Here is a 144,179-nt window from a genome sequence, read left to right on the forward strand (position 1 = left end):
ACACTACACAAAAGAAACAGTGAGCGAAGGAAAAAAGAAGTCCTAATGAATTCATGTAAACAATAAACAAAATACTGTTTCACCCAGGTGTAAGACTGTGAACTTGATTTTTCCACATATTTACTTTGATTCTCTGTTTTCCTTAGAGTAATCTTTTGAGAACGAAAGGCCACAACACCTTTCTAAGCATATGGAAATGGGAATCATCTAAGAAGAAGAAGAATGGATAACAAAAATATCGCCGCATGACACAGAGGGTCAAGGACATACCCAGATGCCTCCAAATCTGAAAATGATGCTGAGTTGGAAATCAAAACAAAATCTAAGACTCTCCAAGCCCTAACATATGGGCCTTAGACACACATATGGTTTCCATCTCTAGCTGAAAGAGTTGGATCTAAATGGAGTTTCAAAGCACATATGCAGTTTCATAAATAGAATTAGGTAGATCAGGATACCTTCCAACCCAGAAGTTTAGCAATGTCCTTTGCACAACTAAAGATTAGCTGTTCTAAAATTTAGTCTTTGTTAAAATTTCCTGGCTGGTCTTGGATCCTCATAAAGTTTGGTTTTTACATGTGTTGGGGAAGCTTTAAAGGTTTGCTTTGGGAGAAAGCTGATGAGAATCCCAGAATTTTCATTTTGTGATAAAGGATATGAACTAAACCACCCACAGTTTGAACCTCTGAAAAGTAGACCTCAATACCATGAATTGGGGGGATTGACCTTTCAATAAAATATAATCTAATCCAAAGGGCTTGACCAATGAGATAGTAATCTAAGTTAAAACTAAGACATCTTTTTATGATCAAGAAGTATTTACCAGAATTTAGAATTGTGACTCTTTCAGATTCCACTGTCAAAATGTAGTACTCAGCCTCCTCCAACGACCATAAACACAAAAATATAAATGAAAAATCCAAAATAATGAACCTGAAGTGAATAAAGGAGGAATGGGGATGTACTCTAAGGACCTAATTGTCACCATTTGCTTTAAATTTATAAAGCCACTGGCCCAACTCCCAATCTTATCAAGGTAATGGCGACATACGTAAGAAAAGTCCTTGTTGGGGGACTGTGTATATGGAAATTTTATATCCTGTCTATTTCATTTCATAAGCTTTGCTCTATTTATGCATTGCTTCCCGACAGGCCTCTGTTTGGGAGAGGGTTCTAATGGTTTGCTTTTCAACTACTTTTGGGCTGGGATTGACTAATTTATTTGCCCAATATCATGACATAATTTCTCTAATTGCTATGGTTATAGAAAGAAAAAAGAAAAGGTAGAAGGAGGCTCATCCTTTTCATTGGTAAATTGACCCAAACTTTATAATTTTAATAGATTTACACCCAACCAGCACTATCTAAATATAATAGTAACCGAAATAATTAATTAAAATGTTCCATTTGAGGTCTTGCAAATTAACCATATCAGATGTACAACCACCAAATTTCTTAGAGAATGTCCAACCTTGCTCCCTTCCTTGACAGTAATTGTCTGGATTAATTAATCTACTTTATTAGGAAAAGGATGGAAGTCAGCCAGTGTACAAGTCTTATGGTTAAGTTATTGGAACTGTGTCTTCAATATGAAATTAAGATAATGCTATTACTAGGTGAATTCAGAACTCTCTCGAACCAGTCTACAAAAGCATGGTGGAAGAGTGAATAAATACACATTTGCCTGTGTGTGTTTTCTCCTCTGGAGCACAGTTTTTAGGACTTATAGGCTTTGGTAGTCAGGCGCATTTTAATCCACATTCTAATCTAGAGTGGATGAAACAAAATGTCAGAGAGATGAAGTAACCTGCCCCAGTTTACAACACATTTGGGCTCCCATTCCAGTGTTCCTCCCTCATCATATAGCTTGCTACCAAACTCTTCCCAATATTTATCTGGAGCAAAACTAGTTGTGAGAATCTGAGACCACATAATCAATGCTAGAATAACTTCAGTTTTTCTAAATCCACCATTTGAAAAGCTGCTGGGCGTTATACGAAGGCAATGAATCATGGATCACTACATCAAAAACTAATGATGTATGGTGACTAACATAACATCATAAAATTAAATTAAATTAAAAAATAAAAATAAATTGTAACAAAACCTGGTTAAAAAGAAAAAAGAAAAAGAAAAGCTGATAGGAAGTCAGAGAAGAGGAAGAAGTGGCCACCACAAGATATTGCGGAAAGAAGATCAAATTCTCGAGGGTAACCGGTTCACGGACAGACTGCTGGTCTTCTGAGTCAGGCTCACAGGAATTGTCCTGGAGAGCATCCTGGAAAGAAAAAAGTAGAAAGGTTTCATTTGTTCAGTCTCTCCTTTCTCAATAAAACAAGTAAACATTGGCAGCCCACCCACCTGGAGAACCTGAGAATTCACCATCAGGGACAGGGTCACTGAACACAGGGACAGTGCCCGAAGCTCCTTGCTGAGGGAGCCAAGACATACCTTTCTCTCTGAGAGGTACTAAATTCAAGAGACCCTTTCCCATATTCTAAGGTGAAACTCCAAAAAGTCAGATTAGAAAGGAAGGGTTTAGTTAGACAGAAGCTCTGGATTCTGTCTGGGAGTTAGAAGGAGGTTTCCTCTTTAGCAAAGTATATCCTCTTATATTCCTGTATTAGTTCAGTGCCTCCTTCTATCAAAAAATAGTTTTCTAGAAGCTGCACAGATAATGCACAAGGATGGGTAGGATTGCTTACGTACCCTCTCGCCTTCTAGTGATTGGCTTCATCACTAGAAGGAAAGATTGCAGATGTCGTCAGCTGCGATTGTGTGGCTGGAGTGTCCCTATCCCCAGGAACAGCATCAGAGAATGTCGGACAGAGAGTTAAACTTGGATCATCACGGGGAGGCACGCACAGCGTATGTAGGTTGAGCTGTCCCGATCCTTGCCTTTCTCTGTGCTGGAGAAGATCATAAGGACAAGGATTCACATACTCTTTCTGCACAGCAGAATGCATTTTTAAACAATCTCTACTACTAATGAACATGTTCATTCTTAACTGAGAGTCACCATTGCATAAATAAATACTTTGTGGTGTATTAGGCACCATATTCGGCACTCTTTGAGCTTCCAAGAGCAGAACGTGCGAATTCTCTGCTACCTTAATCATCTTTGGGGTTGCCGTCCCCTCTCCCACCTCCCTAACTGCTTGTGCCACTTTGCCAATATCCACAACAGATTTCAGACTTGAACAGAATGGACACAGAGTATCCTCCTGGGGTTTTCTAGTCTGGAGTGATATGTGTTTAATTGTTATGTTTGGTGATTAGTAGTGGAAACAGAGCCTGGATTCTCGGCTGCTCTGTGAAAGGTGGGATGGCAACATATGGATTCAGCACCACATTCTCCTTTTTACTAACCTGCCGGCGCACCGTGTCAGGCAGAATTGTTCCAGAACAGCATATCAATTAGGGAAGCAGAGGCTTGAGGGGGTTTTTGGGAACCATCCTACCAAGTGCTTCTCTCCAATTCTCTGTTGGTGTTTCTATTCAGCACCAGCCGCCTTATCACCCAGTGTCTTGGAAATGATGACCACTTAAGGGGAAAAAAAGAAAAACAGAAATAATAAAAGATGCAGGGAATTCTTCCTTTCTTCTAATCCCAAAACATCCCCTGACCATCCAAACTTTGGAATCTATTAGACATCCAGGAATATCTCACTGGTAGAGCTGAGCACAATCTATATAAATTCCATCTTACCTGTATTCGGGATTTACTATGGCATGCTATGGTAACAAAGGCCAAAATAGCAGGAGCTCTTCTGTCTGTTGGTGTTTCTCTGAACCCCTATCACCTGAGAGAAGTTTCTATCTTGTGCATGCCAAGTCCGAAGCAGGTCAGCAGGGCTCTCATCCACCTACTGTCTCAAGGATCCAGGCTCCTCCTAAATGTCTCTGCTATTATTTCAACACATGGCTCACAAGGAAGAGTATGGAAAACTCTTAACTGCCTGAGACCAAAAATGACAAGTCTCTTCACTCAGAGCCCATTGGGCAGATCTAGTCCCATGGGCTCTAGCTACTTTCAGGGCAGCTTGAGCCTTCCCATGTGCTCAGGAATGAAGGGAGACCAGATATGGAAAGCACTAGGCATCTCTATCACTCCCACCAATGGCCAAACTCATACACTGTGGAGCAGATGTCTTCATGGCAACCATCTTTAAAATTGTTAGTGACTGCCACCTCTGAAGACTACAGCAAGTCCCACTGCTTCAGGGACAATGAACTCACCATGATCCCGAGGCCCTGCCTTCAAGCCCACATGATAGGCCAAGGCTCTTTCATCACCAACATCGTGTCATCTCTTTCTTACCTGAAGATACAGATGAATTCCTGCTGTATCAGTCTAGCCACCAAAACATCAAGAGTAACAAGAGAAGGGAACCTTTCCTCCTCCAGAATCTCGGATAGCCTAAGGAATCAGTTTTTGTGAGGAAAATGCTTTAATCGGTGGTTGGATATAAATTCACAAATGCTGGGGAATCGTGTGTTCGACAGATAAAGCTGAAGTTACTCCAGAGGAGGGAGGGGAAAGGCAGGAGGGTGGGGCCAAAGAAGACCTCACGCCAGAATGATATCTCCCTAGAAATCCTTCTAGTCTCTGATGAATCTACTAAACTCCGAAACAGTATGGGTAAGAGTGACCTTTGATGGAAAACACTGACGTAGGAAAAGTAGCATCCGGGCATTGAAGCAAAAAAAGGCTTAAGGAAGCAAGCGCTAAGAAAAAGACATGTAATGAGGATTCCAGTCCAAGCTGACCAGATCCCCAAGGGCAGGAACCCTGCTGACAGCTGGCTCCCACGGGGACATGACCTTCACTGTGCCAGAATGCAGGCTGGTGAAGGGCTCCAGCTACACCAGACGGAAGCAGATGCATCTGGAGTGAAGCAATTACCTCTTTTTTTTAGTGTCCCTTCTAGTGCCTTGACATTACATCTCCCGAACACCTATGGCAAAAGTCCACCTGCGTTCACCTCTTAGGGAACCTACCAAACTGCCTATTTATTTGGATATTTAGCATAGCTTTGGTAACCGCACCTCCACTCCTCACACTCGCACACTCAGAACCAAGACCCAGAAAAATGTGCTTCCTTCGCTAGAATCCACATAGGGCCTGGCCTTACCTGGAGATCAGACAGGATAAAGGAGAGGCCGTGTGGCATAATGGTGAGCACAAGGGCTAGCGTGGATCCTGGCTTTAAGTCCGCATCTCTTTTAAGAGCACTCATCTCCTGGGGCTTTGCTGGGGGCTAAATGAGAAAAAAATAAATAAAAAACCTAAACTGTGAGTGTAAGATCTGGTGTGTTGTAAGCTTCAGTACGTGTTGGTTGTTATAATAGCTACTACCCTCTCCTAACATGGACAGCAGAAAGACATGGTATTACCATGATACCAGCTCAGCTGGGCTAGGGGGGCTGCTGGGACGGGGGTTGAGGTGGAAAAAACTAGCACCAAGAACCCTACAAATGACCTGGAGAAGGTGATAGTATAAGAAAGTCCACTATGTCTTAGAGAAAGACGCAATGCTGTTGAGAAACTTCAGGCATCAGCTAAGTGGAAGGGAAGGCAAAAGGCACTTTCTAGAAGTCTTGAAATTACATGATGAGTAGAGACCACCAGTGCCTCCCCCCAGTATATTCTCCACTTCCTCCATAGATTTGGTCTTTGCAAAGCACTGGCTATAGGACAGAGCTAGCTAGGTGTGGTCACGGGACTGTGGCCTGGGCAGGGGGGTGTAGATGAGGGTGTTGTGTAGGAGCTTCTGGGAACCTTCTGCAGGTAACAGCGGGCATCTGCCCTTTGCCACATCCTCCCCATCCCTCTTTCTTGGTGGCAGGAATGCAGGTGTGTTAGGGAGCTCTGGAGCAGTTACCTTGGACCAAGAGATGTCCTTGGGAATGGAAGCTCACACGCAAGCACAAGAAAGAAGCAGCACGAGATGGAGGAAGGGTCTCCCTGGAGGGTAGTGTGCCAGGCAAGCAAAGCTATCTTCACTCTCGAAGAGAGACACAAAGGAGTGGAGGGTAAGACGAGCAGACCCTTGACCATCTACGTCCAGACTTTCATGCAAAAGGAAAATAAGCTCTATCTTGCTGAGGCTAGTGACTCTGGATCCCGTTTCATGCACAGCCCAACTTCAGCCTCCATGGTAGTAACCTTCTCTACCTATGTGGTCACCGGCAACATTTCCACGTCACCCGCCTTGGCCATTCGTTATATTTCTTGCCATCTTCGGGGATGTTAGCATTTATTATGTCATTAATCTTATTTTAACAGTGTTATCATCTCATTCCCATTTAAATGCTCTTCAAAATGAAGATGGAGTGTCAGTCTGACTATTATCCATCGTGCCTGGATATTGTCACAGTTTTCCCAGACTTAATTAAAAAACAAAAACAACAACAACAACAAAACAAAAACAATGGGAACCACGACAAAGCTTCAGAGCTTTGCCATGTTTGCCTAGTGCGCTGGCCCAAGGGACACCTTCAGCAACCATGAGAAGATATAGGAAAAGCGATTATTATTCAAAAAAGGCCTCTGGCCTCCCTCCATGCAGAAGAGTCACCCCACACAGGAACTCAGCACTGTCTAGGACTCACCCAGAGTAAAGCAGTATTCGGTATTCCTTCTGAGTCATCGTGGAAGGTAGGCGGGCAGCGCCCACCCCACACACTCAGCCGGCCCCTCCATCCCCCCATCCCCAGATGCCACGTCTTGAAGATACCGGCTGCTGGTGCAGTGGCTCGTGCTACTGACCGGGGCCAGAAAGGGAGAGTAAGAGGGGGAAGCAGCTCCAGCCAGGCGGCACCTGGCGCCCTGGCCGTTCCACATGCCAGTATCCCCCACGACTGATGGGAGGTCACCAGACAGGGTCAGGCCACCACCCCACCTCCTGGGACCACCACTGCCAGCCATGCAGAGTTTGGCCATGGGGTTCCGACTATTATTATTATTATTATTATTCAGTTGGCAGAGATTTCTTTTTAACACCTGTGTATTTATGCTGTTTTATTCTCTTATTAACATCATCAGGTATTACTCCATTTCATCTTCTTAACAAACTTTGCCAAGTAGGCATGGGTCATCCTGTTCTTGGTATCTCAAATGGAGGAAATAAGGTCCGGAAGGTTGCCAACCACACCTCTACGACTGAAGCATCTGCCATGTCATAGGGAGATTGGGGCTGCACCTGAGACTGGCCAGGGAGGGTGGGCTAGGGGAGCAGCCACGAATACATGGAGGGAGGAGTCCTGAGGAAGGGTTCCCCAGGCTCCACCTTCCACTCTGCCTTCCTGCCACTTAGGTCCCTGCTGACCTCCCCAGAGTCTGCTCTCTCTCTCTGCCTCTTATGGAGTAAGGGGACATTTGAACTGAAATACAAAGTGTGTAGCTCAGAACTAATGAGTAAAAGGGGGGCCAGGACTGGAAAAATAAGTCAAGATTTTAACGTTCTCAAGCACAAGCCTCTCCATCAAGTAATGCAGTGTGCTGTGTGTTAATGGGCTTAATAGATTGGTGGCTCTCTGATTGATTCGGGACTGTATAAACACTGTGGAAGGAAGGGCCCGGGTGTCCAGGACGTTCTAGCTATTCTTTTCACATGGGCATCAATGAGCAGTGTGCATCGAGCTGCGTGTCCTCTGTTGTGCTCTCACCACGGAAGAGCCAGGGGAAGGCCGTGATGAAATTAACACAGCAGCGTGACGGGTGATAGGGGTTAACCTGCCGGGACAGAGGCAGCCATAAATCAGCATCCTGGCTTCATGCCCTTGCCAGCAGAAGGGGAGTGTACAAGGGGGCTCTGAGGCAGCCACATGAAACAGCATGACTATATCGAGACCGTGTTTTCTCTTCTAGAGACTAGGAAAGTCTTCGAGACAGATGGACTTTTGGTTTCCGAAAACTATCAAACAGGGAGACAAGCCGCAATATGCACAGAGAATCAACGTCAGTTGTATTTATGCTTTTTTTTTTTGGCCAGAAAAACAGTAGATTCAGTTTTATTATGTGATGAAGGATGCCCTCTGTTTTCTTGAAAGCCTAATAATACTTTTGGTGACAAATCAGAAAAAATCTGGACTTTCCTTCTTTGTCTTGAGATTTGATCGGAACTCATTTATGAACAGACCTTAATTTATCATGATGTTAAGAAAGCAAAGTCATCAGTTGCATGCCTACTATCTGCCAGATGTTTCCACCTTTGGCATTTAATTTTTTCACCATATCCCCTCTGAGCTAGGTTGAATCGGAACCATCCTGCAGATGATGAAACTAAGGCTGGGGAAAATTAAATTTTTCCAACATCACACAACTAATAAGTGTTAGAACCAGAATTCAAAAGTTCAGAGGACAAACCTCCTGCTTCGAACTCTGAGAACTGAGGTGGTTTGGCCATGTGGTGCTCCCACTACCCCAAGCTGGTATGGTTAAGAATTTTGCCTGGGGTCAAGGTAACCCCATAATAAACTGCCTAACTCTTCTTGAAGGTTGATTCTGTGCCAACTGTTTTATTTGCATTGTTTGAGAAGGTCAAGTTTAACTCCTTAGTACGCCATCTTCCTTACAGTCCACACTCAGTACCTGTGGCTGGTGTTGTTTCATGCATTCCTGTTAAACCCCACCCCCACCCTGCCACCTATATATGTCCACCCCCATTGTAGAAGTAAAGAAAGTAAGACGTGGATGGATGACCTAACTTATCCAATGTCTCACAGAAATAAGCAAATAAGTGCCAGAGCCAGTGGAGACCCCCCCAAATTCTCTTGAATTCTAAAGCCCATGTCCCTCTGTGACTTCTCATAGATCCCCTCAATAATTAAAGATAGAGAAGACCTTGAGACTCAGCATTCCAAGCCCCTTTATTTACTTACTTAAAAATGGAGCTCCCACAAGGGGGAGTTGGCCAAGGTCAGAGGTAGGCAGAGAGGGGGAGCCCGACGGCAGATCCCCTCCCCCCGGTTAACCCAATATCTAGGTGTACTGCTGCCAAGAAGAGGAGCCAACACGTCGGTGCTGGGGGCTCAAAAGGAATACGGACCATTTCATTTCGAAAACTACACAAGGATCCAGGGAAAAAAGATTTGGATAAAAAAGGAATGGACCTTTTATGTGAAATATGAGCTCAGAAATGCTCACAAGTGACCAGAGTTACTAAATAATTAATCAAGAGCAGGCAGGTGCTGGTTTGAAATGTAAATGGACAGATGAAGGGGTGATGCTGTCATCCAGCCGTGGGTGATGTGACCGGAATTGTGAACCAGCCTCACCTGCCCCCATGAAGGGCACAGCCGCAGACGAAGGGAGCCTATCAGACCAGACCACCCCAGAACCCCGAATTCCTGACTTTGACCTGCTGTTCACTTTCATGTCCCTGTCCCCAAAGAGATGTTAAAAAATGATGAAGAACCAGCTGGGCATGAGGGAGGGGAAGAAGAAGCCATCTAAAGAAATATTCCCTGACAAGGCTGCAGGCGACACACTTGAGAACACTTCTACTTCCCTTATGTCTCCCTGCTTCTTGAGAAACCACACACCTTTGTCTCTCCTCCCCACCCCCCCTTCTTCCCAAATTCTCTAGAGCTCTTCCTGCCAGTGGTTCGTGAGCCTCAAAGACAGACAACAGCTGCAAGCAAAGGAACAAAAAAGGTTGACAATGAGGAAAGAGGCAGACAGAGAAATTCTTTTACCTTATCACACCAGATAAAAAACAAGCTAACAAAGTCTGCAGAAGACAGGATGTCTCTCCTTTAACTAAACACAGATCAAAAATCTCTATTCTAGAAAAATGGGGCAGCTTGGCATTCAAGTCATAGCATCTTAGGTCCGGAACACACATCCATGGCTGGCATAGCTCTGGTACACAGTAGGTGCTCAGTGTGGGCTAGTTCTTTTTTCTCCCCCTCACTCTTCCCTTATCTAATAGGTTTTCCCACAGAGGCCAGATGGCCCTAAGCCCGTGAACCCCTCAAAGCTTCAGTTTACTCCTCTGGAACAACGGAGATGATCCTGGTGCCTACCTCAAAGGGTGAAAGGCTAGCCTGTGCCTGCGCTCACATGAGCTCCTCCGTGGTGGTGGTTTTCTTGTTCCAGACAGAGGGCACAACCTGTGCAACGCTCTGAGGAAAAGCCTGGTTGGCCCCGGGGGGGGCACCATACCTCTGGGTGGCAGAGGCACTGGGTTCAATGCCGGGTGGTGGGAGAGGCAGCTGGTGAGGCAGGTGCAGGCTGAAGCCAGAGCATGAGCGTTCGGGGTGCTGCTGTGAGCTAGGGGAGCTGCTGGGGCTCAAGAAGTGGAATGGAGCCAGATGGAGGGAAGGCCGGGGAGGTCCTGAATGAGTTCTGTCTGGATGGGAATGGAGAGGGAACGGGGAAGTCACTAAGGACATGGGAAGTGGAGTTTCCCTGTGTGACCCTGTGCCTAGGGGGACAGCGAGGTGGCAGAGCGGGAGGGGTGCCGAGCTGTCAGCTGGTTGAGGGGCCAAATGCAATGAGCAAGTTTTTAGCAGCCCTGAGGCTGCTGCACCTTCAGATGTCACTGTTACTTTTGGCTTCTAGTCCCAGAAACTGAGAGCTGTTTCCCTGGCTTTCCCTCCCCTTCCCCGGACACCTTTCCTCCCCCTCTGCCCCTCCCTCTCCTCTCCATCGCACTCCCCCTTTCTTCTCTCCACCGCGCTCCCCCTTTCTTCTCTCCACCGTGCTCCCCCTTTCTTCTCTCCACCATGCTCCCCCTTTCTTCTCTCCTCTTAATGATTCTTACCTTCTCTCCTATGCAGCAAAATCAGAAGTGGTCCCCTCCCCCCCAAGAAATTTGCACCCACCGTGGGGGACTCTCCAAACATCTTCCAGGTTTCCTCCCATTTCTGGGGTTTGCTGGTGGCCACGATGATAAAGGGCAGTGTCAGGAGTGGAAAGGAAGGAGGGCAGCCAAGAAGGGGTGCGAAGGTCTTGGTTTGTTCCAGGGACACCCACTGCTGTCCGGGCACTCTTTCTTCACCCCCACTCACCCCGTGCCCATTGCTTCTAACATGGTCCAACAGAAGCCAACCGTTTACCTGGACAGTCACCCCCACTCACCCCGTGCCCATTGCTTCTAACATGGTCCAATGGAAGGCAACCGTTTACCTGGACAGTCTTGGTTCCTCCATCAGTAGAATCTCGTCAAAATACACAAAAGTAACCCATAATGGAAATAAAAATAGAGCAGAGACATAAAGCCTAAACCCATCAGGAGAAGAGAAATAATAAAGATCAGAGCAGAAATCAATGAAATAGAAACCAAAAGAACAGTAGAACAGATCAACAAAACTAGGAGCTAGTTCTTTGAAAGAATTAACAAGATTGATAAACCCCTGGCCAGACTTATCAAAAAGAAAAGAGAAATGACCCAAATAAATAAAATCATGAATGAAAGAGGAGAGATCACAACCGACACCAAAGAAATACAAACAATTATAAGAACATATTATGAGCAACTCTATGCCAGCAAATTAGATAATCTGGAAGAAATGGATGCATTCCTAGAGATGTATCAACTACCAAAACTGAACCAGGAAGAAATAGAAAACCTGAACAGACCTATAACCACTAAGGAAATTGAAGCAGTCATCAAAAATCTCCCAACAAACAAAAGCCCAGGGCCAGATGCCTTCCCAGGGGAATTCTACCAAACATTTCAAGAAGAATTAATACCTATTCTTGTGAAACTGTTCCAAAAAATAGAAATGGAAGGAAAACTTCCAAACTTGTTTTATGAGGCCACCATTACCTTGATCCCAAAACCAAAAAGAAAAATTACAGACCAATATCCTTGATGAACGTGGATGCAAAAATTCTCATCAAAATACTAGCCAATAGGATCCAACAGTACATTAAAAGGATTATTCACCACGACCAAGTGGAATTTATCCCTGGGCTGCAAGGTTGGTTCAACATCTGCAAATCAATCAATGTGATACAATACATAAATAAAAGAACAAGAAACATATGATCCTCTCAATAGAGGCAGAAAAAGCATTTGACAAAGTACAGCATCCTTTCTTGATCAAAACTCTTCAGAGTATAGGCATAGAGGGTACATACCTCAATATCATAAAAGCCATCTATGAAAAACCCACAGTGAATATCATTCTCAATGGGGAAAAACAGAGCTTTCCCCCTAAGGCCAGGAACATGGCAGGGATGTCCACTATCACCACTGCTATTCAACATAGTATTAGAAGTCCTAGCCACAGCAATCAGAAAACAAAAAGAAATCAGAGGCATCCGAATCGGCAAAGAAGAAGTCAAACTCTCACTCTTCACAGATGATATGATACTTTATGTGGAAATCCCAAAAGACTCCACCCCAAAACTGCTAGAACTCATACAGGAATTCAGTAAAGTGGCAGGATATAAAATCAATGCACAGAAATCAGTGGCATTCCTATACACCAACAAGACAGAAGAAAGAGAAATTAAGGAGTCAATCCCATTTACAATTGCACCCAAAACCATAAGATACCTAGGAATAAATCTAACCAAAGAGGCAAAGAATCTGTACTCAGAAAACTATAAAACACTCATGAAAGAAATTGAGGAAGACACAAAGAAATGGAAAAATGTTCCATGCTCATGGATTGGAAGAACAAATATTGTGAAGATGTCAATGCTACCTAGAGCAATCTACACATTTAATGCAATCCCCATCAAAATACCATCCACTTTTTTCAGAAATGGAACAAATAATCCTAAAATTTGTATGGAACCAGAAAAGACCCCGAATAGCTGGAGGAATGTTGAAAAAGAAAAGCAAAGCTGGTGGCATCACAATTCCAGACTTCCAGCTCTATTACAAAGCTGTCATCATCAAGACAGTATGGTACTGGCACAAAAACGGACACATAGATCAATGGAACAGAATAGAGAGCCCAGAAATGGACCCTCAACTCTATGGTCAACTCATCTTCAACAAAGCAGAAAAGAATGTCCAATGGAAAAAAGTCAGTCTCTTCAACAAATGGTGTCGGGAAAATTGGACAGATGCAGAAGAATGAAACTGGACCGTTTCCTTACACCACACACAAAAATAGACTCAAAATGTTTAAAGACCTAAATGTGAGACAGGAGTCCATCAAAATCCTAAAGGAGAACACAGGCAGGAACCTCTTCGACCTCAGCCACAGCAACTTCTTCCTAGAAACATCGCCAAAGGCAAGGGAAGCAAGAGCAAAAATGAACTATTGGGACTTCATCAAGATAAAAAGCTTTTGCACAGCAAAAGAAACAGTCAACAAAACCAAAAGACAACTGACAGAATGGGAGAAGATATTTGCAAATGACATATCAGATAAAGGGCTAGTATCCAAAATCTATAAAGAACTTATCAAACTCAACACCCAAAGAACAAATGATCCAATCAAGAAATGGGCAGAAGACGTGAACAGACATTTTTCCAAAGAAGACATCCAAATGGCCAACAGACACATGAAAAAGTGCTCAACATCACTCGGCATCAGGGAAATCCAAATCAAAACCTCAATGAGATACCACCTCACACCAGTCAGAATGGCTAAAATTAACAAGTCAGGAAACGACAGATGTTGGTGGGGATGTGGAGAAAGGGGAACCCTCCTACACTGTTGGTGGGAATGTAAGCTGGTGTAGCCACTCTGGAAAACAGTATGGAGGTTTCTCAAAAAGTTGAAAATAGAGCTACCATATGATCCAGCAATTGCACTACTGGGTATTTACCCCAAAGATACAAATGTAGGGATCCGAAGGGGTACATGCATCTTGATGTTTATAACAGCAATGTCCACAATAGCCAAACTGTGGAAAGAGCCAAGATGTCCATCGACAGATGAATGGATAAAGAAGATGTGGTATATATATATATACAATGGAATATTATGCAGCCATCAAAAGGAATGAAATCTTGCCATTTGCAATGACATGGATAGAACTGGAGGGTATTATGCTGAGCGAAATAAGTCAATCAGAGAAAGACATGTATCATATGATCTCACTGATACGAGGAATTCTTAATCTCAAAAACAAACTGAGGGTTGCTGGAGTGGTGGGGGGTGGGAGGGATGGGGTGGCTGAGTGATAGACATTGGGGAGGGTATGTGCTATGGTGAGTGCTGTGAATTGTGTAAGACTGTTGAATCACAGACTTGTACCTCTGAAACAAATAATACATTATATGTTTAAAAAAAAAAGAAGAAGAAGAATATAGCAGGAAGGGAAAAATGAAGGGGGGTAATCGGAGGGGGAGATAAACCATGAGAGACTATGGACTCTGAGAAACTGAGGGTTCTAGAGGGGAGGGGGGTGAGGGATGGGTTAGCCTGGTGATGGGTATTAAGGAGGGCACGTACTGAATGGAGCACTGGGTGTTATATGCAAACAATGAATCATGGAGCACTACATCAAAAACTAATGATGTAATGTATCGTGATTAACATAACATAATTTAAAAAAATGGGAAAAAAAATAGAGCAGAGCCAAGCCTTGAAGCTTATCCTCTTACACAGTACAAGCTGCTATGGTGCATACATTTTTCCAAATTTAAAAACCTAGTTCCTGATGCCGTAAGATTCAGGGAGACAATATCGCACAAACCCTTAAGTTCACGGACACTTTCATTCCAAGAACTTCTTATTTATGACATGTCTTTCCATAGGAAGACTTCTAGTTCATATTTTCAAAAGTTTATTGGCAAGACTTCTAAAACTCCAGAACTTAAGGGTCCACTATTTTCCTTAAAATATCCATATGGAAATGGTATCAGCTAGGAAATAAGATTTTTGAGAAATTGAAAATTAATTTATATTTAATCTGGGGAATATTTTCCAGAGGGAAAAGACAATCCTAAAGGTAGAACTCTGAGCTTTTTGGTGTGTGTGTGCGTGTGTGTGTGTGTTCATTTCTCCAAGAACTGTGGATTTCCGCACAGAAGATTGTAACCAGCTGTTCCTAACCCCCATCTAGGAAGGAGTGAGAAGCTAGTGGCTTGAACTGGAGTGAGAAGAATTTAAGTTCAATAGGAAGAAAGGAGGTCCTGACAATGAGGATTGTTAGGACATTAGCAGAGGTTGCCAAACAGGGCTGTACCATCCTTCCCTGGAGGGCCTTACCATTTCTGTAGATTCTCATCTCTGTGGGCGGGCTTAGGCTTGCCAACCCCCCCAAAAGCACCAGCTTAAGAGGAAAGCAATGAGACAACCCTCCAAGTCCCCCCATCCCACACATCTTCTCCAGGACCACCTCAACGTCATGCCGATTCCCATGCTCTTATTAAGAAAGGCCACAGCGTCCATCTGAGCAGTGACCCCCAGGTAGCCATCGACTCAGCATCTGTCCCACAGAGGGCCAAAGCCCCGAGTGTTGTTCACCCTAACCACGTCAATGAGCTTTACCTGACCAAGCCATGGCTCAAATCCCTCAGTAGCATTTCCTCAGGGAGAAAGCCCAACAGATCCATCATGGTCTTCAAGCCCGGAAAAGGAGGGGTAGAGTGAGCTCCTGCCTCGTGATGCAACAGCCTCTCAAAATCTAACTACAGACAAGGCAAATCCAGCAACCTGGACCTCACAAGTGAGCGTCACCACCAACTTCCCTTTTGAACGCTTTTCAGATTTCCTCCCAGTTGCCGCTGAGTGAACTGAGCACCACACATAGAGTGAGGACAAGATCTGGCTGTCTTTCTTCATCTGTGACTTTCCTTTGAATTTCACTTGATACTATCAGGCCCGGATCATTAACCTAAAGTTGTCAGAAATGGTAGAAGGTGGCAAGGGTTTGTTCTCTAACAATATTTTTCGGGATATAATCTCAGAGCTAAGAGTTGTATATGGAAGAGATACAGACGAAGGAGGGTGAAGAAGCCTGTTGCTGCCCTCTTGGGGATGGAACCAAGGAAAAAGCTGGTCTGGGTTGGCTGCTTCATATTGACCATCACGGTCCCCACCACTGGGGCCTTCCAGTCCCATGAAGCCCAAGACCCTGCGATGACAAAGAACCTTCTCCCATTGGCAGGAGGCACAAGACACACATCCATGCTGGGAGGAGGGAACAGCCTTCCCAACATCCCTTAACCCATGGACAGAGGCAGGCCTTTGTTTCTGGAATGCACATACAGCCTACAAACTTCCTCAAGAGCTGGTGGCCATTTGAAGTGAACTTTCTTCACGGGTAGTTCTTTTTACTCCTGTGCTTTTAGCATGAAATATATCTCGGGGGGGGGGGGGAACGTGTATGGTCTGCGTAGATTTATGAATTACATATATAAATACACATGTGTAGAATACTTTTCAGTGTCTACACGTATGCCCAAACTTCAAATACTCCTTTACTATTGCCCTCTTCGTGAAGGACTTGTTGGGAAGGGATGGAAGGCCAGGGGAGGGGAACCTTGGTGAAGAGCAGCATTAAATGCAGAATCTGAAAATGTTTGTGTTTTAAACACATTTTTGTGCACTAAGAACCAGTGAAGAGGGAGGGCAGACAGGGGAATTTTAGAGAAGAATGATCTCTCTCTCCATAAATATTAAGGAATAAACAAAGTAGAGGTAAGCACCAAAGTCCAACCCCAGAGATTCATGGTTGACTTCTAGTTGCTAGAGAAGTGGAGATAGAGGGGACCTATCATTTGGCTGAGGATTTAGGAGCATTCCAAGAAGTATGAACAGCACAGGGAAGGAGGACTAACAACATGATTTCCAGGTGGGATTTCCTCCTCCACTAATGACTTATCAAATGGTGAAAAGGGAACATCGTGCTAGACCCTTCCTTAAGGATGTGTGTGGATAGGAGAGAAGTGTGTGTCTCTTTGACTCATTACTGGGGCACTAGCTGGATGCACATGACCTCAGATGTCACAGCTCTGGGGTGAGACTTTTCTGTCTAGAGCTCATCCTGGGCCCCAGGCTGCCAGGGTCGGCCACAGCTGGAGGACCAGCTCACCCCTGAAGGAGTGAGTATGCATTCCAAAGGACCCCACAACCTGAACTAAGGGTTTTGTACCTGAAATTATTAGATGAAGGGTTGTCTTGTTAAAGCTTGAGGACTGTATGCTGCTCGTCACTGTTTTAGAGGAAAGATATTCCAGGTGCGTGGAGTATACCACTTGAATGCAAGAAGAGGACTCATTTGATTTACAAATAGCCCAAACTCCTATTCCTCCACTGAAGTGCCCAGCAAGAGCAGAAAATAAAATCATTGAAAATCAAGAACTATGGAAGAGGCAATAGGCTATAACATAATGGATTCTGTTCTCAGAATCCAAAGATTGGGGTTCAAAAACCATCTCCAGGGGCGCCTGGGTGGCTTAGTCAGTTGAGCATCCAACTCTTGATTTCAGCTCAGGTCATGATCTCCGGGTGGTGAGATGGAGCCCTGTGTCGGGCTCTCTGGTGGGTGTGGAGCCTTACCAATCACGCAGACAGTGGATTAACACATATTCTGTGTATTATATGTATTATATACTGCATTCTTACAATAATACCTTTTCCTTATTTTTTTTTTTTTTTTTTTTTTTTTTTGGTATTTCTAGGCTACGCAGTCGGTCGGCGAGTTTTTTCAAATTGCTGCAGATCTCCAAAAAATCTCCAATACATTTATTGAAAAAAAAATCCACATGTCAGTTCAGTTTCATGTCATTCAAGGGTCCCCTGTACTCCCTGCCCTCACAGGGCTTCGCGGTGGGGCCTAGATGAGGTGAAGCACTTGACAGCCCCCTCCCAGGCCCTGTCCCTATACACAGTGCTCCGTGAATGTTTATGGCAAAGTGCTGGAGACATTTCTGCTAAAGCCATACCTACTCCTTACCGAAATCAGCGGATTCGACCCCTAAAGAGTCTGCACCAGCCTGTAGAAGAGATGGCAATATCCTCATCTCTTCTTGGAGGCCACACTCTTTGCATTTCCCCCAGGAACATGTTGTTTGTGGGAGAACCTGGAGCTACTCCCCTGAAAACAGCTCCCTGGGGCCTCTGAAGCCAAGGCCGAGGGAAGTGCTACCAGAAGGCAGAGCAGCTGTGGCTTCAAAGTGGGAGGATGAGCCCCTTGTACTCAACTCACACCCTGCTGCCTGCCTGGAATTTCTCTAGCGAGAGATCAAACCCCTCAGGCCACAGTTGGAGGAAAAGATGAGAACACCAGGCTCCTCTCCTAACCGAGAGCGCAGAGAGGACGGACCCCATCTGGTTGGAGCATCCCGGTGTCCTGTGCCCGAGACAGAGCCCCGCACAAGGTGCTCCTCGGGTGTTGAAGAATGTGTGCAGGCACTGAGGACTGAGTCTGGTGGCACCTGGAAGTCCCGGGCACGGAGGGAAGAAGCAGGTGCTTGGGGGGCTGCATGGAGCCTGCGGATGCCGCTGTGCCCACACAGACCCGCAGTCGGAATGGCCAATGAAGCACCTGTCGCTGAGCTCTCCATCCCCCGACTCGGTTCAGCCCCACACCACGCAGCGTTCATCTTCTGCTCCATGGACAGCCGCCTGCTCGCACCCTCCGGAGCCTCGCTCCAATCCGGGCACTCAGCTCTGCAACAAGTGCTGCGGAGTGAAAGCGAGAACATGTCAGCCTTGAGGAGCTGGGAATGCTCAAACAGGCAGACGGGAAGCACCCCAGCGGTGACTTTCTGGATGGGGGGGTAAGCCAAGCGCCTCACACACACCTGTGCACCGTCAGGGGGCGGCTCCTCTTCTGGATGAGGGTGTGGCGCCCCTCCCCACACCCTTTGCACTCAGCGTCCTCCCCAGCGCAATCTCAGTCAGTGTCATGGCCCTCAGCCTCATCACCAAAATCTCCCCCGTGTCCCCCTTTCCATCTCGCTCTCTCTTTCCCCAGTCTCTCCCTGTGTTTCTCTCTATCTCTCTCTCTCTCTGCCCCAGTCTCTCTCTCGGTCCCCCCCTACCACACCCCCATTGTCCCTTCTCCCTCCCTCTCTCCTTGTCTCTCTCTCTGTCTTTCTCCCTCTGTTTCTCTACCTCTCTATATCTGTATCTCTCTGTGTGTGTCTCTGTCTCTCTCATTCCCCCTCCAGGTCCCTCCCCTCTCCCCATCCCTGTCTCTCTCCTCAGTCCCTCCCTCCTATTTGACTTTCCAAGTGTGTCCCCTGTCTGGTCCTCCCCCCACCCCTGGAGATGGGCCTTCACAATGCCTCGTCCAGTTTGCCTCTGCACCCTCCAGACTGGTCTTTTGGCCACAGCTCAGCGCCCTCCACCCTCATATACAGAAACCTCTCCAAAGTTTTCCCCCCGAAACACAAACCTAACAGCATCCTCCCCGTGCTGCGAACTCGCCCATGGGGGCCCCCACCGGCTCTGGGGCTGCCTCTCCAAGCCCAGCTCCCACGCCCCCACCCCCGGTTACAGGGTGCTGACACTGTCTGAGCGCTCACAACCACCAGCGTCCCGTGAAGCTCTTTCCACTAAACTCCCCCACTGAAGCCCCAGCACATCGGGCAGCAGCAGGGCTCTGCCATCTCCGTCTCGGGAGGGAGGAAGCCAAGATCTGGAGGTCTCCATCACGTGTAGCTGTGAAGCAGGAGAGCAGGAGTCTCGGCCGGATGGGCCCGTCCCAGTGGCACTGCCCTCCCCACCTGTACCCAGCAATCAGGGTCACTTAGAAGGTTTAAGTCCCTCCCGGCCCACCCCAGAGCCAAGGGGAAGGGGTTTCTCAAGGCTTCCCCATAACTGAAGCAAGCACCACTCGGAGCTTTCTTGTGAATCACCGTCCTTCTTACAAGACTGGATACCCTGAAGCTAAAGATCATTTCGTGTCCCCAGTTCTAAGCAAGACCTATTGCTCACAGAGGCTTAACTGAATCAAGTAACAGTCCAATCAATGACTGAGTGGCTTAATGAATATCATGCTTTCACGTGGTCACATCTCTCTGTCTCTTCCATAACAAGACTCAATTTATTTGCCTGGCCATGTCAGAAATTTCGGAAGTGAGTTTACTGCTTATGGAATATTATCAGAAAGAGTCTAAATTCCCATCATTTAAGGATAGGATCACCGTTACAATAGAAGAGTGTGTTTTTATCATTGTTGGCCAGTGTTGTTTCCTGTGGGATGTCACCATGCTTGAATTTTAAGCAGATGGGTATGGGCTCCATTCATAATTTCCCTGATTTAGGAAAAATCATTTTCGCAGACGGGGACAGTACACCTGCTGACTGCCAGAGCCCAACAGCAGCTTTGGTCTTGGCACAGGTGGATGTGATTTTACTTCACCGGTGATGTCTCCACAAGCTGCCTGTGCAGTTGGTCCCGGTGACAACGGGGCAGAGGATGAAGCCGGGGCTCACCCTTCTTCGGGCGGGGGGACACTGAGATTCCTGGGCATCGTACCAACTCAGCCATATGTCACCACAGAAAGTAACTGCTTTTTCCATATATGATCATAACTAATGTTGCAAAGCCTGTTTTGCCTGGATCCTTTTACAGGACCTATGCAAAATATGCTGTGAGCTTTCACTCCAGATTTCTTCCTTAGGATGAATGGCTCTGCACACACACGGGAACAAGCTCTTATTCTGTTCATCAGGAGTGATAATTATTCCATAGGCTAATTCCCCAAGTGTTAGTTGCATGGGGTGAGGTTCTGGCTCATAAACAGCAGCTGATGGAAACGGGGATCCTAATGGCCAAATACATCCTAATGTTCTCCTTTTAATTCTTTCATTTTTTTTCCTGTCTTTACCTTTTAGAAAATGTTAATGTATTCCTGATGAATTCAGTGTGAAAAAAAATATGTTTATCAGCTTGGGTTTAAAATTTTTATTCATAATAAGAATATAGTAGCACCGCCAACACTTTCCAAAGTCAATCCTGGAAACTCTGGCAGCTTCTCAGGGCATCCTAAGCGAGATGACCGCACAGAAGAGTTACAAGGCAGGAATTCGGATGCCAACACGAGACGCCAGGGTCTCTGAATCAGGTATGGGCGCTTTGTTCTTGCCAGGCGTGGTGTCGAGGAAAGCGTGCTCTGGTGGCAGATAACCCTGCAAGATGTCATTCGGTAACTGCGGAAGTTGTGCCTTTAGCCAGGGCCAAACAGATGATAAGGTTGTCGCTGTTAACAGGTGCTAGCTATTTGGAGCAAACCCTACTTCCGCTCGCGAAATCCAGCCACTGAATTTCCCGATCACACTTCCCCGCGTCGATCAGTGGCAGTGAGGGAGGGCGAGCTCCGAGGCCCTGCCCCGCTCAGCCTCCGATCCTCGGTGCCTGAATATCCACCAGGCCCCCGGTGTCCTCCGACGGCCGAGCCCCAGCCACCCGCGAGCGGATGCGGCCCCCCGCCCCCAGTCCGGCTGGCACGGTGTCGGACACGGAGCCCACCTCCGCAGCTGAACTGCTCTCCCCTACGTGACTGCACGCAGAAGCCGGCGGCTTCCACGGCTGCATCCAGCGCCACAGCTGGGTTCTTTAGTTTGTTGTGAAAAGAATTCCAGCATGACACAGCTCCTCTCAGTACAAAGAAGTGCTGGAGCATTGCGGGGGGGGGGGGGGGGGCGGAGGCAGAATGCCCCTGAAAACAGCCGGGCCCCGGTCTGCTCCTCTCCACGGTAAACAGACCGTGCGGGCACTACCGGGCCGGGACGCAGGTCCTGGCCACAGGGGCGCCTCGAACGCCTCCCGGGCGTCTGGAGCAAACAGTGCCACTCGCTCTGTGGTCAGGTCGGGGACAGCCAGTCCTCCCGTTGTTTGATTTCTAAACTTGCCTCCACCTCCCCGAGGCCTCTGAGAGCTCAGGGCTTGCAAATCAACACAACATTTAATTAACTGCACATTAAAGTTTCCATCTTTCAAGGAAGGGAATTAAGGACAGTACACTTTCTGAAGCATTCATTAATGAAAATATCAATTCTAAAGCCTCCCGAGTTCCGGGTGGTCCCCCCGACTAGACGTGGTTGCCTGCCGGGACTCTCTGGGTTGGGCCAGTTCCTTCCCATAAGCTGCAGGGTCCAGGGTCCCCTTCCAGGCAAACACTGTTAACCCTCTGAGCTCCAGTCTTGGTTTTGCCACACCCCAGAGCCCTCTGAATTATCCTCAAGAGTTTTCAGGAAATACTCAAAAATGTTGCTATTGATACTGAGTTGTGAGCGCTTTCTTATTAAAATGAAAGGTGTGGAGAAAGCACTGTTAAGAGAGGCAAGAGACATGAATAATAATAATTAAATACTGTCTGCCGTCCACGGAATGGATGGAAGCTACTGTCATTCCCTGAGAACGACAGAGGCATATGGACCACCAGAGAGGAGGAAAATAGCACAGTCCGCTTGACTTTAGGGAGATGGGGAGACAGACCAGAAGATATCTAGGGCAACTCCCGCCAAACAGGCTGGATCTCCGTGACACCAAAATTACCTGACAGTTCAGGCTAAGACCATGCACACATACCCCCCCCCCCCACACACACACACACACAGACCAGAGGTCACAAACCACAGTGAGTGAGAAGTGCATCGTTCAGGAGTCAGGGATGCTGGCCCCGTTCCTACCACGAACCCAGTCCCACAAGCCCACTCTGTTTCTCTGCTTACCCTTCTCCTCAGCTGAAGAACAACGCAACTCACACCATGGCCAAGATCACCAGCAGTGCTTTCTATTAGAATGCATCGCCGTGTCTGTCTAAAAAGGGATTGTCTTGCAATGCCCGGTTTTGTTATTTCTCCGTATCTATGTCTCCTCCCAATATTAAGAAATCTGAGGAAAAAAAGCAGTGGATCTTATTTAATTTTCTACTACACATTCTGCATATTTATTTAGTTTATGCTCGTCTGTCATTTCTACGGCACGCCAGGGACCGTGCTAGCATCAGGATATAGATGCTGGCCTTGCCCTTCTGGAGGAGGCAAACAAATAACTAAACAGGTAAACGAACTAATTATAAATTATAATTAGCGTTAGGCAGGGAAAATCACCAGCGCCTAAGATAGCAAATGATGGAGAAGAGCAACTTTAAAGTGGGCGTGTGAGGACGGCTTCTGTGGAGGGGACGTTCAAGGTGAGTCGCAGAAGGAAGGCAAGGAGCTAGCTCTGCAACCAGCGGTCCTTGCACACGGCGGACACACAACTGGTGCTTCTTGGTTTGCTGAGCAGTGTTTATAAAGGAGATCTCATAAATTCAAATTAGTAAGAAAACCTAATCAAAATATACTTCCGGATAGACAAAAGCAACCGGGAAGTGAGCTCTTCACTCTCCAGGACGAGGTAGAGCGTGGTGTGGACCAGGGGCTCCTTTTCCCTCATGGACTCACCGAAGCCAGCGAAACACTCTCCGGGCTCCGCACTTGCTTACCCTCTGCCTCATCCTCTGGCTCTGACTTCAGATCTCTGCTCAGCGCTGGTACAGTGACCCATACACCAGAGATGCTAGGTTCTCATCCACCATTCCTTTCAACTCGTCATTTCTCTCTGGTCTTTGGATTCCCTCACCAGTGTGGCATCACGCAGAAGACGGCATCTCAATTCCTTACATTTTGTTCCCTGAAGTCGCCTGTGCCATCACCCCCTATCACGAGAAGGCGAGGGAGGCGGACGCGGTCATCAGACCACGCAGCGGGTCACTCAAGTGTGTCCCATCTTGTGACGGAGGAGTGAACTGGACTCTTGCAGACTGCTCGGCCACTTGGCTCTCCCGTGCCCATCACCAAGCCCCCGCTCTTCTCTCCTTGCTTCATGGCTGTGGGGCTGGGACACATTCTCCTGCTCCCTTTAGTCTCTGTCCAAAGGTGAACTTAGGTGGAGACTCGGAGATAAGAAATATCTTGTGAGGGAGATTTTCCTGACCAGACTCTGACAGACACACTCACCCCGGGGGTAAGTGCTTCTCCTATTACTTAACCCATAATTACTGTGCATGTACCCAGGGACCTGTACTGTGCACCCAGAGGTGGAGGAGGGGAGGCGAAAACATCTGTATCTCTGTTACTTGATGCGCACAAGCAACAGCAGGAGGCAAGAGGCGCCTAGCCACCCCTTGAAATTGTCTGATGCCATCGCGTGCCTTCCTCCCCTCTTTCCTCCTTTCTGCCCTTCACCATTTGCGGGGGGAGCAGCCCTGTATTACCCCATTTGGGCCGCACCTATGATGACAAACCCAGTCCTGACTCTCAAAATCCCAGTTGAGTGGGGGATCCCTGAACAGATGGTGCTGCCACAGGGACAGAGGGGTCACTACTCTGAAATAGAGCTGGGCCGTGGTATAGAGGGAACACCGTCCATGGCCCCATTACTAACCCAATGGAGGGGGCAGATGGAAGGCTTCTTAGAAGAGCAAAACCCAGAGTCAACTTTTAAATAAGACTGGTGCTTGGGAAACAAAGGAAAGCTCAGGAGATGCTACATCAAGAAGCACATTACTGAGGGTATAGTCCTTTTTGCAGGTCTGTGGATCAGTGAAATGGATTCTGATGAGTGAGCCAAGACCAAGGAAGGCCCTCACCTCCACCCTGAGAGCCTAATCAACAGGTCTGTGTTATGGATCCAGAATCCACTTGTTTGTCTCACTTCTCTAATAGGGTATGTAGGAGGCATCTGATTATTTCAATCTTGTAACAGTTCTTCAAGGATCAGGGAACTACTCCACCCCATTAAAACCATTAGCAGGGATCAGCCACTCCAATGAGTATGGCACCTCTAGGTCATTCAGACCCAGGAACGGAACCCCAATGGTCGGCCAAATGCATTCTGCTACGAAAGTTTGATGGACGATGCTTCCTTAGCCTGGGCCAACATTTAATTTGTGTTGCGATGGAACACTTTCAATTGTCAACGACAAAAGGCAATATTTCCAATATTCCTTGAGAATAGGCTTCAAAGGTTTCAGCTCTTCTTTAAAAAGCTCTTCAGCTTTATTTTGACGTGGCAGAAAAGTTTTGCACGCATCCTCGCATCCACTGTTGTGACAGCTGCATTTAATGAGTGCAAAATGATCAGAAAAACATCCTTTGCCGTGGGTTGCCAGTTGGTGACAGGGGAGAGGTGATGCTGTAATCAGAGCAGGGAAGTCATGCACACATCTGCCGAGGCAAAATTTCTGCCTGTCTGGTCTACACCACGCAGCTCAGTGCATGGCCTCGAAGCCAGATAAGACTTGTGGACCGACATCCAACGGACCCCTTCTCCAAACGGCAGGGTAAGACTCCACTGGGCCACATCAGGACATTTTTCCTGGAGTTTCATTCAGGTGTCTTTCTAAATCGTCCCCATTTTTATCTTACTGAAAGATCCTTCTGGCTAATCTAACATATTTATAATTAACAAACTCATGAGGGGGAAAAAAAGGCAAACTTCAAGTAATTCATGTGTAAAGGCCCAAATCAGAAAATGAAGGTCTTCCTTTCAATATGGATAGTCGTAGTAGATTAAATTATCGCTCAGCAAATACTCACTTCCCTGCCCCCCCCCCCCCACACTCACACTGACCTCCACGGGAAGAATTTACTGTCTTACCCCACTGGTGTTGAGCTTGACAATGGGACTTCCTTTGGCCAATGAAAGATGGGCAGACGTGACCCGATGCCTATTTGGAGCGTAGGCTGTAAGGCACTCTCCCCTGAGAGCCTCCATTTCCACCTTGAAAAGATCATGAGCCAGATAATTGTCAGATGACCCTTGCAGAATGAGAGTCAGATGAAACAGAACGGAACTGAACTGCAGCATGAAGGAGTTGTTCCAACTGGCCCATGCACCTGCAGAGCCCACCCACAGGAGAGTCGCCTACCTGAACCAGCCTCGATCAGCCAAGCTACAGCTGACCTGCAGCCCAGGAAGCATAGGCGTAAATGGTGGTTAATTTCAGTCATTGAGATTTGGAGCTGTTTGTTATTCAGCATCATTGTGTTGTTTCGGAAGCTTTTCAGAGAGATCACCAACAATGTATGCCTGATTGTGGGCTAGAAAAAATATTCCAGCTGTGCTAGATCCTGATAGCTCCACTGACATGGTGTAAGGGAAAGCAGATGGAGCAAATACCCAAGCCAATCAATCCTATTTATGCAAGGCACGATGAATAAGAGCGCCACGCTTAACTGCGTTTTTTACCTTTTGGTTCCGTGTTGGGGTCATGGAGTTGTACTTACTATTAATGGAGGTACAACTTCAGTAGGGTTTCCAAAGGTTTCCCTTGGCCCCGACATTCTTTATTGGTTGTTACCTTCTCACACCTTACAGGGGAAAATTAAAAGTACCTACCTGTGTCGACGTCTTCGTCTGGAGTCCCTGTTTCATTTCCCCACAGCTCCATTCCCAATCTTCTCTCTTCCCTCAATCATGGAAAGATAGCAAAAATAAACCATCACACTGAACCATTATGACAATTTACTCTTGAGGGGAGAATCCTGTGGGTGTCTAAAAGCTTACTGTAAGTTATATTTGCTTAATTTATGCTTCTACTGACAAATAATTAGGGCAGCAATTAATTTCAAAATGCAAATGTGCAATGGGTCTCACTGTTTTGTTTTGGTTTGTTTTAAATATTCTTTGTCCTCAGTTCTACTTGTGTTAGAGTCTTAATGGATTTAGTTTAGCAAAGGAATGAAATTATTTTTTCTAATGCTTTATTTACTTGATTGAATCGGACCTTTTATCAAATATTGACTACAAATGTTTGTTCAAGATCATATGCTGTAGAATTTAATAGAAATAAAAACCTGTGGTGCAGACCATCATTTTTTACGTGTCTTGTGTGTAATCTATCTGAATGATGAATCAATGACAGGCAGGAGATGTTTATAGCAATCTGCCTCTCTATATGGACCAGCTGCTGTTTCCTGGTAAGAGGAAAAATTTCTTATTATCTCTGAAAAGGTCACAAAGATATTCTTTGAGAAGAGAAAACTTTCCACCTGTAAACACGAGAAAAATTAGCTTTTATTCCTTTTACATCCTGCAGTGCTGGGAAGATTGGAAACACAGATAAAGGTCCACTGAATGCTCCTTTCCTCTGCTCATTTATTTCATATCTCCTGATGCCTCATGTACACGAATGCACCTCTCCCTGCTAGATTCACCAGCACCTGCTCTGGCTCACAGCGTGCTGGGAAAGTCAGACAGGAAAAAACCTCTGTATATTTTGTCATCATACTCCCTAGTGTCATTTTATATTCCTATTTATAATCTTTCTCCTCAACTAGAATGTGAGCCCCATGAGGGCAGGAACTGGGTCTATATCTTCACCATCCGAGCAGGTCCTACCGCAAGGGAGACCCTCCATAAATATCCGGAGGTGTTGAAAGAAGAAAAATGATATTGTAGAACCATGAAGAGGATGACATGGGAGGCCAAAAGAGAGACGCCTTTCTCACCTTAGAACGTGGTGGAAAGTAGATTGCTCAGAAAGGTATTGAGGAAGAGGTGAGGATGGAAGCAGGGGGTCTCCAAGAGCAGATATGCAGGAGGTTGCCCAATGAGCGAAGTTAGGAGCACACAGCAGGTGTAAAGCCATGGAGGAAGAAGTGATCTGGGCAGGTTTGGGAATTCCAGGGTTTTTCCCTGGAGCACGGAATCCCCTGGGGAATGGCAGGAACTGGTAGGGAGGCCCCAAGCAGACATCATCTTATACCCGGATGAGAAGTCTTCATCTTTCTCTGTAATCAGTGTTGATTGCTGATTGATTGAAACTTCTAGATGCCAAATTACTAATTAGTGTGAGCATAGAAGAAACAGAGTTGTCCACTTTGGGCAGAAAGCTGAGCCCTCTCTGATGCCGAATCTAAATGCTTCTCCACTGATATGTGACTTGGCTTGAGGGTGCAGCCGAGACCTAATCAACTAACTCGAAAAGAGTACTTGGTCACGGACCACACGAGGCAGATGTAGCGTGATTTTTCTGCCGTTATCTAAATATTTAAAGGGAAACCAGCATTTTGGTCTGAATGACAATGCTCTATGTGCTTTTGGTACACATTCAAGGTAAATTTTAAAACAAGGACCTTTAAGACTGAACATTATTCATGTAAAAAAGGTCTGTTTTAGAACAATATCAAAGTTATTTGCCTCTCTTTTCACCCATGTAAGAAAATATCTCATCTACCATAAACTAATGAAAGACCATCACACAGCCTGGTTTTCTGGATTGCTCTCTTTTGTTTCATGGACTTTTCTGATTTATTGGGGGGAAACTCCATTAAATGGAACCCGTATGCAGATACAATCACTTGCCTTCTGCCTGCCGCAGGTTGAGGTCGTCAGTAAGTGGTAGCAGAGGCCACTTCTAATCTAATTGTGAATTCCTGTCAAGTACACAGACTTCAGCCCAGGGATGACAAGGATTTTTGAACTTCAAAAAAAAAAAAAAAAAAAGGGAGGAATCACAATAAATATTTCATTGTCTAGTCAACCCAATTTGCTAAGCCTGATTATCTCGTTCAGCCCCCAGAGATTGCTACAGGAAGCCTCCCCAGATGTTCTCCTTCCAGCCAAAATTACCACTGGATGTCAGGGAGGTGGCCCAGCAACAGCATTCTGGAAGCCCAGCTGTCAAGGAAGAGACAGAAGAGGGAAGGTCGCACCCACTGCGGGAGAGGCCTGCACGTCACTGGCCACCCTGCCAGGCCACTTAACCGGTTCCTCAACTGGGTTAATTGACCAATGATTGACCAAGCCTTTCTGCCCGGGTTTATACTCTGTGGCAAATTGCCATGGTCAGAGAACACGTGCGTGGAGAGTTCCTGAAGCAGCGGGGAACTAATTACCCCCACTTCCCTAAGTCAACAGAAATCCCGAAAAGATAATGTGGAGCGAAGAAATATTGGGCAAGAGTCTGACAAGCCTTTCGGGGGTCCTTTCTGGGGGCCCCACTCTCCCACTTCTCTTTCCGAGCAATACAGCCCCGTGGTTTTCTGTAACCATGGGGCCCCGCATGCTCGTGTTATTTCTTGTCAGCATAACTTTCTAAATTCATTTTACTGATTATAATGTTTCAGGTGCTGGCACCTATAGTAGGACTTGAGTTTGTCCTTCTACCTAGCGCACTTAAACCCCCTCAGTTCCTTGGACGTGATCACGGTGGCTGCACCCACACCTAATCTGTTGCCAGAAAAGAGCTTGGACGTAACAGGGAATAAGACAGAAACTAAGACCCTTACGAGAGATTATCTTGCCACAAACTAACCCCTCGGAGCCGGACCAGTCAAGCAAAGATTCCTGAAGGAGCTATTCCAGAAGAATTCCTGCTTGCGGCTTGTGGAAGCTACAAAGCCAAGATTTTGAAGGTAAATTTAATACTCTTATAGCTTGGCTGCATAAAATAGGGAGCACAGTAAGCTCGCGACTCCATCTGACGGGCAGAAAACCCAGGTTCACACAGGAAATTAGAATGAGATAAACAACACTTCAGAGAACTCGGCCAATTCCCACTTGCTTGGCAATGTCACAAAAGACAGGAATTTGGGGTGCCTTGCTTATTTCACTTTTCCAGCCCAGTTTTCAAGGGATGAAGAGTTTCTAGAGCTGTAGGTAATGATAAATCACGTATTCCATACTGACTGAGGCTTCATGGTACCATTGACGTCTACCAATGATCAAATTTTACTGAAAAACAAATTAAAACATGAATGAAATAGAAATCATTTTGTAAGATACTGGGTTTCTCATAGGAAATTCTATGTGGGACCCATAACTGAATTATTCAGACCAGAATTTTATAATACTGGTACAAAGACTGAACTATTTTACCCACAAAACAACAGTTTTAAGCAGACGTTTATTTCTTTGACATTAACGAGGGGGAAAAGCCTTCTGATTCTCAAAAACAACTCTCAAAAAGATGAAATAAGATACAATTGCCAATTACCTAATTTAAAAATGTCTAAACTGCAGTTTTGAAATTTTTTTAGCTGGCTTTCATGGGCCTCAAATAGAAAGCTTTATGTAAACTGTCCCTTTTAGACATGCCATTGTCATTAACATCACTGTGATATATAACTAATAACAGGTAAGTGTAACTATAGCAGTATTTAGAAAATAATTATGATAAGACAGCATTTTGTGACCGAGCTTGTGCTACTCCCCTTTACCATCATTTCTACCTACTTGCAACGTCTCAAAAAAAAACCAGAGCTTGGGGATCACAAATATCAGAGAGGACAAGACAGTTCTCATGCTTTATGCTCTTACATTATGTTCCATGTTGTTTTCCCTTCATTATGACCTAATTCTTTAGGCATGTCTCTCCAAATGGAATTGATTACATCTGTAAATAAAGCATTGATAAATTAACCTTAAGTTTTAAAGTATGATTTGACTTTAAAAATAAAATTCCTATCTTACCAAATGTCTGCTAGGCCCTGTTATCATCCTATTTTGTCTTATTGTTTGATTTTTTTCTTTTGCCCCAATAACCAGAGATATGCTTAATACCTGCATCTAAGTTGCAGAGATTCAGAAAATACCCAAAATGAGAAGGTAGTATTGGCATCCAGGGGGAATGTCAAGTTCCAGTTCCTATTATTTTAACATTGTCTCCGTGGTGAGTCACCATACTGAGCAGTTTCACAGAAAAGGAAAAGATTTCAGAATAAGGTTTTGGGGGATGTTTTGGGGGTTACTTAAGGATTTGAGAAGAGATTAAAAATAGGGAAGAATCCAAAGAAAAATCAGAAAGAAGTTTTGTAAATTGAGGGCCAGGTGAACATATAAGAACAGAGTCATGTTCTCTTAAACAAAACTCAGAATAACGAGTGCTAGAGGGATCAAATATGTTTTAAAAATTACTATATCACAACATATAACACATTGACAAAAATCTTTACCCACAGTTTTACTGAAGACTCAGTATTATCAGAGTGCTTCAGATTGGGAAGAGATATTTAACAGGATCCAGGAACTTCATAAAGAACAGCATAAATATACCACACTAACAAAATAAAAGACAAAAATTAATGATTTTCTCCATTGATGCAGAGAAAGCATTTGAAAAAACATCAACATACTTTCATGATTAAAAAAATTAAATAAATTAGCAAAGAAGGAAACTACCTCAACATAATAAAGGCCATAATGAAAAGCTCACAGCTCAATGGTTAAAAACTGAAAGCATTTCATCTAAGATCAGGAACAAGAGAAGGATACCCTGTCTGTCTGCTTCTATTCAACATAGTACTGGAAGTGCTAGCCAGAGCTATCAGGCAAGAAAAAAAATTAAAAACATATAAATTAGAAAGGAAAAAGTAAAACTATCTCTGTTCACAGATGACATGATCTTATATGTAGAAAACCTTAAAGACTACACACACGCACACACACACACAAAAGGCTGTTAGAACCAATAAACAAATTCAGCAAAGTGGTGGGATACAAAATCAATATACAAAAATCAGTTGTGTTTCTATACACTAACAATGAACAACCCAAAAAGTAAATTAAAGAAGACAATTCCGTTTATAATAGCATCAAAAAGAATAAAATACTTAGGAATAAGCCCAACCAAGGAGGTGAAAGACTTATACACTGAAAACTACAAAACATTTTTAAAAGAAATGAAAGACACAAATAAATGGAAAGACATCCCATGTCCATGAATTTTAAGATAATATTGATAAGAGGTCAATACTAACCAAAACAATCTACCAATTCAACCCAATTCCTACCAAATTCCAAAAGCATTACTTAAAGAAATTTTTAGAAATCCTAAAATCCAGATAGAAATTCAATGGATCTAAAATAGTTAAAACCATTTTGGAAAAAAAGAACAAAGTTGGTGAATTCACACTTCCTGATTTCAAAACTATTACAAAGCTATAGTAATAGTGTGATACTGGCATAAAGGCAGACATATAGACAAATGGAAAAGAGTAAAAAGCCCAGAAAAAGGGCACCTGGGTGGCTCAGTTGGTTAAGCGACTGCCTGAAGCTCAGGTCATGATCTCAGAGTCCTGGGATCGAGTCCCACATTGGGCTCCTGGCTCAGCAGGGAGCCTGCTTCTCCCTCTGACCCTCTCCCGTCTCATGCTGTTTCTCTCTCTCTCTCCCTCTCTCAAATAAATAAATAAAATCTTTTTAAAAAAAACAGAAATAAACTCTGTGTATATGGTCAAATGATCTTTGACAAGGGTGCCAAGACCACTCAAGGTAGAAAGGACTTTCTTCAATAAATGGTGATGAGAAAACTGGATATCCAAATGCAAAATTTTGAAGTTGGACCCTTGTTTTACAACATATACAAAAATTAGCTCAAGATTGACTAAAGACCTAATTCTAAGACCTCAAACCATAAAGCTACCAGAAGAGAACATAAAGGAAAAGCTTTATGACATTGGATTTTGCAATGATTTATTGGATATGATATCAAAAGCATAGACAACAAAAACAAAAATAGGCAATTGGGACTACACTTAACACTGGGACTACATCAAACTTTAAAACTTCTGCACATTAAAGGAAGCAATCAACAGAGTGAAAAGGAAGCCTATAGATGGGAAAAAATAGTTATAAGTCATATATCTTATAAGGAGTTAATAGCCAGAATACATAAAGAACTACTACTGAAGAACAACAATTATATTATACACCTGAAACTAATATTACACTATACGTTAACTGGATTTTAAGTAAAAACTTAAAAAATTTTTTTTAATTAAAAAAGTAACAATAACCCAAACAGGGTCCTGGGATCAAGCCCTGCATCGGGCTCCCTGCTCAGTGGGGAGCCCTGTTTTCCCTCTCCCTCTGCCTGCCACTCCCCCCGCTTGTGTTCTCTCTCTTTCTCTCTAATAAGTAAAATAAAATCTTTTTTAAAAATGGCAGTTACCAGGGGACTGGCGAAGGGGAAAAAAGTAGAGTTGTCATTTAATGGGTATAGAGTTTCAGATTTGCAAGTTCTGGAGATCTGTTTCGCAACAATGTGAATATACTTGAGGCTGCTGAATTGACTGAGTAAAAATGGTTAAGTTATGTTTTCTACCACAATAAAAAAATATGCTTAATTTTTAATTCCTTTAGAAGGAGGAGGGGGGTATAGTAGAAAGGAAGCCCAAAGCAAAAGTTCATTTGTGAGGGAAGGTAGGGGGGCAGGGTAAGGAGGAACTAAGAGAGTTTTGAGACAGAAGGGGGAAAGTCAGCAGGGAAAAAAAATGGGTCCAGAGATACCAGAAAAAAAAGCATAATGATGAAATCAAGTCTCAGAGGAAGCCAGGACTGCCAATGGAGACAAGCAAAGCTGGCTAGAGAAACTGCTGGAAATGACATTAAAACCTTTCTTACCCAGACGAACCATGAGAGAAGATGGACTCTGAAAAACCAACTGAGGGTTCTAGAGAGGAGGGGGGTGGGAGGATGGGTTAGCCTGGTGATGGGTATCGAGGAGGGCACGTTCTGCATGGAGCACTGGGTGTTATGCACAAACAATGAATCATGGAACACTACATCAAAAACTAATGATGTAATGTATGGGGATTAACAAAACAATAAAAAAATTTTTTTTAAATAAATAAATAAAAGGAAGGCAGAAAAAATAAATAAATAAATAAATAAATAAATAAATAAATAAATAAATAAACCTTTCTTACCCAATAGTCCCAGTTGCCTATTTGAATAATAGCGAGGTTATCCCCAAAAGCCAAACCTTGGCTTCCTTGCATCATTTCTTCCAGTTTGGAAGAAAAACAACCTGCGTGTGAATTGAGATGTTTTTTTAGATCCCCAACCAAAGCAAGCAATGGAAGAGTTCTCCTGACTGATAGCACTCCAAGATAACATTTGTATCATTCATTCATTCAAAGAGTCTTTCCTCTGTGCCGGGCACTGCTCTAGGTGCTGAGGACAGAAGAGATAGAAGCGTGTCAGGAAAATTCTCTGCTCCCATGGGACTTGCATCTCAGAGGCACCCAGCCGTTGTGCTCCATTCCAGCACACAGATCCAGCCCATGTTGTGTAGCTCTGCATCCTTGCTTTTCAAGCTCTTTGAGGCTTTGGACCAATCGTATAAGACCATCCACCCATGGATCCATCCATCCACCCAAGCCAGCGTTTGTACAGATGGAACAAGTTCAAGTTCAAGACGGCTAAGGAAGCAGTCAGTGTACTTCCAAACAGGGGCTCTGCCCACAAGGCAGAGGAGAGGGGCTGGATCTACCTGCATGGCTTAGGAGTTCGTTGGCCAAGTACGAGTCCTGAGAAACAGAGCTCTTGAGAGACAACACAAGTGTAGCTTCAAGGGCAAGGGGAAGACCTGCAAGTGAGGGAAGGGCATGGAAGAAACTCCAAGAGACAAACTAGCTCAAGTCACTTGCAGCAGCACCTTGTGTCCCGTGCTCACAGCAGCCCAGTGGGGCAGCTCGGACCAGGCAGATCACTGGGAAGGAAGCTTCGCCCTGGACGTGTGTTTGCAGTGCCTTTGAGGCCCCAAGTTAGACTTCTCCCCCTCTGGTCTGTTGGTCATGCGACATGACGAGAAAATATTGGAACTTCCATTTTTTAATGCCATTGTTTTGAATTTTCACCTTTATGTAAATTTTATAATGTATATAATCTATTAGTGCAATAGTAGAGGTGCACAATAGATAGGTAGGTAGATAGATAATAGATAGATAGATAGATAGATAGATAGATAGATAGATAGATAGATGATAGGTAGATAGATAAGCATGTATTGGAAGCCTATGCTCAAAATATTGTCGTGATAAGGATGAGCAATTAAAAAGCTCGATGGTCACTGCTCTCAGGCAACCTCTCCTGTATGTGTAAGTAGGACCAAGAGCACCAGGCCTCTGGGCACACCACTGCCTTTTGTACCAGCCCAAGTGGATGGAAGGAGTGGGGACATAAAGTGGAGAGTGAGGTGGGCAGGCAGCGACATGGTTACCACGTGGAACTCATTCCAAAGGACCAGATAAGTGGGCAAGGCCCCAGAAGAACTCAGAAAGGAAGGCAAGAATTTCCAAAGGGTTGAGTAATGGTATGGAGCTTGTTGCCAAATGGCAAATTTTCTCAGATTTATGTACAGTTTCCCTTGGCATCCACATCCCAGGCTGTTCTACTCGGAAGATAAAGGAGTCCTACAGGCAGAAAGATTTTATCCTCAGAGAGACAGTTTACGTCTTCGCTTGGTTTATTAATTCCCCAAATCTGTCTTTAAAGGGAACAGAACTGTGCTAGGTAGCTGGGGTGTGGGAGCATCCTCCGCTAGATGCTAGGCTCTCCAAGGACTGTACACTCACAGGCACAAATATACACGTGCACACGTGTACGTGCATACACACACACACGTACGCATGCACACACACACACACGAACTTAAGTCCGTGGTCCTAAAACATGGATTTGTATGTTTCAAGTCTTACATGTTAAATGTAATGTCTCTGGTAGAAAGAAAGAAGTAAAATGTTCAAAGGTATGTAATAGCCATCGCTTTGACAAGGTTGGCAATGAGGTACATTGTTTTGCCCCTAAGTGGATCCAGAAGATGAATCTCTTAATAAAAGAGGAAAGCAAACATAATTACAAACTTGATTAAAAAAACAGAGTACTTAGAATCTATATCAGTGTTGAAAAGGCTACCTCACTTGCAACGGCTTTTTGGAAAACCATCATGTGGATATATCACAAATTATTTTATCAAATCCTACTGGGTGGGGGAAATAGGGAGCTGATGCTCAAGGGTACAAAGTTTCAGTTTTGCAAGATAAATAAATTCTGGAGATCTACTATACAGCACAATGCCTATAGCTAACAATTCTTTATTGCATACTTAAAACTTGTTAAGAAGGTAGATACTACGTTAAGTGATCTTATCACAAAGAAGTAAAATAACAATGATAATAATAAAGGGTTCAGGAGGAAACTCTGAGAGGTGGTGGCTGTGGCCATGATCCTGATGTCAGCGATGGCTTCATGGGCGTATACTTGTCCTCAAACTCATCAAGTGTATACATTACATATGCACAGATTGTACACGTCACCCTCCATAAAGTGGGTTAAAAAAAAAAAAAAGCCTGCTTGATGAGCACAGAATGATGTATGGAAGTGTTGAATCACTATATTGTACACCTGAAACTAATATTATACTGTATGTTAACTAACTGGAATTTAAATCAAAACCTTTAATTTTTTTAAATAAAATAAATTTTAAAATAAAATAAAATAAAAAAAACCTGCTAGCGAGAACTAAGATGGTCTCCAGCTTTTCACTGCATCAGAGACCACCTTTTTTTTCTATTTCTGTTGTTTGTGATGCTAATTTTTACTCATGGGATCCACAAGGAACATCTTTATGTTGTTTTCCTATATACTAACTGTCCAAGATGTCAGGTTGCTCATGTTATTTACAAAGGTATTTACATTTACAAATGTGATCTGTACCACCAAAAATACTGAACCCAAGAAGGCATCACAGAGCCTTTTTCCCCACGCTCTTATCTTTGTCAATCGGATAAATACCAACAAAAATGACATCTTATTTAAACCAATGTTGCATTGACATTAACTATTTGCAAAGTTGAATACTCATAGTATCATGCTTACTGGCCTTTTGCATTCACTGCATTATTACTGGTCTGTATATTTCCCCCTTATTTATTTTGTTCTGTTCGGATTCTCCTTCATTTTTTTACTCTTAGAGACATTAACCATTTGACTATAACAAAAAAAATACTTTTCTGAGGTTAATTTTGTTTTATCTTTCAAGTTTTACTTACATTACTTTTCTAGTCCAAAAGTTTTCCATTTTAGCTAATTTTATCAAATTTTGGCCAAGTTAATCAATCTTTTGCCTTCTATTGTCTCTTTTCTATCAAGCTTAGAAGAAGCTTTCTACTACAAACTTACTAAGGTAGTCACCAATTTTTTTGATACTTCTATGCATTCTTATACATATAAATATTTTATTCCTCTGGAATTTATTTCAAAGGAATAGAAGGGGATCCAGCTTCAGGATTTCTACATGGTTGGTCTCAACGAGACGTGTCCAACACCCTCTATGGACTAATCCATCTCCTCCCGACTGACCTGAAATGCCACCTTGATCATATGTTTCTGTCCCTTTCCTAGCTTCCAGTCTTTTCCATGACCTGCTTATTTCTGCACTAGCACCACATCCTTTAGCTAATATAGCCCCAGGACATATGTACTATGTTGTAGGGCAGGTCGTCACCGAATACCCATCTTTTTCAGAATTGTCATAGCCTTTCTATCACATTTGTTCATCCAGCTGAACTTATAAATTATGTCATGAGAAAAAATCAACTATGTTGAAACTTCAGAATTTCCATACACAGGATTATAATATTTAAAGTTGCCCCAAAATAGTATTTAGAACAGGAATCAGCAAATTTCTTTTTTCTGTAAAGGGCCAAATAGTGAATATTTTAGTCTTTGCGGGCTGTATAGTCTGCCATGACCACTCAGCTCTGGCGTTAGAGTGCAAAAGTGGCCATAGATAGTATGTAAATCGAGGGACGTGGCTGAGCCCGGGAAAACTTCATTCCGAAAACAGGCAGAGATGCAGTGGAATATTACTCAGCCATAAAAAGGAACGAAGTATTGAAACATGCTACCGCATAGATGAACCCTGAAAACATTATGTGACGTGAAAGAAGCCAGACACAAAAGGTCACATATTTTATGATTCCATCTACATGAAATATCCAGAGTAGGTATCCATATGGACAGAAATCAAATTGGTTGTTGCCAGGGGCCAGAGGGAGGGGGAAATGGGGAGTAATTGACAGGTATGATGTGTTTTTCCAGGGAAATATAAAAGGTTTTGAAACTAGAGATAGGGAGCGATTGTACATCATTGTGAATTGGACCATTGAGTTTTACACTTTAAAATGGTTAATTTCATATTATGTGAATTTCACCCTAATTAAACAAAACACTATACACTAAGAAACCCCCTCTCCTAGGTCAGCATGTGGGTGTCTACAGGAGGGGAAGAAGGCCAGAGACAGGTGGATTCTCCTCCTGCTTGGTGCTAAGGGGGTCCACTGCTAAGAAGTGCCTGCGAAGATGAGAGAGGACTCTCCAGCAGATTTGGGGGTGATTAAAGACACAAGGGTGAAAGGTAGCACGTCCTCAGCAGCAGCAAGGCTGAAGGGCAGGGGCCGTATGGTTCATCACTGAAACTTACATCCAAATAGAATCTGAGCTCTGTTGCACGTTGGGATCACCTGGGATCTTTAAAAAATCCTGACGCCAGGCTCCCACCCCCAGAACTCTGACTTGATTGATATGAAGTGTGACCTAGGCATCAGGATTTTTAAAATGTGTCTGGACGATTCTAATGTGTGGTCACATTAGGAAATCACTGGCCTACAGACAAAGTGATGCGCTCCCCTGATTTCTTCCTTGGGCTATGGGAGTAAGTCAGAAACCATACCAGACTTCACACTAGAATCCCCTGCGGGATAGTAAACATCACCGATGCCTGGTCCCATCCCCAGATTTTCTGATCTGGGGTATAACCTGGACACAAAGGTTTTTGAAAGCTTCCAAAAGGCAGCCACACCAGGTACCCTGCACTAAACACTCCTAAACATCTCTGAAAATAAGAATCCATTGGAACTCTTTTAAACGACAGAGGAAAAGAGGGCGGGGTGGAAGGATCGATTCCCACTGCCCACCCCACACCTGCTGACTCAGGGAAGTTCCCTGGCAACGGAGGAGCTCCACAAGGGCCCACATTGATTCTTAGCAGGCAAGTTTGGAGAATCCTGCCCTAAGAATAGATTACATGCCAAAAGCAAACATTTCCGTGTTTGTGCGCGCATGTGTCAGAGAAAGAGAGAGAAATAGGGGAAAGAGAGAGAGGGAGGCAGAGAGGGAAAGAGAACTTTCTTCTCTAAGCTCACACCTGAGAGAGTCTGGGGTTGCAGCAAGAGAAGCCTGAGGCATGAGCTCTGGCCCCCAGAGAGGACTCTCCCTGGTACAGTAGAGTGAAAAGTCAAACTCACATTAACCCACCTGCTGCAGATTCCAGAGGACCTTCACAAACATTATCTCCTGTGAACAATTAGGCTGGAAAGGCTCCTCCTACTTCAGAGCTCAGAGCATTTGACGGACTGCCGTTCACTGCCCTAGTTAGTGGGCCAGCCAGAATGCTACCCATATACTTTGCCTCCCGGACCAGTGCTCCTTCCATAAAACAGTGAGGTTTGGAGCCACAGTCATGCTATGTGGAACACTGCACTCCCTCTAAATAATTTGCAGTGGTTGAAATGGACATCAAAGGGAAACCAACAAGAGGGAAAGAAAGCACTAAGAGTATACGCTTGAGAGCTGTAGCCTCTGGGTGATGAGTCAGGAGCCAAACGTGGAGCAGAGGCACCTGCTTCTTCCCACCAGTGCCTCCCCTAGGTCTCCACCTTCCTCCCGCTCCCACAAAGCACAGTGCCCAGCGAGGCATCGGGCCCGTTTAGTCACAAGTCAAATGGGAGATGGGAAGGATGAGAGCTGAGCATAGGATCAGCAGTCCACAGCTTATCCTGCTCTCCGAATGCCCCCCAGCATTCATTTATTCAAACATCATAGAACCTGAGCCAGGCTGTGCGGGGGCCCCCAGTGCTGAGCAGATCAGACCCACCCCTGCGCCTCACTTAGCCTATTGTCTGAGGCCTTACTGTTCCAAGTTGCTACATCACCTGAGAGCTGTCAGAAAAGCGAGGTCTCAGCCCCCACCCCAGACCTCCTGAACTAGAGTCTCTGTTTTAAACGTGATCCCAGGCCATATGATGCCCACTTCCACGAATGGGAGCCAGACCATGGATTTCAAAGAAATGCAGCATGGTCTCCCTTCCCTTGGCTTCCACAGGAGTCGGTACTGGAAAAAATAGCTCTTCAGCTGTTATATCTCCAAGGGATATTAGAGTCCACTTCATCTGACCCCCTCATTTTGCAAGTGACAAACTCAAAACCCAGGGAGGTAACATGACTTCTAAGGGAACAACTGAGGATTCTACTCTCAAGTCCCATGTGCCCATCGTAGGGCTGAAGAAAGCCAGGCAACAGTCTCTGTGGGAGGAAGGGTGAGAAAAATGAAGCAGGGAGGGTGGGGAGCTACCCCATGGCAGATGCTAAGGGGTCCCTCAAAACTGTGAGGGGGCAGATCATTTCTGCCCATTTACAAGTCCGCTCTTTCAGACTCTCAATGTTGATCCAAATAAAGGAACATTGATCTCCTTCGGCTTCCCAGCATGAATGCGCTTTTATTTTAAGGGTGATGTTCTGGTCCATGAAACTTACCCGAGGCACAGGAAGATGGCCATCAGATACCCTCCAGTGGACCTCGATAGTGAACCCCCCCGAGTCTAAGACCCCCTCATAACGCCTGCAGCAAGGCCCTCAAAACCTTTGGCTAGATTGCTGAAAACAAGCAATATGCTCTCTGTTAAGATGTGGGTAAATGACAGCACCCTACATGGAGATGTGCTTCCCAAACAAGCTTACCCACCGGAAGCCCCCCTTGACATCTAAGCAACTGAACAGAGATCATCGAGGAAGCTGACAGCTCTCTACTCCTCTTCTCTCCTCACTGGAAGCATCTGGCCCTGGACCACTCTAAAACTCAAATCAACTTGAAAGGCTGCCCCCCGCCCCAAGAACCAGCACATTTTGTCAAAAACCAGAGAGATGAAAAATGAACACACGTAGCCACCACACCTCAAGTATCAGAGCCCAGCCTTCTGAGTGAGGGAGCGGAAGACTGGCAAATCCGAGCCAGGGGCATGTGATGGGCCTGTTGCTTCTTTTTCTTCCCAGCCCAGTGATAATCGATTTGAGAGAGCTGATAGAAAGAGACAAGAGTGAAAAGTGGGCATGACACATTTACCAGAAGGATTTTTCCTGGGCTTCTTAAGTATCGTGCCTTAAGTTTTTTCAATCATATTAGAAGTAGGAGGGAGCACCTGCTTCACGTACCCGACCACAGTTCCGATGTATGATTAGGTGGAGCACGCACTACCAGGAACAAAAAATATAGATATCATGGGAGAGAACGGCTTGACAAGTTAACAAAAATTTTATATTGTTTCCAATTTAGAAAGAGAGAGACAGACGCCAAATCGCAGGAGGATAGAAAGACTTCTAGTTGAATTCTCAATAAAAGGCTCCCGAATGCGGTTTCTGACATCGGAACAGGAAAGTATTTTTAGGATGGATTTTTTTTAACCCTTTCCCTGAAAGATGAGATTTTTGGAGTCACAACTTACTCCGTGCCTGCCAATCGTGATGGCTTAAGTAGAAATAGTATTTGCTGGCTCCGTGAGCTGGTGTTTCCACGGCAGCAAATGGAGTTGCGGATTTGTGACTTGATCTAATGGCAATGGCTTTTTCCAATAGACATGCACGGAATCATTGATCAGTGTGCCCTCTCCTTGTTTGCACTGGAACACCGTTCAATTTACACCAATTAAAGAATGCTTGGTTTGGGTATTGAAGAATAATTAAGGGATGCAAATCCCCAAGGGCTTCTAAAGATGACATCTGACCAGAATGTTGATTACGGCATGAAGACGGCATTGGTATTTAAATAGTTTGACTGATATACAAAATCATTACAACGTCTCTCCAGGAAGAGTGACATTAGGTCAACGTATGTACTTGCCTGGTCACCCTAAACAAATTTGACAAGCCTAATTTTAAGTAATTGCTCAGAGTTGAGTGGCCGCCTCTGTCCCCACAAGGACAGCTGTCTGGACCACATCTTGTAATTGAGATGTGTCTTTAAACTATACGTGTCAACCCAACATGCAAATGTGCTCTCCAAGAAGGGTAAGGGTTGGTGGGGCTCCCGTGAATCATTTTCCAGTCAAATTGCAACACGAAAACTTTACTGTAGTTATTAGTCAACTCATCGATGAATTCTACCTCATTCCCTATAGGGAAGATTCCGTTTCCTCTCTACGTCCGACTCTAGAGTGCATCTAGAGACCATCTGAGAATGTGTTCCCTGGACCAGCAGCAGCAGTAGCTCCTGGCAACTGGTCGGTAATGCGCAGTCTTGGGCCCAACCCCAGGCCTGCTGAATCAGAGACCGTGGAGGTGGGGGCCTGTCCTTAATGCCCTAAAAAGATCCTGGTGATCTAAAGCCCACTCGGGTTTGAGAACCACCGATCAAACCCACTGATTCGCTTCATCCATGATGAAAGTTATGTAACTTGCCTAAGGACACACAGCTCAAATGGCAGTGGAGGCTAGGGCGAATCATACTGTGTTCGACACGTTTAATTCCTGACCTTTATCATTCAGTTGAAGTTTTGAAAATGGTTCGCTGCCCTCTTCTTTGTTCTTTCATGCAGCCCTCTGCTGACTCCTGAGAACGTATGCAGGATCTGTCCTGGCAGATGGCTGGTTCTCCTCCTTCTCCTGCACACCAAAGAGGGAGCTGCGTGGCCCCAGCCAGTAGGATGCAGCTATTGGACCTAGTTGTTAGGAGAAGCACCATCTGAGCCAGAAATTTAATTGCCAGTGTGAGAGCCTAGAGAGGTACCTACTTCTGTCCACGGAGATCATGGATGAAGGTGTAGAGACTGAGCCTCCAACACCCCACGTCCCTGAACCACCATGATGAGCAGAGCTCCCTGCTGACCCCCACTGGATGTGTGGTGACAGCAACAAACTGATGTGTTAAGCCACTGATATTTGGGGGATGTTTGTTACTACTTTATAACCCAGCATATCACAGGACCCTTCAGGACTTCTGAGCAGCCCCCTTGCGCTTAAGAGTGAGAGATGTGTAGGGCAGAGAAGAAGTAAAAAAGAAATATCTTCCCTATTTAGAATATAATTGAATATAATGATAAGTCCCAGAGAATACAAGGATGGGAACCAAATTTGAGTGACTACCCAAACAACGGATTTCAGCTGTAATTGTCTTTTTTATGAATCATCGTATCCTTTGCCATTTTATCCCAGTCTGCCCACCCTGGAGCGACAAGGAGCTTATTTACTTAGCTGCAAGCAAGTTAACCAAAGCAAAACTGAAAATGAAGGGCGGTTTTATTCGCAGGCTACCCAAGCTCCCATTCCCAGGGCCTCCCCGAGCAGCTCAGCCGCACAGCTCGAGTGCAAGCAAAAGGTTTTCCCAACACGCGCAGGCTCCCAGCAGACGGATAAATCCTATTCACGTTGCGGGCTCCCCTCCCTCCCCCACTCCCTGTGCTTTTCTTCCCAGACACCCTCACCACCCAGGTGAGCCTGTGCACCCAGCACCCCACCTGCTCCTTCCCCCCCCACCCCGCCCTGCCCCCTTGCCTTTCTGCCTTGGTCGCTCCACAGCAGCGACGCTGAGCCTTTCAGCCACGTCGTCCCAGGGCTCCCAGTGCGGGGCAGGGGTAAAATGTGCCTCTGAATGGGGAGGAGTAGACAGGGTGGATTAATGGCAGCGGCAGAAGAGCGATACAGCCCGAGCAGAACAAAACGAGGGCGACCCGGACAAAACAAAGCACCACAATAGATCATTTCTGAAAAGTCATCCGGGCAGCTTTGAAACCCAGCGCTGTGTGTTTCAGGGCAGTTTCACATCCACGGGCTTTCAAGAGACATGAATGGAAGAGGAACAGTAACTCTTTTTCATACCTCTTTTCAGGGGTCTTGTCGGCACAGAAGGATTTACCATTCAATTCCCATACTTTTATGTGGGAAATTAGGAATTTGCCCCTTAAGAAGAAATTGCCTTTTAAACTCTCACAAATTGTGGCGACTTTATAGATTTACCAAAATTTCTTCCTCCTTCTCCTCCTTTCGCTTCTATTTCATTTTTTTAAAAAATGCTCATAAACACACACACGAACATTTCCCTCCTCCCCACCTTTCTCAAGACTGTTTTATTCAGAAAGCCTCCAACCAAAGAGATAGCTCCTCTTTCTGGCCCCATACGGCGCTTGGGGTTCGTTCTCAACTAGGTCTTCCTTTTACATTTCATCACAGACCCAACGGCTGTTCTGAATAAAAGGACCCATCCCGGAAAATATTAATCACTGTATATTTGCAAAGGTGGCAAGGGTTGGGCCAAGTTGGTGAAAAGGTCAGGAGCGAAATAAAATAAAATAAGACAGGCACTCATTCAGGCATTTACGGAGTAGCCACTGGTGTGACTAGCCCTTTTGAATCACAACAATCAAGTTTTCCTCGAGGAGAGCTCAAGAAAATGTCCCCAACGGGAACGGCCCCACCGCTATGTTCACAGTGGCCGGCACCGATCTGGCTCCTTTTCTCAGAAGCCCGCAGTGTTTGGCCACGTTAATCTCATTAACCTTCGCTATCAGTTTCAACGGGACAGAAATGAAGACTTGAGAACGTGGAGTCCCTGGCCTGAGACTCAGGCGGGGACAAGTCAAGCTTTGGCTCTGAGCCAGTACATTTGATCTGACTTCCCAGCCCTCTTCCAGAGGAGTTTTTTTTTTTTTTTCTTGGAGCAGACGAAGAAAGCACCCGCAAGGAAGCCTTGCCATAGGAAATCCAGCCATGTTTGACCCCGCGTCCCTCTTCCCTCCTCCTGCCCCCAGGAGAGCCGGGTTCCAAGGCCGATTCCGGGAACAGCTGGACAGACAGTGGCCATTCTCCAGGGGCATTCAAGCGTACCCCGGTTCCCTCGGAGAATCCTTTGGGGTAAGAGATGGGCAGGGATGGGGGGCAGGGAAGAGAAAGAAAGGTTTTCCTCCCCAGCAGGTCTGTAAGGCGAGCCTGGGGCACACTAACCATTTCCTGATGTGCAGAAGCCAGAACTTGGACTTCTTTTCTTGTGAGATTTCTTAGATGCTCAAAAAAAGCCTCACCCAACAAAAGAGTGTCTTGCAATATACTTAATTGGGTCTGTTTCAGACCCCGATAGCACTTCTCTGTCCAAAAAAAAAAAAAAGGATAAACAACAATGTCCTATTTCTGAAGACAGTTGTGAAAAACCTCGGAACTGTGCGGTATGTAAGTGTGTCAAATCCACACGCTGTACACCTGAACTTACACAGTGTTATATGTCAGTTCTATCTCCATAAGGCTAGGGAGAAATAAAACCTTAGAAAGAACACCCCAGTAATAACGGCATTGACCTCTGCAAGTCTGAGAACTGTTATTTCCTTCCTGAAGGAGCCTGCTTGTGAACAGTTATTTCAAAAGGTGTCAGGATATTGCTCTTTAAGAGGCAAAATCTCACGCAGAAAAATTAATATTTGGAGGAAACGGTGATCTTAAATACAGCCCTCACTTGTTTAAGAAAAAACAGGTAGCTTTAATGGTCTGCAAAGTTTTATAAATTGAAATGTGCCCGTTTCCTTCTTCACTGTCTCTAAACCAGGGGGAGAAATTCCAAAGGCCAGGGCACAGGAGCTTCCAAAAGTCCCACCACGGCAACAACCCTTACAACCCCCAAAAATGGCAATGCTCAGCGTCTCTGGGGAGATCCCCTTTTCAACAACCTTACCCACAACCCCAAACTACAAATGTTGACAAAGATGACAGCACCTCTAAACTCTAAAACAGCATTTCCCAACCTGCTGGGAACTGACAGCATATTGCTTACGAAACCCTCTTCCACCTTAATGAATTTCAAACGACTGACCTGTACTTATTTTTATTTTAAGGAGGCTCCATGCCCAACACGGGGCTTGAACTCACGACCCTGAGATCAAGAGTCATGTGATCTAAAGGCTGAGCCGGGCAGGCGCCCCTCTACCTATTTTTTTTTTTTTTACCTGAATTCAAATATTATATGATCAGAGAAATTATTCTGAGATTTCTTTAGCATTCCCTATGCTCCATTTTTCATCTATGTGAATGCAATTTTTTTTTAACCTACCTACATCTCCACTGCTAGGACCACTATAGGCTGTGCCAACTGTAGGAATTTTTACCTTTTCACAGCCTTTTGTCTATAAAGCGGGAAAAAAAATGACCTTAAACAGCAATCGAGTGCACTCTCTCTCCTCCCCCACACACAAGACACTTCTTGTTAAAACCCTTCAGGAGCCACTGGAACACCGGCCCCCAGCCAAGCTGCCAAAAGGAACTTTCTCTCCACTCTCTTCCTTGTCTTCAGCTCCCTGTGCTCAAGTTCTTCCTTGTCTGGGGCCTTTGCACATGCACCCGTCCCCTCGCCCACTCCCGTCCCCACTTTCGGCACGCCTGGCTTCTTGTCTTCCTTTCGGGTTCGGCTGAAACACCACCTGCCCGTGGAGGCTTCCCCTGACCGTGCTGTCCGGAGTGGCTTTCTCGCGCCCGGTCATCTGTATCCCATACCCGAGTGTATGTCCTTCACCCCAACATGTATTCCGATCTGTCGGTGTTTTAATTTTATGTCTGTCCGCTTGCTTTGTCTCTCTTCCCTGCTGGAATGGAGGCTCCAGCATGGGAGGAACATGATGCTTTTGTCACTTGAGCATTGCTGGTACAGAGCTGGGGCTCAGTAATATTTGCGGAAGGAGGGAAAGGAGGAAAAAAAGGAGGGAAGACAAGATATTGACTTGAAATCATTTCCCTGCTCTCCAGCCCAGAAATGTTCTGTATTATTCAGGGTGAAAACCTCAGTTCTTCTATTAAACAGACCCCGAAATACAGTGTTGCCTAGGATCGAATTGTTTTCTCTTTCACATTCAGGAGTTGGACAGTCGAGGCTGGTGGGATGTTCTGTTTTACACAGTGACGAAGAGATCCAGATTCTTCCCTCCTTTTGCCCCCTAGCCTGCAGGGCACTGAGCATCTGCTTGGCTTAATGGGGTTGCCAGCACACCCAAGTTCCAGCCCACAGGAAGGGAGAAAGAGAGGAAGCCTAGGAAGAGCTAGTTCCAATGAAGACCAGAAACAGAAGTTGCACACATCGCTTCTGCTCACATCTCATAGGCCCTACATAAATTAATCTTACGTCCAGAAAGGGAGGTTGGGAAGTAGAGTCTCCAGCTGAATGACTTCATGTCCAGGGAGAAAAGAAGGACAGATTTAGGGAAAACTAGCCATCTGCCATATGTTCTTCGACTCCTTTCTGAGTAGAAAACTTTCTGGGGCCTCTCCCCCAGGGCAGCAGAACCTGTGTGCAGACTGTCTTTGATTCAAGGAAGAAGACCTCCGTCCCGCCCGCCAGGATCCCCACTGCCACATGGGAGCTACAGGGGGTCGCACGTCCCCCCGGGGGCAGTCACTGTAGCTACCTCGAGCGCTGAGACTCCAACATGCTCAATCCTTCCCTTCCTCTTTGGCTCCAAAGCTCAGCAAACGTCTAGATGGGTTTCTGTTTTCACACCTAAAATTTCCCATCCATTTCTTCACTGGCTGTGCAAGAAGATGCAAAACGCAATTGACCAGAGTGTTTGCTGCTCTAATTGGAAGCGAGGGAAATAAATAGGCAGACGTCTTCGGTGTCCCCGAGACAATCCTAGTGTAGCAGCTTCCTTCAGTGTGATCTTGAGCAAATTATTTAATATCCTTAAGTCTCATTTTGCTCATGTCCAAAATGGGAGCTACGATGCCTTGTCATGTGGTTATTATTAGAATTAGCTCATGAATGTGAAGATCTTAGTTCTTTTTAAGAAATACCAGGCACCTGGATATTCAATTTATTTTTCTTTCAGTTAGTGGCTTTTCTCTGCCTGATAAACCATCTCTCCTCCTCACCCTATACAAATTCCTCCAGCCTGTACCCCATGCCTACAGCCTTGTCTGTAACAGTCTAGTACACTTTGTCTCTCTCCTCTCAATTCCTGCATCACACTTGTCCACATCTTCTATTTAATGCCTTGTGCTATCCACTGATTGTTTCATAAGTATTTGTCCGTCTTGCTGGCTGGATCGCAAGCTCCCTGAAAGCAGGAGATCGCAATGTGCGTTCCCACAACCAGCGACATCTAACGCACTGGGACTGCCTAACGTCAGTCAAACAAACACCCAACAAGCACTCCACTGAGTTACCGAAAGAAGGATACCAGCAGATTGAAGCTAGATCTACAGGACCTTAGAAAAATAAATCAATTCAGCATATTAGTCCCAAATGTTGGTTGATTCGGGGTTTCTTTTTCAAATAGTAAAAGCGTTCTGCTTCTGTGAACTGAATGACTGACTTACTATCCCTATGTGGAAGAAGCTGGAAGTGTTGCCGAAAATTTTATTGCACCCGAAACTTCTGGTAACTCAGGATGCTGCCTTCTGGGTGGTGTTTATTCTCTGCCACCAACACCTGAATTACTGAGATTGAAATCAATCCAGATTCTGTGTCTGGGATTCCAGCATTTTGTGGACGGGCGCATGTGCCCGTCAAAAATCTGGGGAATGCTTGGCCTTTCATTCCTCTGAGAATTATGCCATTTTCCAAGAAAAGCTAAATAGCTCATTCATGTTTCACCCTCTGTTCTTCCAGGCTGGTTTCCTGAGGATATTTTTTAGCCAGACTGGGGTGTGTGTGTGTGTGTGTGTGCGCGCGCGCGCGTGTGTGTGTGTGTGTGTGCGTGTGTGCGTACGCACATGTTTTAAATAGGGCTGCTGGAAACTGGGAGTTTTAAACGAAAACTTATATTGAATGATTCTTGAGTGCATTATCAAATGAAGAATAGTATCCTTATTTCATCTATTTTAGACTAAAAAAAAGGAACATATGAATGGTATTCAATCAGTGGCTTTTGTTGACGAATTCTCCCCGAGTATAACTTAAATCCACATGAAACCTCTCAGTACTGTTTCTGGGGGAAGCTAACTAATAAGTACCATCAGGTAACAAAGCTGTTATGGTTTTTTTTCTCTCTGCATCACTTTTATCCAGAGAAGTGGGGGACTTCATATTTCAAGGGCTTTTTGCACAGGGCACCCTAATGTGGCCTTCACGCACACACTGAAGTCTCTGGGATGGGGTGGAGGGGTGTTACGAAGGAGCAAAGCTCCTTGACCAGACAGCATCCTTCAGGGGTTTCCAGCAGGAAGGTGATAAGTATATAAACCACCCACAAACATGGGGCACGCTCCAGGCCCTCTGAATCCTTGGACCCTGTTTTCAAGAGGAGGAGACGCCATGAACCATGGAGCACGGAGCCCAGATTCACTCCCCAAACCTGAGCAATAAGCTTCAATACAGACAAGGAAAATACTTGGTTTGGCTTAAGTGGACAGTTCAGGCCAGTGTGAACTGGGCAGGCGAAAGGGTCCAAGAATCTATAAAAGTTCTTTAGAAAACAAAAAGGCATTGGTCAACAGAGGTGGCCTGGCAATGTATAAATGTGTTCCCCTCAAAGCTAAAGTTGAAGCCTCCTGAATACATCCAACATGTTTGTGGTACCTACAGATGAGAGTAAGATGAATTTTCCTAAGTCCTGTACTTTGTGTTCTCTACGGTCAGCGTGAGCTTTTTTCATAATTAGAAAATTTAATTAAACTTCAACCTTTAAATATATATATGTTCTATATATTTACATATATTTCCTTCCTCAAAATGGTGCAGCCAGCAAAGTCTTCTAAGAGGACTCCTGAACCAGCTCTTTATCACAGAGGAATAAAAGTACATGGTGAGCACAGGACAAAGAGTAGGGCTGTCAGGGCAGGAGGCAGGGCTGGGAAGGGTTTGAGGACCACATTTCAGGGACCTACACTTTCCTGTAGGCTATCGGTGGCTTGCTGGACCGGTCTAGGAATGAGCAGGTCTTTGGGGGGCCCCCTCACACTACAGGAGGTGCTGGGTCAGAGGGGAGCAATGCAACCTGAAGTCTGATGACACTTAGTCCAAAAATACACACGTGACAGCCAGCAATATAGCTGATGAATGGCACTGTTCCGTGGCATTGTCTTCTGACCTACTGTGGCAGTCGGGGTCCCAGTGAGAGACAGAGGGCTCATTCAAATGGGTGACTGGGGAGAGGCCAGCGAAGGATCTGTTTACAGAGGTGTCACGAGGGTTAAGAAAACCAAAACTGTGGTGTGCAGATACCCCCCTGGGCTTGAAGCAGCACTGGGGAAGGGGTGACTCCTACAGGATCGAAGAGCGATTGTGTCACCCTCGGGCCGGCAGGGGGGGCCCGACTGGTCATCAGTACCCCGACCTCACTCTCCTGGGCCTCAGTTTCCAGCTCCTGACCCAGCCAGACCATGGTGGAGGCAAAAAAGCCACTGAGGCCACATTCAGAGACCTCGTTTCCCAGGACTCTCCACAGAGCGGGGTGTAAAAGGGGAAGGAGGGGGTCTAGAGGGGCAAATGGAAAATGTGCAGCCCACATACTGTGTACTTGACTTTGAAATATTCATTTCCCATTATCCACCTTCCCCCACTAGAACGTAAGCTCCCAGAGGACAGGGATTTTAGCTCGTCTGTTCTCTGCCATATTCCCAAGTACCTGCACATGACAGACACTCGGAGAAAATTTGTTGAATGGCTGAATAGAAGCAAAGAAGAAAAACCGTTTGCCCAGTACTGAACAGCAAGTGAGTAATAAGACAAACAGCATTTTATATAAGGTAAAAATAGTTCTTAACGGGGTGTTTCCCTACGGTAAACTGGTTCTTATTTTGGCCATTCTGCCCAAAGCAAAATATAGCCAACATACATAAGAAGGAAAATATGGTGGGGTAGAAGATTTGCTGAAAAGATTATATTTATGCTTTGCTTGGAGTGAAGAAAAGTTTTGGGAAGCAGACCGAAGAATTTTAAATTGCCTTAAAGAAACACAAGAAATACATCTTTCCCCTAACTTTCAGACCTGTGGTCTAGGAAAGAGGGGACAGTTGCCAGAATTCTTAAAGAAACTCTGTGTTAAATAGTGAAAAGATGTCAGGTTGTGGGTTTCTCTGCCACGGGAGGTTTTAGAGTCCAACATTGTCTGGATTTGATGACAGGTAATGACATTAACTAATTACAAAACTAATCACATTTGGAGCGGTGGAAGCTGAGATCATGATAAGCATAATCAAATCCCTGACTTCAGGGCTTCGGGAATCAGAGGATAAGTTTTCTCCCCTTGCAAAGCTTGACCAGATGCCTTTCCGAGTCTTTTGTCTGAAAATTTTGGAAGATCCCAATGAGAGTCAGAACCAGCATGCTGAATTGCAAAGCCCAGTGGCCGGACTGGCACTAAGCGAGGGCACTATAGGGATGCCGTGTGTGTCCCCACCGGCTGAAGACGAGCCTTGTCCGCCCCACGGTCAGGAGCTCCATCAAGGTAAGTGCCTGGGCCTTGACCCCCTATCTCTTCCCCTAAGAGCCTAAAGACCTGCATCCCCCTCACCAGTTGGGTCATCTTGGACAAATTCTAATCCACTGGAGTCTCAGCGTCTTCCTCCGCAAAGTAGAGATTAAAATACCAGTCGCATTTGCCTCCGCAAATTGGTGTGAGAATCCAGCAAAAGAGTTTACTCTGCGGATTATAAGCTGTTTTAAATATAACAAGTATGGCCAGCATTAAGCCAAATTACAGGCCTGTACCCCTATAATACGAATGCCTCAATCACCAGAAAAGTGGAGAATCTTTAAAATAAAAGAGCTGACCCCTTTCTGGTGGCAGGAAGTCCTCCACCCCGCTCTCTCTCTTTCTCTCTCTCTCTCTCCCCTCTTGCTCTCTCTGGCCCCTTGAGAGGAAAGGGAAGAGGCCGGCCTCCTTCAAAGCATTTCCAGCCCTCTAAGGAGACAACAGAGCAGCGGCCCTGGTCATTCTTCTCATCTGGTAACATTCCTTAAGCCCCAGTGTAAAACTTGAAAGGAAATGAAATCCTAAATGCAAACACTATCTTTCAGTCTCTTGGAAAATTATCTACCTCTACTTTCGCTCTCCTCCCAATTCACTCACCCTCAATTAAAGCCGTCCTTTGAGTTAAACCTCACTTTTCAGAAACCAAGCCATCACTTAAGAAAGAGGAAAACATTAAGAGATCCAGATTTCAATTAACTTTGCCATTGATTTTTGCGTAATTCTGGGGGAGGCATTATTCTTTTGGTAAAGTGGGGGCAAAGAACTCAGAGATTAATGGAGGTTCTGATGACGTCAGCGAGCAAGGACTAAAATACAGGCAGTCCTGATCCCCAGGCCCTGCTGAACAGCACAAATACTCGGAAAATGACCCAGAAGCAAGACCTGCCAAACTGCCCATGACAATGGAGACTCTGCATCTCCAGTAAAAAGCCTTTGGTAAACAGCATTTCCTTGTACGTTTTCATTTTAATGTAATTTATATGTTTGGTGTTCACACAACGGTGCAATTTTTCTAACCAATCAATAAAACAGGATCTAACCTGGCTTTTTTCAAAGCCGCAACTGTTCTGTAATTGTGGAATTCACACCCATCATAAGAGGGGACCACTGGTTAGCACTGCTCACTCGCGGGCACACGCGCGTGCACGTGCTACATAACTACAGTAGAAGAAACCACTGATACAGATATAATTTGTAATGTGTTGTGTCACTGAATGTCTATCAGAGGAAAAAAGTCGGTGAAAATAGATTTAAAACAACAGGCAGTTTAATCAGGTAAGTACACAGCATTCATCTCTGTCCTCTAGAAATATGATTTCAGCATAATGAATGAAGGGAAGGAGCTCGTTGGAATACAGCCTTTCTGAGCAACAGAGTGAAACCAACTATCACGGAGAACCCTGTCCCGGGGGGCATTGGGGGCATGGGGTTGCTATGATAAGGAGCAACGGATCATCATCATCCAAAATAGGGCAACTATTAGAATTCAAGCAAAGGAAATAAGGTGTAACCATAATTGATGCAATTAGGAATTTTATTTCTAAAGGCTTATTCCAACTCTACTCGACTTTCTGATGGGGAGTTCAGCGCTGCCATAGAACTCAGCAATCTTTGGAAGCCCCTACAGGGGTGGAGGAGAAGGTTCCCTTCAGTGATAAAGAAACCACTTTTCCTGGGGCGCCTGGGTGGCTCAGTCAGTTCAGCATCTGACTCCTGATTTCGGCTCAGGTCATGATCTCAGGGTCGTGAGATCGAGTCCCTTGTCAGGTTCCCCGCTGAATGGGGAGTCAGCTTGGGGTTCTCTCTCTCCCTCTCCCTTTGCCCCTCCTGCTCTCTCTCTCTCTCTAAAAAAAAAAAAAAGAAAGAAAGAAAGAAAGAAAGAAAGAAAAGAAAAAGAAATCACCTTTCCAGGAAGTACAAGGGAGTGAACTGAAGCAAACACCCTCCTCTCAAACAAAAAGCCAAAAAAGTAATGCTATTCAGTAGCCACCTAGGCAGAGCTATAAACATGGACTTGTTGCTCGCTGCTCTTGTCGGAATGAAAGCATCAGATTTGCGTCTGCTGACGCAGCTCTTTCCTAGTGATGCCGAGTGCCCCTGTCACCCGGGGACCGATGGGGCTTCGGGGGAGGAAGCTGAGCGCCGGGCGTGGCAGACGGCAAGCCGCTGCTCGGGCACACACTGACTGTGTGCTAAGCACCAGCCCCGATCCCAGGGCTGTACCCCTCCCCCAGCCCAGTGAGGCAGTCCCGTCATCCAGCGCGTTCTACAGATGATGCCGAGATACACGAAGTGACTTGCCCAAGGTCACATGGTGCAGAAGCCCTCAAAGCCAGACAGCCAGCTCTGAGAGTACCGAGGAACCACGGTGCTGCTGTGCAAATGAGCTGCATTTAATTGAATGGAAAGTTGGAAAAGTGGCAGCCTTGAAAGGAGGCAGGAAATGATTTGACTTCATTATAATCATCTCCAGAATCAAAACCGATTTGCTGAATTGTCCCCCCTCCACCTCGCAGTGCTGGGCAGCATTTCCATGAGGACAGAGAGACAAACATCTCTCTGCGCACCCTCCCTGAGTCTCCAGGCTGAATCCACCTGCCGGGCACTGAGAAGCACTTCAGGGATTGCGAGAGAGAACAAGGGCTCCATCCCAGAGGTCAGCTCGAGACCCCAGAAACTGAACCCCAGCAGCCTTGCCCCATCGCTCAGCCCGGCCCTAGACTGGGCCCCCATGCAGGAGTGGAGGCAGGCCAACTCCAGGGTTCACCCAGCGTGACTCATCCATTTCAACCTGGCAAAGAGTGATTCTGTGGGTTCTACCTGTCCTAACACGGAGCTGGTGCTCAGCCCGGTCCACAACTCAGGCATTAAAAAGGTAAGTTTTTAATAACTTAATGTCGTGTCTATTTTGAAGCCACATTCTTTCAGGGTGGCAGAAACTCGGTCGTGGGGTCTCCACCTTTGCCTCACCCGTGGCCACGGTCTCGGGATTCTTCGGTTCTAAGACATGGTAGGGGAGCGGCCGGCAAGCTTTGATGCCAGGTGTCTGTGCAGGCAGCCTCTGATATGTCACTCAGTCCCCCTACCTGGTCCTCACACATCTTGGGCCCAAGCCACCCTGGACACCCTTGGGGTCCACTCTTTCAGCCCCTTTCAGGTGTCAAGAGACCAAGGATAGATCTCCTCCTCCCGGCCCCCTCCCCCACCATCATGAGTGTGAAACGTCCGCACAGACTTGTTCTCTCCACTCTTTGGCAGGGCCCTAAGTGTTTCTGTTCCCCCACGGCTGTAAGAAAACAGAACAATATCCTGGGTAAGCCTAACGTCTGGAAGGACATCACAGAAACCCAACAACAGAGGCTTGGCCAAATAGAAATTTATTGTGAGACACAAGCAGAAATCCGGCACAGCGCTCAGGGGTGCAGCCAAGCAACCGGGCAGGCTCTTCCCAGCCTCCAGCCAGGCCCCTGTTCAACAATGACAGCTGCCCCTGGGCATCCCACGCCAGGGGAGCAGGACAAAGCCGGCCAGGAAAGAAGGGGTCTGTGTTTCACACTCAGCACTGGGGGCGTCTGCCCATTCCAATCTGTAGGGTGGTGGGAAGGTGAGCTTTGGGTGTCTAGCCTCCATCACAGGAAAGAGCCAGTTAGGAGAGGCTTGAGGAGGCCAACCTAAAGAATCCGCCACGACCAGGGGAAGCCCTTTTTTCATGGTCACTTCCCTCCCCCCAAAACAAGTGGGCACTGGCCTAGTTGCTTGGATGAGGTAAAAGTGAAAAGAAAAATACTAGAGGTAAAAGGTTGGCTAACGTTTCATAAACTATTCTCCCACCTCATGGGGTCAAGAGCACCTTGGTCTGGGTAGATGCCCAGAGGAAGTTCAAATGCTACTGAGATCTGCAGGATCAGATTGAGTCACCGAGACATTTGAGGCCCTCGCTCAAACCCCTGCACTCCCAGTCTGCATGACCTAAGCCAAGGGCTTCTGTTCTTCCATCTCTACCCTGGCTTGTGCAAGAGACCCAGAAGGCGCTTAGTGAATGGATATTGAGCCAAAGAAAGTCCCAAGTTTGTGAACTGTGGAGGCTCGGCCAGAATGTAGCAGGGACGTTTCCTAACATGTACGACACCAGAAGGCCCAGTCACTGAGGGAGAACCTACAGAGGCCGAGCCTTTTAATGCCAACGGTGCTCCCCAGCTCCTTCGGGTGGCCTGGAAGGATCAGCTCAAGGCTCAGTGCACCTGCAGAGGTCCAAGGACCCCCCCTCCCCTCGAGTACAGCTTCAAAATCATTTTGACCACCATAAAGAAAGGCTGGCCCACCTGAGGCTCAACTGTAGGTCTGCTACGCTACAACTTCAGGAAAGTTCCTTTGAACTGAGCCTGGTCTATCAGTAAAACGAACACTGTACTATCTACCTTGCAGGGTTCTTGTGAAGATGGCAGGTAATGGATGTAAAAGCACCTGTCCTCTGGCCTTCTTAGCCCATGGTAATAGCTCTTCTTGCAGAAGATCCTGGGGTCTTAGATGGGACCAGGAGTAGAACTCTGCCTGCTCAACCTGCGTAGATCTCCTCCAGGCCAGGAGGTGCTCCAGAATTGGGTTTGGTTGGTTGGTTGTTCTGAGAAGGAAAGATGGTGATAGGGCAGGATGGCTGAGAATACCCCCCCCAATCTCACATGGCCAATTGGTACTGGCCTATAGGAACCCTCGACTGACCTCAATTCTGCATAAAACTGTGGATATTTATGTGCCATGACGTGGGGTGGCATTTTGATCTCTACCATACAGTAACACCATTTGCGAACTGATTCATTCTTTGGAGCTCTGGGGGGCACTTTTAGCACTAACATATGCTCCTACATAGTCATCCGTACACAAGTGTGAGAAGCACTGTAACCAAAATTATGCTTAGTACAACTAAAAGTGATGTGCTTGGCAAAAAATAAAATAAAAACAATCTCTGGCTACATTAAGTGACATAAGAACCAAGGAGGAAAGACCCCTGGGTGTTTGAGGAGACCATACCTGAAGTCGCAGTGTATTCTGTGAGCTTCCCTATGGGGAGACAAACTGCAGCATGTTCAGAGGAGGGACAGGGACGGCCACCAGCCACAAAGAGAAAACTCCTCCACTAGGGCCAGAGTTGAAGAAATGGGGCATCCTCTGCTTGGTAGAGGGGAAAAAGGATAAAAACTGTCTTCAGATATTTGGAGAGAGCTTTCATGTGCAAGAATGAGTTTTAGGTTATGTGCCTCAAGAAGTAAAACTAGAGCCACTCGTGGAGTCGTCCATGAAGGTGGGTCTTGACTCAACTGAAGGAAAGGATTTCAATCACCGAATCTGAAGATGAGACAGGCAACCCTGAGCAACAGTGAGTTCCAGAAGCTCATGCTATTCAAGATTGGAGAATGAGTGCCTGCTGAGGAGATCATACCAGACCTGCCTCATGGGGCTGTGGTGAGAACCAAGGAGATCATTGTTTCCAACCCCCTTATATGCCACCTCTCAGGCAGTGACTTGGCCACACAGCTCTGGACTCTCTGCTGCTTGCTTCACCCAACTTCCAGGCCACAGACTTCAGTATTCACAACCCAATGGAGCCCCTTCTCATGTCTGCTTGGCTGGCCTCTGCCCTCCTTTCCTGGAGCTTCCCCTGAAGCATGAGATACTCCAAAGAAATTCTGCACCCAACCACACTCAACCCAGAGGTAAGAGGGGGACATAACGGTCTGTTAATGTTCCATGAGGAAAACCGTTCACCAATCAGTGGTTGGAAGTAGCAAATAAATTCTTTTGCTGTCCTTCCTCTATTAGTCTCCCCTGAGACCTCACAGCTTCTGCTCTGGGAGGATGGTCCCTGCATTCGTTTCCCATGGCTGCTATACCAAATTACCACAAACATGGTGGCTTGAAGCAACAGGGATATACGACTGCAGAAGTCTGCAGTCAGTATGGCGGAGACGCCGGCAGGGCCTGTGAGGCCTCCAGAGGCTCCAGGGGAGGGTCTCGTCCTCACCTCTTCCAGCTTCCGGTGACTGCCCACATTCCTTGGCTTGTGACCCCATCACTCCAAGCCCCACCTCCATGGTCACCCTGCCCTCTCTTCTGTCAGTTGTACTTCTGCCTGTGCCTCCGTCTTCTAAAGACATCTGCAATTGGATTTCGGACCTACCCAGATAATCCAAGGCAATCCCTCCATCCCAAGATCCTTAATCACATCTGCAAAGTCTTTGGCACAGAGGTAACATCCCCAGGTTCTAGGAATCAGGATGCGGACACTTCTTTGGAGGGCCACTATCTAGCCTACCACTATCCCAAGGATGGAGCAGTCGGTTATGCTTCACGCCAAGTTGGGGCCACATCAATAACACACCATTGTATTTGCTCCTTTCGTCTCAGCCTGACCACCATTCTCCCCAACCATCCCACTCTGGGACTGAGCTCTTCGCGAGAGAGACAGCACATGGGTTTTCTTCCAGTTCTCCTTTCTGGGAAACCCCAAGTAATACCTGCAAGCCCTGGAGAGCACTGCCCATAGTCGTGGCACGAATGGTGGCTGGAGTAATGCAGTTAACAGTTCCCACAGTTTGCAAGATTGCACTTGTTTTCCCAGAGCATTGTCTAATCATTTAAAAATAGGCTCTACTCTGAGGAAATGGAGGTCATCTATTTCAGTGAAATTTTACACGTGTTCAAAGACTTATTTCCCCTCTACAAAACATTTCCTGCATGGTGACAAGGTTTCAGGAGAATATCTGCTAAAAGATTAGAATTAGAAAAGGAAGAGTTTTCCCACAGCAAACGGAAGAAGATTTGCTCAATTACAGGGAAGTTAAATAAATTAGTTAATGCTTACAAATTTCTTACAGATGAAAAGTGTTATCTGTATCACTGCTAAGACCTGCTATGAATATGCTTTCTCTGTGCTGAACCAAATTACATTTCTTAAAACAGCAGCGTCCCGGGTCCTGGGAATATCCCAGAAGTAACATGGCTTCATTCATGAATTGCAGCATCAGATAGCACCACCTCCAAATTCAGTTGGCAGGGCTGTGAGTGACTTATGGAAAGGGAGAGAGAGGAGAATAAGGCAGAATTTTCTACTGTACCTCTCAGAGGTCTTTGCAGGTGACAGTTCACCAATGAAAGATTCTGGAAGGTTTGCTTTTTTATGAGGCAACGTCACCGGCACCTTTGCTTCAGAAAATTATAGACTTAGGCTCACAGACAAACCTGAAAAAAAACAAGTAGCCAACAACACTGAATATGAAGAAAATATTGGCAAACTTCCCTGTTAAAACAGTGAGGGTCAAAAACAGAAACTTTCAAGAATTTCACTTCTCCTACCATGACAAGGCAAATTTAATATTTTGGTGGAAGCTGTTTCCTCCAGGCACATTTGATAATCATCATTTCAAAACTTACAAGACACATCATGGAATGAATACAATCTGAATGAAAGCTGTATTTAACAGTGTGGTAAAATAAGTCCACATCTGGCATGTTTAATTTATGTCATTTAATTGGACAATTCATATTGGAAAATTCCTCTGATATGGATTCCCTTGGACTTTATATACAAAATCCTAACTTGCAAATCCTCCAAACCTAGATAGTCTCCCTCCCTTAGTTGCTGGTACAATCTGCTATCAACACTTCAGCATCCCTCTTTCTCTTTGCTTTCATGGTATGTACACACACATAAACAGTACACACACACACACACACACACTACATAAAACGACATGTCAGGCAACCCTGCTGGATGACAGGATTGCTCTCCCTTTCTCATTCCATCTACTTTCTTGTTCTCCGTATCACAAATAAGGGCCAACTCCTTGGGCAGGACGGGGGAACTCAAGAGAAGAATCTATATCCTTCTGGAGGATTCTAGCCACAGGGGTCCAAGAACAGAATTATTCTAAGAGTCTTGCAACTCTTTTTACATAGTCCTCACTCTCCCTGAAACATCCAGCTCCTTTTCCATTCATAGCAGGCTCTTAAAGAATGCTCAGTAGTGAATGAATGAACGAAGAAATGAACAAAAGAACTGAGCATTTCTGAAACCATGGAAAGAAGCATGGTGGAAAGAAGCCCATGGTATACTAGAAAGAACGGTGACCTAAAGCAAGAGAGCTAGCATCTAGCTCCTCTGCTGGCTGACTACTTGATCTTGGTAGCCTGTCTCATTTCTTCACATGCCAAAGAGAAACAACACTTATCCTGATGTTTTTGTATGTCACCAATACAGCACTTATGGTTTAGGGAACACTTGGGACTCACATTCTCTCACTTGACCCATCCAACTACCAACTGGTGGCAAAGGGTGCCCATCTTTTGGCTGGGAACCAGACGTCCATAATGTTGACCATAAGGTCTTGAAGTAGTAAATCAAGGTGCACGCCACGTCAGAAGTCTCAGCACCTTCTCCAAGTAGTAGAGTAATCCTGTTGTCCAACAGGAAGAGCCCAGCCACGATCAGCGACTTGCCACTGAGACAGTAATGGCAGAGCCTCTTTCTCAAACCATGACGTCCTGCCCCAAATCCGCCTCACTTCCTGCTGTCTATACACCAGTACCGAATACCCATAACCTAAGCACATTACGAAAGGCCCTCAGCATCTCATCAAATGAGGGCCGCCATCGAAATGCCTATAAATACTTTCTCGGCAGGAAGTAGTGAGTTCACAGGTACTCAGCGAATCGGATAAACAATATCAAGAGTCAGCACACTTTTTCTGTAAAGAACCAGACAGTAAATCTTTTAGGTCGCTACTGCTCTACGTTGTAGCGCAAAAGCAGCGGCAAACAACCCATCCATTAATGGGTGTGGCTGTGTTCCAATAAATCTTTATTTACAAAAACCAGCAATAGGTCAGACTTAGTCTGCAGGCCTGTGTTTGCCAAACTCTTGAACTGCATCCACTTCCAGAATCATCTTGATGTCAAAAACATTACTTTACCACTTCCTTTTAGAATCAGGGTCGTGACAACTCTTGAGGAACACATACATCCAGGCACCTTTGTCCCTCTTCTTCCAGTGTCCTCTGATAAACGCCAACTGGCAGAGAAGACATGGAGCATTTATCCTTCAATTGCAGTTATTCTGAAAGACAAAGCAGGGGCAGAGATTAAAACCAACCCCCCAGTCTTTGTGCCATGCCCAGCATATCAAGTGCCCCTCTTCAAATTGTAGTGAGTTCACTGTCTACCTAATGGAGAAAATAGAACCATTCTTTCACTTAATAGTCTTTTAGTAAGGGTATGGGGGGGGGGGCAGGTTTACTAAAGGCCCTTATAAAATGCTGGCTGAAAGGAATAATGCTCCTTGGCACCACAGAATCTTTTTCATGTGAAGCTACATGATCACTTTTCATTTTGTTTCTCAAGCACCCCATGGCACCCATCCATGTATTAGGCTAATAACTGCATGAATCTAGTTAAAAGGAACCAAGCAATTATTTTAATTAGAAGAGAACAAAAGTAACACTCCTGGATTCTGTCTTAAGGGGCAAGAAGGAAGTAGTCAGGGTTCAAAAAGATCCCACAAAATATTTTTTGTGAAAGGAAAAATAATTAAGGCCAAATTTAGAATGTACTTGCAATAGATGGGCCAAATAAAATGAATGGCACCACTGTGCAACTAAAACCCATTCATATATAAGAGCCCCAGAAAGTCCATTTTTATGTGATACCATTTTGAGGGTATAGCCAATTTTACAAAGTGAAAGTGAATGTCTAGTAGAGACCTTAATGATCCTTGTGAATCTCTTACACAATTCCTTATAGAGTTTCTGTGTAAACTCTTTTATTAATAAGAGAAAAGAGGAAGGATATTGGTCAAATTACCTTTTAAGTAGGATTATTTTTCCTCATTTAAATTCTTGGACTAAAGTGTTCAAATTTGTTTCTCTGGAAAAAATCTATCTTTATAGAAAATCCTTGTCACTAATCCATTCTACAAAAAAATGAATCCCATCCTAAGGGTGTTAATCATTTGAACTGAATGCAGTCGTTCAGGAAGAGATAGCTTTCTGCAGATTTTCCATAGTCTTCGCCTCCCTGTGTCCCTCCTGCTCATTGGGCTATTGTGTTCCATCTCGGGCTTCCAAAAAAAAGATGAAATGAATCCCAAACTAGTCAACTAGTAAGTGTTGCCCCTTCTGTTTAAGTCTATCCTTGTTTATTGAACACCTGTTACCCTCCAGCACAGAGCAAGTTATAGATGGAGGAATGATTCAGATCTGAACCCAGCCTTCAAGAAGTTCACAGTCTAATCAAAGCCAGAGGCATGGATGAAAAAGGAGACCGTGCCGCCCCAGCGGGGTGGGATCGAGGTTCTCTGGCCTGAGTTGATTGTGAAAGAATGGATGTCCCAGGAGAAAGACATGGATAGTCCATCCCCAGGAGAAAGATCAGCACACACAAAAGCTGGGCCACAAAGAACCCCAGGGGAAACACTGGGAACTGCAAGCAGGTAGAGCTGCTGGAGTGTGAGGCAAAGACCCAAGAGGAACAAGAGAGGTGCTGGAGAGGTAAACAAGAGCCAGGTCTTGGGGAGAATTTGTGTGCCGTGTTCATGAGCCGGGACTGCCTCGCATGCAGCAATGGAGAGCCACCAGGCAGTTTCCAACAAGGACTGACATGGCCAGCTGCCCATTTTAGAGTGAGCACTTGGATGGCTGGGAAGGGGATGAAATGGACACTAGGTGTCCCACAAATTCCATAGCCCAAACAAGAGGTGATAAGGCCTTGAACTTGGACAGTAGCAAGTAGGAATGGAGAGATGGAGTAAGGTATGAGATAAACAGTATTGAAGGGGATTAAAGTTAAAAAAAAAAAAAAAACCTTTGTGGAACAGTAACTGAAGAGTCAAAAGTGGATGAAATTGGCTTTGAAGTTTCTCAGTGGGGGAGCAGGAGTTTTAGCTGAATGCTTGTCATAGGTCCCAAAAGCTTCTCATCTTACAGGTCCTCCTTTAAACCCAGGATGAGCCTTGATCGTGGGTCCCAGGATTGAGATGCAATAACAAATTTCAGCCTTGGGCACACGAGCAGATTGCAAGTCCCGGAAGGTAGTGTAACTTCCATTTTCTTCCCCAAGCAACTCACACAAAAGCAGTCTCCTGCCACAAGTCTGTTAAAATATACAGAAACCTGGAATGAAAGAAATTGTGACAAACACTTACTGTGCTGGTTACTCTTATGTGTCAACTTTACTGGGCTAAGGGATGCCCAGACCGCTGTAAAACATTACTTCTGGATGGTCTGTGAGGGTATTTCTGGAAGAGATTTGCATTTGAACCAGTAGATGAGTAAAGAAGATCACCTTCACCAATGCATTGGGCATCATCCAATCCATCGAGGACCTGAATAGAACAGAAAGGCAGAGGAAGGGTGAGTTTTCTCTCTGACTCAGTTGGGACATCCATCTTCTCCTGCCCTCAGGCATCAGAGCTTATGGGTCTTGGGCCTTCAGAATCCAATTAGAATTTACATAATTCCTCCCCACGTGGACCCCTGTGACTCTCAGTTCTTCAGACTTGAGGTGAGTTACATGACCCGTTTTCCTGGGTCTCCAGCTTGCAGACAGCACATTGTAGGACTTCCTGGCCTCCATAATTGTGCTAGTCAATTCCTATAATAAATAAATAAATACACACACATACACACATTTGGTTCTGCTTCTCTGGAGAACTTTGACTAATAATATATTCAGGACAAACTACATATATGTTAAGTAACTATATTAGATTAGACTTACTTATGTTTTAATTTTTTAAAGAATGTACAGAGGACACCTCTCCAACTCATTTTATGAGCTGGCTAAACCTTGATAACTCATCTGGCAAGGACATTACACTCAAGGAAAACTACAGGTAAGTTTCACACATACACATTGTTGTAAAAATTATCAAAACATGCTGCAATACTTCAAATAAATAATACATCATAACCAAGTTGGGTTTAGTCCAGAAACGGAAGATTGGTTTAACATTCAAAAACCTGGGGTGCCTGGGTGGCTCAGTCAGTTAAGCATCTATCTTGAGCTTGGGTCATGATCCCACGGTCCTGGAATTGAGCCCCGCATCAGGCTCCCTGTTCATTGAGGAACCCTCTTCTCCCTCTCCTCCCCACTTGTGCTCTCTCTCTCTCTCTAATAAATAAATAAAATCTTAAAAAAAAATTCAAAAACCTATTAAATAACTCACCATACTGACAGAATAAAGTAGGGGGGGTGTCATATGATCATTCTATAAGAAAGTGAGTACTTAGTTTATGACAATGTATCATGTCAGAGCACTGGAGAAAGAAGTCTTTTTCATTAATGGTGTAGAGTAAGTAGATATCATGGAGGAAAAAACAAATTTGATCCCAACCTCACACCATATGCAAAAATCAATGACATATGGATAAATGTGAATAGTAAAACAATAAAGCTTCCAGAAGATCATATAAAAGGCTATTTTCGTGGCCATGGGATAAGCAAAGCTCTCTTAAATAAGACATAGAAAGCACTAATATAAAGGAAAATATTGGGAAATTAGGCCACATAAAAATTAAAATCTTCTATCCATCCAAAGATACCATATAGAGAGTGAAAAGTCAAACTCAGAGTGGTATATGATATTTGCAATATATATAATCAAAAAAGGATCATATCCTTAGGGAGCCTGGGTGGCTCAGTCGGTTAAGCATCCAACTCTTGATTTCAGCTCAGGTCATGATCTCAGGGTTGTAAGATAGAGCCCCGCATCAGGATCCGCTCTGGGCGTGGAGCATGCTTGGGATTCTCTCTCTCCCTCTGCCCCTCCCCCCAACCCCTGCTTGCGTGTTCTCTCTCTAAAAAAAAAAAAAGATCATATCCAGAATAATAATCCAGAATATATAAATATTCCCTACAAAACAGTAAGAAAAGATGAACAATGTAATGGAAAAATGAAGAAGACCCTTGAAAAGCCCATTCACAAAATTTCCAAGTGGCCAATGTATATGAAAAGATCCTCAACTTCTTAATAATCTGGGAAATCAAAACCATAATGAGATTCAACTACATACCACCAGAATGACCAAAATCAAAAAGACTGAAGAATACCAGTTAACAAGAATTAGAGCAGAACATCTCTCACCCACCGCTGGCGGGAGTGGAAACTGATACAACCTCTTTGGAATATCGACATCATTAAAGCTGAGCACGGTCATGCCCTACAATTTAGCAACTTCCCTCTGAGTCTACATACCCAAAAGAAATGCATGCACACCCACCAAAACGTGCATGAGAAAGCATATAGTGGCTCTCTGAAATAGCCAAAAACCGACAACAACCCAGATGTTCATCAAGGGCAAAAGGGTTAATTGTGGTATATTATTGATACAATGGAATGAAATAAAATAAGGAAAATATAATTGTGCCCAGTAACATAGATACAGCTCACAAATACAATGTTGAAAGAAAGAATCAGACGCAAAAGAACACTTACCATAGGAGTCCATCCATATGAAGTTGAAACAAAAACAAAAAACAAATCTATGGTGTGGGACATCAGGAGAGTGGTTATTTTTGAGGAGGAAAGGGGACTCCCCATCCTGGGGGCAGTCGGGAATGTTGGCTACATTCTCTTTCTTGTCCCGGGAGGTAGTTTCAGGACGTGTCTTCTCCAGGATGACACACTGAGTCCAATGCTTCTACTCTTTGTAATCTTCCATACACAGAACGCCAAGAAAGCTTCCCAGAAAAGTTTCAAGTGTTGATTTCCATTTCTTAGATGAAGTAAATGGACTAAATATTACCGAATATCTTAATTAAAATCAATCAGTGGCTTGTTCTTACCTATGTTCAGTGCGCTCTCCGGATGTCAGGGACAGAGTAGAAAACCGGAAGTACCATACCTGTGATTATAAATCAGCTGGACGAGGAAGAACAGAATGCCTTCCCCTGGAGGAAAAATGAATAAAACTGGGTCCCTTGGCTAAGAGGCAAGTAGTGGGCGAGAAGAACAAAAAGTTAAAGTCCCGATGTATAAAATAAAGACTTAATGAAGGTCCTCCTGGGGGCTCATACATGGCTAGCCTTATATAAAAGCAGGGTTAAAAGGTAACAAATTTAGGCTGGCTACAAGGAAATGCCTTCTTACGAAATGTATAATTAACCTGTAGCCAATGGTTTACTCAAATCCAACTCCTCTCAAAAAAAAAAAAAAAAAGATTAGCTATTTATAGCAGCCGCACCAGCATCTGTAGTTACACTGACTAATATCGTATTACAAAGACTCCCCTGCTTCCAGGCAAAAAAAAAAAAACGATAGCCAGCCAGGGTCAGGAAGAAAATGTCCCCTTCGGTGTAGTATTTCACAGCTCTGTTATCTAATATTGGACAATTTGCGGGGCTGTGCGGTATTCGCCCCGCCGTGCGGAGCACCTGGCTCTGAAACAGGCTATTGTTTCAGTTCTGGACGGCAACACCTGTGGGGCTGTATTTAGGCAACACCGTGTGTTTCCAAAAGGTAAACACAATGAATATAATCAAAATTGTTCCAACACTACTGTTTTTACATCAACAATCTATAAATATATGGAAGAACTCGATATACGTGTGAAATAAACAGAGCAGGCATACCTCCACCGAGGTAATTCAGAAGACAGCTCTATAATTTAGCAGCTTGGATTTCAATTGTTGCGTTTTTAGGTACGAAAAACACAGATATTATTCATCAAAGTGATTGTCCTGTGCACTTGTATACCTTATATAATTTATTTTTTCAGGGCTTTTTACTTCAAAGGAATCACTAGCTAATGACATTTCAGACTTAAGAAATTTTTCTGATAGCACGCTGGAATTCCCTCAGGGACCGGATTGTGAATAAGTGGATTTTTTTAAAGATCATTAACAGATATTACAAACCAATTCAAACTGAGCATTTTCTTTGCAAATTACCTTTAACTTTTAAAGCCATTGAAAAAAAAAAGACAGTGAGTGATTTAATTTACTTAACCTGTCTACGAATTGCAGCTTTGTGCTACATCGGCGACCGCAATTTCAACCAAAAAATATCTCTAACTATCTCTAATAGAGATATTTTTCTAAATTATCACACTCGATGAGTGATATTTCAAAAGATAGTTATGTTTATTTTTTTTCTCATTTAGCAAGTTGCTCTGGAATGGAGAATTTTATTTTATTGATAGGTTTAAAGTAAAAACAGAGCCCTGCACTGTCTATATCTGTTGCTTAATTAAAACTCTCGGGTAATTAGCAGGTTTATCATTTCCTGAGCGAAGGCAGATGATGGAGCTTTGGTGGTAGATTGGGCGGGGGGGAGATGATTTTTTTATTTAATGATCAAACCATAGTTTCTGGGCTAAAGAGCTAATATTTGGGGTGAGAAGCACCTTTTATTCCCCCACGTGTATCAGGTCTGATGCTTATTTGCATCAACACCCCCCTTCTGTATGTTTTCCATTCAAAGAGCTCCCGGGGACTTCAAAGGGAGTTGCCTGCAAGGACAGTCTACGTGGGAGTCCTGAAAGGCTCCAGAACAGGCCCAGAGCAGGAAGAAACCATGCCAAGAGGAGCTCACACTGGAGCCCCCAAACCATGTCACAAAATTAAAGGGTCTCCCCTGCCTACGCCATCCCACAGCGCACGTGGGAAATGTCCCCAGGTTTGCCAAGCACTGTGCTGGCTTCTCGGGCTACTACTTATAAATATTTGATGAGTAGCGCTCCATTTATAAGAAAGTATGTTAATAAGAATATTCTTTGAAATTGGAGTCGAATGCAGGCTTTAAAAAGGCTCATTGTTTGAGGTACTACAGATTTCCTTCTTTTCCCTTTTAAAATGCAGAGTCAGCTTACCACAAACCAAAAAAAAAACCCTAACATCCTTTTGGATGTCCCATCCACAACAACAACAAAAAAGAAATGGGTAAGATTCTACTCTAAAGGATGTTCTATTTTTGGAAGGATTCAATAAATTTTTGCGGGTAAAGGAACATAGAAACTAATATTTCTTGAGTGTCGCTTGCGTGCCAGATATTCTAATGCTTCTCTTTTAATCCACACCAATATATTATGAGGTAAATGGTATTACCCCCATTTTAAAAATGGAAAGTGGGCCTCACGGAAATCATACAGTAGGGTGTCTATTCCAGAGCCCCACCACGGCTAAGTGCAGGCCTGGTCTGGAAACCAGATCCGCCCAAGCTCAACGTCCATTCTTGTTCTCTACCTCACATTAACTCCCAGATGCCTGCTGGCTTCACAGGGATATGGCCCTACCCAGTCTTGTCTCACTTCTCTGAGATGGTTTCCTCATCTGGAGATACCATGGAGACAGCAGGAGCACCTGCTCAGCCCAGCATGCCGGGGGATGACAAAGATGGACGGCATCCCATTTGTGGAAGCGCTTCATACACTCCATGCTGTGGAGACGGCGTCTCATTAACCTTTCCTTTGATTTCAGGCACGCTCCGCAGCATCAGACTTCATTCACATCACCGTGGCTTGGTCTTTTGTGAAAATAAATCGAAATGGGGGTGATTGCTCATGTAATAGAAGTCAAAACCATAGCTTAAAATAAAATACATAAAATAAAATTTAAAAGATCATAAAATAAAATGAACATGGGACATTTTCTGACCCTGGAACATTAATCCATTTATTTATCTTGCACTCATTCAACAAATCTTTACACATGCTGAGGTGAAGCTTGGGCGCTGCATCATTATGTCAGATTTCTAAGCACACTTTACCTTGCTTTCGCACTGAGGATAAAATCAAACATCCAGATATGACCCACCTATGGGTTCCAGGCATGATCGGATGCCTGCTGGCCTCTCAAACCTCATCCTCACCAGCTCCCCACACTCTCTGCTCTCCAGACATTCGGCCAACAGGCTGAGCTGGAGTCCCGCCTCTCCGGTCCCCCTTCTGCCAGCTGGTTACTCACTGCTGACCCCTTCTCTTCATTCCTGACTCAGTTTAAATGTCCTCTCCTCCAAAAGACCTTCCGTTGCCTCCAGATCCAAAATAGCCCAGCCCCGAGCTTGCCACCCCTTTTGGTTTCCTTCAGAGCAATCTTACCATGTGTGACACTCTCTCTGTTCGGTCCCTCGTGTGCCATCCATCCATCTCCCCAACTCAAGTGTAGCTCTAGGAAGTCAGAGATCAGCTCAGTCTTGTTCCCTGACTTTGTCTCCAGACCGCAGAACAGGGGAACACAAAGGAGGCAGGAAACGGTGTTGCCTTAAAGCAGCTTTACCTGATGTCAAATAACAAAAAGTCCCAGTCAGATACTTTGTTTCATGGCTGCACGGGCAGCCCTTGAACTGAAGGAGAAAAGTTCTCATTTTTCCTCCTGCACCAAGCTCAAGTTCTTTCCCCTGCAATGAACCCGTGCCTCCGCCCTGCCAGGTGGCCATGCTCACCTGATCTGGAAACAGGTGGCCTGGAAATGTCTTACCTGTTGGCTAGAGTCCTGCCTGCCAAGAAGGCACGGCTTTCCCTGTCATCTAAGTGTGACATGCCAGCGAGCTCGGCGCCCTGCCGGGCCCAAGCATGACTCTCAGGCGCTTCCAGGGGTTCCTCTGTCCAGGTTGGCAGGGGCTCCGGTGACAGCCCGGGACCTCAGCTTCTGCTGCCCTCACCGATCCCCACCCACGCTGCCCAGGGGAGAGCGGCAGGCCATCCTCACCTCACATGTCTTTCTCGGCTTAACCATTTTTTTCTTTATTCGACCATGTACAAGTTAGAGAACGAATACATATTTGTTGGAACAAGTGAAACACTTAAAAATGTGAGGAAAAGCAAAAATAAGTCCTTCTCCCTGTCTCGCCTCATTACCACTCTCTGGAGATGACCATGGGCAAACATACATATGCCTATATCCATGTATTTGATGTATATAGTAATACACACACACACACACACGCTCTCTATATAGTAATACATATGTTTACAACCTATATTTGCAATGATATATTACATATCTTTATATATAATTTTACATAAGTGGGGTCATATACATGCTGGGGCAGTTTTAGTGCCGTATTTTATCTTTATTTAATTACCACTGATTTGTGCATTTCGCTTCCCTCTCTCAGGTGTGGTGACTCCCGGGATTTACAGGAAAGCACAGGTGTGCTCCGGGCAGATGACCACACCTGTGTGCAGTGGCACCGGTCTCCCTTCCTGTTCTTAAACACGCCTGTCTTGGTCACACTGGACTCCAGTGTGCTGGTGTTTCTCTTTTCCGTTGCTGGTTTAGGGACATCTAAGGAGATGCCTGCACCCCACCCCCCAGGGAGACCACAGACCACCCCTGGGAACCATCTCTTTCATTTCCTATAGCTCTCCCGCCCATCTGGCTCCCTTCTGTGTCTAATTGGCTCCCGCTTGGAGCTGCCAGCCCTGTACTATCTCTGACCTTGTCTATTTCCAGTGACCTTCTCAAAGTAACAAATCTTCAGGCCACGTCCTCTTTCCCTTTCCCTTTCCCTTTCTTCACAGGTGTCCCTCCCCCGCCCTCCTCTGGCAAAGCTCACCCAGGCCTTTGCTTGGAACCCATTTACTCAGCCCATTTGCCTTCAGGTGACCATTCCTTCTGACCCTCACCCTACTGGGTCACAAATCTGATCAACATATTTGTGTATTGCTTTGTAGGTTGCAAACTTTCTCAAATAGATTGCTTCAACTAATTCTTACAGTAACCTTTTGAAACAGAGAGGAATACTAGCCCCCAAAATACATGGGTTTTCAAAGACATTAACAGTCACCTTGCAAAGTAGACTTTAAAATGGTCTCACGAAAAAATACTCAGCTTCACTCCTGATAAAGGAAAAGCAAAGGATAGCACACTGATATCTTCCTGCCTATGAGTTAGCGAATATACAAAAGACTGATAATGCTGTTCAGCAAGGGAGGAGAGTGGCAATACCCTACATTGTTTGTTGCAAGCAGGAGTTCATACTGGGGGCACCTCTCTGACCCACAACTTGCCAACACATAGCGAATTAGAAAACCGTGGAACCATGCAATTCCTCCTGTCGGAATTTGTCCCAAGGAAATAAACAAAGCTATGCAGAAAGTTTAAGCTACAAGGAGATTTTAATATGTGACTAATTAAGCTGAAGTCCAGTCATGCAATAAAATGCTCTGAAAAAAAAATTAAAGGTAATAAGGTGGAAGAATATATAATATCAATATATAATGTCATGCAAAGATTTTTAGATAAGTAAAAAAAAAAAAGATTACACAATAATACGTATTGTCTGAGTCCCGCGTAGATGATAGATATGCATACAGATGTAAATATCATGCACCCCAAAATGCCAGGAAAGGCTATCTCCAAGTGATGACATTATGGGTGATATTTATTCTCTATTTTCTAATTTTTTTCCAGCAAGCACATGTAATTTTGCAAAGAGAAAAATAAGACTATAACATTTAAAACATTGCCTTTGTCTAAATGGAAACAGTTGCACAATTGAATATTCAACAAATATTTATTGAACTTCTATACACAAAGAAATCTGCTAGGTGATAAGGATGCAGTGGTTAAAGTTTTTAAAAATTAAAAAAAAAAAAAAAAGAAGAAGAGGTGGCCACTGCCCTGAAGAAGGTATTCTTGGAAAATGGAAGAAAGCCAGTGGGGGTTGCTGGTTTCAACAGGCAATGCCCCCGGGCACAGCTGGAGCTCATTAGGCATTATTCTTCCCTAACCCCAAGAAATGGCCTCAGAGGATATCAATGCATCCGGTCATGCTTGGGTGAGATTTAGCCTCAGACCTGGACCTGGCTCTGAAAAGGTGGTTTGTGAGAGTGGAAAATGGAGAGAAAGTGAGAGAGTGAGAACCACCCCTGCTCTTCAAGCTCTTAGCAACTGTGTCTCCTGCCTGCCTGAGACAATCGGCTGGAGTGGCCTGGCTGTGGGAGAAATGGTCCCATGGGTTGCATGACTACTGACATTAAAAGGAAGGCCCCGAATGATCTGTCTTTTAAATAAGTGATTCGTGAAAGTTCAACAAAACTCCCCCTCGCTGCAAGTGTCCCTCCGAGTCTGCCACACGGATAAGCATCCAGCCTCCTACCCTTCCTACATGCCAGTCCCCCGTTAACTTTGCAGGATTGGAGCCTCCTGCACACATCAAATCTGTTCTCCCAGCCCGGAAGCCATCCCCAGGAAGTGTGGCACCTCCACGGTCTGCAAGAAGCCCTCGCAGCCTCTAGGGTACCATTTCGTTAGCCCATAGGATCGCTGTCATGCCCTAAGTTAATTCAAGGCATTTGCTTTGAGTTGGTTTTTTTCCCACAAATGATGAAGAATTTGTGTTGATTCTTCCCCCAAAAGGCCACTTGTGAGCAGTGTGCATTTGGAGGCCTGGCTGGGGTTCAGACAGGGACCATGGTGAAGGGAACCAGCTCTCCTGAGGACTGAACTCATGATCTCATTAGCACAGGGTTCTCATCAACTAAGCCACCAGGCACATACCTCATTTAAGGCAGTAATTTGCTAAATGTTAATTCTTAGATTAACTACAGATGAGTAGAGTTCCACGGGGGGGGGGGGGGGGGGAGGGCTGGGAATCGAGAAAGAATTTGTTAATCCTTGAAAGGAAATTTGGGTCATCAGTAGATGAGTCCTTTGGTTAGTTTTAAGATACAACTCCAGCATCTGAAGATGATATTCACTGGGATCTATGCCACCATGATTTTTTTTTTTTAATCAATATCTCGATCAGGAGAACTTCAAGGAAAAAGCAAACGGTGTCACTTCGGCATGTGCAAAACATTACATAGATCCCTCCACAGTTTCTATTTCAAACTCAGGCACAAATCTTTCCTTTGTGGAAAGGTTTCTGTATTTGAGGCAGGATGGTTTCTGTATGCGAGGCAGAGATGGTCCTCCTAGAAGGGCTGGACCCCATTACCTTTGCCCCCCTGAACCCTAATTCCTGTGGAGAAAAGTCCCATGGGGAAGGGAGCCCCCGACCCACAGCCCCAACTCAGGGCATGCTGTAATCCATTTGCCCTCTCATCCCCCAGCCGGGCCCTGAGGAGCCAGTTTTACAAATAGCAAATATGGTTTGGAACAAAGTTTTGACACTGACTCGGTATCCTGTGCTCATATTACATTTCTATGAATATTCCACCGACTTTTCAACTCTGAAGAACAAAGTTTCCGCTCTCAGGCTACATTTAGCATTCAGGCCATTTCAACTTCTGTTGCTCCCACCCTGACAGTGATCTTTGAAACTGATATGGCCCTGAAAGAAGCCAGAATAACTTTTAAAAATTATTAATAATAATAGGCTAGGTTCCCAGTCTTTGTAATCTTGTGGAAGAACCTCTGAGAAAGCACAGTGGGAATTGAATTGAACGTGTGCCCACTCCAGCTTTTCCATGGACAAGCCGGCCTGCAAATGCATGGTTGTTTTGCAGGAGAATTTCTATGAACTGGAAGAGGACGGGGATGTAGCCCTGCTTTTGCATTTATCACCTTCTGCCCCAGGAGCTTTAAGACCATCTTGAAACACCTGGGTCTCTGCCACTGGAAGAGAAGCCCCACAACATAGGGGCCGGGGTGGGGGGGTTGCCCAACGGGGCACCTACCAGGATAACCCCACCTCTGGCACTTGCCGGCTAGGGGCTCGTGAGAAAGTAAGGTATCCTCTCTGAGAGGTCAATTTCCTCACCTGTAAAATGATGATAATTATAGTTACTACAAAACAGTAACTGTCTCCACAAGAAATAAGGGACATAAATTCCTTAGTCTATTGCCTGGAACATAGTAACTACTGATGGAAGCTTAACTATGGTAGCTACTATCTGCCTCTTGAGCAAACGTGACTGTCTCAATGTGACAGGTCTGCATTCCAGATATCCCTTTCCTTATAAATCTAAAATAAAGAGTACTACATTTGTCCATCCGGGAAGAAGACACTGATGACTGAACTGACCACAACCAGGTTGGAATAATATGTCCGGATCCAATAGCTAAGAGGTAGCAGCCTGAAATGAAAACAGCTAGCCCTGATTCCTAAATAATGCCTTTATTATTTTTTTTTTACAGATTTATTTATTTATTTGAGTGAAAGAGAGAGAGTGTGTGTGCGCAAGAGCAGGATGGGCACAGAAAGGAGAGAGAATTTCAGGCAGACTCCCTGCTGAGCGTGGAGCCTGACGCAGGGCTCGATCTCATGACCCTGAGATCAGGACCTGAGCCGAAGCCAAGAGTCGGATGCTTAACCGACTGCACCACTGAGCTCCCCCCGCCCCAAATAATGCCTTTAAAATGTTTTCTTTTGAAATCCATGACTAAATGGCATAAGAAACTTTCCAAACTCACACAATCATGAAATCATAATTCTCTACAACACAGCAAAATGTTACTCAACCTGAAGATACCCAGGAATTTCAAATTCTGGACATATAAAAAAAAAAATTCACCAATTCAAATCAAATCAAACCACACATATTTTTACCTGAAAATACAATCTGAGACAACCCCATCTCATATACAAGTAACACTCTTCTAAGCACTTAGTAAGTTACAATTTAAAACTTCTACTCAAGTTCAAGTTGACAGTTAGGAACAAAATAAATGGAAACTAAATGGCCAAATAGCATCCACCTTATAGTTGTAGGCTCCATTTTTCTACCTTAATCTCCAACTGGGAATATTAGTTCAATAAAATAAATATTTTTAATTTTCTCTATGCGTTTCCTCAAACCATGCCAATGCACTTATCTATAGCTCACTTGAAAGATTCGTTAAGCAACCCCCCACTTCCTTAAAAGAGGATGTTTGATTTTCTTATGAAAATGAAGGAATGGACATGAGTGCTCATTGTTTTAATGCACTGAGCCCTTAATCACTTCCAGCTCTGATTCATCAGAAAAGTAGTGCTCTTCAGGGATTTTTTTTTTTTTTTTTGGTCACTAAATATTGTCTTTCATTTTGAGATATTTATTTCTTGCCAGAAAATGATACTGTATTTTTCCCCTAATGATGAAAGATGAAAGATGGAGAGAATTCCATTTGGTGATTATTGGACCACGAAGAAGTAAACTGATTCAGAAAACAAATCCCCAAAAGAAAAATAAAATGTATTATGTGAGGTGGAAGCATGGAATTCTTGGCAAATATTCAATTGCAGCCCAGATTGGTAATGTGATAACGTTCTTGTTTTGTTAATATTTGGGGGTGGGGGGAAGGGGGTTAGTAAAGCTCTAGGGTGTTAGCTTTGGGCCAGAATCTCTCTACCCTCCCTCACTACCTCAGCCAGCAAGGGTGTTTAAAGACACAAATGCCTGAGGCCTTGCAGAAGGTTGGTAACACTACAGAGGCCATGGGCAAGGGTCCAAGATGCCATCCTTCCCCACATTAGCCAGACAGGCTAAGACAGAACCTTGATCTCCACAGTTCAGGGGCCAGTGAGAATCACCTCCAAAGAAAGCCCACTCTGAACACTATTCCAGAGGCCTGGAGCATCACACCCAAATCAAGGCAGACAGGTGAATTCATGAAGTGAGACCTGCTGATTGCAATGATTCTGCCAAATCCCTCTGATTCACTGGGCAACTGTGCCACTTTGCTTCGGACTTGTCCTTCCAGCTTCCCCGTGCTGGTTTCTAAGCAGAGTCTGCTAGGAAAAATAGCCCCAACTTTAGAAATCCTGGTCACATCTGTGCTCTTCAAACGGCTATACCTAAGTAAAGTAAGTGCTACCATAATACACTACCACACCGCCCCTTTCTGGGTCCTGAGGGTTATGGAGTGTGGCATTTTTTAGTGCTGGTTCTCTTTCAAGTTTAAAGGGGTGAGAGGGGCACCTGGGTGGCTCAGTCGTTAAGCGTCTGCCTTCCGCTCAGGTCATGATCCCAGGGTCCTGGGATCGAGCCCCGCATCGGGCTCCCTGCTCCACAGGAAGCCTGCTTCTCCCTCTCCCACTCCTCTTGCTTGTGTTCCCTCTCTCGCTGTGTCTCTCTCTGTCAAATAAATAAATAAAAATCTTTAAATAGATAAAAAATAAATAAATAAAGGGGTGAGAAAAAGTACCCCAGGAAGACAATTGAAAGGGAAAAATAAGAAGACAAATTGAAGAGGGAGAAAGACAAATTTAGTCCAAGCCTAGTCCCCAAGGTAGTTCTAAGTTGCTACTCTTCTTCCATGACCTTTTTAATTCCTGGATCATGAAATGTATAAGGAAAAAAAACTTAATTGCTAAAAATCTTACCTAATTTTATGGTCCCCCTGATTGGTCTGAAAAGAAACATTATTTGGGTCATACGGTTTGCGTTTATAACACTAGATGGTGGTAGTAGTTGTAGTGTGAAGGTGGTAAAGATGGTGGGGGTAAGGAGGGTGGTGGTGATGGTGGGGGTAGGGAGGGTGGTGGTGATGGTGGGGGGGGGGGGGGGGGAGTGTGGTCTGTACTGAGGGTGGTGGTGGAGGTGGTTTGGATGACTACAGTAAAATCCCCCAACATGAATTCAACTCTTTAACTTCTATCGTAGAGACCCGAGAAGTCTATCTTCTCTGATCCTTAACTTCCTTATCCATCAAATGTTGATTAATTTGGTCATGAAGATGTTGTCCTTTGATTAAGACTTGAAAGACACTTTCAAAAGAAAGAGTGAGTTAAAGCACTGCTTAAGGGATGGATTTCTCTCTGTGGGTAAGTTTTTATTCTTCACTATTATTTTCATCATAAACATTGTCACCAAAAGCATTTCAAAGTATCAATAGTCCTTGAAGCTGCTGTATTATAAGCTTCCAAGGATGCAGAACATTCACTTCATGAGGACAACTGTGGAAATATGTGACAACACTTTTTTACCAACGCTCAGAAATGTCCGGGGCAGAGAAATCAGCACTGGCCGTGCTAATTACCATAAACACAAGACAAATCCCTTCCCTGCATGACGATGTCTAATGGCTGATGAGGTAGTCATAGGCGAGTTATTAATTTCTCTTCTCCTCCTAGGCTCGATGTAGGATTGAATGTCCCTTCCGCTGCTTTGAAGTGAAGTGTGGTCATGCGACTTTCTGACCAATGAAATGTGAGAAGTGGCAGGTGTCACCTCTGGGCAGAAGACTTAGCCAGGGCAAGCCTCGCCATGTCCCCTTCTTCCCGCTATGGTGAGTGTGGAAACAGGTGCAGAGAGGAGCTTCCATCATTCTGAGTCCCTAATTGTCTACGGCTGGCTGTCACCCCTTCTGCCTCACAGTGGACATGCAATGGGATCAAGAAATAAACTTTTGGGGTGGGGGCTGGGGTGGGGGAAATAGGTGATGAGGATTAAGGAGGGCACTTGTTGTGATGAGCACTGGGCAATGGATGGAAGGGTTGGATCACTATATCGTACATCTGAAACTAATATAACACTGTATGTTAACTATATTGCAATTAAAGTTTTAGAAACTATACTGGAATGAAAGCTAAGATAAATAAATAAAATAGCAAAGACACAGAACCAAAAAAAGAACAAAGAAATGAACTTTTGTAGTGTTAAGCCACTGAGATTTTGATGGGTATTTTCTCCCATAACATAACCTTCTCTATCCTAACAGACATTGATGGCAGATTGACAAAACTAGGGAGTTTAAAGTTACTGGGGGTCACATCGGAAAGAAGGAATTTAGGTCTTTCTGATAATAAATCAAACCTGCCAGGCTTCCTGTTATCAAATCACTAACTTTGAGACATTTAATCATTCCCTAGTGAAGGTCCGTCTGAGACAAAAAGTGCCCAGGAAAAAGGCATGACATGCAACTGCAAGACTAATGTCTAGCCCACACAAACTGCAAGACACTTCGGAACTCTTGTTTGGCTGATTTCTCTTTCAAATAATCCACCACCTTCTTGCCACTGTCCAGGCAGACAGGCAGATTCCTGATCGTTTTCAGAACTGTTCACTTAAAGACGACAGTGCTCTAGATATAAGTCTGCTTCAGGAACTCCACTTTTCAGAAAACCAAATCTCACAAAATTAGTACATTTACACATTCAAAGTGAGGTGGCAAATGTGAAAAACCCATCTGTGCCCACCCTCCCCTCCACCCCACAAGCTCCACCACCACCCAGAGCTGTAGCTATGCATGAAAAATCTAACACATGCAAAGTATAGAGGCTCTTTGAAAAGTTGGCCCAGTGTGTCTTATATGTGAGTTGCAGTCTTACAGAGTCTTGCCAACAACAACAAAGACGAAAAGAAAAGGAAAGGTTTTCTTTTCTCTGAACTGGGGAATGAAACATAAAACTCCTCCTTTCTACGAGGCTGAATGGCTCCAATTTTCCACACTCAGGATGATCTCTTACTAGCCATTACCTTCATAATATCCACGTGGCTTTTTAGTGCACATTTCTTCCCTCCCAAATTAATCATACGGCGGCAGTGGCCCAAAGAGATGCCCCAGTTCCCTGCTGAGGGGCCGGTGGTCTTCACCAGACCTCAGGGTCAGTGTCAAGCTGAAACGAAATGGGCAGTAATACTGCTTGGACACACTGACAGTGCAAGGGCAATGGCGTTCTCTCTACCCCCCCTCGCTTCTGCCACATCCACGGTGTCCACTGTGTCCAACTTGTACTGCCTGAAGTTCTCTGAGGTCGCTACCACAGGTGAGGACAGAGGGAATGAAAACTTACTGGAAGTACTCCAGGTACAAAATTCATACAAAAACCCTCCTCTCCAACAAGACAAAGAAGTGCAGAGAATCCAGGGGCTTAGCCAGGGTGACACACACAGTATAAGCGGGGGGCCCCTGTCTGAGCCCTGTCTGTCTGTCTGTCTGTCGACTCAACATGCACACAGTGCCTCCCATCTAAGGGGTCTTCTTGCTACCAGCCAGGTCTGTTCCAAAAAGGATGGGTGGGGAGGTACCATGTATTTAGCTGATGAGAAGAATGTACTAAAATGTCCATGTATACCTAAAACTAATACAACAATGTATGTTAGCTAACTAGAACTAAATCTACAAATATAATAATAAAATAAAATGCCCATGTTAAGTTGGCAAGGCAGAACTCTCAACCTCAAGTTTCTTAGGTATAACCAAAGCCGGCCAGACAAAGGAGGGTCCAAACATGCAAGTGAAGAAGACAGGGCTGCCATCCATGAGGAAGACAGAGGGCAAGCCCGAGCAACTGTGGACAAGAAATTAGGAGGAAGACCAAGTAGAAATCCCATACTGTATGAAAGATCAGTTGTCCATCAACGTATATTGGTTTGAAACTTCCAATAGCTTGGGAAATCCCCACAGAAAGAAGACAACATGACTATGTCCATAAAAGAAAAAGGAACAGGGAGAGATGAAGATGCTATGGATAAAGGAGAGTCAATAAATGCATAAAAGAAAAATGAAAGAGAAACGCGACAGTGGGGCAGAGAAGAAATCCCAGCAATATCACTGGAAAAGAAGTGAACCACAAAGGAAAGCAAAAAGAAAAAAACAGAAGTGGGAATGGGAGATTAATTTTAAACTTTAAGATGAAGGGGGAAAGGCAAAGGGGAAGAAAAACCAAGGAACAAAATGAAAAATATTAAAACTCAAGAGTTTGAAAGCCTCCAAATTATTTCTGCAAAAACTAAGTACATACCGTCTCCTTAGACAACAAGTTGAAATAAGTATCAGAGGCACTAGAAAAATCACCAAGGGGCCAAATCATCTGACTCAGGTTAAGAATACTGATAAATCCATTAGCCATTTAAAAAGGCATAACCAAAATAAGAGAAAGGAAGACCTTTTAATATTCAAAACATATGCAGGCTTTTAAAAAATATTTTTGTTGTAAACCTCTAGATTTGTATTCAAGTATTTTTCTCCACTTACTTTCCTATTTTATATACCCAAAAAGTTACACATTCGTCTCAAATAATTACAAAATATGTTTGTCATCTCTTTCTTCACTTCTTTGGAAATGGCAGCACAAGAAATTTCTCATTTTGGAGGATATGTCCGGAATATGCATTCTTTGATTTTGATCTATCTACTTTAATCATCCAATCTATTTTTTAAAATTTAGCCCACTTAATTTGTTTACTGCGTTAACTGGTTCACCACCTTAACTGGAATTTATAGCTAAATTATCACTCATTTCAGTCCAAACGGGCCAGCCATTTAAGGATATAGATACATGATGTACTTTTCTAAATTTTAATGAATTTGCACTGCTTCCTCACAGCAGATTACTGGCAAAATGGCTTTTTAAAAAATTCTGGATCTACAGTATGAACATTCAGTATTGCATAGTGAATGTTCACCCATAAATTCCCAAAACTGGAGGGATAATTTAATAGCCCATGCCACTTTATTTGGATAATTTAGTAGTCTATGCCTTTTCTTATGGAGAATTGAACCTCGAAAAAGCACATTTCCTAACCTCTTTTAGCAATCTTCTCCATCAAAAAAATCTCCCTGGTTCATAATATGAGGAAAAGAGGAAATTTCAGACACTGTACAGTATTCTTAGAACACATAGTAAAAAATAAAATGTTTCTACATTTTAAATGATAATACTCTCCAACCTAGAACATAAAGATATCATTTACAAAAGTATCGTGGCTCATTTTTGCAATGTCATGGTCCTGTTTTCTACATAACGTCTCTAGAAGAATCATTCACATCTCTGGTTTCAGTGCCTTCACTGGAGGTGATAGAACATCTATCAGTGTTTTGTTTTGTTTTGTTTTCATCCAGATGCCATTTTCATATTTACTTAGCAAAACTGTCCTGGCAAAGCCAATAGTTTGCAGAGAAAAGCCAGTGACCCTGTTCGCTCAGGGAACTTGGGGTGTCAATTGGCTTGAGTTGAGACAATAACCAAAGAACTTTACCAGCTTTAGAGCTGCTGCTCCTGCTGCACCAGAGTAGGGAATGGTTCCTAGCCCCACTCATTCCTGAACACAACCTTCAACCTGTCCAACCAATAAATCTAACCAGAGCCAAAAGGAAGCAGCAGAGCCCATTCCACAGCCCGACCTAGAACGGTACTTGAACAGAAGGCACAGTCCTGGCTTCCACCCTCAGCAGAGCAAAACTGGTGGCCCCACCTTCCCAAGGACATTACCAGTAGACACACCCAGAAACCCAAACTGAGCTGACTGGTGAACTGTCTCTGCCAAAACAAACCTGTGAAGTCTGGAGCAAGAGCACAATCAATGTGAAGATCCCAACAGAAGGAATCAAGGATCATAATGAATTGAGTAAATAACCCCACCAAAGAAAACTAATAAAGTACCAATAACTGACCCTAAAGAAACAGACATCTGTGAACTGTCAGGTAAAGAATTCAGAATAATCCTCTTAAGGAAGTTTAGTGAACTACAAGAAACCACAGACAGACAACTAAACAAAATTAGGAACACAAAACATGAACAAAATAAGTAGCTCAACAAGAAATAGCAACTATCAAAAGAGAGAGGAAAAGAGAAACTCTAGAGTTGAAAAAATAATAACTGAACTAAAGAATTTAATAGAGAGTTTCAAAAGCAGACTTGACCTTGCAGAAGAATCAGTGACCTGGAGGATAAGACATTGGATATTATCCATTAGAGGAGCAAAAAGATAAAAGAATAAAAAAGAGTCAAGAAAGCCTACATGAATTATGGGACACAATGAAAAGAAACAATATTCCCGTTATAGGAATTCCAGAAGAATTAGTGAAAGAGAAAGGAACAGAAAGTAAAATTAAAGCAATAATGGGTAAAAACTTCCCAAACCTGGGGAGAGAAATGGACATCTAGATCCATGAGAGGCCCAAAGGATCCCAAGTAGGGCTACACCAAGACATGTTTTAAGTAAATTGTCAAAAGTCAAAACTAAAAAAAGAATTTTAAGAGCAACAAAGAAGGGAAAGAGGTTACATACAAGGAAAGCCCCATTAGACTATCAGTGGATTTCTCAACAGAAACTTTTCAGGCCAGGACAGAATGGAATGACATTCAAAATACCGAAAGACAATAACCGTCAACCAAGATTTCTATGCCAGGTAAAGCTGTTCTTCAGAAACAAAAGAGAGATAAAGACATTTTTAAACAAACAAAAGCTGAGGGAATTCATCACCACCAAACCTGCCTTACAATAAATACCAAAGGGAGTTCTTTGAGTGGAAGTGAAAGAACACTAATTAACAATATAAAAACATAAAAAGGTATTATAAATATCACTGGTAATGGTAAATATATAGTCATAGTTAGATTCTGCAATATGGTAATAGTGGTACATTATTCACTTACAACTCTAGGTTAGGGGTACCTGGGTGGCTCAGTCAGTTAAGCATCCAACTCTTGATGTCAGCTCAGGTCATGATCTCAGGGTTGTGGGATCAAGCCCTACATAGGGCTCCATGCTAGGCATGGAGTCTGCTTAAGATTCTCTATCTGCCTCTCCCTCTGCCCTTCCCCCCTAAAAAAACCTGTAGGTTAAAAGTTAAAAAAAAAAAAAAAAAAGAATGTAGTAAAAGTCACCATAACTACAATAATCTGTTATTAGTTATACAATATGAAAAAAAACATGTAAATTATGACAGCAATAACCTAAAATGTGAGGGAGAGGAAAAATAAAACTGTAAAGTTTACTAATTCCATTAAAGTTAAGTTGTTATGAGTTTGTTTTTTTTTTAAGATTTATTTACTTATTTTAGAGAGAGAGAGAGCATGAGTGGGGAGAAGGGCAGAGGAAAAGGGAGAGAGAGAATCTCAAGCAAACTCTGCACTGAGCATGGAGCCTGACATGGGGTTCATCTCATGATCCTAAGATCATGACCTGAGCTGAAACCAAGAGTTGGATGCTTAATCAACGGAGCCCCCCAGGTACCCCAAGTTTTTATGAGTTTAAAATAAGTTGTTTTAAGTTTAAGGTATTACATGTAAGCATCATGTAACCACTAGGAAAAATCCTATAGTAACTACACAAAAGAACACAATAAAGAAGTCAAAGCATGATACCAAAAGACATCAAAACACGAACAGGACAGCAGGATAAGAAACAAGGAACAACAGATCTACAAAACATCCAGAAAATAATTAACAAAATGGCAATAGTAAGTCTTTACTTATCAATATAGTTGACCCTTGACCAACATAGGTTTGAACTGCAAGGATCCACTTATACACGATTTTTTTTCAATAAATATGGTACAGTACCGTGAATGTATTTTCTCTTCCTTATGATTTTCTTAATAACATTTTCTTTTCTCTAGATTACTTTATGGTAAGAATACACTATGTAATACATATACATATGAAGTACGTGTTAATCGACTGTTTAAATTATCAGTAAGCCTTCTGGGCAATAGTAAGCTATTAGTAGATAAAGTTTGGGAGTTTCTTTTCTTAAAAGATTTATTTATTTATTTATTTGACAGAGAGAGCACAGGCAGGAGGAATGGCAGAGGGAGAGGGAGAAACAGACTCCCCACTGAGTGCAGTGCCCAATGTGGGGCTCAATCCCAGGACCATGAGATCATGACCTGAGCTGAAGGCAGACACTTAAACAACTGAGCCACCTAGGTGCCCAAAGTTTGGAAATTTCAAAAGTTATTCTCTGATTTTCGACTATGCAGGGGGTCAGCATCCCTAACCCCTGCATTGTTCAAATATCAACTGTAATTACTTTAAATACAAATAGATGAAATTAAAAGGCATTGAAATTAAAAGGCATAGAATGGCTTAAAAGATAAAAAGAAACAAGATCCAGGGGCGCCTGGGTGGCTCAGTCGTTAAGCGTCTGCCTTCGGCTCAGGTCACGATCCCAGGGTCCTGGGATCGAGCCCCGCATCGGGCTCCCTGCTCCGTGGGAAGCCTGCTTCTCCCTCTCCCGCTCCCCCTGCTTGTGTTCCCTCTCCCGCTGTGTCTCTCTCTGTCAAATAAATAAATAAAATCTTTAAAAAAAAAAAAAAAGAAAGAAAGAAACAAGATCCAACAATATGCTGCCTACAAGAGACTTACCTTAGCCTTAAGCTAGAAGAAGATTGAAGGAATAGAAAAAAAACATTTCAAATAATGTCACCCAAAAGAAGTGGGGTAGCTATACTTATAGCAGACAGAATATACTTTAAACTACAAATGGAAAAAATAGACAAAAAAGGTTATTACATAATGATAAAGGGGTCAATACATCAAGAAAATATAAAAATTATAAATATTTATGCACCCAACGTATGAGCACCTAAATATATAAAGCAAAAACTAACAGAATTAAAAGGAGAAATAAACAGTAATACAATAATAGTTGGAGACTTTAATACCCCACTCTCAACAATAGATGGATCATCAAGACAGAGAATCAATAAGGAAGCAGAGGATTTAAGCAACACTATGGACCAAATGGACCTAATGGACATATACAGAACATTCTATCCACAGCAGCACAATACACATTCTTCTCAACCTCATATGGAACATTTTCTAGGATAGACCATGTGTTAGGCCACAAAACAAATCTTAGCAAATGCAAGAAGATGGAAATCATATGAAGTACCTCCTCTGACCACAATGGCGTAAAACTAGAAACCAAGAACAAGAGGAGAACTAGAAAATTCATGAACACAGGGACACTAAACAACACTCTCCTGATAACCAATGAATCAAAAAAGACCTAAAGGGGAAATAAAAAAGTTTCTTGAGGCAAATGAAAATAGAAGCACAACATATCAGAACTTGTGGGATGCAGCAAAAGCAGTTCTAAAAGGAAAGTTCGTAACAATAAACACCTATATTAAGAAGCAAGAAAGATCCCCAAAATAAATAACTTAACTCTATGCCTTAAGGAACTAGAAAAAGAAAAAAAAACTGAGCCCGAAGTTAGCAAAAGACAGGAAATAATAAAGATTATAGCAGAAATAAATAAAACAGAGAACAGAAAAACAATAGAAAAGATTAACCATGGTGACTAACATAACATAATAAAATTAAAAAAAAAAAAAAAAAAGATTAACCAAACTAAGACTCTGTTCTTTGAAAAGTTAAACAAAATTGGCAAGTCCTTAGCTAGACTAACCAAGAAGAAGAGAGAAAAGAACCAAATCAACAAAATCATAAATGAAAAATGAGACATTACAAAATGATAGCACAGAAATTCAAAGGATCACAAGAGGCTGCTATGAACAACTATATGCCAACAAACTAAACAACCTAGAAGAAATGGGAAAAGTCTTAGAAACATACAATTTACCAAGACTGAATCAGGAGAAATAGGAAATTTGAATAGACCAATTACAAAAATCAATTTTTGAGGCACCAATATTTCTCAGTCTTTTCCAAAATAATCAAAAAGGAGGGAACATTCCCAAACTCATTTTATGAGTGCCAGTGTGATTCCAAAACCAGAAAAGGACACTACTACAAAAGAAAATTGCAGGCCAATATTCTTGATGGACATAAATGCAAAATTCTCAATAAAATACTAGGAAACAGAATTCAGCAGCACCTCCACCATGATCAGGTAGGATTTATCTCTAGGATACAAGAATGGTTCAACATACACAAACCAATTAATGCAATCCATCACATCAATACAATGAAAGAAAAGAATCATATGATCATCTGAAGAGACGCAAAAAAAGCATTTGACAAAATTCAACATCCATTCATGATAAAAACTCTTAACAAATTAGGTATAAAAGAAACATCTCTCAATATACTAAAGGCCATATATGACAAGCCCACAGCTAACATCATACTCAATTGTGAAATATTGAAAGCTTTTCCTCTAAGATGAGAAACAATACAAGAGTGCCCATTCCCTCTACTCCTGTTCAAGTTCCTAGAGCACTTAGGCAAGAAAAATAAATAAAAGGTATCAGAATTGGAAAGGAAGAAGTAAAACTGTCTATATTTACAGATGACATAATTTTATATACAGAAAATCCTAAAGAGTCCCTCAAAAAACTGTCAGATCTAATCAATGAATTCAGTAAAGTTGCAGGATATAAAATTAACATACAAAATTCTGTAGCATTTCTATACACTGACAATGAATTTTCTGAAAGAGAAATAAAGAAATCAATCCCATTTACAATAACATTGAAAACAATAAAATACTTGGGAGTAAATTTAACTGAGTAGGTGAAATATCTCTACTCTGAAAATGTTAGACATTGATGAAAGAAATCAAAGACATAAATAAATAAAAAGTTATCTTGTGTTCATGGATTGGAAGAATTAATATTGTTAAAATGTCAATACTACCAAAAGCCAGCTATAGATACAATGCAATCTCTATCAAGTTTCCAATGACATTTTTTACAGAAGTAGAAAAAACACTCTTAAAATTTATATGGAACCATGAAAGATCCCAGATACAAAAAAAAAAAAAAAAAAAAAATTTTTTTTGAGAAAGAACAACGCAGGAGGCATAACACTCCTTAATTTCAAGCTATACTATAGAGTTATAGTCATCAAAACGGTATGGTACTGTCATAAAAACAAACAAATAGAACAACAGAACAGAATCGAGAGCCCAGAAATAAACCCATGCATATACAGTCAACTAAAATTTCACAAGAGAGCCAAGAATAATCATGGAAAAAGACAGTCTCTTCAGTAAATGGTGCCAGAGAAAGTGGATATTCACAAGTACTGAAACTGGATCCATGTTTTATGCTACCCACGAAAATTTACTCAAAATGAGTTAAAAACATAAATGTAAGACCTGAAACCATGAAATTCCTAAAAGAAAACAAAGCTCCTTGACATGGGTCTGGTAATGGTTTTTTGCATATGACACCAAAAGCACAAGCAACAAAATAAAAAATAAACAAGTGGGACTACATCAAACTAAAAAGCTTCTGCACAGCAAAAGAAACCATAACAAAGTGAAAGGACAACCTACAGAATGGGAAAAATATTGACAAACCATATATTTGATAAAGGGTTAATAGCCACAGTATATAAAGAACTCATACAACTCAATAGCAAAAACAAAAAACAACCCATTTTTTTAAATGTGCAAAGGATCTGACCAGACATTTCTCCAAAGAAAATATATAAAAGGCCAACAAATACATAAAAAATGCTCAATATCACTAGTCATTAGGGAGATGCAAATTAAAACCACAAGGAGATATCACCTCATGCTCATTAGAATGGCCATCATCTAAATGACAAAAGATAACAAATGCTAGCATTGCTGTGGAGAAAAGGGAACCTCTGCACACTGCTGGTATGATTGTAAATTGGTGCAGCCACTATGGAAAACAGTATGGAGCATCCTCAAAAAATTAAAAACAGAACTACCATATGATCCAACAATTCTACTTCTGAGAATATATCCAAAGGAAACAAAAACACTAACTCGAAAAGATATCTGCACCCCCATCCATGTTCATAGCACCATTATTTACCAAAGTCAAGACATGGAAACATCCTGTGCCTGTCGATGGATGAATGTATAAAGAAATTCTGTGATATATACACAATGGAATATTATTTAGCCATAAAAAAAAATCGAGGAAATCCTACCACTTGTGACAACATGGATGGACCCTGAGGGCGTTATACTAAGCGAAGGAAGTCAGACAGAGAAAGACAAATACTCTACAATCTCCTTTACATGTGGAATCTAAAAAGGAAAAAAAAAAAGCCCTCATAGAAAAAGAGATCAGACTTGTGGTTACCCGAGGCTGGGATGGGGGGTGGGGGGTGGGTATTGGATGAGGTGGTCAAAAGGCACAAACTTCCAGTTATAATATAAATATGTACTAGGGATGCAATGCACAACAAGATGACTAAAGCTAACACAGCTGTATGACATATAAGAAAGTTAAGAGAGTAAATCCTAAGAGTTCTCAGCACAAAGAGAAAAAAAACATAGTCTTTTCCTTTTTTCTTCTTTCTTTTCTTTTTATTGTATCTATATGAGAAGATGGATGTTGGCTGAAGATACTGTGGTAATCATTTTCCAATATACGTAAATCAAACCATCATGCTATATGCCTTAAACTTAGACAGGGATGCGTGTCAATTATTTCTCAATAAAACTGGGGGGGGGGGGTAAGAAAAAAACTGCCCAGTGATTCACTTAAATTAATTAATTAATGAAATGAATACAGAAGTTCAAGAGACATAAGAAAATATTCTCTAGGTGGACACCAGCCTAAGAAACCCAAGTTGAAAGATTTCAGTTCTCACCTCTGCAAATCATAACCTCTCCAAGATGGAATTACATCCCCCCTGAATAATACTATCCAACTGGAAAAAAAATCGTGATAAACCAATGGTGTTTCTGAATCAAAACAATGTATGTTAATTACAGTAGGAATACCAGGACCTCAGGAAAGGGACTTAAAAAAGTCCACGGCAAAAGAGTGCCAGAGATCTTTTTTTGTTTGTTTCTCTGTCACCTTCCATTTCATGGGATGTCTTATGACCTCCTGCTGCACAGCAACACTGAGTCACTGTGAAGGGAAGGATACTTTTGACCTGGAAGGCAGCTTTTCCTAAGGTGCTTTGGACACACTTCATTTCATCTCCCAAGGTCCTTATGACACTGAAGTAAAATACTATTTACTCTGTGTCTATGCACACAAAATAAACAGATATATTATTGACTGAATGAATTACAGTTAAACCTAAACCAGCTAACGTCATCAATGGCATGTCATTCAATTTTACTGTGGTTTGCTTTACCGATATGCTCAAAAAGGCTCCCGGGAGAATATTCCGAGTAGAAAGCTCAAGTGTCATTTACCAAACCACGGAGTTGCTGCACCAGCCTGGGGGACAGGACTCGGGAAAAGCAGAGAGGACAGAACACAGAGCTCTCGGTCAGGACAGCTTCGGTCATTCAGATCTCTGCAGTGGAGACGCAATGGCATCAGTAATAAGCATCAGCCTTTTATTTCCCTTCCTTCCAAAGACGAAAACACAATATCATTAGCCAAATTTACTCTGACCTCCCTCCCACCTCCTGGGGTTGCTTGGTACTCAGGTGAGTCAACGCATCTTTCCACCAAGGTAAATAACCATAAGAGACAGATAAATAACTTAATTGCTTAAGGAAACATTCAGGGCAGGATGTATTTCTGGTTTTGACAATGCTTTGGAGCTTTAGAGTTATGGTCCTTTAGAAAAAAAAAAAATTTTTTTGTTTCCTTCCCCGTCGAAATTTGGTCTGTGATATTTCAATCCTTAATCGTGTCTTTTTTTGTCGTTTCAATTGGTCGTGAAAAGTTCTGTCAACCATTTGATATACGAATTAATAATAAATAAATCTCTGGTTTCCTAGTGTCATCAGGATACATCATAATGCATATGAGCTAAATCGGACTTCATATGAAGTTCATGACTGCAGCCGTCTTGGTTCTACAGGACACTTTCAAGCCATCCTCCCTGAAAAAGAGTCTCCATGGGGCTTTGAACTCAGAAAAAGTTATCGCTTCTTGCTATACTGAAAGAGTTTTAATAGATCTGCAATAGAGAAAAATATCTGGGGAAAGAGACAAGGATAGAAAGGTGGGAGTCAGCGCTTGCCTCCGAGGTTGGAATCTGGTTTGTGGTGTGCCTGTGGAGTTAGTCCGCACACACAGCGGCCACACTGATATGATTGATCTTACGGGCTCAAAAAAATAATAACGTGGGAGAATCTGCCCAATCAATACCTCTCAAATTAAGAAATTTTGCACAATAGATCACATCAGCTTTGGAGGTTTGGCCTGTGAAACATCATAATAACTAACTGTAAAGTGAGAAATTTAGAAAGCCTTCTAGATGTTGGAGATACACCAAGTCAAATATATAAAAATGTAGAGACGCCTTCTAGCCTGAGGCCGGCAGTGCCCACTGCAGTATTCCACTTAGGAAAGGTGGGTCTCTCCTAGTGGGCCATGTCACCCAAGTCTGCCTGAGCTGCGCTTCTCCCAAGTGCTGCAACTGCAGATTCCCTGCTACTCCCTTTGCCCACTCCAAGAATCCTCTCTGACCTCTGGGGTTGAAATATCAAGCTGAACCTTTTGGAATTTATCATCAGCCTGGCATCTTTGCTCAGCAGTAGGGCCTCTGAATTCAAAACAGGACTGTTTCCTGGCTCAGAACTCCAGCTCCAAATTCCTTAGGCTCAAAATTGATGGGAAAACAGATCTTCAGCATTCTTCTGATTCAGAAATCATTCGAACTGACAACAGATAAGAAATTGACAAGGAGATACGAAATCCTTAATTTACATAGCTGTCTCTTTTTTCCTTCTACATAGTAAAGAACAGAGCGTCCTTAACCTTGGTTTTCTCACTTCTCTCCGTTTAAAGCACAGCCCATAACATTAATTAAAGTGTGTGTGAGCTGGAGGGTACAAGTTATATTTCATATGCTGTACCACATGGCATTCTAGAAAAGCTGTACAATTTAGGTGTTCTTTTTTCCCAACTTGATATGTATGCAGCCCCGCATACTGCTCAGCATAACTCACCTTTACTCCACCCAGAAACTCCACAGTAACAACCTAAAAATAAATGCACGGAGTAAAACAAATTCTGATGGCATTAGAGCTTAAGTATTTAGGTAGATGGAGGTAAGTCTCCCACTTAGAACTACAGAATACAGGTGCTGAAAAGAGCATCAGAAATTATCTAGTGCAACCCTTTTATTTTACAGATAAGACCTGCAGAAGACAGGTGGCCATGGAAGGTAGGTTAAACAACTAGTAAGAGGTAACCCCAAGTATTTCTTAGGATATCAAGTCTTTCCACTATACCAGGATCATAAACCTCTTTAAGACACTATTGTGAGTTAGGCTTTTACCAGGAAAAAAAAAAAAAAAAAAACCATATGCAGATATACACACACAAATGTTTGCGTTTAAATCCAGGAGGTTCAGAGAGCCCTGAAGCTTATCTCTGGATGTTGAACTTGTCCGTGATCCCCAGATTAACAATTCCTGCACCTGAAGAAGCAACTTTTCTAAGTAGAAAGTGCTACTTTTAACCCCTTTCAAAACTCATCTCCTCTAGAATATAAACTAGACTTAATGATGTGATCTATAAATTCAAGGGAAAAGCAATCGCAGCAGCTCAAATAGATGAATTAAGCCCTAATCAATATTTCCATATTTTTAACATGTGTCAAGTAAAAAAAAATGCATAAGAGAAATTTAAACCTACATGTATTTTACTACCGATTTCACATATGGACATGGAATATCTTTTCTCCTAATATGGAGATGGCTCAGCAGTATTTAAATGATTCCTTATTCCAAGTCATATAAATATGCACCAGATGTATCTTTTGTAAATGTTATGTTTTTCAACTCCTCAGCATTTGCAAGTAGTTGAAAGCTATGTCAAGCATGCTTTAATGGGGCATAAAAGTGTATTGTATTCAAAGAGATGGCACAGCTCTGTAATAGGTGAAAATACAAACGTTGTCAATGGATACATTTTCATTTTATTGATTTACCCCACATAATAGAATGCCCTGTATTCTTCTTTACATGCAAGTTCTATAGCAGTTGAAATATAACTAGATATTTAAAAATCATGCTTACATTAATGGATTCTCTAGATGACAGAAAATTCAAAACAACAGAATTTTATGACTAGAAAAGGCAGCTAAAGACCAACTAAATCCCTTACCCTGGTTTAACAGATGAGAAATCAGAGAGCAAAAGAGTTACATGAGGCAACCAAATCACTAAACTAGTTGTGGCTTAGTGCATGAATTGAGATACCCCTAAATCTAAGGAGCTTCACTGAGCTCTTTCTACTATCTGCCTCTTGACTACCAAAACAAACAAACAACAACAACAAAAAAAAACAAAAACAAAAACAGAAGAAACAGTAAAAACATATATCATTCACTGATTTCCTGGGACTCACTGGGAAGAAGCAGACATGATCTATATTTTGCAAACTGTCAAATTATCTTATGGGAAGTAAATATAGGAAGTAAAATGCCAATTGCTAACATTAGAAGTTGCCAAAGAGTATCATAATGCTATTTCTCCAATATAAATTTTGAATGGACTCAAGATTCTCTTTTCTGTTTTGAATACAAAAGCGATCGTAGTAAATTTCTCTTAGAACACCGTCTTTGAGGTTAAATATAGCAAAGATGTTTAGGAAATATATTCTAGTCATATGCAATGGATAGTTCATCTTGAAAGCAGTGTCTTTTCAAATAAAAGTTAACACAGATTGATAGCTTTTTTTTCTATTTTTTTGCTATGGAGAAAGCAAATGCTATCTCGTGTCATTTTATGTGACTTTCTAGCATCTCTAAGCAGAGCACAGAATTTGAGGGTACACATTAGTTTATGCTGCCTTTCCCCTGGCTCATTTTTCCAACCTTAGTTTCTGCCTGTCATGTATTTTTATAAATTGCGTCAAATTCTCTCTTGGAATGAGGCAGAATATTAACTAATTAATAGCTAATTAATTAATTGGTGAAAGTCATTTTCCAAAAGCCAAGTAACCTTTTCACTCTAACCTTTACAGATAACATTTTGCCCTTTGGGGGCCAGTGGTAGCAATGAAGATTTCATTTAGGACGAAATCATTATTGAGGGTTTTTTTCAACCTTTATATCACTGTCGCTGTGAGTAGAGCGCGGGTGTTGCTCAAAGTTCCACGGACTGTACTTCTTCTTAGACCCCAGGCAAAAGCATGCATTTCCCTCCCGCCAGGAACCAGCATTTGCACACTCTGCCCCCTGGTCAGTGTAATGAGGAATAATGCCCAGAGTCACAGCACTCCCTTGTGGGGGCGGGAAAGGGGGCACAGAGTCCAGCCCCCCTGATTTAGCCCAGGCTCATCTGAAACAGCTCCACTGTCTCCCAAATGATGCCAAGACCAGTGAGGAGGGTTAAGACGGGGGTTCTGCCTGTGGCTTCGAGGCATCCACTCACTCCCTGCGAAGGTGTCCGTGAGCTGTGCACAGTGCGGAACAGACCAGCCAAAACAGCCCGGTGGGCTCCTCCATCAGCTTGGGAGCAGAGACGATCTCCAGAGTCATAGTCAACTTCGTGTATGGGTACGGTGCCTCCCATCAGCGGGTTATTTTCTTCCCCAGGGTGTTCATACACAGAGAAACTGACACATCGCTCTATGTATATCCAGCGCAGGAATTTATAGATAGACACACATGCACTTTCTGAGACCCTCATCATAACTTGCTATACTTCAGTGGAAGTGGGCCATCCAAACCAAATTGTGATAATCATTCCAGGTTAATAGGCTGAGCCTTATTCTGTTCCCATACCACACAGGGCTGGGAGATGCGGCTGAGTTTGGCCATGCTGTGTTAGGTGGCCTTAAGAGCCTTGACCAGCCTTGTTTTGATATGAGCCTGTGGCTGGGGGGGCGGGGGGGTGTCAGCTGCACTCACAAATGTCACAGGACTGCTTTGCCAGTGGGGACATCTGGGGAACTCCAAGAAGGGGAGATAGCAGCAGGGTCCCCCAGAATTTGGACAGCAGTAAAGCACTGCTGGTAGAAACACACTGTCTCTAAGAGACAGGACCAAAACGGGGTACCACCAGCACGTGACCTTGGACAGGTGATTTAGGCCCCTTAGATGTCTCCCTCAGCTCCTCTGTCAAATCGGAATACAACAGGCACTTAGAGGCTTAAGTAGGACAATGCACATTAGGCTCAGGTTAAGTCCTTAGTAAAATTGGGTCATTATTATTATTGCTGCTCGCTCAGAGAGTGAGCACAGGCTGCTGAATTCTGGTGGACCATTCTCCCTCCAGCCCATTTAGAGGAACTGAAAATAGAAGAGAGGACCTCTTGTCAATAACGGCTTTGGAGTCCAGCCACCTGCATCCCGGAGCATGGCGACCTTCCTCCCATAACAAAAGTCCAGGCTAAGGGCTAAGGGCAGCAAGAACATTCTCAGTAGGAGCCAGAGGAAAATCTCATAGGTTGACACTCTCCCTGGTTCCCCATCCAGTTTATTGCGAGGACAATGGAATCCCTTGTTTCAGTTTCCTGGGGGCAAGAAGGGAAAAATCCCATCAAACTGGAAGTGCTGATAAAGAGGTGTCTTTTGGGGGCTTGGGGGAGAGGAGAGTCCGTACAAAACACCCTCACTCACCTCCAGTGCACTAGTGTCCCATCCCATCGTGCATTTTCCACAAACAACATGCTCACACTAAAACTGAAAGCCAGTGACAATGGTTGAAAAACATGTTGCTTCTTCGAAACATCACCTACCCCACAGCCACCCCACTCTTCTGTAAGTTTCTCCAGTGCCATGGGGAACCAACTGAATCCTTTCTCAATCCCCACCGTACAGACCTATAACATTTTTAAAGCGTAAGGCTTGGCCCAGGTAAACTTTAAAATAGACAATAAATCTATATTCAATGCTTAATGCATCTATCCCTTGGGAAAATGTATATAGAACTTTTGTTTGTTTGTTTGTTCCTCCACAAAAACTAATCTTGCTGTTACCCAGTGCCATTGAATTTAGTAAGACTGCAAGCTAAAATCAGCTCCTTGGCACAGCCAAAGCTGGTCCTGCATTGGCTTGTAGGACCCAGAGTGCAGAGTGAAAATGTATGGCAAGGGGCCTGTGTGGACTCCTCTGTGAGCGTGAGGAATTTGCTTAACTCATACTGCAGCAGCCCCCCACCCCCGCCCAACACACACACACACACACACACACACACACACACACACACACGTGTTGGAGCTAGGCCTGGTGTGCTGGTCCTGTTTAACAGAGAAGAGTGAGGGAATGAGCTCTGTGTAACCTGAGGAAGGGGAAAAGAGAAACATTGCCATGCCTGTGCTCTTTGAAGGGTTATTCATGTTGTTGCAATTTATTTTTTGTTGTCCACTGATTTTTCTTCAAGGGCACCTCATCCCACTGTGTCTAGAGCCTCACAAATGAGACCTTTACTTCCGGCTAGCATAATGGTTGCTAACGCATCCAATTCACCAAAGTCAGTATTGGAAAACAGCATTATTTTCAAGATGCTTTTATATTTATTATAAAAGGGCATTTTTTAAAAAATCACGACAAAACCGTTTTGATGTCTTGAGGTTTTTTTTCTTTATTTAAAGACTCTGCATTTTGGGCTAAGGGCCGTTAATAGTAGCCAGTCCTGATTGGCCAACATCTGTTTCTTTATAGGAACCTTTCTTTGCCAAGTAGCTGGACAGTAAAACCCATTTGGTATTCATGGCAAGTACTTGCTGAACAATAATGACAATAATTGCCTCTGATTCTTGTGTTTACAACACTGCCAAAGTATCATTAGGGCCTTATTTATAGATAATAATGCTTATTAATCACAAGTATTTGAATTTTGGAATGTATTAGATTAATATTCTTTTGTACCTCAGTTCTGTACTAATGCCGTGAAAGACATTTACTGAATGCAACTCATTGGGAATGCTTATTTTGAGCTGCAAAATAATGTGTGTAATTTGCAGGTGAAAGATAAAGAAATTACATGCCTACCTCGCAACAGCCTCCACCGTGATCAACGGCCAACATGGAGCATTGGGCCCTAACTCTTAAATGAGAAAGGAAAGAAGCAAAATAAATGTCCCTATAGGTATTATTTCCAAAAAATCTTGCAAATTCTTATGACAGGAGAGCTCTCTAATAATAAGTTCATCATCCTGTTTGGCCATAAATCTTTAGTGGATAGCCTCACTTCATTGAAAAGGGTCTGAGGTGAGGAATAATTAGTGATTCTGTAATAATTTCACATTATATAAGTTCTTGAGGCTCAAGGGAACAAAATAGGGTAGGATGACTAATAGCTGTAAACAACAAAAGTACAATCTTAGGTCTAACTGCCCAGCTATTAAGCATCATTCATTTACTCGCTAAATCTTTCTGTATGTTTAATTTCCGTGCAAGCAAACATGAAAGCTATTAAGTATTTCCCTATCTTTATGTGCATCTAGAAATAGGAATCATTAAAAATTTCAAAAGATGATCTCAATTTTCTAGGAGTAATCCAGAGAATATCATTTTGGTCAGGGTAATAAAACTTTATGAATAAATATAAAGCATTACTAGCCCCTAATTTTTACCTGGCCACTCCCTCCTGAAGTTATAGCAAATACGAAATCAGCAATATTTTATTTTTATCTAGCCTACATTTTTATTTGTTCATGGAGTATTCATGCTTTATGTGTTAGAACAATACTTAAGCATGTTTAATTACATGAATGCAAAATATAGTGACAATTTTCCAGAAATTTTTGAGAAAGCAAAGCTTATTAATAGAGATTCTTAGATGCTATTTTTAAAATCATATTTGCAACTAGGTATCTTTTTTTAAAAATTACCAGTAATTAGAGTTTATTAATGTTCTTTAGATTAAGCCCAAATCATGCTCAATCTTAGCCTACTCTACCAACTACTTTAAAATAGTCTGTGGGCCTAATTACCACCTACAATACATAACATTGCCCTCTCATATTTTCTCGATTTTTTGTCCCCCATCTCCCCCCGAAAAAGTAAAGTAAGAAAATAAAAGGAGACCACCTTTCAAATTACACTGAGAAAATTGCCCTCCCTACAAGATCCTTGAAAATGTGTTCAGCAAATGTTTCCAAGTGAGAGCAGACGAGGAGACTAAAATTCTAGTTCATTACATATATAATGCTAACATTTTAATCCATTGCTAGATGTAAATAACTTTAGTGATCCCAGTTGGACTATTTAACATTAATTTAAAATATTTTATAATATGTGTATGTGTCTCCTCTCGTGCGGCTAAGTAGAAAGGTGAACAATTATCCAATCAACGCACTCAGCCAAACCTGGCAAGTCAGGCCTCTCAACACTTTTTATTTGAATCTGGTAAATATCTCATCCGGAGATCCATTCAGGTGTGTGTTCCATCTCTCATTACATTGGTAGAATGAAGAATCAAGCAGTATCTCACAGAATTAGCTGTGATCTTACAAATTTAATCACTACAGATAGCCAATCTAGATTGTTGAAATTTCACTATGTCTTCTCTCTTTTTTTTCTTAATAGCTAAGGCAGAAGGGAGAGCAGCCTGAATTCTCCAGATAATTAATTCAACTCTCTGATTTATTTTGCCTTCGGTAGACCTCGCCTGGTTCTCTCTTTAAAAGACGCTGGTAGTTGGATGAGGAAAAAAAATAATAAATGTTTTGAGAGAGTACAGATACATCTCCCCTCGATGTGTGTCATTGGTAAGTGTCTAAACATTGAGGCTGACTACCTGAAATCCCTCTCGGGTGTCTCTCTGAACCTTTACTGCATTAGCTTCACCCAAATGCTTACAGGCTTGGGAAGGAGAAAGAGAGAAGGAAAGGGGGGGAGGGAAAGAGAAAATGATTAGTCTATGAAGTTGGGAGTTTAAATTCGAGGGGACTGAAAAGGTAATTCGCTAGGAAAAATGGTTTGACAGAATAACTTGTAGTCCACCAACATCCTAGCTGTTTCCTAAGAGCCTCGTTGGATATGAAACTTGAGATCTGTCAACATTTTATAGTTGCCCTGATTTAATAAGCATTTTTCTTTCTTTTCTTTAACTGCCAAATTTTTTAATAAAATTGAATCTTGGATGCCTACAGTCTGGGGTGTTTTATTTGCTATATTATAGTTCTGTCTGCTGTTAGGCCCCAGAATGCCAAAGTAGTTATTCTGACAAATCTTTCTATATGTGTAACTTGAGCCTACTAAAATAGTCCTTTACCCACTTCATTAATTAAATCGACAGAAAAGATTCTTTTACATTTTGGTAGTGAATGACTCTTGGTCCAAATTTTTGAATGAATGTTGCGCATTTTAAAATAGTTACGTAGCCTGTGTCTACTCATATCACGCCACACCATCACACAGAAAACTTTCTAAAATAAAAGACTAACTTATTTTTGCAGTTGATTTCAAAACCCCATCTAGAGTAAGATGTTTTTTGCCTCTTTCCAAGCAATATTCCTTTTTAAAAATTTTCACTTGTGGTATTTTCATCATTTTGACTTCAAACTTTTTAATAAAAAGATTAAGAAACAAACCTGGAAAAGCAGCTTACTAAACTGATTTTTGTTTACACAAGCTCACCGCTAATACTTAGATACCACTGAGGAGATATTAGTCTTTGAAATACTCTCTCTGAAATAAATAAGTGACAAATTACATGAGGGAACACCACCATAAATATGTTTTTCAGGAAAGAAATATACATTTAAATAAACATAGAAAAACCAAAATAATATTTTATGGTATCAGTAAAAGCAACTCTCATTATGTGAGAAAGCTTATGTGAGAAAGCTCTTCTTATCATGGTCTTCAAGAAAGTTTTAAAACTTTATCATTTTGATTTCTTTATTAACTAGGACAAATAGCTTTTAAAGCATAACATTCAGATATAACATTTCTTTACATTTGCTCGGCACAAGGCACAAAAGTGTATTTGGATTCTTGCCAATGTATTCATTTTAACTGTAATTCTTATTTTAAGAAAAAAAAAAAAACAAACCTTTGAAAATGCCAAGATTCAGAATATTATCTAACAAGAAGCAAATAGGTAACATGTCATCCCATGTTACACAAATCATTTCAAGTATAAATATATGCTTCAAATTTCCTGTTTACGCTCTGAATTATCACTAGACTACGGAAAGTCTTTTGATGATATAAAGGCTCATAAAATTAAAATACTTAAAAATGTTTTCTTTACAGTAGAATGGAAAATAAAACTAATGCTCTTTTTCATTGCATCCAGAATTTAATTTTTGTTCTAAAGCAACAGTATTTAATTTGCAGGGGGGAAAAAAATACCTGAATTTAGATAGACTATTTCTATTTTAAATATGCATTCTAAAGTATGATGCCTTTTTATTCTACATAAAACACGTTATTTTAAGTTCGTAGTACTTTTGAATGGGGTGTGCTTAAAATATTAATACTATGCATGTATTATTTACTGATTTCTGTGGGGTCATCTACAGTTAGCTCAATTCAGATTTAAAAATAAATTTTGAACGTTTTTTCAATAGGAATACGATTTACTCACTCTCCCAGCTATTTTAAGACTATCTGTTGTAGAATGTATTGTTAATCGTAGAAGTTTGCTATATTACACATGGACATGTTATATGCAAATGCATTCAGTTGGGGTATGTATATATGTTGTTATGTTATGTACATAAACATCTACCCATGTGCATATGTATATTTACATCATGTATAAATATGTGTATATTACCAAAGGGTACTATACTGAAGGAGGAGGAGGAGCTTCTAAGGATTGCCAAACAATATTTTAGTTAACTGTTAACTGAGTGCTGTTTTCTATGGAAGTAATTAGCTTCTCCTTTTTTTCACAGTCCCAAAGGTGGGTGTTTATAGACATGGTTTAGATATTTACTGTTTTCCAAAAGGCTAGTTGTATAATCGTATGTCAACATAAGCTTTAAATAAATTAGTGATACCCTCCCCTGCACCTTCCCCTTCTCTTAGGAAAGCCTATGGGCAAACAGCTTGATAAATAATTCAAAGAAAAGCTAAATTCTGATTTTCCAAAAACAAAAACTCATCTCGTTAAACATTAACATCTCACCATTAACGTTCATTATTAAAATTTAGCCGTCTATAAATTAACCCGTGAAAAGGAATAACTGAAATTCTATCAAGATACTAGCTGCTTAGGTCTCTTGAGGTGAGCATCTGTAAATTTCACTTACAGCCTTTCTCCAGGACAGGAGGTCTTATAAAGAATTGTGGTGAATAGGAAAAACACCTAATATTAATAAATCCAAGAAATAAAAAAATATATATGTGCCATTGGTATCTCCAAATTACTGAAAATCCTCAGATGCAAACATGAGGCCAAAAAGAGGACAATTAAAAGTATTTATAAAGTTTCTCCTCTGAATCTCATGCTATTAAAATACAGTTTGGGTTCATATTCTCAGTAATGGAGAGAATATTTAGCCTTTTTCTGCATTCTCTCTGCCCTGTCTTCCCTTTGAGAGTTGAACAATCTGGATGGGACTGGTTAATGTTTTAAGGAGGAGGGATTGCATCTGGCCCAAGTTTTCTTCTGCTAGCCTGCTTTTCTCTTCTCTAATGAGAGATAACTGACAGCCCTGTTTTGTATGAAATTATGGAAATCACAGACTGGAGGAAAGGGGAGTCATTATTTCAGAACTGAAAAGGTGTGGGTGTCTTCAGTTCCCCCCAAAATTGCCCATCACTGGAAAGGAGCCAGTAAACTGGAAAGGGACTGAGGACAGTGGCACATAACAGGAGCACAACTAGTCAGCTAAAGACACAGCCAGCATGTGATTTTCAATTGATTGCTACCTCCTCCCTAAGCGTCCAAAAATAAAAACAACCTCCAAGCAGTTTTTAAGACCAAGACAGAGAGGAAGCAGATACACAAGCCCCTGAACCGTGGCTTCCCGGTGAGTGAAATCCAGTCTTCAGAGCAGGCTGGATGATGGAAACGCTCTCGGTGGCATTTCTCAGCGAACATTGTCCCTTTCAGTCTTACCCTCGCTCACGTGAGTCGGGGCGTCCATGAATATCCCCGGACCACAAGAGGGATCTCTTTGGGAATCAGACGGGACGAAGGCAAAAGAAGGAGACGCACGTGCAGAGATGGGGTGTGTGTTGGGAAGGGGGGGGTTGTGGGTGAACTCCAGGCTTGCAGATTTAGATCTCAAGGCTGAGAATGTTACGCTTGCACTGGAGCATCCCGTACCGCCTCCTGCCCTGCCCTGCGCGCGCACCGCACTCACACGCACGCCCTCGCACACGCACACACTCGCACCGGCACACCGCTCCAAGCCGCTCCGCTCGCCGGACTGCTGAGGAGGAAGCCCCTCCGAGGCGCGCTCGCCGGAGGTGAGGCGGCCTGGCCCGGCACTGACCCCCGCGAGCGCACCGCGCGGCTCTCGGGGCTCCGGAGCCCGCGCGCCCGCAACGAGGCGCGCGGCCGCCGGCACGAGCGGGGGCTGCCCGGCGTGGACCGGACAGGAGGCGGGAGCAGGCCGTGAAAGGGGGCGTCGCCGCCGCCTCCCTCCCCGCGCCTCCCGGCGTGCCCTCGCTCCCTCCTCACGCCCCGCCCCGCCGCGCCTCCGCCGCAGGGAGCTGGCGTTCGAAGGAGGCGGTGGCGCCGCGTGTGCGCGCGCGTGTGGGCGTGGCCGTGGGTAGCGCGGGGAACCCACGCGGCCCGGGGGCCCCCGCTAGCTGCGCGCTGGCTCCTCCCGGCGCTGGCCTGCAGGGGGCGCCGCGCGTTGGCGCCCCGGAGAGGTAGGGTGGTGGGGGAACCAGCAGCCAGCCTCCCCGCGCCGAGGAGGGACCGGGCGGAGGATCCGGACAGAAGCGGGTTTCCCCCGCGCCTCGCGGAAAGGGTCGGGCAGAGTCCTGAGGCCGGGGCTCACCCGACGCGGGACTGAGTGATTGCACGCTGTCACCGAGAGGCCGCGGGGCGTCGCAGCCCGCTCTCGGGTCTCTGCGGCTGGAGGAAGCCACGAGCTGGCAGGGGGAGTTTGCCACCTGGCTGCTTGGCTTGGCTTGGCTCAGTCCTTACTCTGGAGTTGGGAGGGGGAGCCTTTCTTTTCTCTCCTCGCACAGCCGCGCAAAGCGTCGCAAAGTTTCCCACCACTCGGTGAACGAAGGCGGATCAAGTTCGAGCCTTGCTTCCTGGCTGGGACGACCCGAAAGTACCAGAAGTCTGGCCCGCGAGCTGCGCCCTTGGCTTCCCCAGCAGTCACCTCAAATGCACGCCCCTTCCCTGGCCGAGCGCGGATGCGGCGGGTCCTGGGCTGGGGAACCGGGAGACCCGGAAATCGGCTGCCGACGCCGCGCCCGCCCCTGCCCAGCTCGCGGGCCGTGCCCGCCTTCCCGCTCGGCGGGGCTCTGCGCCCCCACTTCCCCCCCCCCCGGGGACTTGCCCACCCTGCAGCATCGCTGGAAGGGAGGAGAATAGGGGCCACGCTCCCAGAGGTACAGAGTTCGAGTCCTCACAGGCCACCGAGGCGGGAGCTTGATCCGTCCCGGGGACTCTGCACACACCCCACGGGGGCGCCCAGGATCAAAAGTGCCTTTGGAGTAAACCTGACTTTGTGAAACCTCAAACTCTGGGGTGTCCACGTCCCTTTCTCATTCCAGAAGTTCAGCTGAGCTTTGGATAATAACTGTCCCCCGTCCTGATCGGGACCCAGCAGCCAAGCCAAGGCCAGAGGTGTGCGAATTTTTTTTTAGAGACCCACACCTTATAAATGTGAGATTTTTATCAGGCAGTACAGATTACTTAAAGCGTACCATTTCTCCGCGATCCAATTTTATTAGGATTTACTCTCATTTGTGCTCCACTTCTCTGGGGAAATAATGCTTTGATTAATGTAATCCTGGCCCGGGATCCGCCACATGCCCCTCGCCTCTCTCCCAAGAGAAAGGGCCTGTTTGACAAACAATAACAGAGCAGTAACTCTTGCAATCTGCCCACACCTTTGGGGGTGGCTGGGGAGAGGGTGACACACGTTCAAACGCCGTTTGCAAATGCAATGGTGAGAGAAGGGAGCGGGCTCTGCAAGGAGCGAACTTTCCAGACGCAAAGCCCTGGGCGTCGAGGCGCGGGGGGCTCATGGGGAGGGACTCTGGGTGGGGTGCGCGCGTGGGTGCATGTGCGCGCCTGCCCTCTGATTGCTCCCAGTGTCTGCCTCTTTGTCCCCCGCCTCAGGCCTCCGCCACAGGGATCTGCGCGCTCTCCGTGGGCAGTCCCCGGACCCAGGGCGCGTCCACAGCGCCCACCCGCGGCCCCAAAACACCTCGAGAGCAGATCTTAGGACATAACCAGGCACCGACCTGAGGTGCCCTGCAGCTGCCAAAACCTCGGCTAGAAACCTAGAATGTGGGATCACATCCAGTGGTTCTCCTCATGCATACATGCATGTCTCCATCCACCCATGCATACATGCATACCATACAAATCTGCGGACGCAGGCACGGAGAGCTGCACCTCACCCTTGCTTCGGGTTGAGAACTGGCGCCCCCTTTCCCGCTCTCCCTCCTCCCGCGCAGCCCTGGCCCCCTCCCGAAGGGAGAACAACAGCTCAATTACGGAAAGGAGCGAAGGAAAGAAATCCCAGGCTCGGAGGCGCCCGCTGCTGCTTCTCTGGTCCCCTTCCCTTACGCCCCCTCCCCACCCCCACTGTCCCCAGCTCGGGGAGGGCGGGGATGCGGCGGTGCGAAGGGGTCCTGCCCTGCTCCACCAGAACAAAGCCCACCGCGGGAGCCCGCGGCCGCGCACCGAGCCCGTGACAAAGGCGGGCGGGCGGCGCCGAGCTCCAAGTCTGCGCTCCTGCGGCGGAGCGGGAAGGAGGCCTGAAAGGTGGGGAGCGATTTGCACCCTGTTTTTCCTGAGCTGCTCCTTCTTGCTCCTGCGTACCCAATGACCTGTTAGGGTGACTCAGCGTTCACCTCTTCGCTGTCCCGCACCCTTATCTCCCTCTGTCTTGTCCCTTTCGGTCCCCAATCTCCCTGCTTTTTTCTCCACCTTACTCCTTTTACCTCTTCTCCTTCTCCCTTTGCCTTTGCCTCTTTTTTTTTTTTTTTAAATCTCTTTCCATTTTTCTTTTCCATAGAAAAGCAATGCTAATTTGACTTCTGAAAGCCGCTGTGGGCGTCCAAACGACAGTTTGAAAGACCTTACAGGGCAGTGCTTAGGGAGAAAGGGAGTAATGGGATCCTCTTAATTTTATTAAGCACACTGTGATCTAAAAAAAAATAAAAGGCAGTCTAAGGAAGAGGAGCTTAGCCCTGGGGCCCCCACAAGTCGCCACCTATTCGGGAGAAGTCACTTCTGACAGCCACAAATGGGGGGCCGAGGTGGGGAGGGGGGTGCGAGATCTCTCTGCTGTGCAATGGAGCCCTTGAGTGTTGGTGTCCCCCAAGGCAAACCTAGTTTCTAGGGAAAGTTCCAATCGGACTTTATAACCCTGGCAAGGAATCGCCTGTCAGACCCCTGCAAGGAAATGGTAGTGTTTTCCAACTTAGGATACTTCAATAGTCAGTGTTTGTCCAAGTCAAGTTTTACTTGTTTTTGCGTTGTGAACGAAAAATAAAGGGAACAGCCTAGGCCGTTTGGACAATACATGCCGTGACTTATGGGGATTTTTGCACCCTGATATAATGCTAAATTAAGATTTGACGTCTCTCAAGCATCACTATAAGCCTGGGATCCTCCCCTTGGGCTTTATTGAGTAAGCAGGCTCCCTACAGAAAATCTGAGAGAAGGGGAGCCTTCAAAGAAATAGGGGATACGTCACTTTTAACTTGGGACAAACCCCAGTACATGAAGCTACAGTGAGCAAGGTCACTTAGTTCTACTGTCAAAGTCTCTTTACCAGATATAGGGCTGAAATTATATTGCTGCAAACCATATAGGGGTTGAAGTATCAAATATCAATAAGCATTGATAATGTATTTTAAAGTTGGGAATGTATTTGAAAGGTGAACAAAATAGCTACGCTTTCTGGAAGACCCCCTGTGGCTGACGGGTCCAGGGTGGGCCTAAGGAGGGAGACTGACATGAAGTGGGAACTTCCACATTCACAGAAGAGGCACTGCATTAAGGACCATTTGGGGAAAATGTCCAAAGGAGCAGCCTTCAGCCTGGTAAGCTGCACCCAGCTCCTCAGACAATAGCTGAGTTCAAATGCCAAAAAATCTAATAATAAAAAACAGAGACACCAAAGTGCAAGAATTGTTTTTTGATGTGCCACGATGACTCTTACCCATCACAAAACTACTCAGTTCCAAGGCAGAAAGGAGACACTGTATAATGTATAGGGAACGGTCTGGATAGAGGGTGCTCCCAAAGGAGAGAGGAGTTCAGTTCTGTTAGAACCACAAGCTCCAAAAATCCAACCACCCCTCTGGCAAGGCTGAGTTAATATTTCTGGGTTTTGTTTTTAAAAACACAGACACAAATGCATGCGCACGCGTGCGCGCGCACACACACACACACACACACACACCCCAAGTTGACCTTGGAATATTTTTCTAGCTAGTACATACCCACATGTTTTGGTTAATAAATCATCATCATCACTCTGGTCAATCAGCTGGGTTCTATGTTACCTAGCCCTGTGAATTTAAATTTGAAGAAGACCATTGTGTTGGGGGTGGGGGGGGGTGGGAGGTGAGAGGGGAAGGCAAGAATAGTCCATCACGTTGTGTCAGCTACAGCTTCCCTAGCGATTGGTAGTTTCCATTACCAGACTTGTCAGGTGCATACATGCAGCTAGAGTGGGCAAACACTTGGAAATGGGTTGTTTTAAAAGCATGCACTCGATAACCAACTTATTGTGCCTTTTTCATTTAGATTCCACAATCTGAAATGGCCTGTGGTTTAAAGCAGTCCTACGAGCATCAGAAGTAAAGCTTCTTACTATTTAGGGTGAGAATTTATAGTGTCTGCATTTAAAATTGCTCCTCCAAACCCATCTTAAAAAACAAAACAAAACAAAACAAAAAAACTAAGTGTTGGCTCCTTTCCTATAGATCAGATAAATCAGTTATCAAAGTGATACAAAGAACTGGGCTGGGTAGGGGGGGTATCAGCAGGCTTCTCAAAAAAAAAAAAAAAAAAAACAACTTAGCAAGACCAAGAAACAACTCATCCACTGCCAAGATGACAAATACTCATTTCCACCCAAAAGCTGCTGTTGAAGAGCCCTTTCCTTTGTATATGGCACACAGCGTGGGTTGTGAGTATGCTTAACATTTTAATTTGTAAATGATAATGGCAAATGTGCTTCTACTCTGCTAAGGTGTCAGAGCACCTTATCATTCTCAAATGGAAGCAAATGAGTGAATGCCCATTTTGTGTTTTGTACGTTTGACCCAGGTAATGTTCTTCATTCTCCTGTTTGGCAAAAGCAATTTCACCATCCCCAACAATTAAAAGTCTGTAGTTTTGCCCAGCAAAATAATTCATACCCAGCTTGATCGTTTCCACCTCCAAATCATTATAGATTTCTATAATATGTCAGTTCTCAAATTAACTTGTTGCTTTACCCAGAATTATTATTTTCTGTTTCTTTTACTTTAGGTAACCTAAGACTATAGATATCACAAGGAGCGAGCATTCTTTTTCATGTGTGTGTGTGTATGTGTGTGTCTTTAAGTACCTTTGCAAGAAAGGAAAGTAAGTAGCAGCCAAGATAGTTACAATCACAGATCTCCTGAAACCAAAAAAATACCACGCTCTAAATATGTACAATTATCGCTTTTTCCCCCAAACTGTCTGGCTAAATAGAAAAAAGTTTCCTTTCTCCTTAATAATTTTTAAATGCATTTAGCGACCCTGGGCGCACAAAGTAAACTAGAGCTTGGAGGCATTTGTCCAGTTCACGTGAATCTCCCCCAGAAGTCTTTTGTCTGAAAAGTCCGGAGAGCTGAAGAAAAAGCAATGTTTGGACTCAGATTACACAGTTTCCTCAAATTTCCACCTTGTTTTATTAGCACAAATCTGACAGTACATTTCCTGACTCCAAATGTGAGAGCTCGCGTTTGAAAATCATGAATTAAAATGTTGTTCAGAGTATCTGCTTTGCTTATATTATTCCTATAATCTCTCAACTCTCCTGGAATTAAATGCCATTTATAAATCCAAACCTTGACTTTTTCAAGTTAGTTTCAAGGAAAAACTTCTGGTGGCTGGAACCTGGTTGACTTCGAGTTGAGTTTGAAAGAATAAGGTGTCTTTTCCCTTCTTCCAGAGGGACATTGGGGCTTTCACGAAACGTGCCCCCTTCCTAACAGGCTCTGTGACACATTCACAGGTGCGTTGAACCACTGAACCGTGGAAGCCAGCTTCTCACTTCCAGTCACTCATGGCTTCCCTTCCTTAGTCATGGTCTCTAAATCTCCTTGGGAAAATTGTTAGTGACAAACTGACTAATTCCTCAGAACCGGTCAGGATTTGCCCTTCACTATTTTAGGAAGTTTTCCGCACATCTTTTTCATCCTTTGCCACAATAAAGTCCAACCTTCATTGGCAGTATCTAAAAATCTCTGAGGCAGAAACCTTGTGCTCTACTAAAACTTTTCTTCAACTGTGTTAAGTAATATTGTCCTAAAAAGTTTCAAGTCCACAGTTACCTCTCACCGATGGCTATTTTGTATTTTCTTTTCCCTAACGAGGCTTTCCAGGGTAAATCCAAAATCCTTCTACAACTATAGGAACTAGCAAGAATTGAAGTAGCCATTAAATATCAAATGGAGTAAAAGGGTTCCTGGAAGCCTTGACTAAATCTCCAAGAACTTGAGTTTTATTTAGAAGTCAAAGCATGTATCAAGTTGAAGAACGTTTATTATTTAACAGATAATACCTTAGAACGCATTTTTGCTCTCTTGACTGACTTGCTTCCCCAAAAATACAACCTGAAATGTAGCATCTTAAGTAACTTATTCTATGCCCTTGATAATTTTTTAAATGTTTTTGCTTTCACAGCCCAATTCTGTTTTCCAGTCCTATATACACTTCACTGAGAGAAATGGACAAATGCTTTTTTGGCTTTTCTGTGGGTTTTTTTGTTTTGTTTTGTTTTGTTTTAACTGTATTTCCTTCAGGGCCATTTCACAGACAGGGATGGGTGGGAGACGGAGAGGTCACGGTCCTCATTTTTAAAACCCTGTGTTATGTAATGAATTCACTCCTCATTGTGAATATGCATAGAAAGGTAGGGGTGTTTGTTCCTTTGGCAAGTTTGGAGGAGCAGATTTGCTTTTCAAAGCAACAGCTACATTTTACCTGCTAAGACGAGTCAGTGCGCCCCCTGCTGACAAGTCAATAGTGCGACTCCTGAGCACTTCCAAAGTTTATTTTGTTCAGTAAACCGTGTCATATAAAATTAACAACAACCAATAAAATTAGCTTATATGTTTCAACTGTAAAAGTCCAAAACAAAATAAAGCTAGTTTTAGTGGCGCTAGAAATCTCTAGTTTGGCTTCTTCTCTTTGGCTGAACCAAGGTCCTTTTATCTAAAGCCCAGTGCACAAACATATAGCTTAATGTGACTAGTGTTCTTCCTTTTATTTCTTTCTCTATGGCAACCAATATGCTCTGCTCAGAAATGTTCCCCATCAAGGAAACAAATGATCTTCAGGGAGCAGCTCTATATGGCATCTGGTCCAATGGAGCACAGAGAGTTAACCCCAGTCAAAAGCAATGCTGCCAAGCACATAAACAAGGAGTGGAAAACTGGCGATTCTTACCCCCCTCCCCAACTGAAACCTCTTCCTCCCTCCTTACAAACCATTTCACTGATTTGGCATCAACTGTTTCCAGAGAAATTACAAATTTTAAATTGTAAGGTGTTCCGGAGGCAAAAGTGCAATAAAATTCCAGCCATTTGATTCTACCCCCTCATCGCACCAGACGCGGCTTCCTTTAAAAAGAACAAAACCAAGAAGCTTTTACAATCCTCTCCAGCCTATTTCACTAAGGTAAGGTGCCCACACAGGCTTGGCCTTGGCCTAGCTATTTCCTACAGCCATATTTATCTAATTAACTGCACCTCACAAGTAAGTTCCCCCTCGATTTTTACAAAACCCAGGGACAGTGGCAAGGGGGGGGGGGTGCAAAGCTGGCTGTCAAAATGGAAAACAAAGTAAAATCTAGTTTTCAATAATAAAGGTCCCGCTTCCTTTGGGAATAAAGTGTAGGATGTCCTGGTTAGTTTTGATTGATCACCCTCTTTTCTGATGGACTTTCACTACCGAGCTGGGAGGCAGCAACTAAGACTGCTCCCCAGACTCGGCATTAACCAGGGGTGCACTGACTTCCTGCCTCCTCTTCCTCCCCTGCTTCCTTCCACTGCGGCTCTCTGCCCTCCCTTTGCCAAGCCCTCCCCCCATCCCCCTGCTCCCAGCAGGAATCCCCCCACCACAATCCCAGACAAGCACACACGGGTCACCACATCAGCCCTGGCTACAGAAAGGGGGTATCTTCCCCTCCAGTTCTGATTCGCTAGGAAAAAAAAACCCAAAGCAAGAAATATGTATAATATGGCGTGCTTTATAATCATTTTTTCTAGGGCTTCCCCCCACACACACAATCAACAATTAAAATTAATAGCACTCTCCTCCCCCACCCCCCAAAAAGTGAAATGCCTCACAGTGGGGAGCTTTGGAATGAGTCCATCTTTTTATGTAATATTTTAGCAGGGTTGAGTTTTTTTACTCTCCCCCAGCACATTTTCCCTTCCTTCCTTCAAAACAGTTGCTCTGTGAACCCTCTCTAGTCCCAAGCAATGAAAATAAGCTCCCAAACCTACAAGAGCATAAATAACCCGGAAAAGAGGGGGAGAAAGAGAGAAAGCAGGTAAAGAAAATGAAAAGCACTTACCGAGCAAACTTCCAGGGTTAGATTTTAAAATAAAAGAAGATGTTTTATTATTTTTTTAAAGGTGCATGGGAGGGGGGGGAGGCATATTCTCAACTCCCCAGAACCGATGCATCCTTAGTCTTCCCTTTACACTGACTCCTCTAAACCCAGCTCTCCACCAGTCTATTATTTTCACCAAAATATATGAAAATGTATGCAAATGAAAATCAGCACTAACTGTTCTCCCCTTGTTATATACTTTGGATTTTTTTTCCAGACAAAACAATCACACTCGGCAAAGGGAGGGGGCGGATGGGGTGGGGCTGGGTGGGGGGAGGCTGGGGAGCTCGGGAGAACTAAGTACGCGGAAAGGGGGGAGGACGAAGGGGACAGACCTCGGAACAGAAGTGTATTTCTGTTATCGAGGAGCACAACGTTTTGGGGGGCTTCCCATATGCACACACACCCTCCTTGAAAAGAAAGAAAGTGGATCTGTTTGCAGAGGCGCTATCACGTTTCATCAGGCCACCTGAGACTGCCTTTGAAAGCGTGTACTGTGAAATTCATAGCAGTAATTTAGACAAAATCCTCACTGTATATTAATGAAAGGCGGCCCCATGGCTCTGTTCCTATCCTCCCCATTCAGTGTAAACAAAACCACGAGACTCTCTCGGTTTTTGAGCCGGATCCAAGCAAAATCGGCAGGAAAGGAAAACACGGGGTGCTGGCACCGACTATTCAAACGTCTGCACCTGGAGATCTCAGATTTATTCAATGAAATCTGTGTTCCATCTTTTATATATACATATACACATACATAAATATAAAAAAGGAACGTTAGGGGGACGTAGAGGGGGGAAAATCCGTTGTGTTTGGGGTTTGGTTACCGCTGCCTTTCAGATCTGTACCTTAGCAATAATGGCTTTGCTAAAAACCTACCTACGGCGGTATCTCTCACCCGGCAATCAGGAGCTGGACGAGATCCTACAGAAATCCTACGCGTCTACTGTTAATCTTGAGATCACGCAAAGGCGTAGCTTGCGGCTGGGCTGGAGAGCTCTGGCTTTAACTGAGTTCACCTAACTGCGTTCAGCCAGAGGAATTATTCATCGGGAGAGGGCAGCCCCGTTCACAGCTTAATCGGAGCACACCGGCGGCTCCGCATCTACCTCCAGGGCCGCCGCTCGGCGGCGGGCGCCGCTGGAGCTCGGGACTGCCGGCTGCAGGAGCAGGCTGGGGGCGGTGGGCGCAGGGCCCGCGCACCCGCAGCCAGGGGTGCGGGGCGCACGCCCACGCACACTCATTAGGAACGATGTATTTATTGAATGTCCGAGTTGGGTTAGTTCATTGGAAATCCCCGAGGAGGGTTCAATTTGCCCTTGTTTTCGTTGCCACTTTCTCTTTTTTCTTGGTTCGCTGAGGTTCCTCTGTGCAGCGTTTCCGCTTGGCCGCGTCCCCCCACCCCCGCTTCTCCCGCCTACCCTGCGCGCGCCCCCTCCCGTCCCCCTTAACTCTTTCAGCCTGGCTGGGGCTGAGAAAGCGTTTGTCGCCGCCAGCCCATCCACTACGCAAACCCATCTGAAACAGAAAAGAAAGAAAAAGCACCACTGTGTCTAAGAATAGCGAGCAAGCAAAACACCACTAATAACCATAGAGGGAGAAAAAAATATATATATATATACACACACACACTATATATATATATACATATATATATATGTATATATATACACACACACACACATATGCACACACACGCACAATGTAAGCGGTGGAGGGCGCGGCTAGTGGATCCTGGTTCTTTAGGCCGGCTCCTGCTGCAGTGGGAATTCCCGGAGCCATTGGGGTGGAATACACTTACGATGGATCTATGGGGAAAGGTCGAGCTGATAGCTTTTCAAATACATCGCAGGGCTCTGCTGACCGGCACCCTCCAAACACACAAGGACACGCTCGCTACTTGCTTGAATCCCAGAGGAGGGGGGAGGGAAGAAGGGAGGGAGAGCGGAGAGGCAGAGAGGGGGTGGGGGAGAGAGCGAGCCGCGGCAGCTAGCGGTCCGTCTCGCACGCGCGGGCACCGCGCTGGTCCTGGGCTGCAGGTTTCCCAGATGATGGCATCCGAGAACTTAAACAAAGGGGGACGCCGCCGGCGCAAAGCGGCTGCGGAAAGTTGCGGCGGCGGATTTCCAAGGAGCGTGGCCACGACCCGAGCCCTTGACGATGCGAGCTCTCCCTTTCCACCCCCGCCGAGACAGAGACGGGGGCCGGCTGGTGAAGGAAAAAGGAAACTTTGAAACCACTGGGGATACATCAGCCTATAGGTATTAGCGTGAATGGTGCATCCATGCCGCGCGCTTTACAAATCTCTGGGATGGGGTGGGGGGCGGGGAGGGCGGCAACACAACGCAGTACTAGGTGAAGTGGGTAGGTTGCTATTTTTCATGATTTTTTTCCCCTCTTCATTTTCCTTCTGATTCTAACCCCCCCCCCTTTCTCCCATTCCTCCCTCCCTTTTCTCTCCCCTTTCATCCCCCCTCCCAGACTGGTAACGAATGCCCTGAGCCGCGGAGAGAACGCCAACCTCTCGGCCGGACACTAAGAGTTAAGATGTGGCGGAGGGGGTGGCGGGGGAGGGGCGGAGAGGAGAAAGTGGAGAGGGGGAGGGAGGCTGGGCGGGGGTGGGGGGGACGACAGATTTCCAGCTTCTACGACGCTCTGCCTAAATTAAAAAGCAACCAATCGGAACGGCCGGAAGGGGGGCCGCGCGTCCTGAGCCAGTCATTCTGGGCCTGCCAATCACCCAGCGGGTAGCCAATCAGCGGGGGCCCTGGTGCTCGACTTCCTTGTATTTGGGAAAGTGTGGTGGTGGGTGCGCGCTCGCGGCGGAGGGTAAACATTCGACAGTCCCTGCTCTGAGAGGGAGGGACAGAGAGCGAACTGTCAGATCCCAGCGAGAGCGGGCGGGCGAGAGAGGGAGAGAGAGAGAGAGAGAGGGAGGGAGAGGGAAAGTGAGAGAGGGAGAGAGAGCGCGAACGAGGGCGCAGAGCGAGCTCCCGCTGCAACTCCGCTCCGGCTCGGCCAGCGCCAGCGCCGTCGGTGCACTCTACGAGCCGTGCAACGTGCCCGCTGGAGTTGGTTGTGTATCAAGGATCCCCTATATGCACACACACACCTCCACCTCCACCAATGCACTCTTCTTCCTCCTCCTCCTCCAGACAACTGCTGGGAAAAAAATAAAACACCAACCCCAACCGTCAGCAACAAGGTAACAGAGCCATTCGACCTCATTTTTCTCCTGTTCAATTTTTTCCTTGTTATATTTGTTTCCTAATTTCTGCCCAAAAGGAAAGATGTCGCATCAGACTGTGACTGTTGCGAGGAGAATGAAAAAGGACTCTTGTTTCAGAGGCAACCAAGAGCTCCGGCAATAGCAACTTCAGAGAAATGCACCATCGCAAGAAGTTTTCCTAGGACAGAACAAAACTTGAAACGAAAGGACCAGAGGAGGAGAGCAGGAGCCCGCCTCTCCTCTCCGCACACGCGAGCAGCCAGCATCACCACGCCTTCAAGGACGAAAAAAGTTTTACTACTCTAAAGGAAAACCAGTGAAATGTGTTCCTGAGGAGGAGAGAAGAGAGCGGGCAAGGGAAGGAGCGGTCCGGTTGCTGGTCATCCATAATTTGGTTAAGGAAGAAAGGAACGGCTGCTTTCTTTGTTGTCTGCCGTGAAATCTTCACTTAGCAGGTGGACTGAGCCCCGCGCCGGGGCAGAGTCCGCACTCGCCCGAGGACAGCAGGAGGAGCGGGAGCCGGCGCGCCCCGCCAAAGAGCCCGGAGCGCAGGCCCGCGCCCCGCCGGGTGAGCCCCGCTGGAGCTAGCGGAACGCGCCGGGGCTGGGGGGCGGCCACGACCCCCCCTGAAGGGGGCGGCCACGGAGCGCGCTGCGAGAAGCGAGCCCCCCTCCCCAGAGCGCTGCTCCTGCTGCTGCTGCTGCTGCTGCTGCTGCTGACCAAGGCCGGCCGGCGACCCCCGCGCCCTGCCGAGCGGCCTTGCAGCTGCAGCCGGGGGCCGCGGCGGCGGCGGCGGCGGCGGGGGCGGAGGCGGCGGAGGAGGAGGCGGCGGCGAAGGCGGCGGGGCCGGCCGGGGCCCGGGGCGGGGGCGGGGGAGGAGGGGGGAGAGGGGGCGGGAGGCGGGGGGGCGCGGCGGCGGCGGCGGCGGCGGCCGCGGCTGCTGCTGCGGCGGCGGCGGTGGTGGCGGCGGTGGGGTGGCGGGAGCGGAGCGGCATGGCCACGGCGGCTTCTAACCCCTACCTGCCGGGGAACAGCCTGCTGGCGGCCGGCTCCATTGTACACTCGGACGCGGCGGGAGCCGGCGGCGGTGGGGGCGGCGGCGGCGGGGGCGGCGGCGGCGGCGCGGGAGGTGGCGGGGGCGGCATGCAGCCCGGCAGCGCCGCCGTGACCTCGGGCGCCTACCGAGGGGACCCGTCCTCCGTCAAGATGGTCCAGAGCGACTTCATGCAGGGGGCCATGGCCGCCAGCAACGGCGGCCATATGCTAAGCCACGCGCACCAGTGGGTCACAGCCCTGCCCCACGCCGCCGCCGCCGCCGCCGCCGCTGCCGCCGCCGCCGTGGAGGCGAGCTCGCCGTGGTCTGGCAGCGCCGTGGGCATGGCCGGCAGCCCCCAGCAGCCGCCGCAGCCGCCGCCGCCGCCGCCGCCGCAGGGACCCGACGTGAAGGGCGGCTCCGGACGCGACGACCTGCACGCGGGCACCGCGCTGCACCACCGCGGGCCGCCACACCTCGGGCCCCCGCCGCCGCCCCCGCACCAGGGCCACCCGGGGGGCTGGGGGGCCGCCGCAGCCGCAGCCGCAGCCGCCGCCGCCGCCGCCGCCGCCGCACACCTCCCGTCCATGGCCGGAGGCCAGCAGCCGCCGCCTCAGAGTCTGCTCTACTCGCAGCCCGGGGGCTTCACGGTGAACGGCATGCTGAGCGCGCCCCCGGGTCCGGGCGGCGGCGGCGGCGGCGCGGGCGGCGGCGCCCAGAGCCTGGTGCACCCGGGGCTGGTGCGCGGGGACACGCCCGAGCTGGCCGAGCACCACCACCACCACCACCACCACGCGCACCCGCACCCGCCTCACCCGCACCACGCGCAGGGGCCTCCGCACCACGGCGGCGGCGGCGCGGGGCCCGGACTCAACAGCCACGACCCGCACTCGGACGAGGACACGCCGACGTCGGACGACCTGGAGCAGTTCGCCAAGCAGTTCAAGCAGAGGCGCATCAAACTCGGCTTCACGCAGGCCGACGTGGGGCTGGCGCTGGGCACGCTGTATGGCAACGTGTTCTCGCAGACCACCATCTGCCGCTTCGAGGCCCTGCAGCTGAGCTTCAAGAACATGTGCAAGCTCAAGCCGCTGCTGAACAAGTGGCTGGAGGAGGCGGACTCGAGCACCGGCAGCCCCACGAGCATCGACAAGATCGCGGCGCAGGGCCGCAAGCGCAAGAAGCGGACCTCCATCGAGGTGAGCGTCAAGGGTGCGCTCGAGAGCCACTTCCTCAAGTGCCCCAAGCCCTCCGCGCAGGAGATCACCAACCTGGCCGACAGCCTGCAGCTCGAGAAGGAGGTTGTGCGGGTCTGGTTCTGCAACCGGCGCCAAAAGGAGAAGCGCATGACGCCGCCCGGGATCCAACAGCAGACGCCCGACGACGTCTACTCGCAGGTGGGCACAGTGAGCGCCGACACGCCGCCGCCGCACCACGGACTGCAGACGAGCGTGCAGTGAAGGCAAGGCTCGCAGCGCAAAGAGGGCCGCCGCCGCCGCCTCCGCAGCCGCTGTCAGCACCGCCACCAACCCCCGCCGCCGCCGCCGCCGCCGCCGCCGCAGCCGCCGCAGCGCCAACCCCGCACTGGGGCCGCACCGGGCCCGGGCCGGTCCGCCGCCCTCCCCTCCGCCCAAAGACAAACATGCCCGGCCTTGGAGGAAAAAGAGAGAGAGAGACGAACCAAGGAGACATTTCTCAAGTCCAAGGAAGGAGGGGCAAAACAAAACAAAAGCGTAATAAATACCCAGACTGTTTTATATACATATATATAACAAACAAAACCGGAAGAGAAAAAGGAGGCGATCATGAGATCTCGTTTATACTGTGGTGGTGTTTCCTTTTTGTTTTTCTTTTTCTTTTTAAAGAAGGGTGAAGATGCCTAGCGCACCAAAACTGCACTCGTGAGGTTTTTTCCCACCCTAGGAAGTCCTACACGGCAACGGTGGACAGCACCTAGCACCTGCCTCGTCCTCGCCTCTTTAAAAAAAAAAAAAAAAAAAAGGCAAAAAAAAAAAAAAAGCACCCCTCTCTCCTTTTCACTCACTCCCCCCTCCAAAGGGCTGCCTAAAGTGATCTACCGAAACTTTCTTTCCTGGGAGCGACCTGAAAGAAAGCAGAGGCACCGGGTTTAATCAGGGGTTGACTCTGTGCTCGGGGCCCTGTTTTTCTTGGCCATGGTAAAGTCATTTGGGGACAAATTGACTATGAAATGGGAAGGAGAAAACAAAGAACAGTCTTCAGGAAGAAAAAAAAAAGGAAATATTCACAGCTTCTGAAATTAACAGACTGAATAGCAAAGCCAAAAGAAAAAGTATCCTCAAAGTAACCTTGGAAATAAAGCATCACGAAAGAGCAGAGGGATGGGCAAGGGAGAAGGGGTTGTCCTCCGAGGAGTGGGAGAGGCCCGGCCGAGTCCTGGGCAGGGCGGGCGGACTGGGCGCGGAGCGAGGCCCCGCCACCAACCCCGGCTTTAATGGCGGTCACTCGGGTGGATGAGGCCTAAAGATTCCACCGCTAATATTTTTTTTATTAATATTTTTTATTTTTTATTTCTGGACTGACTCAGATAAAGAGATTTAGAAGGACTGAGCACCAGCTGATGCACTTCTCTGGACTTCTCTCCTCAATCCGTTGCCAACTTTGATTGAATGGGTGCTGTGGATGTGATTATATAATACTGCCATTTCCAAGCAGTGTTTTTGGTAGGTTTTAATAAACAGACTTTTCAAAAGACGGCAATATAGAATTGTTAGATCCGTTGTTGATCTAAAAATATTTGCTTTATATTTTCATTAAATGACTTCTTTTAATATTTTATTCAGAATACTTATGAACTGCTGCAAAACGGTAATTTATTTTTCCCCAGATCTTGTATTACGTGTTTTTTTCAGACGAGCACAAATCAAAATGAAATGAAAATATGGACAGTTGCTAGGTAGTAAGGGTATCTTTTGATGTGATCATTTGATTGTAATTTAATTTGAGTAGTGATTCCGTAAGAGCTGATCGAGAAAATAAATTTGTTAGAATGAAATAGTCTGTGTCTGATGCATAAACGCTATGTGGGAAGAAAAGATTTCTTTAGAAAATATTTTTTTACTAATGCAAATCCTTAAGTGATAGCACTTAGCACCACCTAAGGTATATTTGGAAATAGAGAGTAAAGGACAGACATGACAGAAACCGCTAGTACTTTAACATAGTTGTCACTCCTTGTTAATCCATAAATCTCACAACATTTTTCTCTCCCTTGGTTTCAGTGGGTGTTTTTAGGTGAGATTGTCTAAAGACTAGTCCTTTTCTTGGAGATGTCCTTTATCATCTTTCCCAGAAGATTGGACTACAGCACCAGTAAAAATGTGCCAACTGGTTATTAATGGTTAATACAGAGCTCTCCCCCCACCCAAGTTTAGCCTCTCTTTTCTCTCCCGTCCCCCCAACCGTACTGCTAAGTTTCTTTCCTCTTTTTCTGAAGACTAATAGTTGTAAAGAAAAGCTTACAAGTCTATAAAATATTTTTATATTAATTACTTCCCATTAATAACTATATGCAATTCAGTTTAAATTATTAAGCTGTTTTGGTTTTTTGTTTTGTTTTGTTTGTTTTTCTTATACTGGAAGAATGTAGTTCTAAAATCCTGACTATGGGCCACACTGCATTACCCTCAGTGTGATTACCAGCTCAGACTTAAGACTCCACATTTCTGTGTTCCGGTCTTTCCCCAGTATGATTCTGTATCTTCTTTACTGGTGCTGGGGCTTTGAGCTTTTTTTGATCACTCTTTAGCTACACCCTGCAGAGCGGTCACATTTATCAAGTTAATGTATCAATATTTACAATGTGGGAAAATGAAAGTATAATGCCTCAGGTTGTGAGTACTATAGACAGACTCAAAAGGCTCTGCTCAGTTGAGTCCCTTCGTATTGTACTTAAAAAAAGTATTTGGGAGTGATAAAGCAATGATTTTATGGATTAATTTCCTCTTAATCTCATTTGGCTGTCACTCACTTTCTGCCTTCTCTCATCTTCCTCTCTCTTCCTCTGATATCGATGCAGGGGTTAAAAAACCCGGAAAACTGTGAGAGCAACAAGAAACAGTCATTTCTTCCAGACAGACCCTGTGTCACTTTCATAAATCAAGCCCAGCCAGATGGCCATGTATTGGGTTGCATTATTTTAAACACCAAATCGTACTAAAAATCACAATCATTTTGATTTGTGAAATCTGAAAAAGGCCATATTTATTAAACAGAGAGAAGGAAAAAAATGAAAACAAGAAACCACAATTTACTTTTCTTTGCGTTCTTGTTTCCTATTTCTCTTGCTATTGTAATCTCTCTGCCCAGCAAATTTACAACCTGGAGTGGGGTTCGGGAGTGGGGACAAACTTCATCATTTTTTTGAGGGGCTACGGGGGCAAGCAAAGAAGGCCTTATGAGAAAGCTGAGGATTGGGTGTGGTGGTTTTTATATGGTGGATACTACTGGCATGTGAGATGAAATCCTATTTTCCCTACAGGAATGGTAGTGGTTGATTAGAGAGAGAATGGGTCTATTTAAAATTTTAGGAGGTATTTGCTTACTTGATTTGGCTGACAACAAAAGAACTAACATTAGATTTCACACTGTTTTCTATTAAAAAGCAACCTTTGCTGATTACTTTGGAAGGAGCCCAGATTTAGGGGTAGCAGAGTAACTTTTCACTGGAGAAGATGAGAAAGAAAGCCCATTTTATTTCATCATTTTGCGTTTTTAAAAGTGAGCTCATACTTGCACACCATATTTTTTTTTAAATCAACCCTTTGAATGTATTTACAAAATGAAATTCATGGTTGAAAAACAAAAGAGGGCAGCTATAACTGAGAGGTTTTGTGCTAAGGCTTATATTGTTACACATGTAAATAATGAAAATATTGTTATATATCACCAGATCTTTTTAATGAATTTGGTCATTGTGTTCCTTTGCAGCGCAAGTGTCTTGTGCTTCGTAAAGTGCCCATTTGTTTCCTCCATTTCAATCCACCCCCTCCTCCCCTTCCAACCCAAAGGAAAGTGACAAAGTTCTGTTCCATCAATCTGGCTAATCCGGAGCTAGGCCCATTTATAGTTTGCAGTGTCCTGTGGCTCCTGACCAGTTGTCCAAGCCCCTGTCACCTCATTCACCCAACCATCTTCCCCTGCAAGTCTGGGCGATAAATCATTCAAGGTGTATTTAAAAATAGTCACTTTACTGTTGTTGCTCTGCCTTTTTTTTTTTTTTTTTAAGTACTTAGCCAAGGACTACTTCTTTGTTCCAAAATAGAACTGTTCATTATTGATCTTAGAGATTCCCTCTGCTTCCCTGTAGCCTCCAGTGTTTGCTTATTACCATGCTCATAATCTGTTTTGTATGAATGGTTTTCAACATTCAGAGAATAATTGGTTCTAATATTAAATGCAGTATATACAATTGATAGTTTTATCGATAAGTGTAATATTTTAAATAATTTTAACAATTAAATTTGTTTTTTAAATTATATATTTGTAAAGTATTTATCCTGTTGGAAGCAACAATATATTGTTGTATTTATTCGTTTATTTTTGTAATAAATGATCAACCTCTTCAAGCTAAATCAAAAATGACACTTTTATATATTTATACAAAATGCATTTTAAGATATGGGCATATTTGCACCAATTTGTATGTAAATAGAGTAAGAGCCATCAATAACTTGTAGCTTTCAGAACTAAATTGAAGGAAGAAACATTCTCTCCACATGGAGTTTAGTTTGCCCAAGTTCCAGGGTAATTAATCAAACTCTAAAATGGATGCAACAAGTATTGGCACTGGATGCAGACTTGAAATTAATTATTTAGGAGGTGGACCTGGTTTTTTTCAAGGCAGAAGGATAGAAATGAAAGAATTCTCTTCTTTCATGAATTGCACGTGACTGACTGGACTGCTTAGGACAGATGCTGTGTATCAGTGATAAAACCTAATACCTGGCTGTGCTCAGACATCTATGCTGGGGGAAAGGTGTTGAGAGTTAAGACTTCGAGGCTATCAGTCACTCGGAAGCAAGGTGATTAGAAAAAAAGAGTTGTGTTATGTTTGTTTTTCAAAAATAGTTCTTCTTGAAATGGCTGTGAGTGAAGAACCTCTCTCTGCTAGTCCCGTTACTGACAGCATGAGCAATCAGTACAGGTGTTGCTGTTGCTGATGTTGGTAAGAGTGAGGCGCGTCAGAAGTGTGGGGACCACCTCTCCAGCTCTCCGGGTTCTGTAGTTCACTTGGTCATCTCAGTTCCTCAGGGCGGCTGTTCCGAGGGCCTGAAGGTCACCCACGTGACCTCCCGACTGCTGGAGCCCCACCGTGGGCTTGATCTTGATTTCCATAAGGAAATCAGAGGGCTCTGGGTTTGCCTGAACTTTCCAGTCTAGGAAAGGAAATAGTGCGAAGGCTGGAAGACCTGGGTGGGGGTGGGGGAGCGGAGATAGCAAGAGGGGTACTTGTGTAATCAGATTCTTTGATTTTGTTAGCCTGGCTCATGGCCTATTAATTAGATTACGCTCTCTTTCATTCTTGATTTCACATCCGTGTTTGTTCCTGTATCCTAAAATGTGGGCGCGAGCGTGGCGAGCAGGAGCCTATGATGTCACTGCCGGCCAGCGGCGGCCGCCTGGCCTTCTGGAGGGCTGTGGGCTGCGTTCTTTATGAGTCTTATGTGTCGGATCTTCCTCAAGGAAGAGTTGGCTCTGGAAGTGACCTCAGAGGGGTCTGGGAAGAGGGCAACTGGCATTCTCGCGGCCGCACGGTGTGTGCGCACTAGTGTGTGTGTGTGTGTGTGTGTGTGTGTGCGCGCGCGCGCGCGCGCCCTCGCGCCGCGTGCCTGTGGGTGCTGGGGAGGGGAGGGGGGCTGCGGAAATTCGCGTCCTGGACTCTCAAGCCCTAGGGATGCAGATGGCTTGCTCAGGTGCAGGGCCTGCCTCAAGTGGAAATGGGGACCCGAGGAGCGGAGGAGGGCAGCGCCGGGGCAGCGGGCGGCAGAAGCCCAGCTTCTCTCTGGGACGCAGGGCCGGCCGGGCGCCGAGGTGGGGCGGTGGCGGTCACGGTGGGGTGGCCCGATCCCCGCTCGGCCCGGCCCGGCCGGCGGCCCGGCCGTAACAGCTGCTGCCAGTCCCACAAGTTGTTTTCCTCGTGGCGACCATTCAGCAAAACGCACGATCCTTTCTCAAAGATTTAAATTTCGCGGATGAATTACCATACACCGGTTGCTTAGCAACTAAATTCAAGCAGGGCTAAGAATATGCAAGCTTTTTGTATTCTCATTAATAAAATGCCACTCTGACACAGCAACCCGACTTTGGATCACTGCAACTTCTGTAAAAGCCGTAGGAGAATACAAACCGATCCTGCCATTTAATTACAGATCAAAATGGCTTGAAACGCGATGTTTTGTTCATCTATCTTCCTAAAAGCGATGTAAAAAATAACGGCTTTTCAAGAGCAGTAGTAAATTTTTTTCTTTAATGGAGTTGTCTATCGGGGTTACTGATAATTGTCAACTGAAACTTTTTTGAAACACAGGTTGAAATATCTCTTTTCATCAACATCTCTACTCTCTCCCTCAGTCCCCTGTCCTCTGATCCTGCGCTCGTTCCCCAGCCTGATAATAACAATTATTGTCATAATTCTGGAAATACTCAGGCCTTGGGAGCCCTAGAGACTAAAGGGCACTTGGTGGAGCAATCGACAAGGCCGGTGGCTGGAGAAAACCTAAGAAACTGAGGAGAGAGAGAAATGAAAACTTGCGAAAGTTTCCTTGGATGGTCGGTCGGCTCAGGTTCCAGAGGTCCTGGCGAACACTTTTTGGAACGCATAGGGGAATTCAAGGTAGAAATGCCCGTCGACCTCTGTTCCACATTTGCGGATTTTCCGTGCTGGGGTCCAGCCTCCTCTCCCCGGAATTCGGTTACCGCCTCCCCCTCCGCGGACCGCAGAGTTCAGAGGGGCTGAGTTCAGGGCCTGCTGACCCCGGCTCTCCCGGAGATCCACCTCCCTGCTGCCCCAAGCCCCGGAACCCTGGAGGAAAAGTACAGACGGAGCTGGACCCCCTGGGTCTTCAAAGACTCTGGCCCAGCCCAGAGCCTGGGATTTACAGAAGGGGGGGGGGCACTTTGTGTCTCTTCCCGAAGGGTGCCGTGCCTGGAGGGGGACGCGCTGGCTCAGAATGAGGTTCTAACCCTTTGCTACATACAGTCCGAACGTGTGGAGGGGGGGGGGGGGGGGGGGGAATAGGGGTCAGAGAGGACTGGCCTGGTGCGCGGGTAGGTCGCATTGTTTGGGACTGCGCCGAGATCTAGGAAGCCGGAGCTGTGGAGCGGGGGCAGGGCAGGAGGAGGCTGGCGGCTTTGTGGAAGTTTCGGGCCTCCAGGCCCTGCGCGCCGCTCCCGGCGGTGGAGTGTTTGATGAACCCTGGGCACTTGGCCCGCGCCTCGGCTTCCCGCGTGTGGGGAAGCTCGAGCGCCCGGAGAACGCTGGAGGAGGCTGCGTGTGCCCGGCCCCGGCCCGGTCACCTCCCGCGCCCCGGCCCCGGCCCCGGCCCCGGCTCCGGCCGGGGACTGCGGGCCCCGGGCCTGCGCGGCGATACCGAGCTGGCGGCGGGTGAGCGCGAGCCGCAGGAGAAGGCAGGGGTGCCAGGCGGCAGGTCGGTGCCCAGTCCGCCGGCAGGGACGAGCGCGCGCCGGCTTTGCTTTTGAAGCGGTAAAAGGAGGCGGTGGTCCGCTTTAGAAAGATCCAGGGGCAAAAGTGAAACTCTCCAGATTGGTTCCAGTAACATTCCCCGGGAGCCAAACCCCCTTGCGCTTTGGCAAACGTGAGAACTTCAAAGGTGTAAAGTTCCCCGGTCAGTGTAAAGATACCACCCACCCCCCCCGCCCCCCGCCACTGACTCAGTTTTACCCGATTTCTTTCTAGTGAATAGAAAAAAAAAAAAAAAAAAGTGGAAATCAAACCAGAAGTTGAAATATTTGCTGTGTTAAGTGCTCAGAGGCATTAGAGTTCGTTTTTTCAGTAAAACGTACATAATAAACAGGAAGCCATTTATTTACAAATACAATTGCCCCAGACAAGCCACATTCCATGTACGTAATTCATTAATGGAATTCGTTCCTTTTCCTCCCTTTGGAAAAGAGAAATTTTAGCTTTTAAAAATAGCTGGGTCTTGGGGGAGGGGAAAGAGCATGGTTAGTTACCTGTTCCTAGAAAAAGAAGCAGGGAAGTCTAGCCAATTCTTGTTTGTGGGGGTGTTAAACGGTATAAAACAACCATTTAAAAGGTATGGAGTGCTTTTTTTTTTCTTCTTCACTCTTCAGAAAATAAGTTTGTTGGTCCATGGTTGCTATCACCAGAGTTGTCCAGTGGAAATGTGCTGGTAACATAATCCTAGTTGGCGTGTGCGTGCCTATACATGTGAGCAAAACTAAAATTTAAATGACTTGAGCTGGCTGGGAATATATCAGAATTTTATCCGTAAAACTCACTTAGTTGCCATAGTTTTAGAAATGTCTGTGGAAACGTGCCTGCCATTCCCTCTCCTTCTTGAGAGGAGTTATCCTGGGGAGATGCTAGCACAGGGCTACCCAGATACCAGTATAAACCAGTACCACTTCCCTGGAGAACCTGACTTTGGTCCTTCCTAATTTGAGAAGCTACCTTTAAGTGAATCCCCTGTCCCTGCAAGTTGGGAAGAGGGGCCTTGTTTGGGAGAGAGAACCATCTGGGGGGAAGGCAGAATCATGTGTGGGTCTCTGGGTGACCCAGTGAGTAGCAAATAAACATCAAAAGCACAGGACACGCTGAGGTGTGTCTGGGGCTTTGTGACATCCCAATACATGACATGTTTACAAAGGACAAAAAGGATGATAAACTGTTCATGTTTCATTGTTGTCGCTACAAAATAACAGGACGGACGCTGAGAGGAAAGCAAAAATATCTTTTTAATACAAAAACAAAAACAAAAGGACAAGGGATGTTCTGATGAAGAGCTTCCTGGGAGATTGCACATTACTTGTGTCCTCCAGGACTGCCTCTCGGCAGAAGGCAAGCCCATTTAGTCGGCTGGAACACTGCACACTGAAATAGAATAGATATTCATTTCAAAGAGCTCACTTTGTGCCAGCACCAAAATAAAAGGTGCCAAAACCTGCTGTCCTCGCTCTACCCAGGTTCAGACAGGCCAACTTCGGAGGTGTGAGTCGGTTTTGTCCCACTCCCCCACCCCCTGTACGAATCTGGGAGGGAGAGCATCTATGTTTCACTTACACTTCCAAGGTTGAAAACTCCCCAGCAGAGTTTTTAAAAAGAAATTAAATAAGTCTAATCAGAAAGTGTAGTATCACCCAGAAACTAACAAAATGAAAATAAACGTCTTACTAGCTTGCTCTTGAGAATCTGTAGGTTACATTGCGGAGAAACCCATTAATGAACACAATGTCATCTACAAAGTATTTTTAATGAACATTAACATTTGATGGGGGGTGGGAGTCTTTCAAACTTGCTCAGGCGGGCCTACTGATTATACTTTGTACTCCTTGAAGATTCTTCCAGGGCTTTAAAAAGGTTTCGACCCCGAGAAATGTCTTTAACTCTTCCGAGAACTATTTAATAGTTGTCCTGGATGTTTTCAACAAGAGAAGGATGCAGAGTAAGGAGTCTTGGGTCCAGTGAAGTCTGGGGGGGTATCAGTGGTGCCACTGGGCAGCCAGCACCTGAAATGGGCTTTCTGCTTTTCAATGAGGAGGAGGGGCCACGGAGGTCAGCACTATTTACATATGTACCTGATCCCACCGGCTTTCCTCTATTTATCAAAGAGGAGGACCTGCAAGTGAGGGGGTAAAAGGGAGGGGAGAGACCAAAAGACAGATCAGTTACTTGCCCACTTTGTTCCTGGGCCTTGAACTGGGCTTCAAGGAGGGGAATAAAAGTCTCCAGGGAATGAAGCCCCCCCCCCCCACCTCTCTATTAGCATCACCCTGACACTCTCACCCCCACCTCAGGGCCAGAAAACCATGTGCCGGCTGATTTGCGGCAAAATGGTAACCTGAGGAACCCCGTGTGAGTGTTACATAACATTCAGAACCTTCTGCAGGGAGAGGTGCTTATGCTTGATTTTTCTCCCAGTGGCTCTGCGCAGGCATGAAGACAAATTAAAGAGGAAATCTATGGGGAAATGCGTGGCCATATATGATGAAGCATGTGAGTTTATCTGCACCTCATCTACACCCTACCTAGAGCTGTGCTTTGGCCGAAAGAGGACTCATGCCTAATTTGGGGTTTGGAGGGGAGGGCAGTCATACCCAAGGATGCTGGGATCCGGTGGTCCTAAGCCAGGAGAAGCCGTAAGTTCCGAGCTCTGTGTTATCCTCACCCTTGCTCTTTCTGAAGGAATCCTCCAACACTTACTCTGGGAGAGCAGGTCCCCCTTTCCCCCATGCCCCCTGCTGTGCCCATCGAAGTCCCCAGGTGCCCCTGCCAGGTGAGCCACGCATTCGCCAGCAGCAGGAGTCCACCACTGCAGCAGTCCGAGGTCACAGTCAGAAAGCCTGTTCTTCCAGAAGAGCCTCCCAAGGCAAAGGCGGTTGGAACCGTGTTCATTTGCCCCAAGCGCGAAGGGGAGATGGCAACCAACGGACAAGCATTTTGCAGGAGGGGCTGTGGAGCTGGGCAGTGGATCTGGGCAGATCCCTGGTGCCAGGTCCCCTCCGCAGGGGGGCAGGGTGGGGGGGCAGGAGGGGATGGGGGGAGGGCCCGGGAGGGGGAGCTGCTGAAGGCGCGTGAGCTGACAAAGCTGTAACAAAGGATTCATGCAAAAGTAGTACCAAGGATCTTTAAATTATCACACACCTTACAGGCGTGTCCCCAGCTCCCGGGACTTAGAGTCCGTTGATTGTTCCCCCGGGCTCCACAGACATGCCGCGGCTGTCAATGGTGCGGGGCTGGCTGCCCAGCCCCACAGCCTCGGCCCCTGCGCTCTTGTAGGCAGCCGCGGGCATGGGTGGGTGGCTGCGCCTGGGTCCGCAGGGCCTGGTCGATGGCTGTTCCTCCCGTGGCCCGGTGAGGCGGTGGTCTCCTTGGGCAACATCCTTCGCCCTTGGTTTTCCCCGAGAAGGTCACCGGCTGCAGTCGGGCGGGGCGGTGGAGGCCCAGAAGCAGTCCATAAGCCTCCCTGCTGGGCAAGAAGAGCACGGGAGGAAAGGGGAGCTTCTGGGGTTGGAGGATGTCCGAGTCACCATGGCCTTTGAAAGGAAAGCAAGCAGGACACGCTTTTGGGGGTGCTCACGGAGGCTAAGCTTGGACACTCCCGGGCCTCCCGCCACCCCCACTGAGGCTCCCAGAGGACCCCATTTCTTCTGGCCCCTCTATCACCATGACCTCCAGGCCTCCTGCCGCCACCAAACCCTGGCAGTGACCCAGCGCCCAAGCGCTGGGTAGGAATTGGTGGATAGGAACTGAAGCCCCAGCATCTTGGGCCAGAAAAGTTGACACCAAAGCGGGAGGGTGGTTGTGAGTGGTGAGGGGAAACAGCATAAAGACCCCAAACTTCACCCTAGTGCCCCCACAGGGATCCTGAGGTTCTCCATGCAGCTACCACATGCCCCTGGGAGCGGATGAGAGAGGCATTTTTTTCTGGTAACTCTGGGGCCCAGGAGTGGAGCTCAGGGAGACTAAAGAAAAGGGAGAAGCCCCCAGGCTCTGAGGTCAGGAGGAGGAGAAGGTGAAGGAACCTATCAGGCCCAGGCGCCCCTTCACTGGGGACAAAAGAGGAAATGAGAACAAAACTTGGGGAAAGGGGTAGAAGTGGGTAGAAACTGTGCTCAGTGACCATCCCTCTCCTTCATGGTGTCCCTTACTTTCATTCAACCCAGAGGGAGCCCCTGCAGATCTGGGGCATCCCGCGCCCAGCCAGCAGGGCCTCTCAGGCCCCTGAGCAGCCCAGAGAGGGAGATCTGCCCAAGCTGGCTCAAGCCCTCAGGCCAGGCTTCCAGAGGCTTCTGCCTCCCCAACCTGCCCCCACCCCCCACCCCCTTGGCTGACCTGGGCTGGACGGAGGCTCAGACCTCACAAATGGCCTCCGCAGTGGGGCCTGCTAGAAAATTCCAGCCAGGCAGCCCAGCATGGCGGAGAGGGCTGGAGACAGTGAGTGACACCAGCTCCTACCCCTGGCTCCGTACAAGTGCAAATGAGATGCATTCTGGCTGATCAGTCCACTGTATTTTATGCAACTTAATGTCTATGTCTTGTCAACTCTTCCAGTCAGGAAGAATAGCAGAAAATTTTAACGAGAATTTGTGTGTGCGTGTGGTTTCCGACTACAATTCCATGCAGGGAGATGGGGTGAGGCTGGAGACAGGGAGGCTTGCTGACATGAGCAGCATTATATAAAGCCCCCTAAAATGCAACCTTAGGCCACAAAGAAAGAAAAAAGAGGCAGGAAGGGATATGGTTGCTGACAAGCGACCTTGATGAAACTAGGTGGGTTTCTGGCTGGGAAAAGTTTAAAGCTCTAACATTTCTTTTTAAGGAACAAGATTTCTCTGTATTTAGTGGGGTGCAGGAGACAGATCAAACTCCTTCCCCCAGCCTACCTCACATCTTGAACAGCTGCCTCCACATCTGACCAGACTCCCCAGCTAGGTTTGCTGAGAAAGCAGGTCCCACCAGACCTCAGTGATGTGAGCCTCCTGCGGGGTTAGGGGAAGGAAGGCAGGGCAGGTCCGAGCTCCAAAGGGCCTCTGGTATCCGGCCCCGAGCTACCTCCTATGGTTCACATGGGCACTTGGGGAGAGAGCTCTGGTCTTTTCCTTTTTTTCTTTCTCTCTCTCTTTCTTTTTTTCCTAGCACAGAGCCCTAGAACTCCTGGTAGTACAGCCAGAGAGGACCAGAGGGCCAGCTCCACCCTCCACCCTTGCCCCTCCTCACAGGAATTGTTGTCTCAGGCTTGTCTGCCGCTGACCCAAGGCCCGGGAACAATGGGTTTTCTGAGCCCTGTCCCCAAGCCCTGCCCCTCTCCCCCTTGCCAGGCTCAGTGGGAGGCAGGGCCCAAATGGCTGAGAGTAAGGGGAGCTTCATGCCAGCCCTGGCCTTCTCTTTCATGGTGTCCTGGGGGTCAGCAGGGAATTTGTTGTTGACATATGAGGCTGTCCTGTGAAGATCTACCTCTGGGGTCCGCTGCCCACTCAAGGAAGCCAGGGTAGTTTTACTCTCAGGACTCAGGGTCTTCTGTAGGTTGCTCACAGCCAGAGCCAGGCAGAAGAGGCATGCACATCAGTGGAAGGAGACCACCCCAGGCCCATTTCACTCGGGTGAGGTTTTTGGACCTTTCAGGTGTCCTAGACAATCCCACGCTCTCCTGTTACCTGTGGAGGAGTCCTTCTCGGCTGTATTCCTTGGCTGAGGTGTGAGATGCCCTAACTGCTGGGCAATTAATTCTAACAAAATAGAACGGGGAGGGGGTGATCATGTGCTTCACATCAAGAGAAGGGGCCACCCAGCACTCTGAAACCATCCAAACTTTTACGCCGCTTCGCAGAGGAGTTTGCTTGTCGCAAGCAGCTCAGGTTTCGGCCACGCAGCCTGGGCATTTCCATACCAGTCTGGTAAATACATCAGAACCAGATGTATGCTGCTGCTGTGGGCTTCCCCCCATGAGCCAAGGTGCTGGGGAGACGGCCCAAACAAGACAGACCCGAAATTCATTGCCCCAACTCACCCAACGTCCTGACAGGCCCATATGAGGGGCTGAATTCTAGGGCAATGAGTGGAGGCGACCCACACCAAAATGGTCTGGCTGCTTTGCCCACCTGCTTCATGGTGGCGACCAGAGCCCCTGCAAGCTGCCCCCTCCTTTCTTCTTGCTATGGAATCCTGACCACCTTCTCCAGTAATAAAGTAACCGAACCACAGCAGCCCTTACACCAACAGACTCTTCTCACGAACCTTTACTTTTCAAACACTCGCTCAGCTTTCGACAGGCCCAAACCATTTCAACCCATGAGCAAAAAAGAAAACTTAAAACCTAGGCCAAGTTCCTTATTTCTCCTTTGCTCCCTGAGTTCACCATCCCTCACTTCTTCACCTCCCAGCCATCCCAATATCCATTACCCCATCTGAAGGTTTAAAACACTTGCTCCTTAAAATCTTCTAGGGCTTTTAGCAGTCCTAGAGTAACTGTTGAGAGAACACACCCTTCCCACCCTAATTCTGCATCCAAACCTTGTAACCCCCATCAGCTATCACACATCGCATAACTAGATGCCCACCAGAAAGGTGGACTCCATTATTTATCAGAAGTAGCAATAAACTTTACTGAAAGAAATATATTCAGCATCGACTATGGGATACCTACTGGAGAACTTTTTGAAAATATTCCCTGTATCTTACCTCCTTTATTGGGGTGCAGTGCTGTAAAACAAAAACAAAAACAAAAACAAACCCTTAGGTAGCAGACTTTTGAAACAGTTTGATTACCTTGAGCAGGTTTGGAGTCCTCCACTCCCATCATGAGGAATAAAGTCACTAATAGACATAACTGGTATTGAATTGCTTGATCTGATTGGTGCTTTCTCCCTGACCCCATTTAGTTTCTTGAGGGAAGTACAGGTGGTCCAGAACCAGTAAAGGGAGGCCATTTGCAGGCAACTTTTTCAAGCAGAAGGGAAAGTACTTTTGTTATATTTGCAGACATGCGTCTCACACATTTTTTTCCCCTGCCTTTTGTAAACTATCTAAGAATAAACATTACAGATCTGGGTTTTAATTTCTCCAGATGGGATCATAAAGTACCTAGGAGATTATATATATATATACACACTATAGAATTGAGGACACATGGCTGTTGTTCACAGAAAGCCGAAAAGAGACTCAAGGCGAAAGCAGGAACAACGGAACCGTCCGTGGAATCGAGTATTTGAGCAAGTTCACTTTATTCCTTCTCAGGAAGAGGGTCTGCGGCGGCGAGGAAAAGTTTCCCCCGGTCTTTGGAGCGGGCCAGACCTTCCCACCAGCCAGGCGGCTGGGCTGGCGGCTTCGCGACCCCTCTTCCCAGATCACCCCCCCTCCCCAACACACACACACTCTTCTGTCCTCGGGATCTTCGTTCATCCTGGCTCTCCTTTTGAGAACCCCACCGGAGAACTTGCTCTGCGCCTCCTGGCCGCTCTCCCTCTCCTCTTCCCCTGCTCCTCCTGCCCGTTCCCCCGCGCTTTGGACTCACCCGGCGCGGTCCTTCCACTCCGCACACCGACAGGAAACCGGCCTCAGTCGGGGCAACATTTGAAACCACATTTTATCAATACCATCAAAGACCAGCGCGCACACGTAGGGCTCTGATCTCCCAAGCCCGCTTCTTGCAGAAAACCGGGTCTAGGGGGAGGGCGGTAGGGGCGAGAAATCCTCCCTCCAACCGCGATTTCAGCTTTCTTATGGAAATGAACGCGACAGTCCGCTCGCCCCGCGCCCATCTCCCCGGCCCTAGCCCCTTTGCTCCCCAGCCCTATGCTCCCTTTAGCCCCCGCCCTGCCAGCACCGGGTTCTCGCCGCGGCCCGCGGGTGTGGACGCGCTCGCCGTGCGCCTGGGTCGCGGCGCGCGCGGGGACCCGGGCCGGTGGGCTCCCCGGCTCCCCTCCGCCTGGCCGGCCGCCGCTGGCGTTATATTCAGAGATCGCTACTTTCTTAAAGGAGAACGGACCGCGCGGCAAAGTTCACGGCCGAGGGGAGGCACAAAGGAAGGTCTCGGCTCCTGTGTGCTCTCGAGGTTGGGGCGACGTATCCCCCTCTCCGCCTCCAGGGCCCGCTCAGACCGACCTGCAGGAGAGGATCAGGGGACGGGAGCGCCTTCTCGTCGAGTCACTTTTCTTGGAGGGCGTGGAAGGAGAGATGCACTCGGTGGTGGAGACAAAGCTCCCACCTGGATCACTAATCGGTTATTTTAAAATCAGCGATCGCATCTTACGTCCTAGGGTACCCAGGGCCTTTTTAAAAACGGAGGCTGTTAGACTGCAGCACTCGGGCTCAACCTGCATTGGGGCCAGCAAGAAAGTTTGCCCTTGGTTGTTGGTGACGCACGCACGCACTAAGTTTATTAAACCTTGCACTAAACGGTTGCCTTTGAACGGTTAAGACGACAAACCCCGCACCTGCCCTCTTCTGTTAAAACGAGAGCTGGGGCCGTAAGTCCGGGCGGAGGAAGGGGTGGTGATGAGCGCGTCCCGAGGTTGGTGTCTGCGCCCCAGCTCGCCCCGCGGCGCGACCCCGGCCCTCTCCTCCCGCGTACCCAGCACCCGCGTTCCCAGGCCCACCGCGCCGGCTTCCCCAGGCAGCGGCCGGGCGCCCGCCTCCTCTCGGGGAGCGCAGCCAGGGCCCCAGCAGCGAACCCAAGTGTTTCCCACTTGGGCGAGGAGAAGGCGAAAGTTCTCGGCTGGCCGTGCGGAGGCCCTCCTGGGAGCGCGCTCCCGCCCGAGGCCCGGCTGACCCGCGACGGGGCCCCGCGTGGTGCCAGGGCGACGCCCGCGCCTGTGCCCGGCCTCGCGCGCGCCCTCCCAATCACACACACTCACACTCACACTCACACCCCGCGGTGCTTTTTGTTCCGGACCAGGCTCACTTTCACAAGTGGTTAGAAAGTCTTGAGCGCCATCTAACGGGAGCAGCAAAAAGTTGGCGCTGGGTGGAGGTTAGGACCCGCGAGGCTCGGGAGGGCCTGGCGTGGAGGGTCCTCTCCCCCACCCTCCTCGTACATCGGGGCTAGACATCCCCCCGCCCCACCCCCAGCACCACACAGACATACATGCTCTGGAACTCCGGAGCCCCCCCTCTGAAGCCCACTTTCCCAGGGAAGCGATGCCCGCCCGCCTGTCTGCCGGCCGCCGGGCGGCGACTGTCCCCAGCGCCCCTGTCCTCTCCTCTCTTCCGGGTTCCCCCAGGCCACAGAAGAGGACGGATCGTCCTGCACCTGCCTTGATAGGGTCCTGGTGTTGTTCAAGTTCTCTCTTTTTCCTTCTGGGCTGCGATGGAAAGAACAAGAAGCCCTGGGAGGGCACACCTGTTTTCTGAAAAGAACAGCCACGTAATGAAGAGCAGCCAAAGAAGCTTCCAGAGGTATGGGGAAAGGAGGTGAGAGAGGGTAACGGTAATGCGACAACAAAGAAGTGCTCAAGTGAGGGAGGTTTGGTCCTGCGGTGGCCTCAGGAGAGCTTTAATGTCCCCAGGGAGGGAGGGATTGGGTTCTGAAGAGCTGTCCCGGAGAGTGGGAAGAATTTGCAAGTGGTGAAGGCCAGGAAGGCAGGAGGAGAGTGGAAGGGAAGGACCCATGTACCCAGGAGGTGGCTGGCATTTGAGGAGCTCCAGGCCTCTCCTGAAGGTTCCAGGCCACTATGAGGAACTCAGTCGCAGGAGATAGAAACGGGGACCATGCTCTCCTGCCAGGTCAGGAGAGCTGCAGAGTCTGCAAAGGTGGCAGAGGGGCTGATAGCTCTGACCCGCTGTGAAACAAGGAGGATGAGGAGGAGAGGTGCCCGTCAGGCCTGATCACCCTCTCCTGAGATCCCACAGCTGCCAGCCATCCTGTGGTTTAACAATGGGGGTGACCTGTCCCCAGTGCCTCCAAGCAAAGGGCCAGAAGCAGGGAGGGTCTGTGGACAGCCTCGGACAGGAGGTAGCTGGGCTGGAGTCCAGATTCCAGGAGGAAGTGGTAGATCTCAGTGACCAGCCCCCTGTCCTGCCTTCCTTGGGTTTATAGAATGGAGATCAGAGAGCCTGTTCGTCTCTCAACTATGTTATGAGAGTAGTATGACATCAGATGGTCTAATATTTTTTTATTCTGGTACAATACACATAAAGTTATCCTGTTAACCGTTTTTAGGTGTATATTTCAGTGACATTAAGGACATTCTAATTGGGTACAAGCATCACCACCATCCATCTGCAGAACATTTTCATCTTTTAAACTGAAACTCTGTACCCCTGAAACACTAACTCCTCATTCCCCCTTCCTCCACGCCCTGGGGGAACCATTGTACTTTCTGTCTCTATGGATTTGACTCCCCTAGGTACCTCGTCATCCAGTATTTGTCCTTTTGTGACTGGCTTCCTTCACTCAGCTTCGTGTCCTCTAGGTTAATCCGTATCCTAGCACGTGTCAGAATTTACTTCCTTTTTAAGGCTGAATAATAGTCTATTGTATGGAGAGACCACATTTTGTTTCTTCATTCATCCATCAATGGACACTTGAGCTGTGCCCACCTTTGCCTATTGTGAATAATGCTGCTATGAACATAAGGGTACAAATATCTCTTTGAGACACTACTTTCGATTCTTTGGGGTCTATACCTAGAAGTGCAATCGCTGGGTCATATGGTAAGTCTACGCCTAATTTTTTGAGGAGCAGTCATACCGTTCTCCACGGCGGCTGCACCATTTTGCATTCCCACAGCAGTGAACAAGAGTTCCCATTTCTCCACATCCTCACCAGCACTTGTTATGCTCTGGGTTTTTCTTCTTCTTCTTCTTCTTTTTTTTTTTTTTTTTTATAATAGCCATCCTGATGGGTGTGAAATGGTATATCACTGTGGTTTTAAAACTTCCTTTCAAGTGTAAATATACACACATAATGAAATAACACTAATCAGACAAATTAGCCACAGGTTTTTAGCAGAGTGCAAATATCCAGGTAATTATTTCAAATCTCTGATCTTTAGTTTTGAGTCCAGTTCTAAAAATGGCCAAGAGAGAGGAGCTCACAAAACGAACACTGTTTGATGCCCATGTTTTGGCATCACTTTCTTATCACAAGCTAGAACACGGAGGGGATATAGATTAGTAAGCCTTGTTCCTTTCTTTGTTTCCAGAAGGAGACCAGAGAATCACCCTCTTTTAAGTAGAGAGGCGAGAGGGGGGCAATGGTGCTTGTCTTCCTCCTGGATTCTTTGATTTCTTCCAATTGAAAGAGATGCTAGTGTCCCAGACATTGGCCATGTGGACTGGTGGAAATCTTTGAAGTCCTTTTTCCTAGGGGGAAAAAAAAAAGCAAGTGTGCAAGCAGGGGAGCTGCCATTCTAGTCCCAGAATTCCTTGGTTGGGAGTTCTCTCTTGCACAAAGCATCCTTCCACTTCCTTCCCTGGCCCTGTCTGCCAGTAACCTCATGCCAGCCTTATTTATTACTTATGTGTAGTGTATTTACAAAGTGCTCTATTATCCTTTCTTCTTTTTTTACAGTAGTGCCTGGGGAAACAGGCTAGTGGTTTTGTTTTTTTTTTAAGTAAACTCTCCCTCCCCCCACATGGGGCTTAAGCTCAGGACCGTAAGATGAAGAGTCGCCTGCTTTACCGACTGAGCCAGCCAGGCACCCCCAGGTTACTGTTTTTATTGCCCACATTTTAAGTGGAAATATCTAGAGCGAGCTCAAGATGCTGCAGAGAGGGGACGGTGGTGGCAGGGTCGTGGCTGAGGCTCCTAGCCGGAGCTCTCCTCGGCCCACTGAAGCACACTGTTCCCTCCATCTGACAGGAGGGTTGGCACAGGCCAGAGATGAGAGAAACCAGAGCAGCAAGCTTGGCAGAGACCGCGACGTCCCTTCTGCCACCAGGCCAACTTTGCCACTTGCTGAACAGCTACAGCTCGGCAGCGCCGTGGCTCTCCCGGGTTCTGGGGGTGTGGGGAGGGGGCTGGGCAACCCCTTGGGGAAGGGTGCTGCGGAGGCAGTCCCCAGCACCTCGGCTCGATGCTTCGTCTGGCCACTCCCCTTTAATTGCTGTGTCTGCTCCCCAGAGAGAAGGATGCGCTGCACATCAGGAGCTCCGTAACTTAAGACAAAAGAAAAAAATCACGGCTGTGATACACGCATGCACACACAATCATTTCCTCTTGCCTTGTTAAAGCTACTTCCATGTGAAAGAGACGAGGCAGAAGGATTACGTCCTGGGGGCGCTGGGACCAGGAGACCCCTCAGCATTCTGAAAGGGCTTTGTAGTGTTTGGATCCAAGCCATTTGTTTCTAGAGAGAATCACATTGGGTAGGAGCTTGCTTTTTCCATTTGCAATGGCTTATTAAGTATAAGCATCTCTCTTCTTTCTGTTTACTGAGTGATTAGCTCTCCCTCCAACTGACCCTGCCAGGGGAGATAACCAAAGTACATCCTTAACACACAGTTACCCTGCAAAATGTCCTTCCCATAAACCCAGAGACCACAGACAGGACCCTGTGGTTAATTTTGGTGTCTTCCTTTTATAGTCTGCGATGAGGCTCTCCGCTGATGGTACAGTGTGGGCTAAGGCCACCCATATTCCCACGGTTCCATTCTAGTCACAGGAGAGAGAAAGAGAATCAGAGGCAAGCTGGTGTGTGCCCTCTGCGTGGGGCTTGGCTGGGAGGCCATTGCCTGGAGGCTCAATCGCTGCCAATGAATCTTTTCTAAGTTGTACAGCAACCCTTCCCCACTGAAGACTGTCCTTCATGTCCGCGTGCGGCAGGACAAAGAGGAGAGGGAAAAGCTCCTTCACGCACCTGAATGTAGGCAGTTGAACAATCTGAGAACTTGGAAGCAGTAAAAATTAACCAGATACTGGATGATTAGCTGGTTGCCTGGCTTCTAGTGGGTCAGTTTAGTATAAGGACGGACCAGCTGCACTTGTAGACTGAGCCTTAATCAGCCAGATTCCAAAGGTCAGAGTGGAAACAAAATCATGCAATTTACCCAGACTGAATTCAATTGTAGGGTTTGGTCTGGAAATAAGGATGAGTTATTTCCAACTAAGTGAATTCTTTTTCCTCTCTGCCATTTTTTTTTTTTTTTACTGTGATATAAGGAAAGCCTAAGAAACATCATCGATATTGTTATATAAATATTGTGTCCTTGCATATTCCATAGTATAGACTGTAATGAAATAATTAAATCAAACTATTCTCAACCTCCTCCATATTCTCAGTGGCAGCTCGAGGCTTTTATTCTGCATTGTGCTCCTGTAATAAGGCTGCACTCTTACTACTCAACAGTTAGAATTCTTATGTGAGTGTTGGATTTATTGCATGAACCTAGTACTATTTACACTTGATAGAATCCAGGGCTGAGACATCCTGTATCCAGGCGTTGGCATCTCGTCTAAGAGTTGGGATTCTTTAATCTGCCAGCCACCCTCTCCTCACCATCTCCTGATGAAAAATAGACCTCTCAGATTGCATGACTAAGTGGGAGGGTTCTAGGTGGGTGGCAGAGATCAGACTTGAGCTCTGTTTGATCTCAAGATTCACTGCACTGTGTCTCCAAATGGGGACCGTATCACACACACACACACACACACACACACACACACACACGATACAGAACACACAAAGAACGGACAATACACACACATAACACATACACATCTTAAATCACATTTGGGCTCTGACCCAGTTCCTTCTCCTCTGGGTATCCGGGAGACCAGGTCCCACAGGGGAACAGTGGCTGCCAAGCCCCACCAGTCCTCTGAGGTGAAGTGTGATTATCTCAAGTGAGAGATTGAGGAAGGGTTGAGAGACCCGGCTTTTTGTGTTTCTTATCCCTAATTTCCTATTTGTTCTCTCATTTTTTTCCCCAGTCTTTTTTTTTTTTTTTTTAAGATTTTATTTATTTATTTGACAGAGAGAGACAGCAAGAGAGGGAACACAAGCAGGGGGAGTGGGAGAGGGAGAAGCAGGCTTCCCGCCAAGCAGGGAGCCCGATGCGGGACTCGATCCCAGGACCCTGGGATCATGACCTGAGCCGAAGGCAGACGCTTAAACGACTGAGCCACCCAGGCGCCCCTTCCCAGTCTTGTTTTTGAATAACAAATGACCCATCTCAGCTAGGCTAAGAGAAATGATCAGAAGCAAGTTGTTTCCACGTTCGGGCCCTGACATTTCAAGATAGCCCTTTGGTGAGCAGAACAGGGCAGGAGTGGTGAAGCGAGAGGAAGCCACGGGAAAGCGGGCACATGTCTCCCTGCTCTCTGTGGACTCCCCTCCTGTCACCGTGGCCCCTGGACTTTGTTTTCGTAACAGAAACCCTGTCCTGTGGCTGTGCCCTTTCGACTCACCCCTACTGAGCGGTGCAGGTGATGTGTCTGCGTTCCAGAAAGCAAGTCACAGACGAGCACAGTGTGTCTTCCTGGAGCATCCATTTACTGTGTGATTCTTTGGGGGACAAGTCAAGTAATTTAACTGATAGATACTTTCAAAATATACCTTTATATTAAAATGAGCATGGATCTATTATTACGCAATAGCATGTGGCGAAAACCAAGACTTCAAATGTGTTTTGTGGCTGGAAATGGTGGCTTTGGACACATACCTGCCCCTTCTCATCCAAGCACGTGCATTTTCTTCTGACATTAGTGATATTTTGGTGGAAAATTTTGAGACTACTACCTTATAACTTATTCCCCCTCCTTTCTGTGTTTCGGATTTCAGTTTCAGGACATTATATTTTCAGATTCATCCTCTCCCCACTCGCCTCCACCCCCCACCACATAGACAGATTTGGGGCCACCTGTTCACTCCACAGCCAGGAGGATAGAAAAGATTCCTCCTGCCAGATTCTCTCCTTCATCCTGCGTTGTCTACAACAATGCCCTCTCCAACGTTATGGGAGGAGAAAGCCCTCCCTTGGCTCTGCTTCCAGGTTCTGTGTTTGGACCGAGTGTAGTCTGCATGATTAACTCAGGGGGGCTGGCTGGAGGGAGACCGTGAACGTCCATAAGAGACCTGTTGTTCTAGGGCGTGTAGCTGAGGGCCCCCAACCCCTTCCCATTTCCTGCAGGCTCCTAGTTAGGCTCTGCGCCTGACCATGCTCCCCACCGAGACACAAGATACATTGCTGCATTTGTGTTCGCTGCTGGTGCCCTTGATTTCTCCCCTGGAAGGGTTCGGATCAGTCTAGTACTGCTTCTTCAAGGTGGTGCCATCAAATCCATTCTGATTTGTTCACCTCTCCCTACCAAGGGATGAGGACCGGAGCCCACAAAAGAAAGAAAACCTCTTCCCTCTGCCTTCCTCTTTTCTCCTAAAGATCAGAGTGTGTCTGGGTTGGCCCTGTCCTCTGAGAACTCTGTGACTATCCTGCGCTCTGGAGTGATGCCTGCGAGCAGCGTACCTGCCTCTGCCCTGAGCCAAGCCTTGGGGACAGGATGCATCTGTTCTGGGCACCAGTGGGCTGGGTACTGTTCCTTTTGATACACTAGTACAAGTCTGCCCTTGACCCTGAGCAGAAGACTGGGGGATTTTTATCAGTTTAGCACTTAAATGCTCTAAAAAGTCAATGAGGCAAAGGGTGTGTGTCAAAAACAACATTATATTAATAGGGCGAAAATATTTTTTCCTGTCCGCTTTAGACTCTTAGAAGATGAAGCACATCTAGTTTCTCTTACGTAAGAGATATTCACGCATCTTCTATTCGTATCTAGTCTTCTTTCTCCATATACAGTGGTTACACAGAAATTCAGTGTGCCATTCCCCACCATGTAGACATAAAATTCACGCCGGCCCTTCAACCAGTTGCCTTGACTTTCTTTTGACATAGCCGTGGGTGTGTCTATAGAAACCAATAAATTGGCCTGAATTCAGTAAAATAATCTTGATTTATAGTTTTTAACTATAGTGATTTGTTGGGAGGGTTCCAAGGGAGGGACCCCCAACGTTCTCAGGAATCAGTGAGCTCCTCCATGTCAGTGCTGCCTGCACAATATCCTAAGGAAGAAAGAACAGTCCCTTGGTCTGGGTCCCCCAGTCCCTTGGTCTGTGGGCTAGGACGGGAGGATTCTCAAACCTGGGATATTTGTCCCTGGATAATCATTGTTCACTCCACTCCACTACATCTCAAGGTTGCTGTTCTTCCCTTCTCCCTTTGAAAATGGAAGAAGAAGAAATAAAATCCACAATTATAGGAGAAATAATGAAGCACGTTGACACCTTGCTTACTGTCCAGTTGGTAGAGTTACTGACTCAGCAAAAGATTATTAGAGCAGATAAAATCTACTGTTAGGGAATGGGTTTCTAAGAAATATGCAGCGTCTCAAAAAAATGACAGGAGTTCATTGCTAGCTTAAGGCACCAAACCCTTGTGGGTTTTTCCAGATATAACCAGTTTTGCCCAATTCAGCTGAGACATGTGTGCCCCGAAATTATCTCCATTAGCTACTGGGTGCTGGGTATGTTGAAGCTGGGCAGTGTGTTCTAGACTTCCTCAGCAAATGGGTTTCCAAAATACTTCAAGGGCTGGTTTTAGGCTCACAGAGAAGCTCTTGTTCCGTTGGCCCACAGTCATCAGGGGGATGCTTGGAGAACAGGCAGAGGGGCTGGTTCCCTGGGGTGGCAAGATGTGCCCGACCACCTTCAGGAATCAGCAGGGGACACACAGAGAGAAGCTTCCCTTCCAGCCTCTCAGACTCAAGAGGGTCTCTGCAAGCAGCTTCACAGTTTAGCAGCATTGAATTCCACAAGTTCTTACGCAGCCAGGCATCCTCTACCATTGGGTATTTTTATCCTCTGGTATACCCCTGAATTGGCTCCCGGCAGAGTTCGGATATCACCCTCAAATAAATGTGTTTGGGTTTTCATTACTGTTCCAAACTAATTTTGAACTTAATTGTATACCATCTCTTATATACTCACATTCTTCTCTGTTAGCCCTTCCAGAATCCTCTCTCTACCGATCACACCGGATTGGTGTCATCCCTAACTTAATGAGCATGATCTCTATTCTAATCAGTTCCTACAGGTAAGAGCAATTCGACATCATCTGCAGCAATTTGAAACAGACCACTGAGGAGTCACCTAGGGAAGTGAGAGCTACAGAAAATGTTCTTTCCACCTTCCTCCCATGCCCTGTTTTTTTTTTTCTTAGTTCTGTCCATCAGCTGCTGGCAAGCTTAGGGATTCTGAGAAAGGATCTCTTTAGGAACCCTTGCTGATTCCCTCCCGGAAGCCACAACTCCAGAAAGACAGGAAAAGCCTAAAGGTATTCCAAGGGACAGTAAGGCGAATAAACTAGAAATGGAGGATGTCTGGTGCAGAACAAGGAAGCTAAGGATCACTGAAAATTGAGCAGCTCAGGACGCATAATCATGCTTATTAAATTCCTAGTGTGTGCTGAGAACTGCCAGGTCTAAGTGAAAGGTAGGAGAGCAGCAAAGCAGACATGAAATGCAGGAAGAATGCACATCCCGGGCTGTTCCAAAGCAAAACAAAACAAAATATGAGTTTCTATCCTTAATTAGGGCAGGAAAACTGACATAAGCATTAAGCATAAGGGATTCAGGGCAAACGATATATTACTAAAAACTGGCGGTCCAGGGACCTAAATAGTAGAATATTCTTAGCTCTTGATTGCTCTAACCACATTTTGGTGAAGCTACCCTTGGTTGGACTGAAGAGACTCAGCCCAATTTCCCTCCAGCGGCTGAGGATAGGGGTGCATCATAAGGCACCTAGGAGACTCCACGTTAAGGGTGAAGAGTCTCTGGAAACTTTCATCTACAAGCCTTCAAGGTAGGCTGGAACCACCGGGGTGGGGCTGTTTTCAGATGTGGAATTGCTCAGTGCCTCAAGCCTGGATCAGACAGCACAACCAGGGGAATGATTCCACCATATCTTGCCAGCGAAACCTGAAATTTAGGCAGAAAAATCTCATATTAGTTAAGTGCCCTGCAGAGCCTCGAAACAGCCAGAACATAATAGATGCCCAGTAAATGTGGAAATGTGGGCCGAAGTGCCTGGTCCCCCAAGGCCTTCCCCAGGCCAACGTACTTCTCTGAGGGTGACGTACAGTGTTCCTGACCGCCCCCCTCCCACTAGGGCCTGCCCCCAGCCACCAAGACAGAGCCCCCAGGAACACCTAGCTCTGAATTCACATGCAAAAGAATTTTTATTTTCAGGCTTTAAATGGAGGAACTAAAAACAGTGTTAAAAGGGGGAACACTTAAGAAGCGCAACCTTTTATTCTGAATAACAATTAGGAACAGTCAGGTATTTAAATCATCTAAAATTTTTCTTTTGTAGGATCACTGCAAAAGCTCTACAGCACCCGCTTTTCATAAGAGTGGAGAGTGGGTACCAACAATAAGGAAGTGCTATCATTCATTATCTACCAAAAGTGCATCCATTTCAGATATAATATGCCTTTCGTAACAATGCTGCACTTGAAAAAGACACCGTTCATCTGAAAAGCACACCCTTCAGTCTTTCCATGGGCAGCCCCGTGATGCGTGTGAAATGGGCATATTTTTACAGGCTCTTAGGGGGCAAACATTAACCACTTCTCCAAAGGTTAAGGTTTATTAGGAAGGCTTAGCGGATCACTTTCTGTTGTGCAGGGAATCACGAAGCTGACGCGCGCGGGGTTTGAATAGGACGCGTGTGAACAGCTACGCGGCAGGCTAACAGCACTCCTGATTAAAAGGGCAGCTCGGATGCCAGCCCGGCAGTGGGGTTTGCCATCGCCTCGTTCTTTTTCGTGCCGTGATTTGGAAGGCTTTCAGAACACGGCGAGCGCATTTGTTGTTGTTGATCCAGGATTTCTGCACCTTGGAAGGTACCGGCCTCTTGATGACGGGCAGGCAAAGTGACATGTCTTTTAAGGCATGGTTTTGTGATCTGGACTCAAGAAAATGCTTATGTAAATCCCACCCCCAGGAGAAGGAAGGAAATATGAAAGGAATATCTGTTAAGACTCATCATATGGAGTTCCTTGGTTCCCAGCCTGATTCTGCCACTCCTTACCCACCCGTCCACCCACCCACTTCCTTCCCCAATCTCAGGAGAGTCACAGTAACCAATTTGGGGTTTATATTTAACACCTGCAAATCTTGGCGAAGAGACCTCCCTCTTTTCTCCCCCAATGCCACCTCCCTCTCGCAGATCCAAACACTTTGAGTCAGCGCTTCCCAAATTATGCCACTGAAAACATGGGGGCGGGGGGAGGGGGAGGATCCTCTTTGCATCAATGCTGCAAAGGCCTGAAATGTTTGTTTTCAGATGTCCTCGTCGGTAACCTTTAATCAAATTCTGATAACGCTCTGTAAGACAACACCGAACCGGCTTCTGATAAATACGTCGAAGCCTTTCTCAGTTTGATACGTGTGGAGCTCAGTGTAAGAAGGACCCCGCTTTCTTAGCTGTGATAATAAGAGCACCTACTAGGAGCCAGAGAGCGTGCTACTGTTTTTACTCGTGATCTCGAATGTACGTGCAAAAAAGAAATAATATGTGGATGCTTTATAAATGAGAAAACTGAAAGTCAGAAATTAAAGGACTGGGACCAAGGTCCCATAGCTAGTCATGCGGGCTGGGACCCTTTCCATACAGGGGACCCCTCCCCTCTAACAAGATGATCCGCACTTTCAAACCCGAGACCCACATGGAAAGGGGCCCCATTGTGATGAAACTGCCTAGCAGGAAGCGGTTGTTCTCACCTTCCTGTCTCTACCTGGTACCAAGACCCATGGGAGGACACATAGCAAGCAGCAGGGAAAGGCATGCTAAACTGAATGCGTTTATAACTTCTACAAAAACTGCTGTCTTTAGTGTGAGGAAGAAGTTGGAAATGTCAAACTAACAGAGAATTCTAACATATAGCAAATATACAGTTGATCTGAGAACAATAGGGCTTTGAACTCCACAGGTCCACTTATACACAGATTTTTTTTCAGTAAATACAATATGGGACTGTAAATATATTTTCTCTTCCTTATAATTTTCTTTATGTTTTTTTCTCTAGGGGCGCCTGGGTGGCTCAGTCGGTTGAGCACCTGACTCTTAATTTCAGCTCAGGTCATGGTCTCAGGGTCATGAGATCGAGCCCCATGTGGGGCTCCGTGCTCAGTGCAGAGTCTGCTTGGGATTCTCTCCCTCTGCTCCTCCCCATCTCTCTCAAATAAATAGATAAATAAATAAATAAAATATTTAAAAAAAACAATAATATTTATTCTCTAGCTTACTCTATTGTGAGAATGCAGTATATAATACATATAACATATAAAATACGTGTTAATCAACTGTTTATGTGATAGGTAATGCTTCCAGCCAACAGTAGGTATTCATAGTTAAGTTTTGGAGGACTCAAAAGTTATATGTGAATTTTCAACTGCCCCTAACTCCCACCTTGTGCAAGGGTCAACTTTTCATCTTTAAATCATCTTCTCTCATGAGTTTTGATTTACATTTTGATGTTTTTAAAGATTTCATTTATTCATTTGAGAGAGAGTGTGAGAGAGAGCACAAGTGGGGGAGGTGGGAAAGAGAGAGAAGCAGACTCCCTGCTGAGTAGGGAGCCCCGACGCAGGGCTCGATCCCAGGACCCCGGAATCCTGAGCCGAAGGCAGATGCTCCACCGACTGAGCCACCCACGTGCCCCCGAGTTTTGATTTTTAATCACCAACTTATCAGAAGCCCAAGGGAAGGTAAGAAATTGGAACTTCGTGGCCTGTCCAGGTAAGACAAGGAGACAGGTCATCTCAGCACTTCTCCTCACTGTGTCGAGCACCCTCCCTGCTTTATGAGGGGCTGCCCTTGCACATGTTGCACTAGTGGTTGACTCTTGCGGGGCTCTCACATCTCAAGGTTTATCATTCCTCCCTTTCCTGTCCTCTCCATGACCACACTAAAATATCAGAGAGGAGGGACTTCATTAGCCCGGCTCCTGTCTGAGGAACAGCCTGAGTCTCACAAGAGATGGGTAAGTGACATCAAGCACCCCTGTGGAAAAGAAGTGCCACCACCCGAAGACTTCTTTAAAAACTTTATTTATTTATTTGAGAGAGAGAGCTGTGGGGGAGGGGCAGAGGGACAGGGACAAGCAGAGGCCCGCTGAGTGCGGAGCCCGACTCGGGACTCGATCCCACGACCCTGAGATCATGACCACCACCCTGAGATCAGGACCTGGGCTGAAATCAAGAGTCCGACGCTTAACCGCCTGAGCCACCCAGGCTCCCGTACCACCCAAAGACTTCTAAGTAATAGTATTTGGTATAAGACACTTGGATATTTCACACTTCCTTCACTCTGGCTGGACTAGGTCTCGTGACCTCTGATCCTGTGCCTTTTAAATTACTCTGGGAAGTTATGATCCCATCAGTTCAAACCTGCTGGGTGCTGGCAAGTGTGCAAGGACAGCCAGTTAATCCAATACCCAGGGTGCAAGAGGCCAAGAGATTCCCGTCCCACCTCTTCTACTCACAGGCCACATGGGTGCATGTTCCTCGTGGACTTCTGGAGGCCTGGCCCAAGCACTGCTTTCTAATCCAGCCAAGGGAACCTAATGTAAAACCTCCAGAAGAGGGGACAAATCAATACTGAAGACCTGTGAAAGGGCTGGGTCAAGGGAGCATTTAGGACGTAAAGACATGGCCTTTAGAACCAGAGTCTCCACTAACTTTCAGACTACTTCAGCTACTAGCTGTGAAGTCTTGGGTGAGTTCCTTCCCCTCTCTGAGCCTTGAGTTTCCCAATGGGTAAAGCTGGAGACAGTAGGCTCTACCCCCTGGGTTTTTGTGAAGACTAAATGAGATCATTTAACACCATACTTAGCATCTACTTAAGTATTCAGCAAATGTGAGCTCCATTCCATTCAGGGTCTTGTAGCTTTTTGAATCATTTTACTTATCTATATATATTAGCCCTGAGGGATGCAATTAGATTCAATTTAATGTATTTTATATTATTAATTATATATTGATTTATATGAATATTATAGTACCACATACAAGCAATTATATGTTAATATCTTAGTCTGTTAACAATTAATAAATATTTATTATTTCTAAGATTTTATTTATTTATTAAAGAGAGAGAACACGTGTGCATGCGCTCAAGACTGAGGGAGGGGCAGAGGGGTTGGGAGAGGGAAAGGGAGAGAATCCCAAGCAGACTCCCTGCTGAGTGTGGAGCCTGAGGCAAGGCTCCATCCCAGGACCCTGAGATCATGACCTGAGCTGAAACCCAGAGTCGGACACTTAACCAACTGAGCCACCCAAGTGCTCCCCCAAATTAGTTAATATTTAATATTGATCCAAATATATACCTAATGAATATCTATTGGGTGTCTATTATGTGCAAGGCATGAAGATCGGTAATGGCCTATTTTTTGCAGCCCAGGTGACGTAAGTATTTTGACAGAATATTCAGGCTTGTTTATTCAAAATTACCGCAGCAACAATTGGAAAGCCAATTCCAAAATGTTATAGAAAGGTTTGATGTCAGCTGAATAGGGAAGAAGGGTTTAGGAGCAAATTCCCAAAGCAGGAGTGGGTGGCCATGACTTTGGAAAACAAACCTTTAGGTGGTGGGGGAGGGGAGGAAGGATCATCTCAGGCACTGAACTTCTGTTCATAGTCATTCAGTGAAGTATGAAATATTTGTGGAAAAAGAAACTTTCATATAAATCTTTTCTTTCCTCAGAGGACTTTAAAGGCACAGTCTCCCGAACATCAAACATTTCT

The 144,179-nt window shown here is 45.5% G+C and overlaps 1 protein-coding gene and 2 long non-coding RNA genes across 23 annotated transcripts; 2 read left to right on the top strand and 1 right to left on the bottom strand.

Moving 5' to 3' along the window:
• Positions 1 to 2,112: 2,112 nt before the first annotated feature.
• Positions 2,113 to 110,321, bottom strand: LOC116641862. 21 transcript variants are annotated; one of them, XR_004301260.1, is made up of 11 exons: positions 87,787 to 89,819; positions 68,178 to 68,355; positions 64,577 to 67,603; positions 62,285 to 62,464; positions 58,206 to 60,202; positions 26,210 to 26,280; positions 25,469 to 25,591; positions 22,555 to 22,717; positions 3,370 to 3,544; positions 2,710 to 2,909; positions 2,113 to 2,278 (listed from the first exon to the last, which is right to left on the bottom strand). It is a non-coding gene; the product is annotated as an uncharacterized LOC116641862 (long non-coding RNA). The 21 variants fall into 21 exon arrangements; XR_004301266.1 differs by lacking the exons at positions 2,113 to 2,278; positions 2,710 to 2,909; positions 3,370 to 3,544 and adding exons at positions 5,055 to 5,261; positions 5,886 to 6,008; XR_004301262.1 differs by lacking the exons at positions 2,113 to 2,278; positions 2,710 to 2,909; positions 3,370 to 3,544 and adding exons at positions 19,669 to 21,045; positions 23,313 to 24,924.
• A 289-nt stretch (positions 110,322 to 110,610) lies between these two features.
• Positions 110,611 to 112,434, top strand: LOC116641864. The gene is made up of 3 exons (XR_004301270.1): positions 110,611 to 110,694; positions 110,915 to 110,974; positions 111,589 to 112,434. It is a non-coding gene; the product is annotated as an uncharacterized LOC116641864 (long non-coding RNA).
• A 171-nt stretch (positions 112,435 to 112,605) lies between these two features.
• On the top strand, positions 112,606 to 114,239 carry POU3F3 (POU class 3 homeobox 3). The gene has a single exon (XM_032419846.1). The coding sequence runs from the start codon at positions 112,656 to 112,658 to the stop codon at positions 114,153 to 114,155; it is 1,500 nt and encodes a 499-aa protein (XP_032275737.1). The 5' UTR covers positions 112,606 to 112,655; the 3' UTR covers positions 114,156 to 114,239.
• The last annotated feature ends 29,940 nt before the right edge of the window (positions 114,240 to 144,179 follow it).

This window comes from Phoca vitulina, unplaced genomic scaffold, assembly GCF_004348235.1.
Source record: "Phoca vitulina isolate PV1807 unplaced genomic scaffold, GSC_HSeal_1.0 scaffold22, whole genome shotgun sequence".
Lineage (NCBI taxonomy): Eukaryota > Metazoa > Chordata > Mammalia > Carnivora > Phocidae > Phoca > Phoca vitulina.

Coding starts and splice junctions, on each gene's coding strand:
- POU3F3 (XM_032419846.1), top strand. CDS start 112,656: ATGGCCACGGCGGCTTCTAACCCCTACCTGCCGGGGAACAGCCTGCTG.